Source organism: Scyliorhinus canicula, chromosome 15 (assembly GCF_902713615.1).
Source record: "Scyliorhinus canicula chromosome 15, sScyCan1.1, whole genome shotgun sequence".
Taxonomy (NCBI): Eukaryota; Metazoa; Chordata; class Chondrichthyes; order Carcharhiniformes; family Scyliorhinidae; genus Scyliorhinus; species Scyliorhinus canicula.
Genome location: NC_052160.1, coordinates 76,780,751 through 76,913,616, shown reverse-complemented (window position 1 = coordinate 76,913,616; position 132,866 = coordinate 76,780,751). Strand labels below are relative to the sequence as shown.

Sequence of the window (132,866 nt, the reverse complement as noted above, 5' to 3'; positions counted from 1 at the left end):
TTTCAGGCTGCATGGTGGACTAGGCAGGGATGTCGAATGGGGAGCATTGCTCTCTGCCTTGGTTATAGAGCAGTTTGCAATGGCGCTCAGAGTCAAGGGAATGGCAGGCGATAGTACGGGGGTGTGGAGCATAGGGTTTCGCTGTGCACGGATGATTTGCTGCTTTACATTTCGGACCCATTGGAAGGTATTGGGGGGGATTGAGTAATTTGGAGGATTTCAGCCGGTTCTCGGGGTACAAATTGAATATGGGGAAGAACAAGGTCTTTACGATCCAAGAGAGGAGGCAGGAGGAGAGGCTGGGGAGTTGCCATTTAGGGTGGTGAGAGGGGAACTTTCAGTGACTGGGTATCCACGTGCCGTGAGGATGGGAGCAGCTGCACAAGCTGAATTTGGCTCGGTTGGTGGAACAGATGAAGGGTGATTTTAGGAGGTGGGATGTCCTCCCGCTGTTGTTGGCGGGACGGGTGCAATTGGTGAAAATGATGGTTCTCCCAAGGTTCTTGCTTGTGTTCCAAGACCTCCCGATTTTTATTCCGAAGGTTTTCTCTAGGAGGATGAATGCGCTGATTTCACGGTTTGTTTGGGCGGATAAACAAGGTGCTGCTGGAATGGGGTCGAGGGGGTGCGTTGGTTCTCCATGAACTACTACTAGGTGGTGGATATAGCTATGGTGAGGAAGTGGGGGCAGTGTCAGTATGGGAACGGATGGAGGCAGCCTCTTGCAAGGATATGAGTTTGGGGGCATTGTTGACGGCGCCTTTGCCATTCTCACCAGCCAGGTACTTCATAAGCCCAGTGGAGGTGGTGCCCCCTTAGGGTGTGGGGACAGTGGCGGCAGCACCTGAGGCTGGAGGGGGCCTCGGTCTGTGGGTTACGCCAGGTGGGCTGGATGGGGGTTTTCAGGGGTGGCAATGGGTGGGGATTGAACGATTTGGGGATCTATTCGTTGGGGGTAGCTGTCCAAGCTTGGAGGAATTTGAACTGCCCGTCGAGAATGGAGGGACTCGGGAGGGATGTGGGGGGCAAAACCGGGGGTGTGTGAGAGTGACCTGGCAGTGCTTCTCAGGCTAAAAAAAATAAAATTTGCCTTGCAGAGGGTCTGTGGAGGGGTTTGCCCGGAGGTGGCAGCCGTATATCGACGACTTCGAGAAATGTTAAGATATCAGCAGTGGGTGGGGAGCTGGGAAGTGGGGGGGGGGATGGGATGGTGGCGTGTTGAGGCATTATTTTGAGTTTATTTGCAGTCCTGTTGGCTTGTTTTGTGATTATATTTGGTGTGTGAATTTATAAATGCCTCAATAAAATATATTTTTTTTAAAGTCCATGTACACCACATCAACAGCATTGCCCTCATCAACTCTTTCTGTTACCTCCAGCAAAGTCCAAAATACTCCAAGTTAATTACGCACAATTTCCTCTTAAGAAATTCATGCTGGTTCTTCCTAATCAACCCACATTTTTCCATGTGACTACTAATTCTATCCTGAATAATATTTTCCAGAAGCTTGTCCACGACAAATGTTAAACTGGCTGATCTGTAATTGTTGAGGCTATCCTTACAGCCTTTGTTTATATAAGGGAGTAACAGTTGCCAATCTTCTGGCACCTCCCCTGAGTCCAGAGAAGACTGGAAGATTATGGCCAGCGCCAATACAATTTCCACTCTCACTTCATCTAATATCCTTGGATACATCTCATCTGACCCCTGAAAGCTTGCAAATCGGCTCTCCAGAAAGAAATCTTTCATCACAGCAACCCCCTTCTCCTCCCATCCACTACACCTAGCGTCCAGCCTCACTGGCTCGAATATGTGGTTCACACAAACCGGCGACAGCTTCGATATCGCCCCAATTTAAACTGCTGCCGAAATTGTTGCCAAATCTCCCATGTGGAGGCTACCGTAGGTCTAATAGAAACGTAGAAAATATGAGCAGGAAGAGGCCATTTGGCCCTTTGAGCTTGCTCCGCCATTTTTTCGATCACCCTCATTCTCCTGAACTCCAGCGAATACAATCCCAATTGATTCAATCTCTCCTCATAAGTCAGTCCTGCCATCCCAAGAATGAGCCTGGCAAACCTTTGCTGCACTTCCTCTAGAGCAAGAACATAAAGAGACCAAAACTGTACACAATATTCCAGGTGTGGCCTCAACAAAGCCCTGCATAATTGCAGCAGGACATGCCTGCTCCTTTACTTGAATCCTCTCGCAAGGAAGGCCAGCATCCCATTTGCCTTCTTTATCACCTGCTGTACTTGTATGCTTACCTTCAGTGACTGGTGTATGAGGACAAACATATCTCATTGCACATTCTCCTCTACTAATTTATGGCCATTTAGACAATAGTCGGCCGCCTTGTTTTTGCTACCAAAGTGAATAACCTCTCATTTATCCAAATTATACTGCATTTGCCATTCATTTGCCCACTCGCTCAACTTGTCCAAATCACATTGAAGTATCTTTGCATCCTCCTCACAGCTCTCCATCCCACCAAACTTGGTGTAATCTGCAAATTTGGAGTTATTACGTTTTGTTCCCTCATCTAAATCATTAATATATATTGTGAATAGCTGGGGTCCTAGTACTGATCCCTGTGGTACCCCACTAGTCACTGCCTGCTAATTTGAAAAAGACCCATTAATGTTTACTCTTCGTTTCCTGTCTGCTAACCAGTTTTCTATCCATCTCTATACAATACCCCTAATTCCATGCACTTTAATTTTACACACTAATCTCTTTTGCAGGACTTGTCAAAAGCCTTCTGAAAGTCCAAATATACCACCTCCAGTGGCTCACCCTCATCAGCTCTATTCGTAACACCCTCAAAGAATTCCAGTAGATTTGTCAAGCATAATTTCCCTTTCATAAATCCAATGCTGACTCTGTCCGATCCTGCTACTGTTTACTAAGTGCTCTGTTATAAAATCTTTTGATAATGGATTCCATAATTTTCCCCACTACCGACGTTCGGCTTACTGGTCTGTAATTCCCTGTTTTCTCTCTACCACTCTTTTTTTAAATAGTGGAGTTACATTAGCTACCACCAATCTGCAGGAACTTTTCCAGAGTCTATAGAATCCTGGAAGATGATCACCAATGCATCCACTATTTCTAGGGTCACTTCCTTAAGTACTCTGGGATGTAGATTATCAGCCCTGGGGATTTATGAGCCTTCAATCCCATCAATTTCTTCAACCCCATTTCTCGACTGATATTGATCCCCTTCAGTTCCTACCTCTCACTAAACCCTGCGTTCCCAACATTTCTGATATCTGATTTGTCCTCATTTGTGAAGACGGAACCAAAGCAAGTTTTTAGTTGCTCAGCCATTTCTTTGTGCCCTATTATACATTTCCCTGATTCTGATTGTAAGGGACCTTCATTGCCTTCACCAATCTTTTTTTCTTCACGTACCTATAGAAACTTGAGTCAGTTTTTATGTTCCCTGCAAGCTTACTCTCATACTCTATTTTCCCCATTTTTAATCAATCCCTTGGTCCTTTTGTCAAATTGTAAACTGCTCCCGATCCTCAGACCTGTTGTTTTCTTTGCCAATTTGTGTGCTTCTTCCATGGATCGAATACTATCTCTAATTTCCCTTGTAAGCCATGGATTGGCCACCTTTCCCATTTTACTTTTGTGCCAGACAGGAATAAACAATCTTGCTCATGTTTTTGCTTTGTTTGGCCCCTTGTTCTGCACTGTAACCAATCACTGTTTGTTGATGTACCATTTGTCAATGTTCTCTGTTGATTATTCTTTTTGTCTACTATGTATGTACTGTGTACGTTACCTTGGCCTGCAGAAAAATGCTTTTCACTGTACTTCGGTGCATGTGATAATAAATCAAATCAAAATCAGTTCCTCCTTGCGCTCCTTGAATGTTTGCCATTGCCTATCCACTGTCATCACTTTAAATATCGTTTCCCAATCGATCAAAGCCAACTCATGCCTCACATCATTGATTCTGGAAATTTTCCCCAGGGAAAAAGAAGGGAGTGGTGCTGTCACCAGCACCCTTGGCCCCTACTCCCGATATGTGTTTGACTCCATCCGTACCCATAAAGCCTACGGATCCCACACCATCCCAGCACCTTCTCAGTGTTTGCCGCCCAATAATAATATATTAGACCGTCAATCCCACTGAAGCACCATCTTCCGAATCCTAGTTACATTTCCCGCCCAACTAAAGATCAAAATCAATTTCTCCACTCCCCCAAAAAAAGAGTTTTGACAAAAAATCAGAGAAAATGTGACAGGATATTCATTTTCACCAACTGTGCAAGTGAAAATATCCCGAGTTCACATTTGTTTGTACGAACACTAGCCTTGGGTGCCTTGTGTAATAAGCGAATCCACGCCACAAAACTAGACCCTATACCAAACGGTTCCAGCACTGCGAACAAATATCTGCATTCTACTCTATCGAAGGCCCTTTCAGCATCCAAAACCACAATGACCTTCTGCTTTCTCCCTTCCGCCAGGGACAATACCACATTCAAAAGTCACCTCACATACGTCAAGCACCTACCCTTCACAAACCCCGTCTGATCTTCCCCGATTACCTGCGATTGACACCCCTCCAACCTCAGCACTATCACCTTAGCTAGAATCGTGGGATCTATGTTTGATAATGAAATCGGCAGGTACGACCCACATTCCACAGGGTCCTTATCCTTCTTTAGCAGAAGCGAGATGTCTTCATTGTCTCCGGAAGAGACCCCTGAGTCACTGAGAATCAGCAAATGTGTCATAAAACTCCACTGAGAACCCAACCGGCTGTGACGCTTTACCAGTCCGCATTCGCCCAATTGCTGTTCTGACACCCCCCCAATCCCTTCCCAATCCTCCTCCTCCTCCACCTTGGGACACTCCAAACTCTCCAAAAACCTCAACATATCCAACTGCTCCTCCAGCGTCTCCGACCAATAAAGATTCTTCTAGAACGTCTTAAACGCACATTAACATTATCTGGTGCCATTTTTTGCGGCGGCCATATCCTGAGTGGTAGAAAAAACATGGCTCTTGTTGATTATCTTTGATTTAGGCCTTTCAACCCCACGAAACAGACATCAAAGGGTGAAAAGTTCCCCAAACTAACCCCCCACCCCTGCAGGGCCAGCTACAATGCCAAAAAAAACCCCAGCAGTCCAGCTGTAAAGATAGTAAAAACAGGGAGAGGGAAATCTTAACCTCAGGGCAGGGAAGCATGTGTGGCAGCACGGAACTGGCCATGGCCAACCCCATGGAATCCCCAGTGCAGGTCCACGTAACAATGCAAAAGATGAAGTTTATTACCACTGAGCTCCAGAAACGCCCGGAGGACCCGTTGGCAGCAGTGGGTCAGTAGAGACTGCGATGGCTCCATAGAAGAAGCAATGGGCAAAATGGAGTGGAGGCCAGTGGCCCAAGAGGCAATGATGTGGGACCTAGAAAAAAATACCACGGACCAGGGAGACCATATCGCTGCCTTGTTTTCGAAAAGAAAAATTTGACGACTAAGAAAACTGTCCGTGCCAGGAGGGGAGGAACCCCACAGAGTACATAGCGGCGATGCTCTGAAAACTGGTGGGGAGAAAGGCTTTGCAAAGCTCCCAGACGTGGAATGCGCCAGGTGCAGAATCATAGAAAAGTTACAGAACAGAAGGAGGCCATTTGACCCATCTTGTCCATTCCAGCCCGAGGACACCCAGGTGCCCTTTCTAATCCCACCTTCCTGCACCTCGTCCATAGCCCTGTACCTTAAACCACTTAAGGTGCAGATCCAGGTACCTATAAAAGAGTTTAGAGTCACTGCCTCCACCGCATAGTGGTAAATTGGTGCTTCCAGTGATTGTAGGGGCGGAATATTCTGGAATTGTCATCTCGGACCACATGGACATGGACATGAGGCTGGAGACGGGCTGGGCCCAGCGCCCTCCCCATGGACGCTGGATGTGGCCCTCCTCGCTGACAAGGCGTTCTGTGAAAGTATATCACAAGCCGTCGATGGTTATGTAATCTGCAACCAGAAGGGGGAGATCTCACCCTCCAAGTTCTGGGAGGCACTGATGGTGGTGATCGGGTGTGAAATAACAGCCTTGGAGATGGGAGGGGAGGGCGGCTAGTGTTGCTCGTTGTGTTCTCTCTTTAATTGGCTCTGTTTATGGCGGTTAATATGGGCGCCTTCCTTAATTCTAATTACGTTTGCTCAAGAGTCGCCAGGTATCTTTCGATACCGCCACAAGGTTCAAAACCGAATACTGATCAAAGACTCGATGCACCAGTTAGTAAGTTTGAAATCAATGCTCATTTATTTACACACACAGTCAAATATACTCATGCACAAAACTCTACAAACTAAACTATCATGACTACTAAAGCCTATACTTAGCTTTGGGTGCCCACTCAGTCAAAGGAACAATGGCCCTTGTCTGGTTCTGAGGCTGCTGGGGTTGAGCTGGTACGGAATAGCAGCTAAGATCGTCTGTCTCAAAGCGTGCGTTGACTTTGGACTTGCTTGTTCTGGTGCAGCTGCTAGTCAGGTCTCTCCTCGCTGAGAGCCAAGGCCATGAGAGCGATTCTCTCTTGGGGGATCCTTCTTATACCCAAAAGGGGCTTTGCGTGCTTTTGGGCAGGCCTTGAACTTGACCCCAATTAATTGGACCGCATCTTGATCATTCCTATCGAATTCCTCCAATAAAGGGGTGGGTGCCCTGATTGCTGGGCGTGGCCGTTGGCATGCTTTGTTTTAGTCTCCTCTGGCGCCAGGGTGTCTGCCTTAGTATCGTTTACTTAAATGTTACTCTTTTGTCCCTGGAGATGGCTCATTACTATGGTAATCGTTTTGCAGTATCGGTCTTGTCTGGGAGCTACAGCTCCAATCAACAGACAAACCTTGCACCTGCTTGCTTTCTCAGTATTGTCCATTTTCCCTGCATTCTTTGCAAAGTGTCCATTTTGTAATCTGGACGTGGCCATCCCAAATGGCTACACTAGGCTGCGGCTTATCGACTCCATACTGGAGGTGGGTCGGCGGTACTCACGGCCCCAACCGTGGAATTACTGGTGGAGAGGAAAAAACAACAAATGGAGTTCAACCTTCTCTCCTCTGGTAAAGCAATCTACCAGCTCCGCTAGTTTCTCTTCCTGAGAGTCATCTCTCTTGAGATGAAACAGTTCCTCGACGAACTGGATATACCTGTTGTGGGAGAAGATAGGAAATGGAGGCTCGAAGATCAGCTATTGCTGAGTGACTCAAATGGGCCGAGTGGCCTAATTCTGCTCCTATGTCTTATGATCATAAGACATAGGAGCAGAATTAGGCCACTCGGCCCATTTGAGTCTGCACCGCCATTCAATCATGGTTGATATTTTTCTCATCCCCATTCTCCTGGCTTCAACGGGAGTCCATTAACACCATGTAGTCAGTTAAGGCACCGGGACTGGACGGGTTCCCAGCTTGCAACAGCACAGACTCTGCACCTGGGGGAGATTTTCAATGAATCGCTGTCGTGAGGGACCCTGCTGCTGATGATGGCACAGGCCTCGATCTCACTGATCCCCAAAAAAGACAAGGACCTGACTGAGTGCCTATACTCTCTAGAGTTTAGAAGGATGAGGGGAAATCAAATTGAACAAAGAACAAAGAAAATTACAGCACAGGAACAGGCCCTTCGGCCCTCCCAGCCTGCGCTGATCCAGATCCTTTATCAAAACATGTAGCCTATTTTCCAAGGATCTACTTCCCTCTATTCCCCGCCCGTTCATATATCTGTCCAGATGCATCTTAAATGATGCTATCATGCTCGCCTCTATCACCTCCGCTGGCAAAGCGTTCCAGGCACCCACCACCCTCTGCGTAAAAAAACTTGCCAGGCATATCTCCCTTAAACTTTCTCCCTCTCACCTTGAAATCGTGACCCCTTGTAATTGACAACCCCACTATTGGAAAAAGCTTGTTGCTATCCACCCTGTCCATACCTCTCATAATTTTGTAGACCTCAATCGGGTCCCCCCTCAACCTCCGTCTTTCCAACGAAAACAATCCTAATCTACTCAACCTTTCTTCATAGCTAGCACCCTCCATACCAGTCCACATCCTGGTGAACCTCCTCTGCACCCTCTCCAAGGCATCCACATCCTTCTGGTAATGTGGCGACCAGAACTGCACACGCAGTATTCCAAATGTACCTAACCAAAGTCCTATACAACTGTAACATGACCTGCCGACTCTTGTACTCAATACCCCGTCCGATGATGGCAAGCATGCTGTATGCCTTCTTGACCACTCTATTGACCTGCGTTGCCACCTTCAAGGTACAATGGACCTGAACTTCCAGATCTTTCTGGACATCAATTTTCCCCAGGACTCTTCCATTGACCATATAGTCCGCTCTTGAATTAGATCTTCCTAAATGCATCACCTCGCATTTGTCTGGATTGAACTCCATCTGCCATTTCTCTGCCCAATTCTCCAATCTATCTATATTTTGCTGTATTCTCTGACAGTCCTCCTCGCTATCTGCAACTCCACCAATCTTAGTATCATCAGCAAACTTGCTAATCAGACCACCTATACCTTCCTCCAGGTCATTTGTGTGTATCACAAACAACAGTGGTCCGAGCACGGATCCCTGTGGAACACCACTAGTCACCTTTCTCCATTTTGAGACACTCCCACCACGACTCTGTCTCCTGTTGCCCAGCCAGTTCTTTATCCATCTAGCTAGTACACCCTGAACCCCATACGACTTCACTTTTTCCATCAACCTGCCATGGGAAACTTTATCAAACGCCATACTGAAGTCCATGTATATGACATCTACACCCAAGGGTGTGGTGGATGCTGGGACGGTAAATAAATTTAAGGAGGAGTTAGACTGATTTGTAATTGGTAATGGGTTGAAGGGTTATGGAGAATGAACAGAAGAATGGGCAGGACGGTGGAGTTAAGACCAGGATGAAATCAGTGATGATTGAATGGTGGAGCAGATGGTGGAATAATTCTGCTCCTATATTTGATGAATGTCTCTTCTTATACAGACCCATTTCACTCATGAACACTGATACCAAAGTACTGGCGAAAGTTCTGCTAGGGGATTGCAGAGTTGCTTGCCAGAAGTGATCATGGAATATAACATAAGAATTAGGTGCAGGTGTAGGCCATCTGGCCCCTCGAGCTTGTTCCGCCATTCAGTGAGATCATGGGAGATCTTTTTTGGACTCAGCTCCACTTTCCAGCCCGAACACCATAACCCTTAATCCCTTTATTCTTCAAAAAACTGACTATCTTTATCTTAAAATATTTAATGCAGGAGCCTCAACTGCTTCACTGCGCAAGAAATTCCATAGATTCACAACCCTTTGGGTGAAGATGTTCCTCCTAAACTCAGTCCTAAATCTACTTCCCCTTATTTTGAGGCTATGCCCCCTAGTTCTGCTTTCACCCGCCAGTGGAAACAACCTGCCCGCATCTATCCTATCTATTCCCTTCATAATTTTAAATGTTTCTGTAAGATCCCCCCCTCATCCTTCGAAATTCCAACGAGTACAGTCCCAGTCTACTCGACCTCTTCTTGTAATCCAACCCCCTTCAGCTCTGGGATTAACCTAGTGAATGTCCTCTGCACACCCTCCAGCGCCAGTAAGTCCTTTCTCAGGTAAGGAGACCAAAACTGAACACAATACTCCAGGTGTGGCCTCACTAACACCTTATACAATTGCAGCATTACCTCCCTAGTCTTAAACTCCATCCCTCTAGCAATGAAGGACAAAATTCTATTTGCCGCCTTAATCACCTGTAAACCAACTTTTTGCAACTCATCCACTAGCACACCCAGGTCTCTCTGCACAGCAGCATGCTTTAATATTTGATCATTTAAATAATAATCCCGTTTGCTATTATTCCTACCAAAATGGATAACCTCACATTTGTCAACATTGTTTTCCATCTGCCGGTCTGGCCCATTCACTTAACCGATCCAAATCCCTCTGCAGACTTCCAGTATCCTCTGCACTTTTTGCTTTACCACTCATCTTAGTGCCGTCTGCAAACTTGGACACATTGCACTTGGTCCCCAACTCCCAATAATCTATGTAAATTGTGAACAATTGTGGTCCCAACACTGAACCCTGAGGGATACCACGAACTACTGATTGTCAACCAGAGAAACACCCATTAATCCCCACTCTTTGCTTTCTATTAATTAACCAATCCTCTATCCATGCTACCCTTAATGCCATGCATCTTTATCTTATGCAGCATTCTTTTGTGTGGCACCTTGTCAAAAGCTTTCTGGAAATCCAGATATACCACATCCATTGGCTCCCCGTTATCTACCACACAGGTAATGCCCTCAAAGAAATTCCGCTAAATTAGTTGGGCACGACCTGCCCTTTATGAACCCATGCTGCGTCTGCCCAATGGGACAATTTCTATCCTCGCTGTTTCTTCCTTGATAGATTCCAGCATCTTCCCTACTACCGAAGTTAAGCTAACTGGCCTATAATTACCCACTTTCTGCCTAACTCCTTTTTTAAACAGTGGTGTCACGTTTGCTAATTTCCAATCTGCTGGGAGCACCCAAGAGTCTAGTGAATTTGGGTAAATTATCACTAGTGCATCTGCAATTTCCCTAGCCATCTCTTTTAGCACTCTGGGATGCATTGCATCAGGGCCAGGAGACTTGTCTACCTTTAGCCCCATTAGCTTGCCCATCACTAGCTCCTTCGTGATAACAATCATCTCAAGGTCCTCACCTGTCATAGCTTCATTTCTATCAGTCACTGGCATGCTATTTGTGTCTTCCACTGTGAAGACCGACCCAAAAAACCTGTTGTGTTCCTCAACCATTTCCTCATCTCCCATTACTAAAACTCCCTTCTCATCCTCTAAAGGACCAATATTTACCTTAGCCACTCTTTTTTGTTTTATGTATTTGTAGAAACTTTAACTATCTGTTTTTATATTCTGAGCAAGTTTACTCTCATAATCTATCTTACTATTCTTTATAGCTTTTTTAGTAGCTTTCTGTTGCCCCCTAAAGATTTCCCAGTCCTCTAGTCTCCCACTTGTCTTTGCCAGATGCTTCTGTGAAGATATTTATGATGTACATTATGACGACACTTCATATTTCATTTGGTGTTCATGTACGATATTATTTATCCGATTTTTCTGTAAAATTTTGTCCATCAAAATAAAATATTTCTTCATGCAGCATGAAATGACGAGAACTGAGCCTTTAGATGATTTGTATGATGCACTAGGTGAAGTACTGAGATCAGAAGAGTTGGAGATATGCCACAAAAATTACTTTCTGGTAAGTGGGGGGGTGGGGGGTGGGGAGGGGGGGGTGGGGGGGGTGGGGGGTGGGGAGGGGGGGTGGGTGGGGGGGGTGGGGGTGGGGTGGGGGGGTGGGTGGGGGGTGGGGGGGGGGGTGGTGGGGGTGGGTGGGGGGGGGGGGTGGGGTGGGGGGGGTGGGGGTGGGGTGGGGGGTGGGGTGGGGGGGGTGGGGTGGGGGGGTGGGGTGGGGGGGGGGGGGTGGGGGGGGGTGGGGGGGGGGGGGTGGGGGGTGGGGTGTGGGTGGGGGGGGGGGGGGTGGGGGGTGGCCCCGCAGAGGTGTGGGGTGGCCCCGCAGAGGTGTGGGAGTGGCCCCGCAGAGGTGTGGGAGTGGCCCCGCAGAGGTTTGGGAGTGGCCCCGCAGAGGTTTGGGAGTGGCCCCGCAGAGGTTTGGGAGGCCAAGGGCGAAGGGGATTTCATATTTCTCCCTTGTGCACCGGGTATATGTTTCCGGATTTTTGTGATGGACAGGGCACTGCTGGCAGGGGTGTCCGACTTGGAGTATTCGACGATTGTGGTCTTGGACCACATGCCACATAGGATGGATTTGCGGGTGGTTCAGGGGGAGGAACAATGCCTGCAGTGGAGGTTCGATGGGGGTTGTTGGAGGATGAAAGGGTGTTCGAGCGGGGGAGGACTGCCATCCAGGGCAACGTAGAGTTGAATGACACGGGGAGGTCACAGCCATCACGTTGTGGGAGGTACTCAAGGCAGTAGTCGGGGGGGAAATTTATTTTGATTTGGACGCACAGGGAGAGAGTGGAGTGGGAGGGGGGGCAAGGCTGGTAGATGTGATTATATGGGTAGACCCTCGGTGCCAGAGGTTAAGGGAGAGGCAGAGTCTCCAAGTGGAATTTGGATTTGTGTCCACGAGGAAGGCAATGGGACAATTGTGAGGGCCAGAGGGACAGTGTGAGTATGGGGAGAAGATGAGTAGGATGCTGGCCCACCAGTTGAGGACGCAGGCGGCGGCAAGGGGTATAGGTAAGGTGAAGGACGAGAGGGGTAAACTTTGCACACGTGAAGTTGGAGGCCGCCTGAGTGAGGCAGCCAGAGTGGGGATTGAAAGTTGGTCATTTGGAGCAGTGTGGTAATTAAAGAGGTAAGTAGTAGATCTAATTTTCCTGTTTTTTTTAAGTTATACATATAGTGGTCTAGTTAGCTGGCAAAACGGAGCTGCCCTCACACAAATAGCTCAGTGGCAGTTATCTGTCAATCACGTGAAGTCTGATTAAAGGCAAAGGTGTTAATTGCATTCTTTGATTTGAAGCTTAACTAGTCGGAGTCCTCTCAGTTTAGCTGAGTTCTATATGAGAGAGAGGCATAAAGTCTTTGAGCACGTGAAGTAGAGACAGCTAGAGTGAGGTTTAAAATTTGGTAATTTAGAGCATTGTGGTAATTAGGTGCCGTGTGGGAGGAGGTGCTTTTTCCCTTTTTGTTTTGTTTTCTTCTTGCTTTGTAACTGTTAACCTGCAGAGAGAGATCCAAAGAGCATCCTAGGAAGGTAAGTGATATAAAGACCTACCTCTGGTATCTGCAGCGATATGTGAAGGTGAGAGTCCAATAAATTTTCTTTAAAAATTTAATTGCCGATAAAAAAAAAAAAGTCTCAGTGGGGTTAAGTCCTGCACTTGTGAGATGTGGGAGATCCTTAACGCTTCCAGCATCTTGGACACTACATCTGCAGGATGTGCACCCAATTGCAGTTCCTCACAGGCTGCATGGATAGGCTGGAGCAGCAGTTGGATGCACTTCGGAGCATACAGGTGGCGGAAAGTGTCAGAGATAGGAGTTATAGAGACGTGGCCACACCCAAGGTGCAGGCTGACGGATGGGTGACCACTGGAAAGGGCAGGCAGTCAGTGCAGGAATCCCCTGTGGCTGTCCCCCTCTCTTAACAGGTATACAGTTTTGGATACTGTTGGGGGGGTGATAGCCTATCAGGGGATTTGAGTAGCAGCAGCCAGAACAGTGGCACCATGGCTGGTTCTGTTGTTAAGTAGGGTGGGACAAAGAGCACTAGAGCAATAGTTATAGGGGACTCTATAGTTAGGGATAGGTGCTTCTGTGGACTTGAAAGAAACTCCAGGATGGTATGTTGCCTCCCTAATGCCAGGGTCAAGATGTCTCTGAACGGGCAGAAAGCATTCTGAAGGGAGAGGGTGAACAACTAGAGATCGTAGTACACATAGGTACTATCGACATAGGCAGGAAGAGTGATGAGGTCCTGCAGAAGGAGTTTAGGGAATTAGGCAGTAAGCTTAAAAAGCAGGACCTCGAGGGTTATAATTTCAAGATTACTCCCTATGCCACATAGGATAGTGCAGCTAAATATGTGGCTAAACTGTTGGTGTAGGAGGGAGGGTTTCAGATTTCTGGATCATTGGGATCTCTTCCGGGGCCGGTGGAACCTGTACAAGAACAGGTTGAATCAAAACTGGAGGGGCACCAATATCCTGGCTGGGAGGTTTGCTCGGGAGGATTTAAACTAGTATGGCAGGGGGGTGGGAACCAGAGCGTTAGCTTCAAAGGTGTAATAACTGAAGGGGAAATCGAGAACAACAATAGCACCCTGTCTGCTCAAACCAGTGGTCTGAAGTGTATTTGTTTCAAAACGGCAGACGTATAGCGGTAAGGCAGATAAACTTGGAGCACTGATGAGTACTTCAAATTATGATGTTGTGGCTATCATGGAAACGTGGTTGAAGGAAAGAACGTTGGAGGATATAGATGCTTCAGGAGAGTTAGAGGGGGATGTAAAAGGGGGAGTAGCAATACTCGTTAAAGAAAATATTATAGCCTTTGGGAGGAGATCTTGGAGGGCTCATACAATGCGGCCATCTGGGAAGAGTTCAGGAGCGTGAAGGGAGCAATTACAATGTTGGGGGTTTATTACAGGCCCCCAACTGCCAGCGAGAGATAGAGGAGCAGATTGGTAGAGAGATTTTGGATAGGTGCAAAAGTAATAAGGTTGTTGTGGTCGGGGATTTTAACTTCCCCTACACTGACTGAGATTAGGCAGAGTTTGGAAGATGTATCCAGGAAGGCCTCTTGATGCAATATGTAGATAGTCTAACTAGGGAAGGGGCGGTACTGAGTCTGGTATTGGGAATGAGCCTGGGCAGGTGGTTGAGGTTTCAGTAGGGGAACATTTGGGAGTAGTGACCACAATTCCATAAGATTTAGGGTACTTTGTAACCCTCTCATTAAGGTGCTAAATTGGGGAAAGGCAAATTACGATAACATTAGACAGGAATTGATGAATTTGGATTGGGTGCGGCTGTTGGATAGTAAATCATCATCGGACATGTGGGAGTCTTTCAAGCGACAGTTAATTAGGATTCAGGGAAGTCACGTTCCTGAGAGTGCGCAGGATCAGTATGGGAAGTTTAGGGAGCCTTGGATAAAGAGGGAAATTGTGGACTTCGTCAACAAGAAAAAAGAGACTTTTGTACGGTCTAGAAGGGTGGGGACAGTCAAAACCCTTGAGGAGGATAAAGAAAGTAGAAAGGTACTTGAGCGGGAAATTAGGAGGGCTGGGAGGAGTCATGAAAGGTCCTTGACAAGTAGGATTAAGGTGAATCCCAAAGCTTTTTATTTGTATGCAGAAAGCACAAGGGTGGCCAGGCAACGGATTGGACCACTTAAGGACATGTTGAGCCAGAGGAAATGGGCGAGGTACTAAATGAGTAGTTTGCATCAGTGTTCACCATAGAAAGGGACTTTGTGGAAAATTATTCTTGGGTAGGGTATATGGATAGTCTGGGTCACAAAAAGAAGTTGTTACTGGGTGTTTTAAAATACATGAAGGTAGATAAGTCTCATGGGCCTGATGGGATTTTCCCCAGAATACTGAGGGAAGCAAGGGAGGTGAGTTACTCGCCGTAGGATTCCTAGCCTTTGACCTCTGGTGCCACAGTTTTAATATGGTTAGTCCAGTTCAGTTTATGATCAATGGTAAGCTCACCAGAATGTTGATTGTGGGGGATTCAGCAATGGTAATGCCATTGAATGTCATGGGGCGATGGTTAGATCCTCTATTGTTGAAGATGGTCATTGCCTGACATTTGTGTGGTATGAATGTTATTTACCACTTATCATGGAATGTGCTGCATGGACAGGCCCTTCGGCCCAAACTGGTCCATGTCACAAAAGCCCATCCTGTCGTAGTCAATATTTTCCCCGCTTCTGGACTGTGATAGAAAGATTCAAACAACGTTTGTTAGGTAAGCAAAACTAAACTTTATTTACGAATTACAACTGCTAGCAGTATGGCTGAGACTTGAAGTCGGAAGGCAGTCAAGTACAAACTGCTGGTTCCCTTCCAAGTCTGCAATATCACAAAAGAATAAGACAATTTTTATACATTATAGGATCAAGATAACATGAATACAGCTTGGTCAGGAATTTGATCAAAAGTAACACATAAGTAATAATCATTACAATGGTGTCACCTTGCTGACCTTTAGAGGACTCGGGGTCTCATATCATTATCTTGTCTTTTGGTGCATGTTTTAAGAAATGGAGCAAAATTGTTTATGGTACCGACAGAGACAAGTTTTTAGCTTATCGTATGTATTTAGACTGCTCTGGTCTTATGACGAACAAGCTTTATCTGAGTTTAGAGTCCGCCAGTTCTCGGGTTGAGTTGACCTTGGCTGCTTGTATTTGTGCCTTAGGTTATGCGAAGTCTGTTTAAATTTAATTGTCCCAAGGAACTTGACTAGTTTTCCCATCATGCCATTATTTGCTTCGCACAATACCACACTCCCCCCTTTTGTCATATCATGACAACTAGCTAAATAGGTATATCCATGATTCGGTTGAAAATGCATTACACAAGCAGGCAAGCAATCCTATCCCTAGTAGCATTAGTAGTAGTAGAATAAAGGCCTTAAAGATCCAATCAAATAATCCATGACCCAACCACCCTAGCCAAGTCGTGAAATTCACTGCCAATCTCTTTAATTTGAGCAGCCTGTCTCTTAATATGGTCGGCCAGGTTAGTCATATTTTCAGAGCCATCTGGAATGCTATGATAGCGCATGTTCCTCCCTGCGAGGCTAACAGATAATCCAAAGCCAGTCGATTTTGTAATGCCACGGTCCGGACAGCCACTAGCTCAGCTGAGACCTCGGCCAGTGCCTGTCCAGTGTCCCTGGCTTCTGTTGCCGTTATGTTTGCCAGATGTTCCAATGTTCCAATACAATGCCATGTAGATCAGTTCGTTGGATGCCTTGCCTGTTCCGTACAAGGGAAAGGCCATCATAAGGAACTGTTCCGTTTTAGAAATAGTTCTTTTTGCTCGCGAGTGGGAGTGCTCAAGGGTGGGTAGGTGATGCATTTGGGGTACGACATATCCCAAAAAGCAGGATCCTGTCCAATCAATGGGGAGCCATGGATATGCTTTAGTGCCGCATCAGCGGATGTCAACCAGGGGATTGGGGATGTCTGTCCCCATGAACTGTTAGAGGTTATATTCCATACCCTGGACCGATCACAGTTAAACCTGCCCTTGTTGGATATGCCTGGTACCGGTTTTTGCCAGTCAATTGTAAGGTTGCACCTATAGGTAGGTTGATACGAAGCTGAAAATTTAGTCATGTCATAGCCAGCAGATCTCCATATTTTCATATTCCCCCTATCTCCCCTGATGCCTGTTTGATTTTGTCGTAAAATCCATTCAACTGTTTCTGCGGTATGAAAGGGGAGAGATTGGAGAGGTATTCCTTCCCTTGAATGGACGGGAATGTGGGTACAAACCCAACACTTGCTAATATTCAATTTTTCGGCGTAAAGATATGACATATGTATTGGAAGGCAGGTCTCGTTTAGTTCGTTTTTTTACTACCGAGTGGCCATTAAGGCTAAATAGTCCAGAAAGTCCAAAAATTATACTGAAGATCTTCATCCTGTGTACTCGTCTGGGTTGGAGACTATCTTCTTGCAATCGGATAGATGTATCCAACTGGCACGTCCTTCAAGTTTGACCGAAGTTGGTGTCGTCAGAAATCGAGGAAGGGTCCGCTCCAGCGTTGTCCTAGAACATAGAGAACATAGAACATAGAACAGTACAGCACAGAACAGGCCCTTCGGCCCTCAATGTTGTGCCGAGCCATGATCACCCTACTCAAACCCACGTATCCACCCTATACCCGTAACCCAACAACCCCCCCCTTAACCTTACTTTTATTAGGACACTACGGGCAATTTAGCGTGGCCAATCCACCTAACCCGCACATCTTTGGACTGTGGGAGGAAACCGGAGCACCCGAAGGAAACCCACGCACACGGGGAGGACGTGCAGACTCCACACAGACAGTGACCCAGCCGGGAATCGAACCTGGGACCCTGGAGCTGTGAAGCATTTATGCTAACCACCATGCTACCCTGCTGTCCTAGTTTCTTTCTATCCCAGTTTTTCACCAACACGTGGTGTCCGGGTTTGACCACTGGATATCGAGGGACGGCTGTCCCTGTCGTTACTGGGAGATGTGCCTGTTTTACCTGTGAGTGGAGAAACTTCAAAGAAAGTGTTAATTGCTTCAAATAGTTCTGCATTTGTTCCCCCATCACATGGAGGTCTGCTCCCTTTAGGGGTTTTTCATGGGCATCCCAGGGAGTCCTCATTGGCCGACCATAGACTATCTCTGCAGCTGACAGTCCGGTCCGCGAATGGGGAGTCACTCGCATGTGAAACAGTGCCAAGGGTAATACTTTTAGCCAATTTAACCCAGTTTCTTCAGTTAATTTAGATAATTTTTCTTTTAAAGTCCCGTTGGCTCTTTCCACAATTCCTGCTGCCTGCGGGTGATACGCACAGTGCAGTTGCTGTTTAATTACAAGTGCTTTGCACAATTCAGTATTGATCCGAGCTAGAAAATGTGGTCCATTGTCTGAGCTCGCCATTTTGGGTACCCCAAAACGAAGAATGACTTCCGTTAACAACAACTTCACCACCGTATGTGCCGTACAATTAGTGGTGGGGAAGGCTTCAATCCATTTACTAAACACATCGATTATTACTAAACAATATTTATAGCACTGTGCTTTTGGCAATTCGATAAAATCAAGCTGTATACAAGCAAAAGGACCATCTGGCAAGGGAGTGGTTCCCGGAGGGCATTTAATACCTTTACCCTTATTATGTTTCATGCAAATGACGCATCGATCCAGCCGCGTTTGCGCTGCTGTATTCAAATCTGGGTGCCACCAAGATTTTAGGAGTAGCTGTACCACTCCCTCCTTGCCAAGGTGGGTACAAGAATGCAAATAATCAACAAGTACCGGCAATAAAGAATTCGGAATACAAACTTGACCAACTGGAGTTAGCCAGAGGTCTCGTGTCAAGGAGTGCGAACACCCCATTGACTTCCATAGTGTTCGCTCAGAATCAGAGGCGTCCCTCTGTAAATTTTGAACTTCAGCTATCTCTGGCATGCCCTTTGTCCTTAATGCAGGGACCTGGTTTAGAGCCTGATTAGCCCCACTAGGAACAATTAAAGAGGTTGATGAAGCAGCAGTTTTACCAGCTGAATCAGCACGGGCATTTCCTAATTGAACAGGAGTGTCACCCTTCGTGTGCGCAACACATTTAATAATTGCCAATTGACGGGGAAGCTGAATTGCATCGAGGAGATTTTTAACCCAAAGAGCATTTTGAATGGGAGTTCCCGCAGAGGTGTGAAAACCTCGCTGTTGCCAGAGGCGGCCGAAATCATGGGTCATGCCAAAGGCATACCTAGAATCAGTGTAAACATTAGTACTTTTGTCTGTGGCCAAAATACATGCTCGAGTAAGGGCGAATAGCTCGGCTTTTTGTGCAGAGACAGGGGTCTGGAAGGCTGCTGCTTCCTGCACGTCCGTGTCGGTTACCACGGCATATCCCGACTGTGGGACGCCAAATGGGGAAATGGAAGAACTGCCATCAACATAAAAAATTAGATCTGGATTATCAATAGGCCTGTCTGTTAAATCCGGGCGAGGTGCGGTAAGGAAGTGATTCCGAAGTAAACAATCGTGTGGTGGGTCCCCAAGGTTATCGGGTGGCTGTTCAAGGAACACAGCAGGATTTAAGGTTGAACAATAATGAAAAGAGAGGTAGGGGTTTTGCAATAGTGAAACCTCATAGCGACTCAAGCGCGCTTGAGTCAGATGCTGGGTTTGCTGAGACGTTAGGAGAGCCACGATAGAGTGTCAAGTATGCAGTTGTACTGGCTGGTGAAGGGTCAGATTAGAGGCTGCCTGTGCTAACAAATGGACAGCAGTAAGAATTTGGGTGCAGGGAGGTAGCCCGCAAGCTACAGGATCTAATTTGGTAGAATAGTAGGCGACCGGGCGACGCCGGTCACCGTGTTACATATAGAACAGTACAGCACAGAACAGGCCCTTCAGCCCTCGATGTTGTGCCGAGCCATGATCACCCTACTCAAACCCACGTATCCACCCTATACCCGTAACCCAACAACCCCCCCCTTAACCTTACTTTTTAGGACACTACGGGCAATTTAGCATGGCCAATCCACCTAACCCGCACATCTTTGGACTGTGGGAGGAAACCGGAGCACCCGGAGGAAACCCACGCAGACACGGGGAGGACGTGCAGACTCCGCACAGACAGTGACCCAGCCGGGAATCGGACCTGGGACCCTGGAGCTGTGAAGCATTTATGCTAACCACTATGCTACCCTGCTGCCCCTTGTGTAAGAACACCAGTGGCGCATTTATCAAGAACATTAACGTACAGCTGGAAAGGTCTGTCATACATAGGTCGTCCTAGTGCTGGGGCGGTAGCCAGGGCATTTTTCAGAGTAATAAAAGATTGCTTTGCTGAATCAGGTAGTTCAAACTTAAGAGGAGCATTTTGAGAGGAGTACGGAGTTAATTCTTTAGTATACAGCAACATTCGGAATCCATTGTCTGCAAAAGTTCACTAATCCTAAAAAATGATCAGAGGGTTAGATAGGGTGGACAGCGAGAGCCTTCTCCCGCGGATGGAGTTGGCTAGCACGAGGGGACATAGCCTTAAATTGAGGGGTAATAGATATAGGACAGAGGTCAGAGGTGGGTTTTTTACGCAAAGAGTGGTGAGGCCGTGGAATGCCCTACCTGCAACAGTAGTGAACTCGCCAACATTGAGGGCATTTAAAAGTTTATTGGATAAGCATATGGATGATAAGGGCATAGTGTAGGTTAGATGGCCTTTAGTTTTTTTCCATGTCGGTGCAACATCGAGGGCCGAAGGGCCTGTACTGCGCAGTATCGTTCTATGTTCTAAAAGCTCGCACCTGCTTGGGCGATGTAGGAAATGAGGTCTGCAGTTATAGGAGTAATGCGTTCCTGAGTAAGGGAGCGATCAGTAGCACTTATTAGGACACCCAAAAATTTGACCTGTCGTTGGCCTTTATGAACTTTAGCGGGCGGGATCACATATCCCCATGAATGGAGACGGATGAGCAGGTAAAAGGTGTCACGCTGGTTAGCGATGAAATCAGGGCTGGCAAGGAGTGAGTCATCAACATATTGAATGATGGTGGAGCCACCAGGAGGTGCTAATGTTGCTAACTGGGAGTGCAATGCCGGTGCGAAAAGGGTCGGAGAATGAATGAAGCCCTGTGGAAGTCTAGTCCAAGTGCATTGCTTTCCCTTAAATGTAAAGGCAAACAAATACTGTGATTCAGGGGCGAGGGGTATCGCAAAAAGGGCATGTTGTAAATCAACAAGGGTGAAAATAGTCGCTTCCGGTGGGACATTACTAAGGATTGTCGCCGGGTTTGGGACAATAGGATGTAAGGGTTCCACTATCTGATTAATACGCCGTAGGTCTTGGACCAAACGCCATTCGGATGGTCTACCTATCTTAGGAACTGGAAGAATCGGGGTGTTACAGGGCGATTGGCACGGTATCAAAATTCCCTGTTGAAGGAACGATTGAATCATGACCGAGACTCCTTCTTCAGCCTCGGGGCGCAAAAGGGTACTGTGAAATTGAGGGCAAGGGCATATCAGGTTTGATTCTAATAACAACGGGAGGGACATTAGTGAGACCAACTTCGTGTTTGGAGGCTGCCCATAAATCTGCGGGTAGTTCAGAAGTCGTAGATTGGGTTGAATGATGGCAGTGTGCCAATGAGGACAAATGGGTGTTTAAAATATTCTAAAGTGCCTGCGGGTAGGGTTTGACTACCATTAAGGAAGGGATCAGCTTGTCCTCTTAGTGCAGCTGCCAGAAATCCCAGGGACTTGGCACTGTAGTCTTCGTTGACAGAAAGGGTCAGGTGGGGTGACACAAGTCTCGACTGACGCCATAGGCTGTGGGGTAAATCGACAAGAAAGGCAGACCCTTCTTTTCCCTTAGCAAGGCCAATAAAGGAAACGGATTGGAGAGAACCGATGGCGTCTTGGTAAATGCTCTCCAAATCAGGTGATCGTAGCAAAGAGTGACATGTGGACCAGAAATATCTAAGGGAGGTGAAAAGTGTGAGGGATCAAAATCAATCGACCACCACTGTGGAGTAGTGAATAGGGGAAAATTTCGAAGCTGGGCCTGTGGGATAGGTGATATAGTAATGCCGTTATCAAGGCAAACTATCTCCACTTGTAATGGACACAGCAAATCACGTCCAGGTTCACACCGAGGACGCAAGTAACCGTGAAGGGAATGCAACATTCCCGGCCCTCAAATTGAACAGAGAGCGGCTCTGTAAGTGGGTAAACAGCACCTTCTCCCATGAAACCAGCAAGTTCCACGTTTATCAGAAAGGGGAAAGCTATGATTCTGAATTAATGTCCAGTCCAATGTAGAATACACCTGTGTCAATCAAAAAGGAGATGGGCACGCCTTCTATGTAAATTGTTGCTGTGGGCTCATCAGAGTGGTCTGTTGAGAGGACCGGAAAGTTTGAGCGGGCTAGTCAATAGGGGTTAGAGGTAGTGAAGGGTGTTTGCCGGCGGGGTTGAAATCTATCTTGTCGTCGGGCTGCTGGGCAATCCCTAGCGTAGTGGCCTATGCGTTGACAGTTGAAGCATGTGACATATCTGGCAGGAGGACGACGCGGGGGAGTGCTGTCAAAATCACCCGTGTGTGGAGTGAAGGGGTAAGGTGCCTGTGAGCGGTAACCAACTTCCAAGAGGGCCCGTGGAACGTGGGCGATAGTAACGTGAATCTGAGAGTTTTGATTCTTAGGAGGTCTTGTTTGAGAGGGACGTTGGACGAATTCGGATTTAATTCTGGGCGAAGTATCTTTGTAAGAGGCGTCACCATTGCGCCAATAATAAGATACAGCACGTTTCATTTGAGGCTTAGAATTGTCAGACCAGTCCATGTTAGTTTTAATATTGGATGCTACACGGTCAGGTAAAACCTGCATTAATAGTGCATTAAATTGGGGAGACTGTGTGCCTGCATTGAAAACAATGTAAAGAGTATACACACCACAAAAGCGGTCAAAAAATTCTGGACCATCTTCCTTAGAAGTGGGGGTACATTCAAGAAGTTTGGCGATGTCAACGGGTTTACGGAGAGCCCGTTTTAGTGCAGGGAACATTAAAGTACGCTGATCGTCCTCCGTTTGGTGTGTGGCGCTAAAGGCCGTCCACGTGTCCCCATTAATTCCTAATTCATTTTTCCATCTTTCCCCTAATTCTGGGGGAAGGGATGAATAAATCAGTGAATATTGATCATGTGCGGTAGCCCCATACATGGTTGCAATTCTCCTCAAAAACTCAGTGAATCCTTCTGGGTCATTTTTGCAGGAAGGACATTGGGCCATGATCAAACAGAGCTCATGGGGTTTAAAAGCCTGCCAAACTTCAATGAATGTATCGTCATTATCAGCAGCGCGGGGGTTAATAACACTCCTAATGGGCTAATTTGCGGGGGAGATGGTGGAGGAAAGGTTTCCTCCTCCTTCGGTTGGAGTGATAAATCAAAAAATGCCTGCTGAACAGAAGTAAAGGGTTGTTCGATATTTATGGGTTGCGTATGTGACCGAGTGCGTATCGCTACGGGGGATACGTTAGCAGGAGTTTCATTGGTAATGGGATCAGAAGGGGGAGTCAGGACTTGGGACAGTGGAATTGTAGGATCGGGGAGGATGAGGGTGGGGTCCTCCTCCTCTTCCGTATCGCCTGAATAGGGGAACATCGGCATGCCAGAGCAACTGGGAGGATCCTCCTTTCCTATAATCTGATAGGCCAGTCCTACTTTTCTGCCGGCAGGAGATTTGTTATTGCCAGATTGCTTTTTTAGTGTTTTGACTGTTTTCTATCCCAAAGCTCACATTACAATTTTAAAGTCTCCCAATCTTTTGCTTTACCGTTCACATACTCATTAATCCCTTTTTTGCGGGTGTTATCTCTCAAACTCATTAATAGTGATTGTTTGTTGTGTTAAGTGGACTGTTTTTTTCCACTGTAAAATTAAACATTCAATTTGAAGCCGGCATTTTTTTTTCCCAGATTGCTTTTTTGTCTGCATCAATGCTATTGTCAAAGTTCCAAGATCCCTGTGTAACCTAGTGGCCAGATATCGTTACCTAATTTATTGTTTAAAGCAGCGCTGCAGACAATCATGAGAAGGGTTTTCTAAACGCATGAAAAATACGCTCCAAGCAAAAAATTCCTAGCCTGTCCAATCTCTCACGAGAACTCAGTCCCTTGAGTCCTGGCAAATCTCTTCTGCTCTCTCTTCAGTTTAGTAAATCGTTCCTTTAGCAAGGCGACCAAAACAGTACACAATACTCCAGGTGCTGCCTCACCAATGTCCTGAACAACTGCAATATAACTTCCCAACTTGTATACTCGATTGCCCTGACTGATAAAGGCAAGCATGCCAAAAGCCTTCTTCACTGCCCTATCTACCTGTGACTGCACCTTTAGAGAAACATGCACTTGAACTCCAAGGTCTCTCTGTTCCACGATACTCCCTAAGGTCCTACCATTCACTGTGAAAGTCCTACCTTGATTTGACTTTTCAAAATGCAACACCTCACACTTATCTGTATTGAACTCCATTTGCCATCTCTTGGCCCACTTCCCCAACTGATCAAGATCCTGCTGCAATTTTCGATAATCATCTTCACTGCCCCCTGCTGCTGTTTGCGCTGGCCATAGAGCCGCTGGCGATTGCGCTGAGAGCTGCAGAGGGATGGAAGGGGATGGTGAGGGGCGGGGTAGAATATAGGGTCTCTCTTTACGCAGACAACCTGCTCCTGTACGTGTCGGACCCAGTGGCCGGGATGGGAAGTATACTGGGAATGTTGAGGAAGTTCGGCCAGTTTTCAGGATACAAATTAAATACGGCCAAGAGTGAAATGTTTGTGGTACAGGCAAGGGGCCAGGAGAACAGATTGAGAGGGCTACCGTTTAGGCTGGTTGAGGAAAATTTCCGGTATTTGGGAATCCAGGTGGCACGAGACTGGGGCAGGCTGCACAAGTTAAATTTGGCCAGGGTGTTGGAGCAAATGAAGGGAGAGTTTCGGAGATGGGATGCACTCCCGCTGTCGCTGGCAGGGAGGGTGCAGACTGTAAAGATGACAATCCCCCCTAGATTTCTGTTTGTTTTTCAGTGCATCCCGATCTTTGTTCCACAGTCCTTCTTCAAAAGAGTTAACAGGATGATCATGAGCTTTGTCTGGGCGGGAAAATCCCCGCGGGTGAAGAAGGCGATGTTGGAGAGGAACCGCAGCGAGGGAGGGCTGGCTTTGCCGAGTCTGATTAATTATTACTGGGCGGCCAACATCGCTATGATAAGGAAGTGGATGATGGGTATGGGGGTCTATCTGGGAGCGGATGGAGGCGGCTTCGTGCAGGGGCTGCAGCTTGGCAGCCCTGGTCACGGCTCCTCTACCGCTGCCGCCGGCCAAGTACTCCACCAGCCTGGTAGTGGTGGCGACCCTGCGGATATGGGGCCAGTGGAGGAGGCATGTAGGGGAGACGGGGGCGTCGGTTTGGACGCCAATCTGCGACAACCATCGGTTTGCCCCCGGGAGTATGGATGGGTGGTTTCGAGTATGGCGGCGGGCGGGGGTGGGAAGGGTGGGCGATATGTTCCTGGAAGGGAGCTTTGCGAGTTTGAGGAGCTTGGAGGAGAAATTTGGGCTGGTAAGGGTACCTACAGTTGCGGGACTTTGTTCGTAGACAGGTCCCATCTTTCCCACGCCTCCCGCCAATGGGGATCCTAGACAGAATAGTCTCTAGGGGGGAAGAAGGGGAGGGTAGAGTCTCTGGTATTTATAAGGTGCCCATGAGGGAGGAAGGGTCCCAGACGAAGGAACTGAAACTTAAATGGGAAGAGGAGCTAGGCGGGGAAATGGAGGATGGGCTGTGGGCAGAGGCCCTGAGTAGGGTAAATTCGACCGCGACATGTGCCAGGCTCGGGCTGATTCAATTTAAGGTCGTTCACCAGGCCCATATGACGGTGGCTCGGATGAACAAATTCTTTGGGATAGAGGACAAATGCGCTAGGTGCGCGGGAGGACCAGCGAACTACGTTCGCATGTTTTGGGCATGCCCGAAGCTGAGGGGGTACTGGGAGGGATTTGTGGACGTCGTGTCCCGGGTACTAAAAACAAGGGTGGCGATGGGTCCAGGGGTGGCAATTTTTGGGGTTTCGGAAGACCCGGGAGTCCAGGGGGAGAAAGAGGCCGATGTTTTGGCCTTTGCTTCCCTGATAGCCCGGCGACGAATACTATTGGCGTGGAGGGACTCAAAACCCCCGAAGACTTGAGTTGTGGCTTGCGGAGATGTCGAGTTTCCTGGGTATGGAAAAAATTAAGTTCGCCTTGAGGGGATCTGTACAGGGGTTCGCCCGGAGGTGGCAACCATTAATTGACTTCTTTGCGGGAGAGTGAGCGTCAGCAGGGGGATGGTGGGGGGGGGGGGGGGGGCAGGGGGGGGGAAGAGTAGTGTAGGAGGGATAAAATGGGGGGTAGTACCGCTGGGAGAGGAGCGGGCTTGTGCAGTATGTTACGATTGAAGTATTGAAAGTACATGGATGTTTGCACATTTTTGCCTTTTTTGCTTTCTTTCTGTTGATGTCTGTAACTGTTTACAAAACCAAAAACTACATCAATAAAATTGTTTATTTAAAAAAAAATCATCTTCACTGCCTTAAATACCAAACCTGGATATTGTCCAGGTCTTGCTGCATTTGTACAGGGACTGCTTCATTGCCTGAGGACTCATGAATGGTGCTGAACATTGTGCAGTCGTCAGCAAACATCCCCACTTCCGACCTTCTGATTAAGTAATTGATGAAGCAGCTGAAGAAAGTTGGACCGAGGACACTACCCTGAGGAACTCTTGCAGTTATGTCCAAGGACTGAGATGATGGACCTCCAACCACCATCTTTCTTTGTGCCAGATATAACTCCAACCAGGAGAGAATTACCCTCTGGTTCCCATTGACTCCAGTTTAGCTACAGCGTCTTGATCCCATATTCGGTCAAATGCTGCCTTGATGTCAAGGGCAGTCACTCTCGCCTCATCTGGCATTCAAGGGCAGCACGGTGGCACAGTGGTTAGCATTGCTGCCTACGGCGCTGAGGACCCGGGTTCGAATCCCGGCTATGGGTCACTGTCCGTGAGGAGTTTGCACATTATCCCCGTGTCTGCGTGGGTTTCACCCCCGCAACCCAAAAGATGTGCAGGATAGGTGGATTGGCCACGCTAAATTGCCCCTTAATTGGAAAAAATAATTGGGTACTCAAAAAAAAAAAAAAAAATTTTTTTTAAATAAAATCTCTGGCATTCAGCTCTTTTGTCCATTTTTGACCCAAGTGCCATGACACCCTGAGCTATAGCGCAGTCAATTCCAGCCCCACATGCTCCGGAAGCACAGTGAATTAACCAATAAATACCGAAGTCCTTGGTCCTTGACTGCCCAATAATTACGGTCACTAGATTTTTAAGTTTAGACATAATTACCGTTTATTTATAACAAGAACTATCATGGGAATTTGCAGTAAATACAACTGGTTAACTATCATCTAACCCTGATGATAACTCCTACTTTAACTACCCCACCCTCTACCCACACTACAAGACAGTAGGGGAGGCGTGAAAAATAATAAGGTTGAAAGTCAGCAAGCTTGCAGATTAAAGTATTTGGTTTACAGCCTGCAATGATCTTTGAAGATTCATTCATTCAGGATACCTGAAGGTTAGAAAATGCAGTATTCAGAAGCAGTTTTTTGGAGAGCACTTTATTTCACGTCAAGTTTTGCTTTCAGCTCGAGATTCGCATTCAGGCCTCTGCAGTCTTAAGAGAAAAGCATCCAGAGGCTTGCTGGGGAGCGAGTCCCATCACAGTGGCCTTCTGTGGGAGTTAGTTGGATCACTTCATCGGGCTGCTAGAATCAAAATTGAAACAAAACTCGAGTCTTGGTACCTTGAAAAATACATCAATGGGATCACATCCAATCACCACCTTTTACTGGTCTGAACACAGCCTTTTGAGCCAATTCATTGACCACCAGCCAATCAATCAAACAAATCCTCACTGCTGCTGACCAGTCTGCAATCACCAGTTTAAACCAGCACAGCCTTCTGAAACTCTTCTGTTTGAATTAAACATACAGTCCTTACAGGCTGCTTGTCTTAAAGCGAGATGCCCATTGATCAGAAATGTGACGGTAAAAGTAAAAGAAAGGGGAAATAAGGGAATAAACAGGAAACCAAAAAGAAACGTTACACAAGGCTGTAATGAGGGCAGGCATTGAGTGAGCCTGGCAGAGCCCAAACTGAGTGTCCACGAGCAGGTTATGGCTGAGTAAGTGCCGCTTGACAGCGCTGTTAATGACCCCTTCTATCACTTAGAAATCATGGAATTCCTACAGTGCAGAAGGAGGCAATTCAGCCAATCGGGTCTGCACTGAGGCTCCGAAGGAGCTCTCACCTAGGCCCACCCCATCCTATCTCCATGACCTCACCTAAACGTTTGGACACAATGTGGCACAGCACATTTTTGAACCTTGCTGATGATCGAGAATAAACTGATGGAACAGTAATTAGCTAGATTAGATTTATCCTGTTTCTTGTGCACAGGTCATACCTGGACAATTTTCCACATTGCTTCGTAGATGCCAGTGACGTAACTGTGTTGGAACAGCTTTGCTAGGGGCTCAACAAATTATGGAGCATAAGTCTTCAGGACTCTTGCTGGAACATTGTCTGGGCCCATACTTTTGCAGTATCCAGTTCCTTCTCCCATTTCTTGTTATCATGTGGAGTGAATCGAATTGACTGAAAACTGGCATCTGTGATGCTGGGGACCTCCGGAGGAAACTCAGATGGATCATCCATTTGACACTTGTAGCTGAAGACTATTGCGAATACTTCAGTCTTTTGCACAATGTTCTGGGCTCCTCCATCATTGAGGGTGGGGATATTTGTGGCGCTGCCTTCCCCAGTGAGTTAATTGTCCACCACCATTCTGGCTGGATGTGGAAGTTGGTGGTGGGAACGCTTATCTCGGTCTATCACTTGCTGCATATGTTATTTGGCGCACCAGTAGATTTGTGTTGTTGCTTCACCAGATTGACACCTCATTTTAGGTATGTTTGTGTTGCTCCTGGCATGCTTTTGCACTCTTCATTTAACCAGGGTTGAATCTCGATGAGGTTATAGATTGTAGTTGAGTGGAATTTTACTGCTGCGGATGGCCCACAGTACCTCATGGACGCCCAGTCTTGGGTTGCTAGATCTGTTCTGAATCTATCCCATTTAGCACGGTGGTAGTGCCACACAACAGTGTGAAGTTGTGACCTTGTCTCTGGGATGGTGCAGCGGTCACTCTTACCGATATTGCCAAGGACAGATGCATCTATGGCAAGGTTGGTGTGGATGTGACCAAGTAGGTTTTTCCCTCTTGCTAGTTCCCTCACCATCTGTCGCAGACTCAGTCTAGCAGTCATGTGATTTAGGACTCGGCCAGGTCGGTCAGTAGTGGTCTTATCGAGCAACCCTTGGTGATGGATAATGAAGTCTCCCGCCCAGAGTACATTCTGCGCCCATGATACCCTCAGTGCTTCCTCCAAGTGCCATGGAAGAGTACTGATCCATCAGCTAAGGGTGGACTGTACGTGGTAATCAGCAGGAGGTTTCCTTGCCCATGTTTGACCTGAAGCCATGAGTCTTCATGGGGGCCAAAGATGTTGAAGACTCCCCAAGAGTTTTTGATTTGCAAGCCGAAGCCGGGTGGTCTGTCCGGTTTCATTCCTTTGTGTTTTCTTGTCATGGCTGGATACAACTGAGTGTCTTGCTAGGCCGTTTCAGAGGGCCTTTAAGAGTCGACCATGTTGCTATTGGTCTGGAGTCGCATGCAGTGATGAGTGAATTAGTTAACCAGGGCTTTTACGACAATTGACAACGGTTTCATGCCATTATTCGACTTTTAATTCAAAATGTTTTATTTATTAAGTTTAAATTTCACCATCAGCCATAGTGAGATTTGAATCCAGAGGATTACCCTGGGTCTTTGGATTACTAGTCCAGCGACAATACTAAGCCACCGCGGTAAGGCTTAAGAACAATAATCAGGGAAAAAAAGTCAACAGACATGTGGAGTGGTTTGAGTTAATGAAGCAGAACCAGCATGGATTTACAAAAGGTAGGTCATACTAATTGAACTCAGTAAGAAGTCTTACTACATCAGGTTAAAGTCCAACAGGCTGGTTTCGAATCACTAGCTTTCGAAGCGCAGCTCCTTCCTCAGGTTTCATAGAATTTACACTGCAGAAGGAGGCCATTCAGCCCATCGAGTCTGCACCGGCTCTTGGAAAGAGCACCCTACCCAAGCCCATACCTCCACCCTATCCCCATAACCCAGTAACCCCACCTACTGGTAACACTAAGGGCAATTTGGACACTAAGGGCAATTTAGCATGGCCAATCCACCTAACCTGCACATCTTTGGACCGTGGGAGGAAACGGGAGCATCCGGAGGAAACCCACGCACACACGGGGAGAATGTGCAGACTCCACACAGATAGTGACCCAAGCCGGGAATTGAACCTGGGAGCCTGGAGCTGTGAAGCATTTATGGTAACCACTATGCTACCGTGCTGCCCGTGAAGAAACTGAGGCAGGAGCTGCTCTCCTAAAGCTAGTGATTCAAAACAAACCTGTTGGACTTTAACCTGGTGTTGTAAGACTTCTTACTGTGCTCACCTCAGTCCAACGCCGGCATCGCCACATCATACTAATTGAAGTAACAGAGAATGTTGATGAACTGAATGCGGTGGATGTTATCCATATGGATCTCTAGAAAGCGTTTTACACAGTGCAACATAAAAGGTGGGTTAACAAAATTGAGACTAGAAGCAGAACGTCCTATTTCTGAGTGATCATATTTTATACTTAGCATCTGTAGATATAAGCAGAAGTTTATATATAGTGTAATGTGTTTGTACCTGTTTATCATTGAGGATTTTTTAATGTTTAAAACAAATGTTCTATTGTCTGTTATTTTATTGTACAAAGATAGCAGTGAGAAAATATTTCCGTGCTTTTGACTTTGTATAAATTGCTATTCAGTTGTCAGGAGAGAATATTAAACTTGGTGAAAATGTGGCAATAATCTCTGAAGGAACTACTGGCCTGGTCACGTGGGAAGCTGCATTGTTCTTTGCAGAATGGGCAATGGAAAACTCTGAGGTGTTTAATTGCAGGTCAGAATTATTAGATTTAATACATAAAACAAGCACAAAGGTAGCAACAATGGGCATCAAATTTTTCCTGTAAAAGGGAACTTAATGTTTCTGATTCTCTTAGAATCACAGAAGTATAGAAAAGTTACAGCACAGAAGGAGGCCATTCAGCACATCTTGTCCATGCCAGCCCGAGGACACCCAGGTGCCCTTTCTCATCCCACCTTGGCTATTTTCTTTCATCTTCCTGTTCTCCTTTTCATCAAAGCAATGAGTGACTGCTGCTCCCCAGCAAGTTACAAGGAGGTTTATGAGGATGACATGGGGTCTCTGTGATTTCTCTTTCTGTAAAATGATTGCTGTGATTGTGAACTCTGAGAAGGTACAGCAAATTCCTCACAATTCCACTTCATGCTGAATCACCAATATAGTGTGTTGTAACTTTTCTATTCTTATTTATTCCAAATATTTGTTTTAACTGTTGATAAATTCAGTGGGATATCACCACATTCATGATTACTTCCTAAAAGGGAAATGCTTATAGCTCTGTTATAACTGAAGTGAATATTTTGTTTGATGAATTATCAACCATTCTGCTAATGATTCCATTTTGAAGGAAGTAATTGTTAGCTTTCTCTGTACCAGGAGCATTTTGGAGTTGGGTAGTGGAACTGGTCTTGCTGGAATTATCGTATGCATGACCTGCGCCCCCAAACAGTATACATTCAGTGACTGCCATCCAAGTGTACTTCAGCAACTGAGGAAAAATATTCTTAATAACGGTCTTCTACTAAACTTGGACACCTGGAACCCAAAAGACTGTGAAGCAGAGCTCAAGAATAAAAATCTATCTGAAGAAAACCAGAGACCAAAAATTACTGTTGTAGGACTAGAATGGTCAGAGGTTACACAAGAACAAGTTGCAGAGCTTCAATCAGATATCATTATTGCAACAGGTATTAATTCATTTTTATAAGTTACCAGTTTTCTTGATGGTACACAGCAAGGCATAGAGAATATTTGATGGTGCAAGAACAAGACTGATCAATTACTAATTCCAGTTCATTTGCAAAACTAGAATAATTTATGGTTATTATCTGAACCCTGAGGACTTTGAGCTCAGTCTGGTTGTTTGTTTCTAGTTTCATTAACATCAGCATTCTCGGACTGGAGAGGAATATTTCTAAAAGGAGTTCATTTCCCACATGGCCTTGTCACTAACCATGAGGTCGAACTCTGTCCTCAGCTTCTCTCTTTCAGGCAGGCACTAGGACATGGAATCTTACAGCTTAGAAAGAGCCTATTTTGTTCATCATACCTGTGCTCACTTCCTGAAAGACTTTTTCCAATTAGTTTCCAATAGAGTATAGAGGTCAGGAGCACAGATTTGACTTCGCAGGAGGGTGCCAGTGTTCAGGTAGGTGGTTTGAAGTGTGTCTACTTCAATGCCAGGAGTATACGAAATAAGGTAGGGGAACTGGCAGCATGGGTTGGTACCTGGGACTTCGATGTTGTGGCCATTTCAGAGACATGGATAGAGCAGGGACAGGAATGGTTGTTGCAGGTTCCGGGGTTTAGGTGTTTTAGTAAGCTCAGAGAAGGGGGCAAAAGAGGGGGAGGTGTGGCGCTGCTAGTCAAGGACAGTATTACGGTGGCGGAAAGGATGCTAGATGGGGACTCTTCTTCTGAGGTAGTATGGGCTGAGGTTAGAAACAGGAAAGGAGAGGTCACCCTGTTGGGAGTTTTCTATAGGCCACCTAATAGTTCTAGGGATGTAGAGGAAAGGATGGCGAAGATGATTCTGGAAAAGAGCCAAAGTAACAGGGTAGTTGTTATGGGAGACTTTAACTTTCCAAATATTGACTGGAAAAGATATAGTTCGAGTACATTAGATGGGTCGTTCTTTGTACAATGTGTGCAGGAGGGTTTCCTGACGCAATATGTTGACAGGCCAACAAGAGGCGAGGCCACATTGGATTTGGTTTTGGGTAATGAACCAGGCCAGGTGTTAGATCTGGAGGTAGGTGAGCACTTTGGAAACAGTGACCACAATTCGGTGACCTTTACGTTAGTGATGGAAAGGGATAAGTATACCCCGCAGGGCAAGAGTTATAGCTGAGGGAAGGGCAATTATGATGCCATTAGACATGACTTAGGATGTGTAGGTTGGAGAAGTAGGCTGCAAGGGTTGGGCACACTGGATATGTGGAGCTTGTTCAAGGAACAGCTATTGCATGTTCTTGATAAGTACGTACCAGTCAGGCAGGGAGGAAGGGGTCGAGCGAGGGAACCGTGGTTTACCAAAGAAGTGGAATCTCTTGTTAAGAAGGAGGCCTATGTGAAGATGAGGCGTGAAGTTTCAGTTGGGGCGCTTGATAGTTACAAGGAAGCGAGGAAGGATCTAAAGAGAGAGCTAAGACGAGCAAGGAGGGGACATGAGAAGTCTTTGGCAGGTAGGATCAAGGAAAACCCAAAAGCTTTCTATAGGTATGTCAGGAATAAAAGAATGACGAGGGTAAGAGTAGGGCCAGTCAAGGACAATGGTGAGAAGTTGTGTGTGGAGGTTGAGGAGATAAGCGAGATACTAAATGAATATTTTTTGTCAGTATTCACTCAGGAAAAGGATAATGTTGTGGAGGAGAATGCTGAGACCCAGGCTATTAGAATAGATGGCATTGAGGTGCGTAGGGAAGAAGTGTTGGCAATTCTGGACAAGGTGAAAATAGATAAGTCCCCGGGGCCTGATGGGATTTATCCTAGGATTCTCTGGGAAGTCAGGGAAGAGATTGCTGAGCCTTTGGCTTTGATTTTTATGTTATCATTGGCTACAGGAATAGTGCCAGAGGACTGGAGGATAGCAAATGCGGTCCCTTTGTTCAAGAAGGGGAGTAGAGATAACCCCAGTAACTATAGGCTGTTGAGCCTCACGTCTGTTGTGGGCAAAGTCTTGGAGAGGATTATAAGAGATACGATTTATAATCATCTAGATAGGAATAATATGATTAGGGATAGTCAGCATGGTATTGTGAAGGGTAGGTCATGCCTCACAAACCTTATTGAGTTCTTTGAGAAGGTGACTGAACAGGTAGATGAGGGTAGAGCAGTTGATGTGGTGTATATGGATTTCAGTAAAGCGTTTGATAAGGTTCCCCACGGTCGTCTATTGCAGAAAATACGGAGGCTGGGGATTGAGGGTGATTTAGAGATGTGGATCAGAAATTGGCTAGTTGAAAGAAGACAGGGTGGTGGTTGATGGCAAATGTTCAGAATGGAGTTCAGTTACGAGTGGCGTACCACAAGGATCTGTTCTGGGGCCGTTGCTGTTTGTCATTTTTATAAATGACCTAGAGGAGGGCACAGAAGGTTGGGTGAGTAAATTTGCAGACGACACTAAAGTCGGTGGAGTTGTAGACAGTGTGGAAGGATGTTGCAGGTTACAGAGGGACATAGATAAGCTGCAGAGCTGGGCTGAGAGATGGCAAATGGAGTTTAATGTAGAGAAGTGTGAGGTGATTCACTTTGGAAAGAATAACAGGAATGCGGAATATTTGGCTAATGGTAAAATTCTTAGCAGTGTGGATGAGCAGAGGGATCTCTGTGTCCGTGTACATAGATCCCTGAAAGTTGCCACCCAGGTTGATAGGGTTGTGAAGAAGGCCTATGGTGTGTTGGCCTTTATTGGTAGAGGGATTGAGTTCCGGAGCCATGAGGTCATGTTGCAGCTGTACAAAACTCTGGTACGGCCGCATTTGGAGTATTGCGTACAGTTCTGGTCGCCTCATTATTGGAAGGACGTGGAAGCTTTGGAACGGGTGCAGAGGGGATTTACCAGGATGTTGCCTGGTATGGAGGGAAAAATCTTATGAGGAAAGGCTGATGGACTTGAGGTTGTTTTCGTTAGAGAGAAGAAGGTTAAGAGGTGACTTAATAGAGGCATACAAAATGATCAGAGGGTTAGATAGGGTGGACAGTGAGAGCCTTCTCCCGCGGATAGAGGTGACTAGCACGAGGGGACATAGCCTTAAATTGAGGGGTAATAGATATAGGACAGAGGTCTGAGGTAGGTTTTTTACGCAAAGAGTGGTGAGGCTGTGGAATGCCCTACCTCCAACAGTAGTGAACTCACCAACATTGAGGGCATTTAAAAGTTTATTGGTTAAGCATATGGATGATAATGGCATAGTGTACGTTAGATGGCCTTCAGTTTTTGACTTCCCATGTCGGTGCAACATTGTGGTCCGAAGGGCCTGTACTGCGCTTTATCGTTCTATGTTCTATGTCCCCCCTCAACCTCCGTCTTTCTAATGAAAATAATCCTAATCTACTCAACCTCTCTTCATAGCTAGTGCCCTCCATACCAGGCAACATCCTGGTGAACCTCCTCTGCACCCTCTCAAAGCATCCACATCCTTTTGGTAATGTGGCGACCAGAACTCTACGCAGTATTCCAAATGTGGCCGAACCAAAGGCTTATACAACTGTAACATGACCTGCCAACTTTTGTACTCAATACCCTTTCCGATGAAGGAAAGCATGCCGTTTGCCTTTGACAAATTAGGTTATTTTCCCATCAGTCTGGTATCAATAAAATCCGAGATGGATTTGTAGGTAACAATTATTATTTATTTTAATCAACTTGCAAGTAGGCCCACTCCATCAAGGGACAGGACACAATCTGGTCTCCTGTATCTTCCATAGCGAGTGGGGACAAAGGAAACAGAACTTTTCTTACATACACATTCAAGTGGCATCAAGTTTCACATATATGACCAAATAAGGTAACCGTACTGAATGCAAGATTCCCATAGGTCATCCCTATACACTTCCTGACCTGGCCATATGTCCTGATTGGCTCAATTCGCATTTCTCAACCCTGAGGCTTTCTATTACCCAGCATTCTTTCCATCGCCCTCTGCATGAGGATCTGGTCCTAACAACCGCCCATCCTCCTCTCTTTGGCCATGCTTTGCTCAGTTCCTTTGTTCATTCCCTGATAAACTCACTACCCTACATCCCGGCTCATATTCACGGATCTATCCTCTACATTATCCTAACTAATTATCCCATTTTGTATCACATTCGTTTGTTCAATTCCTCACCACCTTGACTACTCTATCGACCTGCGCAGCCACCTTCAGGGTACTTTTTTGAAGAATAAAGGGATTAAGGGTTATGGTGTTCGGGCCGGAAAGTGGAGCTGAGTCCACAAAAGATCAGCCATGATCTCATTGAATGGCGGAGCAGGCTCGAGGGGCCAGGTGGCCTACTCCTGCTCCTAGTTCTTATGCTCTTAATGGACCTGAACACCCAGATCGCTCTGTACATCAATTTTCCCCAGGGCTTTTTCTTTTACCATATAGTTCGCTCTTGAATTGGATCTTCCAAAATAAATCACCTTGCATTTTCCCGGATTGAACTCCATCTGCCATTTTTCCGTCCAACCCTCCAATCTATCTATATTCTGCTGTATTCTCTGGCAGTCCCCTTCGCTATCTGCTGCTCCACCAATCTTAGAGTCATCTGCAAATTTGCTAATCAGACCACCTATACCTTCCTCCAGATCAATTATGTATATCACAAACAATAGTGGCCCCAGCACGGATCCCTGTGGAACACTGCTGGTCACAGTTCTCCATTTTGAGAAACTCCCGTCCACTACTACTCTGTCTCCTGTTGCCCAGCCAGTTCTTTATCCATCTAGCTAGTACACTCTGGACCCCATGTGACTTCACTTTCTCCATCAGCCTACCATGGGGAACCTTATCAAACTGTTGCTCGTTCTGGGTGAGTGTGCTTAACACTCACTTTGGCTCTGTTTCTCGTTCTAAGCTCTGGAGTCGCCAGGTGCCGTTAAGACACCGCCACAAGCATCAAGGTGAAGTTCAAAGCAATAAAACCGTACACCAATTAGTAAGTCCAAACAACTAGAGTTTATTATAATACAATTATAATAACTACCCATGCACACGCTAAAGGATTAAACTTACTCCTACCGCTAAACAACTAATACTTATCTCGAAGGAACTGCGAGGTCAGGGAACAAGGCCTCTTGCTCTGCTCTGGTCTGCAGACTTCGGATTGCTATCAATTACCAAGGGTGTCAGGAGTGCCTATGTCTGGTAGCGGTTGTCGTCGTTAGGCACTTACTTGTTGGTGGCTGCTGCTCGACGGCTGTAGTAGAAGACAGGAGCCCGGAGACAGGAGACTGAACCATGTGTGGGACCTTTCTTTTATGGGTCCCAGGGGGTCCGCACCCCTTTGGGCGGACTCCCTTACCTGCTTGGAATCGATTGGGTCTCTTCCCAATCGATATGTTTGAACCCCCCAATCATAGGGCAGTTCCTCGGTTGCTGGGGCGGTTCTTGGGACCTATTGTTTTGGGCTTCTCTGGCGCCACAGGGTCTGGCCTTCCATAGAATGTATCGATTTGTGCTTAACTTGTGTCCATTGTATCTGGGACTCGCCCGGTATTGCCTCATTAGTATGTTAACTGGTTTTCTTTCACAGTGCTGTCTGGTCTCTGCAGCAGTCAAAACCGGTTTCTGCAGTTGTCCCAATACACAATCGCCTTGTAAGCTGCTTGCTTTCCAACATGTCCATTTTCCCTGCATTCTTTGCAATCTTCCATTTTGTGTTGGGCAGTGGCCACCCCAGGTGGCTACAAAATGCCTTACTGAAGTCCATGTATATGACATCTACAGCCCTTCCTTCATCAATCAACTTTGTCACTTCCTCAAAGAATTCTATTAAGTTGGTAAGACATGACCTTCCCTGCACAAAACCATGTTGCCTATCACTGATTTCTTCCATATGGGAATAGATCCTATCCCTCAGTATCTTCTCCAGCAGCTTCCCTACCACTGACGTCAGGCTCACCGGTCTATAATTACCTGGATTATCCCTGCTACCCTTCTGAAACAAGGGGACAACATTAGCAATTCTCCAGTCCTTCGGTACCTCACCCGTGTTCAAGGATGCTGCAAAGATATCTGTTAAGGCCCCAGCTATTTCCTCTCTCACTTCGCTCAGTAGCCTGGGGTAGATACCATCCGGACCTGGGGACTTGTCCACCTTAATGCCTTTTAGAATACCGAACACATCCTCCCTCCTTATGCCGACTTGACCTCGAGTAATCAAATATCTATCCCTAACCTCAACATCCGTCATGTCCCTCTCCTCGGTGAATAGTACAAAGTACTCGGTAAGAATCTCACCCATTTTCTCTGACTCCACGCATAACCTTCCTCCTTTGTCCTTGAGTGGGCCAACCCTTTCTCTAGTTACCCTCTTGCTCCTTATATATGAATAAAAGGACAGTAGCCTGGTGTTGTAAGACTTCTTAAAGTCCAACAGGTTTGTTTCAAACACCAGCTTTCGGCGCACTGCTCCTTCCTCAGGAATTTTCCCAACACTTCCCAACATTTTCACTTGATGTCCAATGCCGGCATCTCCACATCATGAATAAAAGGCTTTGGGATTTTCTTCAATCCTGTTTGCTAAAGATATTTCATGACCCCTTTTAGCCCTCTTGATTCCTCGTTTCAGATTGGTCCGACATTCCCGATATTCTTCCAAAGTTTCGTCTGTCTTCAGTCGCCTAAACCTTATGTATGCTTCCTTTTTCATCTTAGCTAGTCACACAATTAAACCTGTCATCTAAGGTTCCCTAATCTTGCCATTTCTATCCCTCATTTTCACAGGGACATGTCTGTCCTGCACTCTAATCAATCTCTCTTTAAAAGCCTCCCACATATCAAATGTGGATTTACCTTTAAACAGCTACTCCCAATCCATATTCCCCCAGCTCCTGCCGAATTTTGGTATAGTTGGCCTTCCCCCAATTTAGCACTCTTCCTTTAGGACCACTCTTGTCTTTGTCCATGAGTATTCTAAAACTTGCGGAATTGTGATCACTATTCCTAAAGTAATCCCCTACTGAAACTTCAGCCACCTGGCCGGGCTCATTCCCCAACACCAGGCCCAGTATGGCCCTTTCCCGAGTTGGACTATATATATACTGCTCTAGAAAACCGTCCTGGATGCTCCTTACAAATTCTGCTCCATCTAGATCTCTGACACTAAGTGTTGGGAAAATTAAAATCTCCTATCACCACCACCCTGTTGCTCCTACATATTTCCATAATCTGTTTACATATTTGTACCTCTATCTCACGCTCGCTGTTCGGATGTCTGTCGTGCAGCCCCAACATTGTTACCGCACCCTTCTTATTTCTGAGCTCTGCCCATATCGCCTCGCTGCTCGAGTCCTCCATAGTGCCTTCCTTCAGCACAGCTGTGATATCCTCTCTTACCAGTAATGCAACTCCTCCACCACTTTTACCTCCTTCTCCATCCCGCCTGAATCATTGATATCCTGGGATATTTAATTGCCAATCGTGCTCTTCCCTCAACCAAGTCTCAGTAATAGCAATAACATCATACTCTCAGGTAGTAATCCAAGCCCTAAGTTCATCTGCCTTACCGACTACACTTCTTACATTAAAACAAATGCAGCTCAGACCACCAGTCCCTTTGCGTTCATCATCTGCTCCCTGCGTATTCTTCCCCTCAGTCACACTGACTTCATGATCTAATTCCTTACAGGATTTAGTTACTACCTCCTTACTGTCCACTAACCACCTCATTTGGTTCCCATTCCCCTGCTGCATTTGTTTAAACCCTCCCCAACAGCGTGAGCAAAAGCAGCCCCAAGGACATTGGTTCCCGTCTGGCCTAGGTATAGACCATCCAATTTGTAGCAGTCCCACCTCCCCAGAACCAGTCCCAATGTCCCAATAATCTGAACCCCTCTCTCCTGCACCATCTCGAGCCACGCATTCGTCCTGCCTGTTCTTTCATTTCTACTCTGACTACCACGTGGCACTGGTACCAATCCTGAGATTACTACCTCTTGAGGTCCGACATTTTAACTTGGCTCCTAACACCCTAAATTCTGCTTGTAGGACCTCATCCCATTTTTTACCTATATCATTGGTGCCTATATGCACCACGACAACAGGCTGTTCACCCTCCCCCATCAGAATTTTCTGCAGCTGATCTGAGACATCCCTGACCCGTGCACCTGGGAGGCAACACACCATTCAGGAGTCTCGTTTTCGACCACAGAACCGCCTAGCTACACCCCTTACAATTGAATCCCCTATGACTATAGCCCTTCCACTCTTTTTCCCGCCCTTCTGTACAGCAGGGACAGCCACGGTGCCATGAACCTGGCTACTGCTGCCTTCCCCTGGTGAGCCATCTCCCCCAACAGTATCCAAAACGGTATACCTCTTTTGGAGGGAGATGACCGCAAGGGACACCTGCACTGCCTTCCTGCTTTTTCTCTGCCTTTTGGTCACCCATTCCCTTTCTCCCTCAGCAATCCTAATCTGTTGTGTGACCAATTCGCTAAACGTGCTATCCGCGACCTCCTCAGCATCACGGATGCTCCAAAGCGAGTCCCATCCGCAGCTCCAGAGCATCATGTGGTCTAACGAGCTGCAGCTGGACACACCTCCTGCACGTGAAGGAGCCAGGGACATCAGCCACGTCCCTGAGCTCCCACATTGAGCAAGAGGAGCATAACACGGATGATATATATATATATTACAAAGTCAAAGATGCCAGACGATACTTTGAATGCAAGTATTTGCAGGTAATTAAGTCTTTACAGAGCCAAAGAGAAGGGTAACCCGAGGTTAAAGAGGTGTGAATTGACTCACGCCAGGACGGTTGGTAGGATTTCGCAAGCCCAGGCCAGATGGTGGGGGGTGAATGGAATGCGTCATGAATCCAATGTCCCGGTTGAGGCCATACTCGTGTGTGGAACTTCGCTATAAGTTTCTGCTCGGCGATTCTGTGTTGTTGCGCATCCTGAAGGCCGCCTTGGAGAACGCTTACCCAAAGATCAGAGGCTGAATGCCCTCGACTGCTGAAGTGTTCCCCGACTGGAAGGGAACATTCCTGCCTGGCGATTGTCGCGTGATGTCCGTTCATCCATTGTCGCAGCGTCTGCATGGTCTCGCCAATGTACCATGCTTCGGGACATCCCTTCCTTGCAGTATATGAGGCAGACAGCGTTGGCCGAGTCGCACGAGTATGTACTGCGTACCTGGTGGGTGGTGTTCTCACGTGTAATGGTGGCACACATGTTGATGATCTGGCATGTCTCGCAGAGATTGGCAGGGTTGTGTGGTGTCGTGGTTGCTGTTCTGAAGGCTGGGTAGTTTGCTGCAAACAATGGTTTGTTTGAGGTTGCGTGATTGATTGACGGCAAGTAGTGGGGGTGACCTTGGCAAGATGTTTGTCTTCATCGATGATGTGTTGAAGGCTGCGAAGAAGATGTTGTAGTTTCTCCGCTCTGGGAAAGTACTGGCCAGCGAAGGGTACTCTGTCGGTTGTGTCCCGTGTTTGTCTTCTGAGGCCGTTGGTGCGGTTTTTTGCTGTGGTGCGTTGGAACTGTCAATCGATGAGTCGAGCACCATATCCGTTCGTACGAGGGCATCTTTGAGCGTCTGTAGATGTCTGTACGCTCCTCCCTGTCTGAGCAGATCCTGTGTATACGGAGGGCTTGTCCATAGGGGATGGCTTCTTTAATGTGTTTAGGGTGAAAGCTGGAGAAGTGGAGCACTGTGAAGTTATCCGTGGGCTTGCGGATAAGCAAAGTGCTGAGGTGACCGTCCTTGATGGAGATGAGTGTGTCCAAGAATGCAACCGATTTTGGAGAGTAGTCCATGGTAAGTCTGATCGTGGGATGGAACTTATTGATGTCATCGTGTAGTTGTTTCAGTGATTCTTCACCGTTGGTCTAAAGGAAAAAAATGTCATTGATGTATCTGAGTGTCTAATTATTGGACTAGCTGTAATTATTAATTAACTAGGGCCAAAGACGTAGGATATGTTTCGAAGTGTTATTGGTTAATTGGGTTATTTAAAGAGTTGAAAAGACAAGCTAGTCAAATTGGCAGGAGAAGGGTAACCGCTAGAGCTCGGAAAGTGGATATGATTAAAATGTTCAACATTTCAATTTGAAAGAGATGCCAGGAACATAGGAGAGCCAACAAAGTAGTGTTGCATCAGGTTTTTTTCTGGTGGGGAGTTTGAGGTGGAAAGAGTTTCAGTTCAGTTTGAGCATGAAAGGGAATTAAAAAGAATAGAAAAAGAAATGGAGATTGAAATGAGGTTGGAATTAGAGAGAGAGAGAGAGAGGAAAAAGCATAAGGGAGAGACTCTCAGTTTAAGGCACTGCTAATTAGTGGGGAGTTGCCTGAAATTAGAAGGGAGCTTAATCTGAGAATGGAACTCAGTGCTGATGTGTTTAAATTTATACAGGACCTTTCAAAATTAAAGAGCTAAAAACATTTTTTAGGGCTTTTGAGAAAATAGCAACCCAAATGGAGTGGGCAAGAGAAACTTGGATATTACCCGTGCAGCGTAAATAGATGGTGGGCACAGGAGGTTTATGCTTCCCTGTCAAAGCGGGTGCCTAAGAATTATGATGAGGTTAAAGGCTATTCTGGGTGCATATGAATTATTTTCTGAAGCATATCGGCAAAAATTTTGGAATTTGGGACAGACTTGTACTGAATTCAAAAAGGGTCAAGCAGAACGATGGGTATGAGCACTGGGAGTTGCAACTACCTTCTGTCAGAGGAATTTACAAATTGCCTACCACCTTTAATAAGAACCCATGTTGAAGACCAGAGGATGAAAACTGTTAGGCATGCAGCAATTATGGCTGAGATAACCATAAATTTAAAACTTTGTTCGATCACCCTCATTATTTTAAAAAGGATAGGAAGTGGGAGAGTGAAAGGAAGGCAGGTGGCCAAGGTAAAGAATGGATAGTTGGGTATGCTCTGAGATCTCCTCAGACCAGGAAGGAAGGTACTGAGGGTACTCGAAAGCCTAGGTGTTAACATTGTAATAAGGTGGGGCATGTTTGTTCGGCATGTTGGAAGTTGCAAGGGAAGCCTATGGGATTTGTGGAGTTCATACGTCAGATTTTGAAAAGGGAACACAAGCAGAGAATGCTATAGGGAAAACTGTAGCTTTAACCTGACTAGGAAACTTGAGGTAAACACTGTTGTGGGAGCAGGTGTGAGGAATGAGGTAGATGATGCGTGCTCTATTTCTTGGAGACATAGCTCATCCCTGCCTCATGGATTGTGCCACATAACCTAACGGCCTCAATACACTGGATGGACTGCACGGTGTCATCAGGCAAAGTGAAGGGTGGAGGGGTTTGCCTTCTCATCAACTCCTGGTGCTCAGATGTGGCGACCTTGGCGAACTACTGCTCGTTCGACATGGAATACCTGACTGTGAAGTGCTGCCAGTACTACCTTCCATGGGAGTTTACATCTACCACTATCTCGGCAATCTATATCCCACCCCAGGCACTGGATGAATTGTACACCACTATGAATAACAGTGAAACAGAATAACCGGAGGCCTTGTTCATCGTGGCCGTAGAGCTCAACCAGGCCGACCTCAAGAGTGTACTGTCAAAATTCCACCCAACACATCTGTCACACCAGGGTCGCCAACATCCTTGACCACTGCTACACAAACATCAAGGCCGCCTACCGATCCATCCCACGACCGCACTTTGGAAAATCGGACCATAAGATGGTGCTCCTTCTCCCGGCAAGTGGGAGAATCCGGTTTAGAAGGTCGTGCAGTGCTAGTCCAAGGCAATAGACAAGAAATCCAGGTACGACCTCCGCAAAGTCATCAGGGATGACAAGAAACATTACCAAACTAAGCTGGAGTCTAAACTGAATTCACAGACACGGTTGTGGTAAGGCTTAAACAACGTAAAGGGCTGCAAAGGAAAACCGAATCGAATCTCCTAAAGCAGCTCATCCCTCCCCAATGAACTCTATGCATTCTATGCTTGGTTCGAGCAGGAAATATCAACTGTCCCAGCAGCCTCAGACACGCCCATACCTACTGTCACAGTGTCAAAGAAATTATAAGTCAGCATTTTGAGTTTTCGCCAAAGGTCCTTTAATTAAACACGAAGTTTATGATGGGTTGGAGAGACCACAATCATTCTAAATGACCCCGCTTTATAGAGGTAAAGGCAGGCAATTTATATGATACAGTAAGCAATATCTAGGACCGAAAGCATTCTTAGATTAGCAAGAGACAGAAAAATGAGCAGGCCAGAGTTAGATTTTAATAACAGGCCTTGGGTTCCTTGCCTAAGAAAAATAATAATTGTATGCTGTCAGCAAAACAATGTGCAGCTGTATGCTTGTTTACATTGCGTGACCTTCTGACTATTTCATACAGAACGTCTTGACTGAACTAAGGCTAAATATCCATCATGCTTTGCCAAGTGCCTATTTCCATGAAATATAGTCAAACAGCTGGTTAAAACGAATACAGGGTATTAAGGCAACTAATCCACCAACTAAAGTCCCTTCAGAAAACAGCTTCAGAAGTCAGATCGGCCTTCTTGAAAGTCAACCCTCAGAAAGCAACGGGATCCCTGGTCGTGAACTCTGATCCTGCGTGGACCAACTGGCAGATGTGTTCACGGACAACTTCAACCTTTCCCTACTCTGTTCCGAGGTTCCCATCTGCTTCATGAAGACCACCATCATACCGGTGCCAAAGAAGAACCAGGCAACGTGCCTCAACAATTACCGTCCTATGGCCGTGACATTGATCATTCTGAAGTGCTTCGAGAGGTTGGTGATGAGACACATCAACACCATATTCCCAGGATGCCCAGATCCACTGCAATTCGCATACCTGCATCTCCCTGGGCCTACACTCATCCCTGGAGCATCTCGCCAACAAGGTTCCTACATCTGACTGCTATTGGTTGACTACAGCTCCGCCTTCCACATCATAATCCCAGCCAAGGTCATATCAAAGCTCCGCTACCTAGGACTTGGTCCCTCACTCTGCAACTGGATCCTCGACTTCCTGACCCACAGACCACAATCAGCAAGGATAAACAATTACACCTCCTCCACGATAGTCCTCAATACCGGGGCCCCTCATGGCTGCGCACATAGCCCCCTACTACACTCCATATACACACCCAAAACTGTGTGGCAAAATTTAACTCCAACTCCATCTGCAAGTTTGCTGATGACACGGCTGTAGTGGGTCGGATCTCGGACAACAATAGTCAGAATACAGGAGGGATATAGAGAACTCAGTAGAGTAGTGTAAGGACAACAATCACTCTCTCAATGCCAGCAAAACCAAAGAGCTGGTCATTGACTTCAGAAAGAAAAGTACTGTACACATCCCTGTCTGCATCAATGGTGCCGAGGAAAAGATGGTTGACAGCTTCAAATTCCTTGGTGTGCACATCAGCAACAATCTGTCCTGGTCCACTCAAGTCAACGCTACGACCAAGAAAGCACACCAGCGCCTATACTTCCTCAGGAAGCTAAGGAAATTCGGCACGTTGACATTGACTCTGTCCAATTTTTACAGATGCACCATAGAAAGCATCCTAGCTGGCTGCATCACAGCCTGGTATGGCAACTGTTCTGCCCAAGACCGTAATAAATCAAGAGTCCTGAACACAGCCCAGTCCATCACGCGAACCCGCCTCCCATCTATTGACTCTGGTCTACACCTCCCAGTGCCTTAGGAAAGCGGACAGCATGTTCAAAAACCCATCCCATCCGGGTTATTCACCCTTCCAGCTTCTCCCATTGAGCAGGAGATGCAAAATTCTGAGAAATTCTGAGGGGCCTCACGGTAGCATGGTGGTTAGCATCAATGCTTCACAGCTCCAGGGTCCCAGGTTCGATTCCCGGCTGGGTCACTGTCTGTGTGGAGTCTGCACGTCCTCCCCGTGTGTGCGTGGGTTTCCTCCGGGTGCTCCGGTTTCCTCCCACAGTCCAAGATGTGCGGGTTAGGTGGATTGGCCATGCTAAATTGCCCGTAGTGTAAGGTTAATGGGGGATTGTTGGGTTACGGGTATACGGGTTACGTGGGTTTAAGTAGGGTGATCATTGCTCGGCACAACATCGAGGGCCGAAGGGCCTGTTCTGTGCTGTACTGTTCTATGTTCTATGTAACCAGCACTAACCGTTTCAAAAACCACTTCCCCGTTGTTACCAGACTTCTGAATGACTCTCTTATGGACTGAACTGATCTCTTCACACCTTTTCTAGTGAATATGTCTTCACCCGGTGCCTGTGTCTATATATTTACATTGTGTATTTATGTATATGTCCTTTTTTTTCATGTATGGAATGATCTGTCTGGACTGTACGCAGGACAATATTTTTCACTGTACCTTGGTGCACGTGACAATGAAACAAATCCAAACCAATCCAGATGACAGATATGAAGGGTTTTTGTGTAAGGGGAAAATCGCCCATTTTCCTCAACTGATATATTCAAACCCATAACTATGTTTAGGGGCACAGGTGCTACTTAAACTCTCTTACTGGAGAAGGACTTTGTTTTCTCTTCAGAGGGCTCACTGAAAACTACGGTACTGGTGAGTGGCTTAAGTGGAGATGATATCCCCGTTCCATTGTATAAAGTACAATTGGAGTGTGATTTAGTGTCAGGCCCAGCAATAGTCGGGGTGGTTAAGAAATTCCCAGTGGACAGAGTAGACTTAACGTTTGGAGAATAATTTGGCAGGGGTGAAGGTTATCGCCCATGATTACAGAGAGTCCGAGGGAATATTACAGCTAGCACATGAAACGCCAGGGTAGGGTATGTGGGAATTTGTAAAACTCATTGGCCATTAAATTACTCAAAGAAAGAAATGTTGACACGTTGATCACATATCGAATAATATCAAATCTACACATATCGAATAATATCAAATCTAATTTGGCTGGTATTGATGACATTACCTCTGAGAATGATTCCTCTCACAAATTTGTTGAACATCAAATCTAGTAGAGAATCCGATTCTGCAAGTTCTAAGAGCGAAGGTGGCCATAAGAAAGAGGAGTCCAAATCTAACAGTAATGACAGTAATGAAGTGATGAAGAGTCAGACGAGAGTACTGAATATTATTTTGGTTCTGATTTATAGAACATAGAACACTACAGCGCAGTACGGGCCCTTCGGCCCTCAATGTTGCGCCGACCTGTGAAACCATCTGAAGCCTATCGACCTACACTATTCCATTTTCATCCATATGTCTATCCAGTGACCACTTAAATGCCCTTAAATTTGGCGAGTCTACTACTATTGCAGGCAGGGCGTTCCACACCCCTACTACTCTCTGAGTAAACTGCCTCTGACATCTGTCCTATATCTCTCACCCCTCAATTTAAAGCTATGTCCCCTCGTGTTGGTCATCACCATCCGAGGAAAAAGACTCTCACTGTCCACCCTATCTACCCTCTGACTATCTTATATGTCTCTATTAAGTCACCTCTCAGCCTTCTCCTCTCTAACGAAAACAACCTCAATTCCCTGAGCCTTTCCTCGTAAGACCTTCCCTCCATACCAGGCAACATCCTAGTAAATCTCCTCTGAACCCTTTCCAAAGCTTCCACATCCTTCCTATAATGTGGTGACCAGAACTGCACGCAGTACTCCAGGTGTGGCCGCACCAGAGTTATGTACAGCTGCAGCATGACCTTGTGGTTCCGAAACTCAATCCCCCTGCTTATAAAGGCTAGCACACCATATGCCTTCTTAAACAGCCCTATTAACCCTGGTGGCAACTTTCAGGGATTTATGTACCTGGATGCCGAGATCTCTCTGTTCATCTACACTACCAGAATCTTGCCATTAGCCCAGTACTCTGCATTCCTGTTACTCCTTCCAAAGTGAACCACCTCACACTTTTCCGCATTAAACTCCATCTGCCACCTCTCAGCCCAGCTCTGCAGCTTATCTATGTCCCTCTGTATCCTATAACATCCTTCAGCACTATCCACAACTCCACCGACCTTCGTGTCATCTGCAAATTTACTAACCCATCCTTCTACACCCTCTTCCAGGTCATTTATAAAAATGACAAATAGCAGTGGCCCCAAAACAGATCCTTGCGGTACACCACTAGTAACTGAACTCCAGGATGAACATTTGCCATCAACCACCACCCTCTGTCTTCTTTCAGCTAGCCAATTACTGATCCAGACCGCTAAATCACCTTCAATTCCATACTTCCTTATTTTCTGCAATAGCCTACCGGTGGGGAACCTTATCAAACGCCTTACTGAAATCCATATACACCACATCAACAGCTTTACCCTGATCCACCTGTTTGGTCACCTTCTCAAAAAACTCAATAAGGTTTGTGAGACATGACCTACCCTTCACAAAACCGTGTTGAGGTTTCAGTAGGGGAGCATTTCGGGAACAGTGACCACAATTCAGTTTTTAAGTGCTGGTGGACAAGGATAAGAGTGGTCCTAGAGTGAATGTGCTAAATGAAATTAAATGAAAATCGCTTATTGTCACGAGTAGGCTTCAATGAAGTTACTGTGAAAAGCCCCTAGTTGCCATATTCCGGTGCCTGTCCGGGGAGGCTGGTACGGAAATCGAACCGTGCTGCTGGCCGGCTTGGTCTGCTTTAAAAGCCAGCGATTTAGCTGAGTGAGCCAAACCTAAAATTGGGGGCAGGCTAATTATAACAATATTAGGCGGGAACTGAAAAACCAAAATTGGGGCGGATGTTTGAGGGTAAATCAACTTTGACATGTGGGAGGCTTTCAAATGTCAGTTGAAAGGAATTCAGGACCAGCATGTTCCTGTGAGGAAGGATAATATGGCAAATTTCGGGAACCTTGGATAATGGAAGATATTGTAGGCCTCGTCAAAAAGGAAAAGGAGGCATCTGGTCAGGGCTGAGAAGGCTGGGAACAGACAAAGCGTGTGTGGAATAAAAGGAAAGTAGGAAGGAACTTAAGCAAGGAGTCAGGAGGCTAAAAGGGGTCATGTAAAGTCATTGGCAAATATGGTAAAGGAAGTCCCAAAGCTTTTTACACGTACATAAAAAAGCAAGAGGGTATCAGGGAAAGGGTTGGCCCACTGAAGACACGAGAGGGAATCTGTGTGGAGCCAGAGGAAATGGGCGAGGTACTAAAGGAATACTTCGCATCAGTATTCACCAAAGAGAAGGAATTGGTGGATGTTAAGTCTGGAGAAGGGTGTGTAGATAGCCTGGGTCACATTGAGATCCAAAAAGATGAGGTGTTGGGCATCTTGAAAAATAGTAAGGTGGATAAATCCCCAGGGCCTGATGGGATCTACACCCGAATACTGAAGGGGACAAGAGAGGAAATTGCTGAGGTCTTGACAGAAATCTTTGGATCCTCACTGTCTTCAGGTGATGTCCCGGAGGACTGGAGAATAGCCAATGTTGTTCCTTTGTTTAAGAAGGGTAGCAAGTGTAATCCAGGGAACTACAGGCCAGTGAGCCTTAAGTCAGTGGTAGGGAAATTACTGGAGAGAATTCTTCGAGATAGGATCTACTCCCATTTGGAAGCAAATGGATGTATTAGTGAGAGGCAGCATGGTTTTGTGAAGGGGAGGTCGTGTCTCACTAACTTGATACAGTTTTTTCGAGGTGGTCACAAATATGATAGATGCAGGTAGGACAGTGGATGTTGTCTATCTAGACTACAGGAAGGCCTTTGACAAGGTCCATCATGGCAGACTGGCACAAAACGTGAAGTCACATGGGATCAGAGGTGAGCTGATAAGATGGATACAGAACTAACTAAGTCATAGGAGGCAGAGAGTAGCAATGGAGGGTGTTTTTCTGATTGATGGGCTGTTGACTAGAGTTCCGCAAGGGTCAGTGCTGGGACCTTTGCTGTTCATAGTGTATATATAAATGATTTGGTGGAAAATGTAACTGGTCTGATTAGTAAGTTTGCGGACGACACAAAGGTTGGCGGAATTGCAGATAACGATGAGGGCTGTCAGAGGATACAGCAGGATTTGGATCGTTTGGAAACTTGGGTGGAGAGATTGCAGATGGAGTTTAATCCGGACAAATGTGAGGCAATGGATTTTGGAAGGTCTAATACAGATAGGGAATATACAGTGAATGGTAGAACCCTCAAGAGTATTGACCGTCAGAGCAATCTAGGTGTACAGGTCCACAGGTCACAAAGTGGCAACACAGGTGGAGAAGGTAGTCAAGAAGGCATACAGTATGCTTGCCTTCATTGGCCGGGGCATTGAGTATAAAAAGTGGCAAGTCATGTTGCAGCTGTCTAGAACCTTAGTTGGACCACACTTGGAGTATGGTGTTCATTTCTGGTCGCCACACTACCAGAAGCATATGGAGGCTTTAGAGAGGGTGCAGAAGAGATTTACCAGGATGTTGCCTGGTATGGAGGGCATGGAGCTATGAGGAGAGGTTGAATAAACTCTGTTTGTTGTCACTGGAGGTTGAGGGGCAACCTGATAGACATGTACAAAATTATGAGGGGCATAGACAGAGTGGATAGTCAGGCTTTTTCCCAGGTTACAGGGGTCAGTAACTAGGGGGCATAGGTTTACGGTGCGAGGGGAGATGTACAAGGCAAGTATTTTTACACCGGGTAATGGGTGCCTGGAACTTGCTACTGGAGGAGGTGGTGGAAGTAGTGACGATTAAGGGGCATCTTGACAAATGCATGAATAGGATAGGATAGAGGGATATGGACCCCGGAAGTGTAGAAGATTTTAGTTTAGATGGGGCAGCATGGTCGGCGCAGGCTTGCAGGGCCAAAGGGCCGGTTCCTGTGCTGCACTTTTCTTCTTTTGTTCTATAATTACCCGCTTTCCATCTACCTCCCTTTTTAAAACAGTGGTGTCATATTTGCTAATTTCCATCTGCCGGACCACCCCAGAGTCCTAGTGAAGTTTGGTAAATTATCACGAGTGTATTTGTAATTTCCCTCGCCATCACTTTTAGTACCCTGGGATGCATTCCATCAGGGCCAGGAGACTTGTCTACCTTTCGCCCCATTAGGTTGCCCGTCACTATCTCCTCAGTGATAACAATCGTCTCAAGGTCCTCACCTGTCATAGCCTCATTTCCATCAGTCACTGGGATGTTATTTGTGTCTTCCACTGTGAAGACCGACCCCAAAAACCTGTTTAGTTCCTCAGCTATTTCTTCATCTCCCAGTATTAAATCTCCCTTCTCATCCTCTAAAGGACCATATTTATGTTGGCCACTTTATTTATTTTATATAATTGTAGAACCTTTATTACCTGTTTTTACATTCTGAGCAAGTTTTCTCTCATAATCTATCTCACTGTTTATAGCTTTTTAGTAGCTTTCTGTTGCCCCCTAAAAATTTCAGAATCCTCTCGTCTTCCACTAATCTTTGCCACTTTGTATGCTTTTTCCTTTAATTTGATACTCTCCCTTATTTCCTTGGATATCCACGGTCGATTTTCCCTCTTTCTACTGTCCTTCCTTTTTGTTGGCATAAGCGTTTGCTGAGCACTGTGAAAAATTACTTGGAAGGTTCTCCACTGTTCTTCAACTGTTTCACCATAAAGTCTTTTCTCCCAGTCTACCTTAGCCAGCTCTTCTCCACCATATTGTGATCGCTCTTTCCGAGTGATCCCTATGAGATCATTAATCAATCCTGTCACATTAAACCGGAGCAGATTTAGGATCGCTTGTTCCTTCGAAGGTTCTAGGAAACTATCACAGATATATTCTATAAACTCCTCCGCAAGGTTGCCTTGACCGACCTGGTTAAACCAGTCAACATGTAAATTAAATTACAGGTGCAGACTGTCCAGTTTGTACTGGTCCCACCTCCCCCAGAACCAGCTACAGTGCCTGAGCAATTTGAATCCCTCCCTCTTGCACCATCTCTCGAGCCATGCTTTCATCCTATCTATCCTGACATTCCTACTCTGACTCACGCGTGGCACTGGAAGCAATCCTCAGATCACTACCTTTTGAGTCCTACTTTTTGGTCTAACACCCTGAATTCAGCTTGTCGGACCTCATCCTGATTTTGTACCTATATAATTGGTGCCTATATGCACCATGACAGCTGGCTGTTCACCCCCACCCCCCCCGGAATGTCCTGCAGCCACTCCGAGATTTCCTTGACCCTTGTACCAGGGAGGCAACACGCATTCTGAAGTCTCGATTGCATCTGCAGAACCCCCTGTCTATTCCCCTTATGGTTGAGTCCTCTGTCACCACAGCCCTGCCATTCTTCTTCCTGCTCTCCTGCGCAGCAGAGCCAGCCACGGTGCCATGAACCTGGCTGCTGCTGTCTGGTGAGCCTCTTCCTCAACAGTAAAAAAAGTGGTTTATCTGTTTTGCAGGAATATGATCGCAGGGGCCACCTGCACTGCCCTTGCTCTGTCTTTTGGTCTCCCATTTTCTATCTCGCTCAATTATTTTTACCTGCGGTGTGACGTACTCAGCGAACGTGCTATCCACAACTTCCTCAGCATCACGGATGCTCCAAAGTGAGTCCACCTGCAGCTCCAGATCCGTCAAATGGTCTAACAGGAGCTGCAACTGGACACACTTCCTACACGTGAAGGAGCCAGGGTCAGTTGACGTGTCCCTGAGCTCCCACATCGCACATGAGGAGCATGACTGGGAACTCCTGTTATGTCTTAAACCTTAGGTTAACTTAGACAACTACAATGCCAAAAAACAAAAGAAAAGCAAAAAAAATGACAAATGGAAAGAAAAACCACTTACCAGTCACCACGACTTACCAGCAGGTTCTCTCTTGGCCAATCTAATCACAGCCCTCCTGCGATGTCATTCTTCAGTTTCTCCCCAGTCTAAACCTCAGATTCACTGTTTACCCGCTTCCCTTCCCAAGATGCTGTCTGTCCAACCGCTTGCCTCCGCTCCACTCCACTCTTGAAAAGGAAGGCCGCGTCCCCGAGCTAGGTTTTTAAACTCCCCACTTCCCTGCCCAAGATGCTGTCTGTCCCAACCGCTCGCCTCCGCTCCACTCCTTAACAGAATGTAGCTGAGATACTGCCCTGTGAACCGGTCATTAGGCTCCGCCCTACGGTCACTGCTCCCTTGATTCCCGGCTGCTCCTCGGGTTCCTGTAAAGCAAGTTCCTGAGCGTCACTTTTACCATGTCGCCGCCACTCTCCTCGGACTCTTTTACACTGTGTCCCCGCACTAATTAGTTTTTATATCAAACTAGTTTGACATAGTTTCCTTACCAGCCAATCGGGTCACAACTTCACTGTGATGGCACCTTGTTTTTACCCCCCCCCCCACACCACAATTTGAAAACGCACAGACACAAATACCACTTGCCTTCCAGACTGCGCTCCGGATTTCTCCCACTCAGAAACACACAGACACAAATACTACTTACCTCCTCAGACTGCACTCCGGATTTCTCCTTCTCCGAGTCACAGAGAGACAGACACAAATACCACTTACCTTCTCGGACTGATGTCCCGATTTCTCCTGCTCAGAGAGACAGAGAGGGAGACACAGACACAAATACTACTTACATCCTCAAACTGCACTCCAGATTTCTCCCGTTCAGCTCCACTCCCAATATGAAGGTCTTACCTGCGACTCACCAATCAATTCTCTCCCTTGTAGTCACCTGCAGCAGGACAAGGCCACTCCCTGGACATTTGGGTGTAACAAATCAAGGGATAAAAAGTACCTCCTCCCCACCTAGCTTCAAATTCCCGAACTCACTCTTCGATGTGCCTCACTCTGGCTGTGTCTTCTCTGGCTCACTGGAAGAACTCTCTGGGAGTGAGTTTCAAATTGCTCTTTTAAATGGATACTGGCCCAGTTAGAGATTGAAATACAATGCACGCTGGACATGTTGCAGAAGCCAGCTGTGCTATGGTCTGCAGAACGCCAAGTAGTGTTTGAGAGATTGACGGCCATGTTAATGGGCGAACTGGTGTTGGCAACCCCAGACTTTCCCAGACAATTTAAAATGGCCACAGATGTCAGTGACCTGGGATAGGGGCAATACTACTACAAGACGGTAGCATTGTGGATAGCACAAATGCTTCACAGCTCCAGGGTCTCAGGTTCGATTCCGGCTTGGGTCACTGTCTGTGCGGAGTCTGCACATCCTCCTCATGTGTGCGTGGGTTTCCTCCGGGTGCTCCGGTTTCCTCCCACAGTCCAAAGATGTGCAGGGTAGGTGGATTGGCCATGATAAATTGCCCATAGTGTCCAAAATTGCCCTTAGTGTTGGGTGGGGTAACTGGGTTATGGGGATAGGGTGGAGGTGTTGACCTTGGGTAGGGTGCTCTTTCCAAGAGCCGGTGCAGACTTGATGGGCCGAATGGCCTCCTTCTGCACTGTCAATTCTATGAAAGACAACGATGCAGGAATAAGTTAAACCCGAAACACTTCGTGAGTGTTTCCCACCCCACGGTGGTTGGGAAGCGGGAGCAGGGGCCTGTCGTGAAGGTGAGTGAGTGCCTTTAAATTTGCTTACCTTTCAGCGGGAACAGGGTTTGAGGTAATATCAGGTAAGCTCTTCCTTTCTTTTTCTTTTTTCTTGTTTTTTTTTAAATCTAGAGGTGATGTCAGGGAAGGCAGTACAATGCTCCTCCTGCAGAATGTTTGAGGTGAGGGACGCCGTCAGTGTCCCTGCTGATTTCATCTGTGGGAAGTGCACCCAACTCCAGCTCCTCAAAAACCGTGTTAGGACCTGGAGCTTGAGCTGGATGAACTTCGGATCATTCGGGAGGCAGAGGGGGTCATAGATAGGAGCTTCAGGGAAGTAGTTACACCAAAGACTGGAGATAGATGGGTAACTGTAAGAGGGACTGGGAAGAAGCAGTCAGTGCAGGGACCCCCTGCGGTCGTTCCCCTGAGTAACAAGTATACCGTTTTGGATACTTGTCGGGGGGACGACTTACCAGGGGTAAGCCAATGGGGTACGGGCCTCTGGCACGGAGTCTGTCCCTGTTGCTCAGAAGGGAAGGGGGGAAAGGAGTAGAACATTAGTAATTGGGGACTCAATAGTCAGGGGCACAGATAGGAGATTTTGTGGGAGCGAGAGAGACTCACGTTTGGTATGTTGCCTCCCAGGTGCAAGGGTACGTGATGTCTCGGATCGTGTTTTCCGGGTCCTTAAGGGGGAGGGGGAGCAGCCCCAAGTCGTAGTCCACATTGGCACTAACGACATAGGTAGGAAAGGGGACAAGGATGTCAGGCAGGCCTTTAGGGAGCTAGGATGGAAGCTCAGAGCGAGAACAAACAGAGTTATTATCTCTGGGTTGTTGCCCGTGCCACGTGATAGTGAGATGAGGAATAGGGAGAGAGAGCAATTAAACACGTGGCTACAGGGATGGTGCAGGCGGGAGGGATTCAGATTTCTGGATAACTGGGGCTCTTTCTGGGGAAGGTGGGACCTCTATAGACAGGATGGTCTACATCTGAACCTGAGGGGCACCAATATCCTGGGGGGGAGATTTGTTAGTGCTCTTTGGGGGGGTTTAAACTAATTCAGCAGGGGCATGGGAACCTGGATTGTAGTTTTGGGGTACGGGAGATTGAGAGTATAGAGGACAGGAGCACAGATTTGACTTCGCAGGAGGGTGCCAGTGTTCAGGTAGGTGGTTTGAAGTGTGTCTACTTCAATGCCAGGAGTATACGAAATAAGGTAGGGGAACTGGCAGCATGGGTTGGTACCTGGGACTTCGATGTTGTGGCCATTTCAGAGACATGGATAGAGCAGGGACAGGAATGGTTGTTGCAGGTTCCGGGCTTTAGGTGTTTTAGTAAGCTCAGAGAAGGGGGCAAAAGAGGGGGAGGTGTGGCGCTGCTAGTCAAGGACAGTATTACGGTGGCGGAAAGGATGCTAGATGGGGACTCTTCTTCTGAGGTAGTATGGGCTGAGGTTAGAAACAGGAAAGGAGAGGTCACCCTGTTGGGAGTTTTCTATAGGCCACCTAATAGTTCTAGGGATGTAGAGGAAAGGATGGCGAAGATGATTCTGGAAAAGAGCCAAAGTAACAGGGTAGTTGTTATGGGAGACTTTAACTTTCCAAATATTGACTGGAAAAGATATAGTTCGAGTACATTAGATGGGTCGTTCTTTGTACAATGTGTGCAGGAGGGTTTCCTGACACAATATGTTGACAGGCCAACAAGAGGCGAGGCCACATTGGATTTGGTTTTGGGTAATGAACCAGGCCAGGTGTTAGATCTGGAGGTAGGTGAGCACTTTGGAAAGAGTGACCACAATTCGGTGACCTTTACGTTAGTGATGGAAAGGGATAAGTATACCCCGCAGGGCAAGAGTTATAGCTGGGGGAAGGGCAATTATGATGCCATTAGACATGACTTAGGATGTGTTGGTTGGAGAAGTAGGCTGCAAGGGTTGGGCACACTGGATATGTGGAGCTTGTTCAAGGAACAGCTATTGCATGTTCTTGATAAGTACGTACCAGTCAGGCAGGGAGGAAGGGGTCGAGCGAGGGAACCGTGGTTTACCAAAGAAGTGGAATCTCTTGTTAAGAGGAAGAAGGAGGCCTATGTGAAGATGAGGCGTGTAGTTTCAGTTGGGGCGCTTGATAGTTACAAGGAAGCGAGGAAGGATCTAAAGAGAGAGCTGAGACGAGCAAGGAGAGGACATGAGAAGTCTTTGGCAGGTAGGATCAAGGAAAACCCAAAAGCTTTCTATAGGTATGTCAGGAATAAAAGAATGACTAGGGTAAGAGTAGGGCCAGTCAAGGACAGTGGTGGGAAGTTGTGTGTGGAGGCTGAGGAGATAAGCGAGATACTAAATGAATACTTTTCGTCAGTATTCACTCAAGAAAAAGATAATATTGTGGAGGAGAATGCTGAGACCCAGGCTATTAGAATAGATGGCATTGAGGTGCGTAGGGAAGAAGTGTTGGCAATTCTGGACAATTCGGGGCCGGATGGGATTTATCCTAGGATTCTCTGGGAAGCCAGGGAAGAGATTGCTGAGCCTTTGGCGTTGATTTTTAGGTCATCATTGGCTACAGGAATAGTGCCAGAGGACTGGAGGATAGCAAATGTGGTCCCTTTGTTCAAGAAGGGGAGTAGAGATAACCCCGGTAACTATAGGCCGGTGAGCCTAACGTCTGTGGTGGGTAAAGTCTTGGAGAGGATTATAAAAGATACGATTTATAATCATCTAGATAGGAATAATATGATTAGGGACAGTAAGCATGGTTTTGTGAAGGGTAGGTCATGCCTCACAAACCTTATCGAGTTCTTTGAGAAGGTGACTGAACAGGTAGACGAGGGTAGAGCAGTTGATGTGGTGTATATGGATTTCAGTAAAGCGTTTGATAAGTTTCCCCACGGTCGGCTATTGCAGAAAATACGGAGGCTGGGGATTGAGGGTGATTTAGAGATGTGGATCAGAAATTGGCTAGTTGAAAGAAGACAAAGAGTGGTAGTTGATGGGAAATGTTCAGAATGGAGTTCAGTTACGAGTGGCGTACCACAAGGATCTGTTCTGGGGCCGTTGCTGTTTGTCATTTTTATAAATGACCTAGAGGAGGGCGCAGAAGGATGGGTGAGTAAATTTGCAGACGACACTAAAGTCGGTGGAGTTGTAGACAGTGCGGAAGGATGTTGCAGGTTACAGAGGGACATAGATAAGCTGCAGAGCTGGGCTGAGAGGTGGCAAATGGAGTTTAATGTAGAGAAGTGTGAGGTGATTCACTTCGGAAAGAATAACAGAAATGCGGAATATTTGGCTAATGGTAAAATTCTTGGTAGTGTGGATGAGCAGAGGGATCTCGGTGTCCATGTACATAGATCCCTGAAAGTTGCCACCCAGGTTGATAGGGTTGTGAAGAAGGCCTATGGTGTGTTGGCCTTTATTGGTAGAGGGATTGAGTTCCGGAGCCATGAGGTCATATTGCAGTTGTACAAAACTCTAGTACGGCCGCATTTGGAGTATTGCGTACAGTTCTGGTCGCCTCATTATAGGAAGGACGTGGAAGCTTTGGAACGGGTGCAGAGGAGATTTACCAGGATGTTGCCTGGTATGGAGGGAAAATCTTATGAGGAAAGGCTGATGGACTTGAGGTTGTTTTCGTTAGAGAGAAGAAGGTTAAGAGGTGACTTAATAGAGGCATACAAAATGATCAGAGGTGATTAGATAGGGTGGACAGCGAGAGCCTTCTCCCGCGGATGGAGGTGGCTAGCACGAGGGGACATAGCCTTAAATTGAGGGGTAATAGATATAGGACAGAGGTCAGAGGTGGGTTTTTTACGCAAAGAGTGGTGAGGCCGTGGAATGCCCTACCTGCAACAGTAGTGAACACGCCAACATTGAGGGCATTTAAAAATTTATTGGATAAGCATATGGATGATAAGGGCATAGTGTAGGTTAGATGGCCTTTAGATTTTTTCCATGTCGGTGCAACATCGAGGGCCGAAGGGCCTGTACTGCGCTGTATCGTTCTATGTTCTATGTTCTAAGTCTGTGCCAAAGAAAGTATTCCACCATTGAAAAGGAAGCCTTGTTTCTAACTCTTCAGCACTTTGAAATATATATGCGACATGACAGTCAACAAAGCGTGGTTTACACAGGCCATAATCCACTTTTATAGAGATGTTTAAAACCCAGAACGCAAGATTATTCCATTTATTATTATGACAGTTCAAAGTTATACTTGTACACATTCCCGAAAAGGATAATGTGTTTGCGGATACTTTGTCACGGGTTTAAGGACTGACTAATTACCAGTGTAGAGACTAGGATGGGAACTTGTATCATGGGGGTAGATTGGATGGATATGTGTTTGTGATTTATGTCTTGCGTACCTCATACTTAATGTCTGTGCCCTGAAGTTTTATTCTTTTAGGGAGGGGGGTAAATAAGGGTCCTTTCTGTTGATTCCTTTTTCTCCTTTCTTTTATTTTGCCATTACAATGTTGATACATGGACATGTGTCTTTAAGGCATGCAGCCTATATCTTTAATTCAAGCAGAAGAATCCAGAAGTTACATGAGAGATCACTTTGCTAGCCTGTGCTAGTTTAAACAAGCTGCAGACTTGTCGGCACCAGAGAAAGAGTTGGGGTTGGGACTCGGTTTGATTGATTGGCTGGTGGCCAATTCATTAATTGGCCGAAAAGGCTGTACTCTGCCCGGTAACAGGCAGTGATTGGATCCTAACCCAGTGTCCTGAGGAGTTTTCAGTTTTGATTTTGGCAGCAAGGAGACCAGGCACTGCTATCTCTCTCTCCAGAAAGGCTGCTAGAAACTATTACAGGCTGGAAAACAAAGACCAGGGCCTGCTATTTCTGTCCAGAAAAGTTAGGACCAATGTATTTATGAAACAACAGAGACCTGAATGAAGGATTCTACAGAGAAGACGGGTAAGCTTGCTGTGAAGAAAGGTGTGCTAAAAAACATCATGACTTTTTTTAACCTTTCACTTACGATTGTTACCTTTCCATCCCTCTGTTTGTCTTGTGGACATGTTTAGATGGTGGGGGAAATTAAGGTGTAAAATTAGGTATTAGTTAATAGTTAACCAGTTGTCTGTGCCGTATATGTCATTGTTATAAGTAAACAGTAATTGTGTTTACGGTTACACACCTAGTGACTGTAATTATTGGGCAGCCAAGGGTCAAAAACTTAGTGTATTCTAAGAATTGTTGGTTAATTCGCTTGTGTTGTGACTGAGGCACGTGAGGCTGAAGTTGACCACTGTGTCGTAACACAACATATTGCCCAGAAAGTTTTCTTCTCTTCACCTGGCTCTTTTGTGTGTGTATGTGTGTGTGTGTGTGTACTGGTTACCTAGAAACATTTCCCCAATCTATCAAACACCTCTTAATTTTAAACACCCCATTAACCTCCTCACCCCTGCAATCCTTTGCTTTGAGGGAAATAACCTCAGCTTTTATAGTCTTTCCATATTGAAGTTCTTCATCCCTGATGCAATTCTAATAGCCTCTACTATCTCTGAAATGTCTTGACAGGCGGCATGGACGCACTGTTGCATATGTCTCTGAGGACCCAGGTTTGATCTCAACCTATGGTCACTGTCCGTGTGGAGTTTGCACATTCTCACCGTGTCTGCGTGGGTCTCACCCCCACAATCCAAAGATATGCAGGGTAAGTGGAATGGCCACGCTAAATTGCCCCCTATTGGAGGAAAAAAATAATAAATTCAAATGTCTTAAGAACATAAGAACTAGGAGCAGGAGTAGGCCATCTGGCCCCTCGAGCCTGCTCCGCCATTCAATTAGATCATGGCTGATCTTTTGTGGACTCAGCTCCACTTTCCGGCCCGAACACCATAACCCTTAATCCCTTTATTCTTCAAAAAACTATCTATCTTTACCTTAAAAACATGTAATGAAGGAGCCTCAACTGCTTCACTGGGCAAGGAATTCCATAGATTCACAACCCTTTGGGTGAAGAAGTTCCTCCTAAACTCAGTCCTAAATCTACTTCCCCTTATTTTGAGGCTATGCCCCCTAGTTCTGCTGTCACCCGCCAGTGGAAACAACCTGCCCGCATCTATCCTATCTATTCCCTTCATAATTTTTAATGTTTCTATAAGATCCCCCCTCATCCTTCTAAATTCCAACGAGTACAGTCCCAGTCTACTCAACCTCTCCTCATAATCCAACCCCTTCAGCTCTGGGATTAACCTAGTGAATCTCCTCTGCACACCCTCCAGCGCCAGTACGTCCTTTCTCAAGTAAGGAGACCAAAACTGAACACAATACTCCAGGTGTGGCCGCACTAACAACTTATACAATTGCAACATAACCTCCCTAGTCTTAAACTCCATCCCTCTAGCAATGAAGGACAAAATTCCATTTGCCTTCTTAATCACCTGTTGCACTTGTAAACCAACCTTCTGTGACTCATGCACTAGCACACCCAAGTCTCTCTGAACAGCGGCATGCTTTAATATTTTATCGTTTAAATAATAATCCCGTTTGCTGTTATTCCTACCAAAATGGATAACCTCACATTTGTCAACATTGTATTCCATCTGCCAGACCCGAGCCCATTCACTTAACCTATCCAAATCTCTCTGCAGACTTCCAGTATCCTCTGCACTTTTCGCTTTACCACTCATCTTAGTGTCACCTGCAAACTTGGACACATTGCCCTTGGTCCCCAACTCCAAATCATGAATGTAAATTGTGAACAATTGTGGGCCCAACACGGATCCCTGAGGGACACCACTAGCTACTGATTGCCAACCAGAGAAACACCCATTTATCCCAACTCTTTGCTTTCTATTAATTAACCAATCCTCTATCCATGCTACTACTTTACCCCTAATGCCATGCATCTTTATCTTATGCAGCAACCTTTTGTGTGGCACCTTGTCAAATGCTTTCTGGAAATCCAGATATACCACATCCATCGGCTCCCCGTTATCTACTGCACTGGTAATGTCCTCAAAAAATTCCACTAAATTAGTTAGGCATGACCTGCCTTTAACGAACCCATGCTGCGTCTGCCCAATAGGACAATTTCTATCCAGATGCCTCGCAATTTCTTCCTTGATGATAGATTCCAGCATCTTCCCTATTACCGAAGTTAAACTCACTGGCCTATAATTTCCTGCTTTCTGCCTACCTCCTTTTTTAAACAGTGGCGTCACGTTTGCTAATTTCCAATCCACCGGGACCACCCCAGAGTCTAGTGAATTTCGGTAAATTATCACTAGTGCATCTGCAATTTCCCTAGCCATCTCTTTTAGCACTCTGGGATGCATTCCATCAGGGCCAGGAGACTTGTCTACCTTTAGCCCCATTAGCTTGCCCATCACTCCCTCCTTAGTGATAACAATCCTCTCAAGGTCCTCACCTGTCATAGCCTCATTTCTATCAGTCGCTGGCATGTTATTTGTGTCTTCCACTGTGAAGACCGACCCAAAAAACCTGTTCAGTTCCTCAGCCATTTCCTCATTTCCCATTATTAAAACTCCCTTCTCATCCTCTAAAGGACCGATATTTACCTTAGCCACTCTTTTTTGACTTATATATTTGTAAAAACTTTTACTGTCTGTTTTTATATTCTGAGCAAGTTTACTCTCATACTCTATCTTACTCTTCTTTATAGCTTTTTTAGTAGCTTTCTGTTGCCCCCTAAAGATTTCCCAGTCCTCTAATCTCCCAGCAATCTTTGCCACTTTATATGCTTTTTCCTTCAATTTGATACTCTCCCTTATTTCCTTAGATATCCACGGTCGATTTTCCCTCTTTCTTCCGTCCTTCCTTTTTGTTGGTATAAACCTTTGCTGAGCACTGTGAAAAATCGCTTGGAAGGTTCTCCACTGTTCCTCAACTGTTCCACCATAAAGTCTTAGCTCCCAGTCTACCTTAGCTAGTTCTTCTCTCATCCCATTGTAATCTCCTTTGTTTAAACACAAAACACTAGTATTTGATTTTACTCTCTCACCCTCCATCTGTATTTTAAATTCCACCATATTGTGATCGCTCCTTCCAAGAGGATCCCTAACTATGAGATCATGAATCAATCCTGTCTCATTACACAGGACAAGATCTAGGACCGCTTGTTCCCTCGTAGGTTCCATTACATACTGTTCTAGGAAACTATCGCGGATACATTCTATAAACTCCTCCTCACGGTTGCCTTGACCGACCTGGTTAAACCAATCGACATGTAGATTAAAATCCCCCATGATAACTGCTGTACCATTTCTACATGCGTCAGTTATTTCTTTGTTTATTGCCTGCCCCACCATCTCGTTACTATTTGGTGGCCGATAGACTACTCCTATCAGTGACATTTTCGCCTTACTATTCCTGATTTCCACCCAAATGGATTCAACCTTATCCTCCATAGCACCGATGTCATCCCTTACTATTGCCCGGATGTCATCCTTAAATAACAGAGCAACACCACCTCCCTTACCATCCACTCTGTCCTTCCGAATAGTTTGATACCCTCGGATATTTAACTCCCAGTCGTAACCATCCTTTAACCATGTTTCAGTAATGGCCACTAAATCAAAGTCATTTACGATGATTTGTGCCACCAACTCATTTACTTTATTCCGAATACTACGAGCATTCAGGTAAAGTACACTTATGTTGGTTTTTTTACCTCTGTTTTGAATCTTAACATCTCCAGTTTTATTCCTTTTGTTATTACTGGGCCTATTCACTGTGCTCCCCTCAGTCACTGTACCTTGTACTGTCGCCCTTATGGATTTCTGACTATGTCTTCTCTGCCTTGCACTTTTCCCCTTACTTCCTTTTGTTTCTGTCCCTGTTTTACTACCTTCCAACTTCCAGCATTGGTTCCCATCCCCCTGCCACATTAGTTTAAACCCTCCCCAACAGCTCTAGAAAACACCCCCCCCTACGGGGTGATATTTGACATCCTTTCAAATATCAGGCCCATAATTGAGCCCAACACTCCAGCTAAAGCCGAACCAGTGATTTACAAAGGTTTAACATTGGGGCCTGTTAGTTTAGTTGGCTGGGCAGCTGCTTCATGATGCAGACTGATTCTGTCGCAAGGCTCCAAGCTCAGGGTCTCATTGTTGGATAAAACCTCTATCCACAGGACTCCTTTTCTATCCAATTTTCTATTACTCTTAGACTCACTTTCCGCTTTCTGCACCTGTATTTTCCTCTGAAGTTGACGGTTACAGGAGAGAATGATGCAGACATTCCTCCCCTTCCCTTGTGTGTCAGTGTCTCTAACTCTCATTCCAGAATAACCTTTTGCTGGATTGATTCAAAGTATAGATGCAAAACTATCAGTGCAGCATATAAGTGTGTAATTCATGAGGCTTGTTTGTGAGTTGTGAGTAGAATGTAATTTAATTGTTATGTTACTAGTCTTTATTTTCTCCTATCAACAGATGTAATTTATGATCCTGAGGTGGTTCTTTGCCTAGTTTCGGCGCTGGAGAAATTTCTTATTTCTAATGAAAAAAAGGAAAGATGTTCAGTTGTATATCTGGCATCCACAATACGGAACCCTGAAACATATCACCGATTCAAAATGGAGCTTGGTAAGTGCCTGCTAATCATTAAGAGACTATCGGTATGATATTCCATTGAGAGAGTGGGTGCATCCCACAGAGAGATACTCTTCTGATACCACCAGAAATCCAAACCACTTTCCTGGATTGGGGGCAGGGAGCTTCAGTATGCAGGCTCCAAATCAAATTCCCACTGGTGAGGGTGCAAAATCGTGGTACTTGGAAAAAATTACGGTAATAGGCAGAGTCAACATGGTTTTCTGAAAGGGATATTATGTTTAACCAATTTATTGGGGGTCTTTGAAAGTGCTGTGAATAAAGGAGGACCAGTTGATGTATTGAACTTAATATCTCCCAGGTTACTGTGGGAAAAGAAAAGCTTATGGTGTAGCGGTAAAAGAGGGTTTGCCAAGGTTGACAGGATGTAATGTACTCTATCTCAGGGAATAATTGATCACAAAAGTAGGGAGGTTGTGTGTGCGGGGAATTCCTGTAACCCTCCCTGGGGACCTTGATGTGTGACCAGGTCCCCTGATTTACATGTCCCTTATGTTTATTTTAAGCGTATCTTTCTGTTTGGGGAATAGTGGGGAGGTGGTTGAAGGATTCACAACTCGTTGGGCCCCGTTATAAATTTTACTTCAGTGGCCAACAAGTCCTGGTGTTGGACTTGAACCCAGATTTTCTGGTCCAGAGGTAGGGACGCTCCCTCTGTATCACAAGACCTCATTGTCCCCATGTATGGTGTGAATTCCCCTTTTTTAGTTCCTGAACTGAAATTACAAGATGAGACAGCTCAACTCCAGAATTTAGTTGCAAAACCATTCTCAATGGTCTTTGAGTAAAATAGACAAACTTAGTGTTCAGGGTATGCTTACTATCACTAATCGAGTTGGTCTACCGTTGATGAAGTAGTTTCTGTGGAACTGGTGACCACACAAACCCTTCTTCTTGCGTCCATCTGCAGATCAGCGTTCAACTCCCATTCTCTTTTATCTTTCTCCTTCCCTGCATAAAGCTAGACAGGTTTTTATAATCATCTTTGCTGCAGGATTTTAAAGTGACCACAGTGATCAAAGAGTTGGCGGGTGACTGTCCATTGTGGCCACAATTCACTGATCTAATTAGTTCAACTTATGCTCTGGTCTTTGTTGATTGATTATAATAGGGCACAGTAATGGGTTAAACCGTACAACCAACAGTAAGAAATCTTACAACACCAGGTTAATGTCCAACAGGTTTGACAAACCTGTTGGACTTTAACCTACTGTTGTAAGACTTCTTACTGTGCTCACCCCCAGTCCAAGCCGGCATCTCCACATCATGGCGTACAAGCAACAGTATTTCTTAATGCAAAATGATATAGCAATTGTTTTCTAGGGGTCAAAGTTCCTTCTGCAGTTTGCTGAGGTTGGCTAAACTTTCCCCAAGTCAATTAGCTCTTACATATGTTTCAGTTGTGCAGGGCACTTGTGATACTACATATGGAGTCCTGTGTATAGTATTGGATTCCTTATTTAAGGAAAGATTTCAAAGTGTTACAGTAGCTGAGAATTTTACTGGACTACCAGAAATGGGTGGAAAGGTTAGGTTTGGTGTTTAGAAGAGTGGGAGGTGATGTGATTGAAACCTTTGAAATCCTAATGGGTTTTGACAGAGTGGATATGGAGGGGATATTTCCTCCTGTGGGAGAATCTAGAACTAGGGATCCCTGTTTAAAAAAAATAACGTCGTCCATTTAAAATGGCAATGAGAATTTTTTTTCTCTGAGGGAGTCTTTGGAACTCTTTTCCTCAACAGGCTTTGAATATTTTTTAGGCAGAGCACTTTAGATTTTTGATGAATAAGAGGGTGAAAGGTTATCGGTGATGGGTGGGGATGTGGAGTGGCGGTTACAGTTAGAGCAGCCATGATTGAATGGGAGAGCAGGCTTGAGGGGCCGAGTGGTCTACTTTTTTGTAAATCCAGGTGCTGCCGCAGCAGACCACAACCAATATCCCACTCGGTCCAGGAAGTAGAGAAGTATTGGGATCGAGGAAGAAGGTCCCTCCTTTTAGAATACCCAGCTGTTACGATCATTTCCTAGGACCAACAACTACCTTCCCAATGTTAGCACAAAGTTCTCAATTTGTAGCAGGCTTTATTCTGCGACCTGGAAGAACGCTGGGATATTTGTCAGCTCTGCTGGAAATCTGCAAAAAAACATTTGAATGCGTTTCTTGTGGAAGTGTTGCCAGTTTATTTGAAACAGACTTGTTGATGGCTGAGCAAAGGTTATTTTACCTTGTTTGCTGATTGTGGTATGGAGCCAAAAAGATGTTGTTTTGTTGTGTCATCTTCCCAGCAATTTAATAAAATTTTAATGCTGACTAGGCAATTTAAGCATTGCAAGAATTTTTATTTGTATATTTGGTTTCCATGCCATTTGCTTCCAGCTTCTGTTTTGCAAGGTCTCCACCACTGGGATTTTCCTCAAGACATCTCTGGATCTGTTGCAGAGAAATTTGATAGCAATTGTTTGCAAGGTGTTACAGATGCCTGGTCAGCTCTCAACAGTGGCTGAGCGACTGGACTAGGACCAAATCTTTTTAAGTTTTAAGACAGTGCAGAAAGATCGATTTGTTCCAAGTGTGATAATATAAGAAGTAGGGCTTGGTTATTTTGTAAACATACTTTACAGAATGTGTAGCTCTCATGCCATTTACACGGGCGGACAAAGGCAGTATTTGCATTTAAGAAGCAATTTTTCTTCTGTTCAGAACATTCATTCAGAACCTTTTTCCAAAAGTTTGCCTCTGTGGCAACTTTCATGACCTGTCTCGGTCGATTTCCTGTAACCCCCACTCCACGTTCACTGTAATTGTTCAGGACAGCTTTATTTCTCTATTTCTCTAAGCTCAGTCTAAGCCCCTCAAAGAGGTTCTCTGCTGGGCTTTCCAGGCTTGAACCAATCAGCATTTGATTTACCACTCCCGTTTATCGAAATAATAGAGCCATGCTATTAATGAACAATTAACCTCCCATTAACCGACATCTTTGCCATCAGACTCTAATGAGCTACGTGCTGGTCAGACAAGAGTGTCCCGAAGAACAATGGATCTGGGGCATCCTGTGTAATCCCACTAATGGGGCGGTACGGTAGCACAGTGGTTAGCACTGTTGCTTCACAGCGCAAGGGTCCCAGGTTTCATTCCCGACTTGGGTCACTTTCTGTGCAGAGTCTGCACTTTCTCCCCGTGTCTGCATGGGTTTCCTCCGGGTGCTCCGCGGAGTTTCCTCCCACAAGTCCCAAAAGATGTACTGTTAAGTGATTTAGACATTCTGGATGTACCCATCCTTGGTGTACCCAAACAGGCATTGGATGTGGCGACTAGGGATTTTCGCAGTGACTTAATTGCAGTGTTAATGTAAGCCTACTTGTGACAATAATAAAGATTATTATTATTCTGAGTTTAAGTTTGACTGGGCCAATAACTGTCCTTCTGACTCTGTTTTATCCCTTCAGTCTGTTTAACCCCTAAATTGACTGCCACAATGGGGTCTCATTTCTGGACCCAATTTCCTAATAGCTCCCTCGTGTAACAAAGGATTAATCCATTATCTTTGTGTTAGCTACCAGTATGTTAGAAGTTTGCCCCGTTTTCAACAATCAGTTCCTATGGTGCTCTGTCACTCCATGCCCTTCTTGATCTCATGCAGCCTTAACACACTTCAAACCATATGGCCTCATCCAGTCCATTTCTACATTCTGTTCCATCGCCCCACAGGCTTATTTCCTTCAGGTGCCCATCCAATTTCCTTTTGGAATCAATGTTTCTGCTCTCGCAGGCAGTGTGTTCCAGGTGTTTACAATTTGCTCCCTTATGACATTCATCAAGTTCCCAGATTTTCAAATGTCCTTTCCATAAGTTATTCATAGAATCTACAGCACGGAGACAGGCCCTTCGGCCCAAACTAGTCCAAGCCAACTAAAAAGCCCATCTAAACTAAACCCATTGGCCCATGTCCCTCTAAATCTTCCCTATCCATGTATCTATCCAATGCTTTTTAAATGTTGTCAATGTTCTCAACCACTTCCTCCAGCAGCTCATTCCACATAAGTACCACCCTCTGTGTAAAAAGTTGCTCCTCAGGTTCCCATGAATTATTTTCCCCTCTTAACTTAAACCTATACCTTCTAGTTCTCAATTCCCCAATCCTGGGAAAAAGACTGAGTGCATTCACCCTATCTATTCCTCTCGTGATCTATAAGATGACCCCTCAGTCTCCTGCGCTCGAAGCAAAAAAGTCCCAGCCTATCTAATCTCTCCCGAGAACTCAGTCCCTTGAGTCCTGGCAACATCCTTGTTAATCTCTTCTCTCTCTCCAGCTTCATAACATCTTTCCTATAGCAAGGCGACTAAACCTGAACACACTGCTCCAGGTGCGGCCTCCACTACGTCCTGAACAACGTCCTGAACAACTGCAACATAACTTCCCAACTTCTATACTCAATGCCCTAACTGATGAAGGCCAGCAGGCCAAAAGCCGCCTTCATTGCCCTATCTACCTGTGACTCTACCTTTAGAGAATCGTGCACCTGAACTCCAAGGTCGGACTATTCCACGATACTCCCGAATGCCCCGAATCATAGAATTTACAGTGCAGAAGGAGGCCATTCGGCCCATTGAGTCAGCACCGACTCCTGTAACTAGCACCCTACTCAAGCCCAAACCTCTACCCTATCCCAGTAGCCCCACCTCCTCTTTTTGGACACTAAGGCAATTTAGCATGGCCAGTCCACCTAACCTTGATTTGACTTTCAAAAATGCTACACCTCATCCTTATCTGCATTGAACTCCATTTGCCATTTGTTGGCCCATTTTCCCAGCTGATCAAGATCCTGCTGCAATTTTTGATAACCTTCCTCACTGTCAACAATACCACCTATTTTAGTGTCATCTGCAAACCTACTGCTCATGCCTTGTACATGCGCATCCAAATTGTTAATATAGATAACAAACAGCAATGGGCCCAGCACTGACCCCTGAGGCACACCACTACTCCCAGGCCTCTAGGCCAACAAGCATCCTTCCACCATTGCCCTCTGCTTCCTTCCATCAAGCCAATTGTATATCCAATTTGCCAGCTCTCCCTGGATTCCATGTGATCTAACCTTCCAGAGCAGTTTACCATGTGGAACTATATCGAAGGCCTTACTGAAGTCCATATAGACTACGTCTATCGCCCTGTTCTCATAACCTTCCTGGTCACTTCATCAAAGAACTGTAACAAATTTGTCAGGCATGATCTCCCATGCTGATTACTCCAAATCAAACCGTGTCTTTCCAAATGCCTGTATATCTTATCCCTCAGAATCCTCTCTTGTAACTTGCCCACCACAAATGTCAGGCTTACCGGACTGTAATTCCCAGGTTTTTCTTTGCAGCCCTTCTTAAATGAGGGCACTACATTTGCTACCCTCCAGTCTTCTGGTACCTCACCCCTGGCTAATGATGATGCAAATATCTCAGCCAAGCCAAGGCTCCCACAATTTCTTCTCTAGCCTCACACATGTTCTTGGATAAACCTGGTTAGGTCCAGGAGATTTATCCATCTTCATACATTTTAATACGTCCATCACCTCCTCTACTTGAATGCAAACTGTCCCCAATATATCGCCACTAAACTTCCAGGTTCCCAAGTCTTCATGTCTTTCTTCATGGTAAACACAGAGGAGAAATATTCATTGAGAACCTTGCCTATATCCTGCGGTTCCACACATGTGTCCACTTTTGTCCTTGAGGGGTCCTATTCTCTCGTTATTTTTTTCCCCTTTAATGTACTTAAAGAATCCCTTTGGATTCACCTTAATCCTCTCAGCTAAAGCTACCTCATGCCCCCTTTTTGCCCTCCTAATTTCCTCCTTGAGTATCCGATATCCCCTGAACACCTCCAGGGAATCCCTTAATTCCAGCTGCTTGGACCTGGGCCTTTTTCCTGGCCAAAACCTCTATGTTTTGTCATCTCGGGTTCCCTATTCCTGCCAGCCTTGCTCTTCATCCTAACAGGAACATATAGACCATGAACTCTAGCTATTTCACTTTTAAAGGGCTTCCCACTTGCCGGAAGCCTCTTTGCCCTCAAACAAGCTACTCCAATCAACTCTTGCCAGCTCCTGTCTATTTCCATCAAAATTTGCCTTGCCCCAATTTAGAACTTGTACCTGTTGACCAGTTTTGTCCCTTTCCATAACTATTTTAAAATTAATAGAATTATGGTCACTGGACCCAAAGTGGTCCTTCACCCTGCCCTATTTCTCAAGTGTAGGTCAAGTTTTGTCCTTTTCCCGACGAGGACCCTCCACAAAAAGCCTGAGGAAACTTTCCAGAACGTACTTAACAAATTCTACCCCATCTAAGCCTGTCTACATTATGGCACTGCCAGTCTATGGCAGGAAAATTAAAATCCCCAACTATGACAACCATATTGCTCCTATAAGTCTCCCCAATCTCGCTGCATATTTGTTCTTCAAATTCCTGTTGACTATTTCTGGGTCTATCATACAATCCCGATACGGTCACCATCCCCTTCTTATTTCTTCGTTCCACCCACAATGCCTCGCCAAATGATCCCTTGGTTATTTCATCTCTGCCTACTGCCGTGATGCTCCTATTAATCAAAAATGCAACTTGCCCTCCTCTCCTTCCTCTACCTGTGTCCTGCCTAAAGCACCTGTACCCTTGAACATTAAGCTGCCAATCCTTTCCCTCACCTAGCCATGTATCAGTTATGGCTATAATATCCCAGTCCCACGTATCTATCCATGCCCTATGTTCAGCAGCAATACCTGTCAGCCCTCTTGCATTGAAATAGATGCAATTTAATCCACCAGGTTTTCCCCGCTCCTTGCTGTGCTCCTGCCTCCCATGCCTATTCAGCTTGCCATTGCTGAGTACTGCATCTCCTTTCAGCCCTTCATTTCCTTCCCTGCTGATGAGGATCCCACCCCCTGCCAATCTAGTTTAATCCTCCCTTGTAGTACTAACAAATCTGCCCCCCAGATGCAACTCGCCCCTCTTAACAGATAACCTCTGCCCCAGAAAGGATCCCTGTCCCCTGCAGCCTCTTTAGCCACACATTCATCTACCATATTCTCCTGTTCTTACCCTCAGTAGCACGTGGCACTGGAAGTAATCCAGAGATTACCACCTCAAGGTCCTGCTTAACCTTTTTCCGAGCTCTATATAATCACTCCTCAGGACCTCATCCCTATTTCTATTTATGTCATTTACGCCAATGTGCACAACGACTTCTGGCTGCTCCCCCTCCCCGTTGAGAATGTACTGCAGCCGCTGAGAGATATCCCTTGGCTCTGGCACCCGGAAGGCAACACACCATCCTGGATTCCTGTTTTGGGGCCACAGAATCTGCTGTCTGTCCCCCAAACTATCGAGTGCGCCATCACTATGGTGCTGTTTATCTTCCCCCTTTCCTGATGTGTTCCAGATCTGGCTACTGCTGCTTTCACCTGAATGATCAACTCCCCCAACAGTATCCAAACAGTATACTTGTTTACGAGGGGAATGGCCCAAGGAGACTCCTGCACTCTCTGCCTGCACGTTAGGTCTGACCGTCTACTCTTGCCTATGAAGTGCTCAGCATCCCAGATGTAATAGCGCACCTCTCTAGAACATAGAACGTAGAACGATACAGCGCCGTACAGGCCCTTCGGCCCACGATGTTGCACCGACACGGGAAGTCAAAAACTAAAGGCCATCTAACCTACACTATGCCATTATCATCCATATGCTTATCCAATAAACTTTTAAATGCCCTCAATGTTGGCGAGTTCACTACTGTTGCAGGTAGGGCATTCCACGGCCTCACCACTCTTTGCGTAAAAAACCTACCTCTGACGTCTGTCCTATATTTGTGTTATTTGTGATTCTCTTTCAGAACATGCACGGTAGCATGGTGGTTAGCATAAATGCTTCACAGCTCCAGGGTCCCAGGTTCGATTCCAGGCTGGGTCACTGTCTGTGTGGAGTCTGCACGTCCTCCCTGTGTGTGCGTGGGTTTCCTCCGGGTGCTCCGGTTTCCTCCCACAGTCCAAAGATGTGCGGGTTAGGTGGATTGGCCATGCTAAATTGCCCGTAGTGTAAGGTTAATGGGGGGATTGTTGGGTGTAGGGTGGATACGTGGGTTTGAGTAGGGTGATCATTGCTCGGCACAACATCGAGGGCTGAAGGGCCTGTTCTGTGCTGTACTGTTCTATATCTATTACCCCTCAATTTAAGGCTATGTCCCCTCGTGCTAGCCACCTCCATCCGCGGGAGAAGGCTCTCACTGTCCACCCTATCTAACCCACTGATCATTTTGTATGCCTCTATTAAGTCACCTCTTAACCTTCTTCTCTCTAACGAGAACAACCTCAAGTCCATCAGCCTTTCCTCATAAGATTTTCCCTCCATACCAGGCAACATCCTGGTAAATCTCCTCTGCACCCGTTCCAAAGCTTCCACGTCCTTCCTTTAATGAGGCGACCAGAACTGTACGCAATACTCCAAATGCGGCCGTACCAGAGTTTTGTACAGCTGCAACATGACCTCATGGCTCCGGAACTCAATCCCTCTACCAATAAAGGCCAACACACCATAGGCCTTCTTCACAACCCTATCAACCTGGGTGGCAATTTTCAGGGATCTATGTACATGGACACCAAGATCCCTCTGCTCATCCACACTGCCAAGAATTTTACCATTAGCCAAATATTCCGCATTTCTGTTTTTCTTTCCAAAGTGAAACACCTCACACTTCTCTACATTAAACTCCATTTGCCACCTCTCAGCCCAGCTCTGCAGCTTATCTATGTCCCTCTGTAACCTGCAACATCCTTCCACACTGTCTACAACTCCACCGACTTTAGTGTCGTCTGCAAATTTACTCACCCATCCTTCTGTGCCCTCCTCTAGGTCATTTATAAAAATGACAAACAACAACGGCCCCAGAACAGATACTTGTGGTACGCCATTTGTAACTGAACTCCATTCTGAACATTTGCCATCAACCACCATCCTCTGTCTTCTTTCAACTAGCCAATTTCTGATCCACATCTCTAAATCACCCTCAATCCCCAGCCTCCGTATTTTCTGCAATAGCCGACCGTGGGGAAACTTATCAAACGCTTTACTGAAATCCATATACACCACATCAACTGCTCTGCCCTCGTCTACCTGTTCAGTCACCTTCTCAAAGAACTCAATAAGGTTTGTGAGGCATGACCTATCCTTCACAAAACCATGCTGACTATCCCTAATCATATTATTCCTATCTAGATGATTATAAATTGTATCTCTTATAATCCTCTCCAAGACTTTACCCACAACAGACGTGAGGCTCACCGGCCTATAGTTACCGGGGTTATCTCTACTCCCCTTCTTGAACAAAGGGACCACATTTGCTACCCTCCAGTCCTCTGGCACTATTCCTGTAGCCAATGATGACATAAAAATCAAAGCCAGCAATCCCTTCCCTGGCTTTCCAAAGAATCCTAGGATAAATCCCATCAGGCCCCGGGGACTTATCTATTTTCACCTTGTCCAGAATTGCCAACACTTCTTCCCTACGCACCTCAATGCCATCTATTCTAATAGCCTGGGTCTCAGCATTCTCCTCCACAACATTATCTTTTTCCTGAGTGAATACTGACGAAAAGTATTCATTTAGTATCTTGCTTATCTCCTCAGCCTCCACACACAACTTCCCACCACTGTCCTTGACTGGCCCTACTCTTACCCTAGTCATTCTTTTATTCCTGACATACCTATAGAAAGCTTTTGGGTTTTCCTTGATCCTACCTGCCAAAGACTTCTCATGTCCTCTCCTTGCTCGTCTTAGCTCTCTCTTTAGATCCTTCCTCGCTTCCTTGTAACTATCAAGCGCCCTAACTAAAACTTCACGCCTCATCTTCACATAGGCGTCCTTCTTCCTCTTAACAAGAGATTCCACTTCTTTGGTAAACCACGGTTCCCTCGCTCTACCCCTTCCTCCCTGCCTGACTGGTACGTACTTATCAAGAACATGCAATAGCTGTTCCTTGAACAAGCTCCACATATCCAGTGTGCCCAACCCTTGCAGCCTACCTCTCCAACCTACACATCCTACGTCATGTCTAATGGCATCATAATTGCCCTTCCCCCATCTATAACTCTTGCCCTGCGGGGTATACTTATCCCTTTCCATCACTAACGTAAAGGTCACCGAATTGTGGTCACTGTTTCCAAAGTGCTCACCTACCTCCAGATCTAACACCTGGCCTGGTTCATTACCCGAAACCAAATCCAATGTGGCCTCGCCTCTTGTGGCCTGTCAACATATTGCGTCAGGAAACCCTCCTGCACACATTGTACAAAGAATGACCCATCTAATGTACTCGAACTATATCTTTTCCAGTCAATATTTGGAAAGTTAAAGTCTCCCATAACAACTACCCTGTTACTTTGGCTCTTTTCCAGAATCATCTTCGCCATCCTTTCCTCTACATCCCTAGAACTATTAGGTGACCTGTAGAAAACTCCCAACAGGGTGACCTCTCCTTTCCTGTTTCTAACCTCAGCCCATACTACCTCGGAAGAAGAGTCTCCATCTAGCATCCTTTCCGCCACCGTAATACTGTCCTTGACTAGCAGCGCCACACCTCCCCCTCTTTTGCACCCTTCTCTGAGCTTACTAAAACACCTAAACCCCGGAACCTGCAACGACCATTCCTGTCCCTGCTCTATCCATGTCTCTGAAATGGCCACAACATCGAAGTCCCAGGTACCAACCCATGCTGCCAGTTCCCCTACCTTATTTCGTATACTCCTGGCATTGAAGTAGACACACTTCAAACCACCTACCTGAACACTGGCACCCTCCTGCGAAGTCAAATCTGTGCTCCTGTCCTCTATACTCTCAATCTCCCGTACCCCAAAACTACAACCCAGGTTCTCATGCCCCTGCTGAATTAGTTTAAACCCCCCCAAAGAGCACTAACAAATCTCCCCCCCAGGATATTGGTGCCCCTCAGGTTCAGATGTAGACCATCCTGTCTATAGAGGTCCCACCTTCCCCAGAAAGAGCCCCAGTTATCCAGAAATCTGAATCCCTCCCGCCTGTACCATCCCTGTAGCCACGTGTTTAATTGCTCTCTCTCCCTATTCCTCGTCTCACTGTCACGTGGCACGGGCAACAACCCAGAGATAACAACTCTGTTTGTTCTCGCTCTGAGCTTCCATCCTAGCTCCCTAAAGGCCTGCCTGACATCCTTGTCCCCTTTCCTACCTATGTCGTTAGTGCCAATGTGGACTACGACTTGGGGCTGCTCCCCCTCCCCTTAAGGACCCGGAAAACACGATCCGAGACATCACGTACCCTTGCACCTGGAAGGCAACATACCAAACGTGAGTCTCTCTCGCTCCCACAAAATCTCCTATCTGTGCCCCTGACTATTGAGTCCCCAATTACTAATGCTCTGCTCCTCTCCCCCCTTCCCTTCTGAGCAACAGGGACAGACTCCGTGCCAGAGGCCCGTACCCCATGGCTTACCCCTGGTAAGTCCCCCCCCCCCCCCACAAGTATCCAAAACGGTATACTTGTTACTCAGGGAAACGACCACAGGGGGTCCCTGCACTGACTGCTTCTTCCCAGTCCCTCTTACAGTTACCCATCTATCTCCAGTCTTTGGTGTAACTACTTCCCTGAAGCTCCTATCTATGACCCCCTCTGCCTCCCGAATGATCCGAAGTTCATCCAGCTCAAGCTCCAGGTCCCTAACACGGTTTTTTAGGAGCTGGAGTTGGGTGCACTTCCCACAGATGAAATCAGCAGGGACACTGATGGCGTCCCTTACCTCAAACATTCTGCAGGAGGAGCATTGTACTGCTTTCGGTGACATCACCTCTAGATTTAAAAAAAAAACAAGAAAAATAAAAGAAAAAGAAAGGAAGAGCTTGCTTGATATTCACTCAAACCCTGCTCCCGCTGAAAGGTAAGCAAATTTAAAGGCACTCACTCACCTTCACGACAGGCCCCTGCTCCCGCTTCCCAACAACCGTGGTTTTGTTTTGGTTAGAGGAGGAGGTAGGGTGGGAAACACTGAGGAAGTGTTTTGGGTTTAACTGTCACTTGACAACAGCCCCTCCACAAACTACCTTCAAATTAGGCTGATCGCACTGCACGTATGCAAATTTCCCCAGAACAGCTGATCAGTATCTCTGCTCTGCTGCCCTCTGCTGGATGCTTGCCTTCACTCAAACTCTTCGGGTCTTCTTCGCAGGTACACCTTCAAATTAGGCTGACCGCACTGCACGTATGCAAATTTCCCCAGAACAGCTAATCAGTAGCTCTGCTCTGCTGCCCTCTGCTCTCTTCCCCTTTCTGTTTCTTTCTCTTGTTTGTGGTCCTCATAATGACTGTTTTTTTTGGTTAGAGGAGGAGGGAGGCAAACACTGAAGTAATGTTTGGGGTTTAACTGTCCCTTGGCAACAACTCCTCCACAAACCATTTTCAGAAAATGTTTTCCAATTTCTCAAGTTGGGACTGTGCAATGCTGAAAGTTGCTTCACTCCAGCAATACCTGGTCCCTAGAGAACCAAAGAACAGCCTGAGGATTTTATTGTGTTCGAGCGTCACACCGATTATTACACACAAAAGGGTGAACAGATGTGTTCAGATAACTTGGGTTCTCAATGTGACAGGATGTCAGATCCACACTAGAAATTGAGTTTGATGCCCCTGTGTTAGAAAATGTTATAAAGAAAAATAAAGCTTCAATCAAAAAATATTTTTTATTTTCAAAACAGATGGAGTTGGAATTGGACACCAAGTGATTACAGGTCCTACAAGCAAGGTGTTTCCCTACAACAGAGCAACAAAAATAGAGCTTCTCAAAATATATAATGAAACCTAAGTGTTTGCCCAACTGACATTCTTCAAGAAAAATGAGAATTAAATGAGTTATGTGCTCAATGCCTCTTTTCAAGTTTCTCTCACAATAGTGTGACAAAATAACGCGTGACAGCTATTCTGTTCTTAGGTCACAAGCTTTTTTGTACCCATTAAGTATAATTGGCCACAACCTGGAATAACTTATGCTCAAATTCCTGGCGTCGGGTGGCAGAGATTACGGCAAGTTCCTGCCATGAACGTTGTGCATTAGGACATTAACTCTCAAATTAGGCAGCACGGCAGCATGGTGGTTAGCATAAATGCTTCACAGCTCCAGGGTCCCAGGTTCGATTCCCGGCTGGGTCACTGTCTGTGTGGAGTCTGCACGTCCTCCCCGTGTGTGCGTGGGTTTCCTCCGGGTGCTCCGGTTTCCTCCCACAGTCCAAAGATGTGCGGGTTAGGTGGATTGGCCATGCTAAATTGCCCGTAGTGTCCTAAAAAAAAGTAAGGTTAAAAGGGGGGGGGTTGTTGAGTTACGGGTATAGGGTGAATACGTAGGTTTGAGTAGGGTGATCATTGCTCAGCACAACATCGAGGGCCGAAGGGCCTGTTCTGTGCTGTACTGTTCTATTCTATTCTATTATGATTGTCAAATTTAAAATTAAAACTATTAAAGTTTAGCAGTGACCTAAATAACTACTAACATTCCATCATTGTCATTGCGTTAGCCAGTACGATGTGGGCATCACAGAGAAGTGACTGCAAGGGGATCAGGGCTGGGATCTAAATATCCAAGGATATTTGTCCTATTGAAAGGACAGGCAGATGGGCAAAGGTGGCGGGGTGGCATTGTTAGTAAGGAATGAAGCTAAATCGATAGCAAGAAGCGATTATAGAATCAGAACCCATGCACACACAGGGAGGATGTACAGACTCCGCACAGACAGTGACCCAAGTCGGAATCGAACCTGGGACCCTGGAGCTGTGAAGCAATTGTGCTATCCACAATGCTACCGTGCTGCCCTAATGTTATGTACAGGCCCCCTAGCAGTAGTCAGGATGTGAGGCAGAAAATAAATCAGGAGATAGAAAAAAAAAGGCAATATTACAATAATCATGGTGGACTGGGAAAATCACATTGGTAGTGGATGCCAAGCAAATTAATTTGTGGAAAGTCTAAGATTTTTTTTGGAGCAACTTGTGACAGAGCCTACTAGGTATCAGGCAATTCTGGATTTAGTGTTGTGTAATGAGGCGACTTGATTAGGGAACTTAAGGTGAAAGAACCCTTGGGGGCCAGTGACCACAATATCATAGAGGGAGAGAAGCTGCAATCAGATGTAACAGTTTTACAATTAAATAAGGGTAACTACAAAGACATGAGGGAGGAGCTGGCCAGAGTTGATTGAAAGGAGAGCCAAACAGTGAAGACTGCGGAATAGGTCCTGTGGAACAGGAGGCAGAACAGAAATTCATTCCAAGCAAGGAGGAGGATGAGGTGTCCCTGGCTGACGAGGTAAGTCCAAGAGGACAGAATGAAAGAAAAAGTGTACAAAGTGGTTAGGATTAGTGTGAAGCCAGAGGATTGGGAAGCCTTTAAAAGCGAGCAGAGGATAACTAAAAAAGCAATAAGGGGGGAGAAGATGAAATATGAGTGTAAGTTGCCAGTAATATAAAATGAGATCGGAAGAGTTTTTCCCAATGTATAAAAGGCAAGAAAACATTGGACCACTAGAAAACAGGAAACAAAGAAATGGCAGAGGAACTGAATAGTTAATCAGTCTTCACGGTGGAAGACGCCAGTGGGATCCCTGAACTCCAGGAGAATCGGGGCAGAAGTGAGTGAAGTGGCCATCACAAAGAAGGTGGTTCTGGGGAAAGTGAAAAGTCTGAAGGTGGATAAGTCACCTGGACCAGATGGACTACACCCCAGGGTTCTAAAGGAGATAGCTGAGGAGATTGTGGAGACATTGGTGGTGATCTTTCAGGAATCACTGGAGGCAGGAAGGGTCCCAGAGAACTGGAAGTGGCTAATGTACACCCCTGTTTAAGAAGGGAGGGAGGCAGAAGATGGGAAATTATAGGCCGGTTAGCCTGACTTCGGTCATTGGTAAGATTTTGAGAGTCCATTATTAAAGATCGCGGAGTACTTGGAAGTGCATGATAAAATAGGACTCAGTCAGCACGGCTTTGTCAAGGGGAGATCATGTCTGACAAACTTGTTAGAATTCTTTGGGGAGGTAACAAAGAAGTTGGACAAAGGAGAACCAGTGGACTGATTTATTTAGATTCCCAGAAGGCCTTTGACAAGGTGCAGCATTGGAGGCTGTTAAATAGGTTAAGAGACCATGGTGGTCACGGATTGGCTAACTGGCAGAATGTAGAGTGGAGAAAAAGGGGACTTTCAGGATGGCAGCCTCGAGTCAGTACTGGGACCACAGGTTTTCACAAAATACATTAATGATCTGGAAGAAGGAACTGAGGGCACTGTTGCTAAATTTGCTGATGATATAGAACAGTACATAGATATAAAAATATTTATTAGTGTCACAAGTAGGCTACATTAACACTGCAGTGAAGTTACTGTGAAAATCCCCTAGTTGCTACACGACGCTGCCTGTTCGGGTATACTGAGGAAGAATTCGGAATGCTCAATCCACCTAACAGCACATCTTTTGGGGGGGGTCCGGGGCACGTGAGCCAGCCAAAGGGTTGGCACTATTTTGCGGGCATGCGAAGCCAGGGACCTGACAATTCTCCGGGGCTTATCGGCAGCTAGAGCCGGGTGCTCTACGCTGCAATCCTGCTAGCCCCCAGCAAAACTAAAAACAAACATTTATTTTGGAAGTTTACTGAAGAGGTGCCAGTGACGCGTATAAAAGAGCTCCGTGGGGAGGAGCTGACCCACGCTTTCATGAAAATCAAATTGATGTCGCAAGGAAGATGTGGCTGGTGATTTTCCTGTTCTCACAATTAGGAGCAGGAATAGGCCATTCAATTTTGCCTTGCCATTCAATATGATCATGGCTGAACCTCGATCGCACTTTCTCTCCCTATCCCTTGAAACCATTAAAACATAAAAAAATCTATCTCTTGATACATTGTGACATGGCCTCCACAGGTTCACTGCCCTTTGAGTGAAGACATTTTTCTCATCTCAATCCTAAGAATCACTTTGGAAGAGGACCACCAATGCATCCACTTCCTTTAATATTCTGGGAGGTAGATTATCAGGCACTGGTGGTGTGAGTTTAACTCTTAATTTCCCCAGCACCATTTTCTTACTGATTTCATTCAATCCTACCCTCTCTCAGACCCTTGGTTTCTCAAACATTTCTGGGAGGTTATCTGTGCCCTCTTTTGCGAACGCAGAACTGAAGTGTGTGATCAATTTGTTGCAATTTTGTTGTTCCTCATTACAATTTTCCTGATTGCTTACTCTGAGGCAGTGTTCTTCAAAGTCGGTGGGTCGCAGAGTCGTTGTCAGCGCCGCTCCCGATCGCGCAAATCCCCACACAGCAGCCGGCTTTTCATAACGCAAGCTGCAAGCGGCCACGAACATGTTAAAAAATAAATATTTGGCCGCATTTCGCATGCGCGCGCGCGCCAATAATCAGGCACGCATATGCAGTGCGGCTGCTATTTTTTTAAACGGTTGCAGCTTTTTGTTTTACAAGTTCTGTAGTGGTTTTTATTCATTTATTTTATTCATTTAATTTTTATTTTTTTCATTTATTTTCATTTTTTTTTTACAAGTTTGGTGGGGGTTTATTCTTTTTTTTCATTTTCCTGCGCAGCACGGTAGCATGGTGGTTAGCATAAATGCTTCACAGCTCCAGGGTCCCAGGTTTGGTTCCCGGCTGGGTCACTGTCTGTGCGGAGTCTGCACGTCCTCCCCGTGTGTGCGTGGGTTTCCTCCGGGTGCTCCGGTTTCCTCCCACAGTCCAAAGATGTGCGGGTTAGGTGGATTGGCCATGCTAAATTGCCCGTAGTGTCCTAAAAATTAAGGTTGGGGGGGTTGTTGGGTTACGGGTATAGGGTGGATACGTGGGTTTGAGTAGGGTGATCATTGCTCAGCACAACATCGAGGGCCGAAGGGCCTGTTCTGTGCTGTACTGTTCTAGGTTCTATTTATCTTATTCATTTTATTTTTGTTTAGAAGTTCGGGGGGGTTTATTTTTTTTCATTTATTTTATTCATTTTTTTTACAAGTTCAGGGGGTTTTATTCGTTTTTATGATTTATTTTATTCTTTTTTTTACAAGTTCGGGGGGGGGGGGGGGTTTATTTGATACAGGAAAAAAATTCAGAACTTTGGACAGATGTAGACTCCATACTTTCCGACACCAGAAGGCTTCACCTTCATCCAACAGGTTCCATTGGAGGAGCGTGTACGAGAGCCAAAGGGACCCAAAACCATTTCCTCCATTTTTGTCAGCAGCAAACAAGGTAAGAGAAAATGGTGGGTTGCGAAGGTCGGCAGGGTTGGGTCCTGAAGGTTGGCCGGTTGGTAAAAATGGGTCCAAGGTAAAAAAAGTTTGAAGAACATACTCTAAGGGACCTACATTTTCTTTACTAGTTTTTTCTTTCTTCACACATTTATTAAAAACAGTGGCTAAGAAATTAAAACTTTCAATTGAGGTTGATAACAGTAAGTGAATTTATTAGTATGCTGTAGTGTTGGAGGAATGCGGTCTAGACCACGGCACTGTCGACCTCCAACTATAGATAGAGGAACAATTCTGCAGACACAATTGTGCAAGAACTATATATAAGAGTGGTGATATTGGAGCACTTTAATTACCCGAATATAAGGCATAATGATAATTACCCGAATATGAGGCATAATGATACAGTAAAGGTAAGGAGGGTAAGTAATTTCTGATACATGTTGAGAACTTCCTTGATCAGGATGCTTTCGGTGTAACTTTAAAGGAGGCATCGCTGGATCATGTGGCCTCAGAATCTACAGGAGACACGCTTTGTTTAGATTAGTGAAGAAAAGCAAGAAAATATACAAAGTAGAAGCAAAATGCTGTGAATGTTGGAGTTCCGAAATAGAAACAGAAAATGCTGGATTAAAGTCAGCAGGTGTGGCAGCATCTGTGGAGAGAGAAAAAGAGATAATACGTCCGAGTCCAATGTGACTATTTCAAAATTCTGTTAACTCTGTTTCCCTCTCCACAATATGCTGTCAAACCTGCTGAGATTTTCAGGCTTGTTTTTATTATATGAAGTAGATCATCGTGCAGTTCTGGTCGCCACATTACCAGAAGGATGTGGATGCCTTGGAGAAGGTGCAGAGGAGGTTCACCAGGATGTTACCTGGTATGGAGGGTGCTAGCTATGAAGAAAGGTTGAGTAGATTAGGATTGTTTTCGTTGGAAAGACGGAGGTTGAGGGGGGACCTGATTGAGGTCTACAAAATTATGAGAGGTATGGACAGGGTGGATAGCAACAAGCTTTTTCCAAGAGTGGGGGTGTCAGTTACAAGGGGTCATGATTTCAAAGTGAGAGGGGGAAGGTTTAAGGGAGATGTGCGTGGAAAGTTTTTTACGCAGAGGGTGGTGGGTGCCTGGAACGCTTTATCAGCAGAGGTGGTAGAGGCGGGCATGATAGCATCATTTAAGAAGCATCTAGACAGGTATATGAATGGGCGGGAACAGAGGGAAGTAGACCTTGGAAAATAGGAGACCGGTTTAGATAAAGGATCTGGATCGGCGCAGGCTGGGAGGGCCGAAGGGCCTGTTCCTGTGCTGTAATTGTCTTTGTTCTTTATCTAGATTAGTAGATCAGTAGATTAGCATGGGGCTGGTTTAGCTCACTGGGCTAAATCGTTGGCTTTTAAAGCAGACCAAGCAGGCCAGCAGCACGGTTCGATTCCCGTATGTGGTGACTATGGGCTTTTCATAGTAGCTTCATTGAAGCCTACTTGTGACAATAAGCGATTTTCATTTCATTTCATCTAAATTGGAAGAGGGCTAATTTCAATGCAACGAGAAAGGATATAGCCAGGGTAAAATGAACCAAAGACTGACAGAAAGAACTGTGAAGAAGGAAATAAAATCAGAAAGTGCTGCAAAAACTCAACAGGTCTGGCAGCATCTGTGGAGTGAGAAAAAGAATTAATGTTTTGAGTCCATCTGATTTCTTCAGAGCCGAAGAGTCAAACTGACTCAACCTTAACTCTCCACAGATTCTGCCTGACCTGCTGAGTTTATTGATTTTGTTTCCAATACCAGCATCCAAATACCAGTATTTTGATTTTATTGTAGAAGAAGAAAATAAGACTGGCCAGAAATGGCAGTCAACATAAAAAGGAACCTAATAAGTTTCTACCGATGTGTAAATGGTAAGCAGGTAGATGGAGTGGCTTCTATTGGGGACAATAATAAGAATCTCTTATTATCAAGTAGGCTTCAATGAAGTTACTGTGAAAAGCCCCTAGTTGCCACATTCCAGCGCCTGTTTGGGGAGGCCGGTACGGGAATTGAACCCGCGCTGCTGGCATTGTTCTGCATTACAAGCCAGCTGTTTAGCCTACTGTACTAAACCAGCTCCTATAAATAAGATGTTATATGTGTAGAGGCAGAAGACAAGACTAGAATACTGCATGAGAACTTTGTACGGTATTATGTAAGGAAGAAGAGTCTGGCAAAATATCGGTGGAAGCAGTGGATAGAGTGAAAAATTGAGAGGAGGTGGTACTGGAAAGGCTGCTTGTGGTTAGGTGGCTTGCATCCCAGGTTGCTGATAGAAGTGGGGATGGAGATGGTGAAAGAGCTTGCCTTCTTCTTGCAATCTTCTCGATAGGGGGAAGATGCCAGAGGGTTGGAGAATGGCAAACATGACACGCTTATTCAAGAAAGGGTGTAAGGATAGTCCTAACAGGTAAGGGTTTAGAAACAATAATCGGGGGAAAAATCAACAGGTTTGAGTTAATAAGGAGAGCCAGCTCAGATTTGTAAAAGGCAGGTTGTCTGTCCAATGAAGTAACAGAAGGTTGATGAATGCTGTAGATGTTGTCTATATGGTCTTTAAGTAACTGGATTTTAAGAAAGTACCATATAAAAAGCTGCTTAACTCAATTGAGGCTCACAGAATAGCAGGGTCAGTGTCCAACTGGATAAAAAATTGGCTTAAAGACAATGTCAGTCATGATAAATGGTTATTTTTCATGCTGGAGAATGGTAGGTCGTGGTGTTTCCAGAGAGATGGCGCTAGAAATTTAGCTACATATAAATCTTAGAGTGCAGAGTAAAATTTAAAAACGTTCTAATGTTACCAAACTCGGATGATACCAGTGGACTGCAACATAATAGAATAGGCAGACAAGATGGAACTTGATGGGGATAAGTGAGCACAGTAAGAAGTCTTACAACACCAGGTTAAAGTCTAACATGTTTGTTTCAAACACTAGCTTTCGGAGCACAGCTCCTTCCTCAGGTGAGGAAGGAGCAGTGCTCCGAAAGCTAGTGTTTGAAACAAACATGTTGGACTTTAACCTGGTGTTGTAAGACTTATTACTGTGCTCACCCCAGTCCAATGCCGGCATCTCCACATTAGGGATAAGTGAGGGCAGCACCATGGCGCAGTGGGTTAGCCCTGCTGCCTCACGTTGCCGAGATCCCAGGTTTGATCCTGGCTCTGGGTCACTGTTCCTGTGGAGTTTGCACGTTCTCCCCATGTTTGCATGGGTTTCACCCTCGCAACCCAAAGATGTGCAGGCTAGGTGGATTGGCTACGCTAAATTGTTCCTTAATTGGAAAAAATTAATTGGGTACTCTTTATAAAAAAAAAAAAAAAAAAAAAATTTTTTAAAATAGGGATAAGTGTAAGATGTTACATTTCGGTAGAACAAAGAAAAGTACAGCACAGGAACAGGGCTTTCAGCCCTCTAAGCCTGCTACCCATCTAACCTAAAACCTTCTCCACTTCCAGGCCCTGTATCCCTTTCTTCCCCTCTTATTCATATTTGTCAAGATGCCCCTTAAATGTCACTATCGTACCTGCTTCCACCACCTCTGGCAGTGAGTTCCAGGCACCCGCTACCCTCTGTGTAAAAAGCTTCCCTTTCACATCTCCTCGAAATGTTGTTCCCCACACCTTAAACTGATGCACCCTAGTAAATGACTGTTCCACCCTGGGAAAACTGCCACTCTGTCCATGCCCCTCATAATTTTGTAGACTTCTATCAGGTCACCCCTCAACCTCCGTTATTCCAAAGAGAACAAACCAAGTTTCTCCAACCTTTCCTCATAGCAAATGCCGTCCATACCAGGCAACATCCTGGTAAATCTCTTCTGCACCCTCTCGAAACCCTCCACATCCTTCCGGTAGTGGGGTAACCAAAATTAAACACTTTATTCTAAGTGTGGCCTAACTAAGGTTCTATACAGCTGCAACATGACTTGCTAATTTTTATACTCCATGCCGTATGCCTTCTTGAAAGGAAAGGGGGAGACAGTATAGATTTCATGGTACAGTCTTAAAGAGTTCAGGAACAGAGAAGCATTTGTGCTTGGATTGTTGGAGGTGATAGGACATATGAGATCTTGAGCAGCTTCATAATAGAGGCATTTGTGTACAAAAGCAGGAAGGTTGGGCAATGACTGGAGTACTGCATCCAGTTCTGCTCACCATGCTTCAGGAAGGACTGAGGGTCCATGTGAAGGTGCAGGAGAGATTTACCAGAATGATTTAAGGGCTGGAGGTTTTATTAACAAGATTAGATTGGAAAGCTGAGGTCTTCTAAGGTCACGTGACAATGACAGGTTGGGATATGAGGGAAAACCTCTGATGAGCTGATAGTACAAAGTCTAGGAGACACAGGTTTGAGATATGGGGTAAGAAATGCAGAGGGAATGTGAGGAAGAACCTTTCTAGGCAGCAAGTGGTAATGACTTGGAACTTGCTGCCCATGAGAGTGGTGGAAGCAAAACCAATGATTTTAACAGGAAATTGGATGTACACTTGGAAGGAAATAAATATGTTGAGCTGACTGGATTCCTCTGCAAGAGATGACATGGAGGATTAGCCTCCTTTTATGTCGTAAATGACTGATAATTTAAAATTTTAATCCAAACTATGAGACATTTCAATGCTTCATAGGCTTAAAGAATTAATCTCAACATTTTGACCACAGATGTCTCTGATCGTGTTTTTGGGATCCTTAAGGGGGAGGGGGAGCAGCCCCAAGTCGTGGTCCACATAGGTACCAACGACATAGGTAGGAAGAGAGATGGGGATTTGAGACAGAAATTCAGGGAGCTAGGGTGGAAGCTGAGAGCTAGAACAAACAGAGTTGTTATCTCTGGGTTGTTACCCGTGCCACGTGCTAGCAAAGTGAGAAATAAGGAGAGAGAGGAGTTGAACACGTGGCTACAGGGATGGTGCAGGAGGGAGGGTTTTGGTTTCCTGGATAATTGGGGCTCATTCTGGGGTAGGTGGGACCTCTACAAACAGGATGGTCTTCACCTGAACCAGAGGGGTACCAATATCCTGGGGGGGAGATTTGCTAGTGCTCTTCGGGGGGGTTTAAACTAATTCAGCAGGGGGATGGGAACCTAAATTGTAGTCCCAGTGTACAGGATGTTGAGAGTAGTGAGGTCAGGGATAGGATTAAAAGTTCGAAAGAGGGCACCGGCAAGCAGGACGCTGGTTTGAAGTGTGTCTACTTCAACGCCAGGAGCATCCGGAATAAGGTGGGTGAGCTTGCAGCATGGGTTGGTACCTGGGATCTCGATGTTGTGGCGATTTCGGAGACATGGGTAGAGCAGGGACAGGAATGGTTGTTGCAGGTTCCAGGATTTAGATGTTTCTGTAAGAACAGAGAAGATGGTAAAAGAAGGGGGGGTGTGGCATTGTTAATCAAGGAAAGTATTACGGCGGTAGAAAGGACGCTTGAGGACTCGTCTACTGAGGTAGTATGGGCCGAGGTTAGGAACAGTAGAGGAGAGGTCACCCTGTTGGGAGTTGTCTATAGACCTCCGAATAGTTCCAGAGATGTAGAGGAAAGGATTGCAAAGATGATTCTCGACAGGAGCGAGAGTAACAGGGTAGTTGTTATGGGGGACTTTAACTTTCCAAATATTGACTGGAAATACTATAGTTCGAGTACTATAGATGGGTCAGTTTTTGTGCAGTGTGTGCAGGAGGGTTTTCTGACACAGTATGTAGACAGGCCAACAAGGGGCGAGGCCACATTGGATTTGGTACTGGGTAATGAACCCGGCCAGGTGTTAGATTTAGATGTAGGTGAGCACTTTGGTGATAGTGATCACAACTCGGTTATGTTTACTTTAGCAATGGGCAGGGATAGGTATATACCGCAAGGCAAGAATTATAGCTGGGGGAAAGGCAATTATGATGCTATTCGGCAAGATTTAGGAGGTATAGGATGGGGAAGGAAACTGCAGGGGATGGGTACAATCGAAATGTGGAGCTTTTTCAAGGAACAGCTACTGCGGGTCCTTGATAAGTATGTACCTGTCAGGCAGGGAGGAAGTTGTCGAGCAAGGGAACCGTGGTTTACTAAGGAAGTTGAAGCACTTGTCAAGAGAAAGAAGGCGGCTTATGTTAGGATGAGACATGAAGGCTCAGTTAGGGCACTTGAGAGTTACAAGTTAGCCAGGAAGGACCTAAAGGGAGAGTTAAGAAGAGCGAGAAGAGGACACGAAAAGTCGTTGGCGGATAGGATCAAGGAAAACCCTAAGGCTTTCTATAGGTATATCAGGAACAAAAGAATGACGAGAGTAAGATTAGGGCCAATCAAGGATAGTAGTGGAAAGTTGTGTGTGGAATCAGAGGAGATAGGGGAAGCGTTAAATGGATATTTTTCGTCAGTGTTTACACTGGAGAACACTCAGGTTCAGTCGACCAGGCTAGATGGAATTGAGATTCAAAAGGAGGTGTTAGCAATTTTGGAAAATGTCAAAATAGATAAGTCCCCTGGGCCAGATGGGATTTATCCTAGGATTCTCTGGGAAGCCAGGGAGGAGATTGCAGAGCCCTTTGTCCTTGATCTTTATGTCATCTTTGTCGACAGGAATAGTGCCGGAAGACTGGAGGATAGCAAATGTTGTCCCCTTGTTCAAGAAGGGGAGTAGAGACAACCCTGGTAATTATAGACCTGTGAGCCTTACTTCGGTTGTGGGTAAAATGTTGGAAAAGGTTATAAGAGATAGGGTTTATAATCATCTTGAAAAGAACAAGTTGATTAGTGATAGTCAACACGGTTTTGTGAAGGGTAGGTCATGTCTCACAAACCTTATTGAGTTTTTTGAGAAGGTGACCAAACAGGTGGATCAGGGTAAAGCTGTTGATGTGGTGTATATGGATTTCAGTAAGGCGTTTGAGAAGGTTCCCCACGGTAGGCTATTGCAGAAAATAAGGAAGTATGGAATTGAAGGTGGTTTAACGGTTTGGATCAGTAATTGGCTAGCTGAAAGAAGACAATCGATGGCAAATGTTCATCCTGGAGCTCAGTTACTAGTGGTGTACTGCAAGGATCTGTTTTGGGGCCACTGCTGTTTGTCATTTTTATAAATGACCAGGAAGAGGGTGTAGCAGGATGGGTTAGTAAATTTGCGGATGACACGAAGGTCGGTGGAGTTGTGGATAGTGCTGAAGGATGTTATAGGATACAGAGGGACATAGATAAGCTGCAGAGCTGGGCTGAGAGGTGGCAGATGGAGTTTAATGCGGAAAAGTGTGAGGTGGTTCACTTTGGAAGGAGTAACAGGAATGCAGAGTACAGGGCTAATGGCAAGATTCTTGGTAGTGTAGATGAACAGAGAGATCTCGGCATCCAGGTACATAAATCCCTGAAAGTTGCCACCCAGGTTAATAGGGCTGTTAAGAAGGCATATGGTGTGCTAGCCTTTATCAGCAGGGGGATTGAGTTTCGGAACCACAAGGTCATGCTGCAGCTGTACATAACTCTGGTGCGGCCGCACCTGGAGTACTGCGTGCAGTTCTGGTCACCACATTATAGGAAGGATGTGGAAGCTTTGGAAAGGGTTCAGAGGAGATTTACTAGGATGTTGCCTGGTATGGAGGGAAGGTCTTACGAGGAAAGGCTCAGGGAATTGAGGTTGTTTTCGTTAGAGAGGAGAAGGCTGAGAGGTGACTTAATAGAGACATATAAGATAGTCAGAGGGTTAGATAGGGTGGACAGTGAGAGTCTTTCCTCGGATGGTGATGACCAACACGAGGGGACATAGCTTTAAATTGAGGGGTGATAGATATAGGACAGATGTCAGAGGCAGTTTCTTTACTCAGAGAGTAGTAGGGGTGTGGAACGCCCTGCCTGCAACAGTAGTAGACTCATCAACTTTAAGGGCATTTAAGTGGTCACTGGATAGACATATGGATGAAAATGGAATAGTGTAGGTCAGATAGGCTTCAGATGGTTTCACAGGTCGGCGCAACATCGAGGGCCGAAGGGCCCGTACTGCGCTGTAGTGTTCTATGTTCTATGTTCTATTTATACACCAACATTTATAATCCAGAAGTTAGGTATTTATTGGTCCACTGAGAGAACATACAGCAATAATATTTTGATCAGCACTTGTATTCTGAGTTTATTCTGAACACCGGATTCTGGTCCACAGCTTTCCACAATCCTGTTACATAGACAATAACAAACAGACTTGATGGTCAGGAATGATAACTCATCCCAAATTGACAGTCCCAAATTTCAATTACTTGTGAAAGAACTGTTTCATCCCAATTCTCATCCCATTGAACCATCTTAGATTCCTTCAGGTTTCTTTTAAATATGCCGAGTGCATTTTTTCCATTCTGGAAATCTGTAAAGAGAAGCTGAAGAGAGAACACAATCTATAAGCTAAATATACAACACAAATTGCTGAATCATTACATTATTACAAAACAGTGCAGTAACAGTATCTTATAAATGTGACTGCTTGGGCCCCTACTGAATATCTTCAGAATTCTAAGTGTAACCACTGCAGTTCGACCTTACTTTTAGCAAATGCTGCTGTTTGCTGAAATTCTTGTATATACACCAAACACAAATGTCCATAAAACTTTCTTTAAGAAAATACCAGATTAGCAACTTTAAATGGAAAATATATGAAGTTTTATACTCGTGTTACTGTGTTGAAGGAAATATCAACATTTATAATTCATGCTCTTGGCAGAGGCTTCACAGTCCGAGGACATTCAGACCATCTTTGAAAATGTTATCCAATTAGTTCTACTTCCCTATTCTTTCCCCATATTCTAAATTTCTCCAGTTTAGATATAAACCTTTTTGAAAATTGCTGTTTGAATATGCTTCCATAACCCTAGCAAATACTGAAGTTAAGTTAAGATCAAACAATTATTTCTTTAGACATTAGATGTACTGGGAGAAGATCAGAACGGCAGAGTGGAAACCAGTGCTTGTAGGGAACTATAGTATCACATTAAAACAATGTGAACCACCAGAATGTTTTATGCTGCCTAATTCAGTAAATGGATATTCACCTGTTTAACTACCGATAACTATGGGTTGACAAAGAAAGAGCTGCAGAGGGAGTGCATGTGCTGGCTAAGATTTTCAAAAATGTCCTAGATTCTGGAATGGTCTCAGCAGATTAAACTCGGTCTGTTCTCACTGGATCGATGGTTGAGGGACGACCTGATAGAGTTTCTACAAACATTATGAGGGACAGAGGCAGGGTAGATAGTCAGAGACTTTTACCCATGGTAGAGGGGTCATTAGGTTTAAGATGGGAGGGGAAAAGGTTTAGAGGAGATGTACGAGGCAAGTTTTTTTTTTAAACAGAGGGTAGTGGGTGCCTGGAACTTGCTGCTGGAGGAGGTGGTGGAAGCAGGAACGATAGTGAAGTTTCAGGGACATCTTGGCCAATACATGAATAGGATGGGAATAGAACAAAGAAAATTACAGCACAGGAACAGGCCCTTCGGCCCTCCCAGCCTGCGCCGATCCAGATCCTTTATCTAAACCTGTCTCCTATTTTCCAAGGTCTACTTCCCTCTGTTCCCGCCCGTTCATATACCTGTCTAGATGCCTCTTAAATGATGCTATCGTGCCCGCCTCTACCACCTCCGCTGGTAAAGCGTTCCAGGCACCCATCACCCTCTGCATAAAAAACTTTCCACGCACATCTCCCTTAAACTTTCCCCCTCTCACCTTTAAATCGTGACCCCTTGTAACTGACACCCCACTCTTCTGAAAAGCTTGTTGCTATCCACCCTGTCCATACCTCTCATAATTTTGTAGACCTCAATCAGGTCCCCCCTCAACCTCCGTCTTTCCAACGAAACAAACCTAGCTACTCAACCTTCTTCTTCATAACTAGCACCCTCCATACCAGGCAACATTCTGGTGAACCTCCTCTGCACCCTCTCCCAAAGCATCCACATCCTTCTGGTAATGTGGCAACCAGAACTGCACGCAGTATTCCAAATGTGGCCGAACCCAAGTCCTATACAACTGTAACATGACCTGCCAACTCTTGTACTCAATACCCCGTCCGATGAAGGCAAGCATGCTGTATGCCTTCTTGACCACTCTATCAACCTGCCGTTGTCACCTTCAGGGTACAATGGACCTGAACTCCAGATCTCTCTGCACATCATTTTCCCCAAGACCCTTCCCATTGACCATATAGTCCGCTCTTGAATTTGATCTTCCAAAAATGCATCACCTCGCATTTGCCTGGATTGAACTCCATCTGGCATTTCTCTTCCCAACTCTCCAATACTATCTATATTTTGTTGTATTCTCTGACGGTCCTCCTCGCTATCTGCAACTCCACCAATCTTAGTATCATCTGCAAACTTGCTAATCAGACCACCTAGTACCTTCCTCCAGGTCATTTATGTAGATCACAACAGCAGTGGTTCGAGCACGGATCCCTGTGGAACACCACTAGTCACCCTTCTCCATTTGAGACACTCCCTTCCACACTACTCTCTGTCTCCTGTTGCCCAGCCAGTTCTTTATCCATCTAGCCAGTAACACCCTGAACCCCATACAACTTCACTTTTCCCATCAACCTGCCATGGGAAACCTTATCAACGCCTTACTAAAGTCCATGTATATGACATCTACAGCCCTTCCCTCATCACTTCCTCAAAGAATTCTATTAGGTTTGTAAGACATGACCTTCCCTGCATAAAACCATGCTGCCTATCAATGATAAGTCTTATTTTCTTCCAGATGTGAATAGATCCTATCCCTCAGTATCTTCTCCAACAGTTTGCCTACCACTGACGTCAAACTCATAGGTCTATAATTCCCTGGATTATCCCTGCTACCCTTCTTAAACAAAGGGACAACGTTAGCAATTCTCCAGTCCTCCGGGACCTCACCATGCTTAAGGATGCTGCAAAGATGTCTTGTTAAGGCCCCAGCTATTTCAACCCTCGCTTTGAGTGGGCCAATCCTTTCTCTAGTTGCCCTCTTGCTCCTTGTATACGAATAAAAGGCTTTGGGATTTTCCTTAACCCTGTTAGCCAAGATATTTCATGACCCCTTTTATCCTCTTTATTGCGCGTTTGAGATTCGTCCTACTTTCCCGATATTCCTCCAAAGCTTAATCAGTTTTGAGTTGCCTCGATCCTATGTATGCTTCCTTTTTCATCTTAGCTAGTCTCACAATTTCACCCGTCATCCATGGTTCCCTAATCTTGCCATTTCTATCTTTCATTTAAACAAGAACATGTCTGTCCTGCACTCTAATCAACCTTTCCTTAAAAGACTCCCACATTTCAAATGTGGGTTTACCCTTAAACAGCTGCTTCCAATTCACATTCCCTAGCTCCTGCCGAAATTTGTTATACTCTGCCTTTCCCCAATTAGTACTCTTCCTTTCGGACCACTCTTGTCCTTGTCCATGAGTATTCTAATCTAATATTCCCAAAGTAATCACCGACTGAAACATCAACCACCTGGCCGGGATCATTCCCCAATATCAGGTCCAGTATGGCCCCTTCCCGAGTTGGACTATTTACATATTGCTCTAAAAAAACTTGTGGATGCTCCTTACAAACTGCTCCATCTACGTCTCCAACACTACACTAATCCATTCAATGTTGGGGAAGTTAAAATCTCCCATCACAACCACCCTATTGCTCCTACATTTTTCTATAATCTGTCTGCATATTTGTACCTTTACTTCATGCTCGCTTTTGGGAGGCCTGTAGTAAAGTCCCAACAATGTTACTGCACCCTTCCTATTTCTCAGCTCCACCCATATTGCCTCAGTGCTCGAATCCTCCATTGTGCCCTCCTTAATCACATCTGTGATATCATCTCTGATGAGTAATGCAACTCCTCCACCCCTTCTACCTCCCTCTCTATCCCTCCTGAAGCATCTATACCCTGGGATATTCAGTTGCCAGTCCTGCCCTTACCTCAACCAAGTCTCAGTAATACCAATAACATCATATTCCCAGGTACTGATCCAAGCCCTAAGTTCATCGGCCTTACCTGCTACACTTCTCGCATTAAAACAAATGCACCTCAGACCACCTGTCCCTTTGCGTTCATCATCTCTTCCCTGTCTACTCTTCCCCTTAGTCACATTGAGTTTATTGTCTCGTACCTTACTGGCTTTAGTTGCTGCATCTTTACTGACCTCTAACTTCCTAATCTGGTTCCCATCCCCCTGCCACATTAGTTTAAAACCTCCCCAACAGTGTTAGCAAAAGCACCCCCTAGGACCTTGGTTCCAGTCCTGCCCAGGTGTAGAACATCCGGTTTGTAATGGTCCCACCGCCCCCAGAACCGGTTCCAATGTCCCAAATATCTGAACCCCTCTGAATAGAGGGATACGGACCCCGGAAGTGTAGAAGATTTTAGTTTAGACAGGCAGCATGGTCACATAGGCTTGGAGGGCCGAAGGGCCTGTTCCTGTGCTGTACTTTTCTTTGTTCTTTGGGTGCTGGAATCTATTAGTAAGTCTTTTTTTTAATTGAGTACCCAATTATTTATTTTCCAATTAAGGGGCAATTTAGTGTGGCCAATCCACCTAACCAGCACATAATTTTGGGTGGTGGGGGTGAAACCCACACAGACACGGGGAGAATGTGCAAACTCCATACAGATAGTGACCCAGGGCCCGGATTCGAACCCAGGTCCTCAGCGCCGTCGTCTCAGTGCTAACCACTGTGCCACCATGCTTCCCCTATCTGTTAGGAAATCTTAATGCACTTAGAAAATCAGTATGATTAGACGAAGTTCAACGTGTTTTTCCAAAAGGGAAATAAAAACAGAAAATGCTGGAAATAACTTGCGCCAGTCTTATTTTCCTCCTAACCTCCACACTCACGGTGTTGGTTTGACCTGGTTCTCACTTGAAATAATCTGACATGCATCATACACCCTAGGCTGGATTCTCCGTTCCTGAGGCTAAGTGCCAATGCCAACAGATGATCTGTGGTGTTGCATGATGGGAAAATCGGCACGAAACCCTCACTGATTCCACTTCCAGTGAGGGGCTAGCACTGGTGCCGCATGAAACAACCGCGGAATATGCAGAAACCGGTCGGAGAATCGCTGGATCCCATGCTGCACATGCGCAGGGCTGACAAGCTGCAGCCGTGCGCACACACACACACACGTCACGCCGTGAAAGATGGCGGCGGCATGCTGGACGACGTACCCACCACCTTGACCCCACGGCCCATCTCTTGGCCACCCTCCACCACGCCCCCAGCCCTGGCAGAATCCCCACGGCCAATGGCACGGATCTCAGCCGAGTGTGGCAATGCTGGCCACTGTCCACATGCCAGGCTCCCGACAGCTGGGAACCACACGTGGCCCGCGCCGTCGGGAACTTGGCCCATCAGTGGTGGACCATCACAGTTGGGCCAGCTGATGAGGGACAACGGCGCTGCAATAGGGGCAGCAGGGTAGCATGTTGGTTAGCATAAATGCTTCACAGCTCCAGGGTCCCAGGTTCGATTCCCGGCTGGGTCACTGTCTGTGTGGAATCTGCACGTCCTCCCCCTGTGTGCGTGGGTTTCCTCCGGGTGCTCCGGTTTCCTCCCACAGTCCAAAGATGTGCGGGTTAGGTGGATTGGCCATGCTAAATTGCCCGTAGTGTCCTAATAAAAAAGTAAGGTTAAGGGGGAGGTTGTTGGGTTATGGGTATAGGGTGGATACGTGGGTTTGAGTAGGGTGATCATGGCTCGTCACAACATTGAGGGCCGAAGGGCCTGTTCTGTGCTGTACTGTTCTAAAACTGCACGCGGTGCACGTTCCAAAGATGCCGATTCGGAAGAGACGGAGCCATCGCAACCCAGCGCCAAACCGCCACCTGCCAATTCCGGCATCGGGAACCAGTCTCCACCCAATCGCTGTTCCCAATTTCGCCGTCTGGCTAAGGAGAATCCTGACCCCTTTTTGCTTCGTCATATTCTCTCTTCCTTATCATCCAGGAAGCCCTGTTCCCTAACATTTCACCTCTGTTGGAATGTACTAACCTATACCTGAACAAGCTTTTCTTTAAAGATCACGAACTGTTCCATTACACTTCTTCCCGTCAATCTTTAGCATTTTACCCTTCTCATTGCATTGAAATTAGCTGTCTTCCAACTATACGTTCTACTTCATAACAAAATACAAATATCATGTCTACATTGATATGAGATTAGATGGAGGGCATTTTGTTTCTTTATTCTTTCATGGGATGTGGGCCTCGCTGGCAAGGCCAGCATTTGTTGCCCATCCCTAATTGCCTTTGAACTGAGTGGCTTACTGGACCATTACCGAAGGCAGTTAAGATTCAACCATATTGCTGTGGATCTGGGGTCATATGTCGGCCAGATCAGGTAAGGATGGCAGATTTCCTTCCTAAAGGACATTAGTGAACTTGATGGGTTTTTACAACAATCGAGGGCCATTCTTTGTGGTCACCATTACTGAAACTAGCTTCATATTACACATTTATTAACTGAATTGAAATTCCATCAGCTGCTATGGTGGATCTCAACCCATGTTTGTCGGGCATTGGCCTGGGTCTCTGGATTGCTAGTTCAGTGACAATACCACAAGGCCACCATCTTCCTTACGATGTGAATTACACACTAAATGGGAAGGTACTTCAGGTATAGGAACTTGACACATTATGTGTAGGGGGAATCTGAGGAAAAACCTTTTTACCCAGAGGGTGGTGGTGATCTGGAATAAACTGCCTCGGAGGGTGGTAGAGGCAGGTTGCTTCACATCTTTTAAAAAAAGTACCTGGATGTGCACTTGGCACATCATAACATTCAAGTCATTGCCAAGTGCTGGCAAATGGCATGAGGTAGGCGGGTCCAGTGTTTTTCATGCGTCGGTGCAGATGCCAAGGATCTCTTTTTTGTGCTGTATTGTTCTGTGATCCTGATGTGGAGGTTTGGTGGATCAATCATTAAAACCACCCTGACCATTTTCTATGTAAAGTTAAACAAAATGTTGGAAAGCATGGCAAGTGAGGTCTTTTTAAAATTGTATTTGGCTCCAGAAAGGTGACAGCTAGAATAGTGTGCACAGCTTTGACCTGCTTATTTCAAAAAGGATATTTCATTAGGAGATGTACAAGCCAAGATAGTAAAACACTGTTTTACAGTGCTGCCTGGGAGAACTTACTTGCTGGAGTTTAGAAGAATGAGAAGGATTGAGATATATAAGATGTTAAAGGGGACTGATGTAGGGCAGATGTTTACCCTTGGTGGTTGTTCTAGAATGAGAGGTCATAGTTTTAGGCTAAGGGGTGGCAGATTTCTGTATTTTAAATTTCACCATATTGTGATCGCTCCTTCCAAGAGGATCCCTAACTATGAGATCATTAATCAATCCTGTCTAATTACACAGGACAAGATCTAGGACCGCTTGTTCCCTCATAGGTTTCATTAAATGAAAATGAAATGAAAGTCACTTATTGTCACGAGTAGGCTTCAATGAAGTTACTGTGAAAAGCCCCTAGTCGCCACATTCCGGCACCTGTCCGGGGAGGCTGGTATTGTAAACTCCTCAAGGCTGCCTTGACCGACCTGGTTAAACCAGTCGACATGTAGATTAAAATCCCCCATGATAGCTGCTCTACTATTTCTATATGCATCAGTTATTTCTTTGTTTATTGCCTGCCCCACCATAATGTTACTATTTGCACCTAAATGGATTCAACCTTATCCTCTATAGCATCAATGTCATCCTTCACTACTGCCCAGGTGTCATCCTTAAATAACAGAGCTACACCACCATCCATTCTGTCCTTCCGAATAGTTTGATACCCTTGGAAATTTAAGTTCCTCGGTCATTTCTTTGTTCCCTGTTATGAATTCCTCCGTTTCTTATTTTAAAATCTTTTTATTGGCATTTCTTATCTTTATTAACATTTGTATATATACATGTTGCTAGTTATGCTTTCCCTTAATTTGCTCTGTTTTAATTACCTTTGCTCAAGAGTCGCCAGGTATCTTTCTGATACCACCACAAGGTTCAAAACCGAATACTGATCAATGACTCGATATACCAGTTAGTAAGTTTGAAATCAATGCACATTTATTTACGCACACAGTCAATTATTACTCATGTATAAACTCTACTCGCTAAACTACAACTACTACTAAAAGCCTCTACTTAGCTTTGAGTGCCCACTCAGTCAGAGGAACAATGGCCGTTGTCCGGTTCTGAAAGTGTTGGCTTCAAACTGGTATAGAATAGTAGCTAGGAGCGCCTATCTCGTTGCGTGCGTTGATCTTAGACTTACTTGGCTGGTGCTTGGCGGCCTCTCGTCGCTGAGAGCTAAAGGCGAAGGTGAAGATGGAGAAAATAAGAGAGCGCACTGACCTTGGGGGCTCTGTTTTATAGCCCCCAGGGTTTCACGCCCTACTGGACGGACCCTGGACTTGGCCCCAATTAATTGGACCATGTCCCAATCGTTTGAATCGATTCTCTCCAATAACGGGATCGTTCCTCAATCGCTGGGCAGGCTCTAGGTAACCGTTGGCCTGCCTTTGTTTGAGTCTCCACTGGCGCTGGGGTGTCTGTCCTGGTACCGATTGTTTCAATGTTTCTTTTTGTCCCCGGAGATAGCTCATTACTATGCTAATGGGTTGTAGTTTCAGTTCTGTCTGGGCTCTGCAAGTTCCAATCCACAGGAAACCTTGCACCTGCTTGTTTTTCTAGAGCTGTCCATTTTTCCCTGCACTCTTTGCAAGTATCCATTTTGGAATCGGGACGTGGGGCCACCGCAGGTGGCTACAACATCCCATTTTTCTTACCTGCGTTAATTTACTTTATTGTACAGAAAAGTTTATTTTGTCTTTCTTTCAATTGGCCCTATGTACATTTCACTGCCCTCTGGGTCTGTCTATGATTCCAATCCCTCCCCCACCCCCCTGCGTGCCCTCCCCTTCTCCCCCCCCCCCCCCCCCCCCCCCCCGCCGGTTTCAGCTATATTTGCTTTTATTTTTGGTGGGGGAGTGAGGTTACCCTCCCTCCCTCCACTTTTGTGGTTTTCCCACCTTACTTCTGTCTCCTACCCCTCCCCTGCCCCACCCACCCCTCTCCCTTCCCACCCTGGGTTGCCAGTCCTTTGGTTCCTCATCTATCTTGTTTGTTTTAATTCTTGCTTGCCTCGAACAGGTTTTGGAACAGGCCAACAAACTACCCCAAGTATCTAGGAAGCCTTCCTCAGATCCTCGGATGGCATTCCCGTTATGAAGCTTGCAGCTCCAACTGCAGATACGGTCCCCCGCACTTCCGGGTCAGAGGATACGCATGCGCACGACTGCGACCTCCAGCACTGTGCTCCATGGCGGACTCAGACCGCAGAGCTGGACTGCGGAAATAGTGCCCCCGATTGGCCGCGTGCCTGACCCTGACCACCCGCTCAAAAATACCCCGGTCCCATATGAGGGCCCCCCCCCCCCCCCCCCGACCATGGCGGCCGCCACGCGGGTATCCCAAATGGCAGGACCAGATTAGATCCATGCCATTGGAACTGCAGTCGGTCGAGTTGGAATATAGCGGGACAGGCCTCTGGCAATGGCCGCAGGTAAGGGATACATGGGGTGCACGTCACGTTACGGGGGCCGGAGCATCGAGGAGCCGGAGAATTAAGGAATTGCCGCCGGTCCCGTTTCCATGCGTGAAACTGGATTCTCCGCCTTGGCGACGGATGTGATTTTGGTGTGCGGATGTGGAGAATCCACCCACTATCTTTGAGGTCCAACTTCTCAATTTTCTTCCTATATTCTGCTTTCAGAACCTCATCCTTTTTTTTTTTACCTATGTTGTTGATACCGATGTTCACCACAACCACTGGCTGTTCACCAGCCCCTCCAGAATGTCATGTAACTGCTCCGAGACATCTGCACAAACAGATTTAAAAACAACTTCTTCCCAGCTGTTCCCAGACTCCTCAATGACCCTCTTATGGACTGACTGACTACACTCCTGTATGCTTCACCCGATGCCAGTGTCCATGTATTTACATAGTTAACTTTGTGTTGCCCAATTATGTATTTTCTTTTTATTTTATTTTCTTTTCATGTACTAAATCATCTGTATGTGTGCTGCTCGCAGAAAAATACTTTTCACTGTACCTTGGTACACATGACATATACAAATCTAATCCAATCCTGATAACTTGCATGCTTGAACTGAAGACACCAGAGATGAGCATGGTTTCATCCATTTGTGGACACATTTTAGTTGCATGATTATTTGACTGACGTATCAACATAAGGCAAAGAAGAGGATAAAAAGTGTGTTGAACCTTCACTTTTTCCTAAATCATTAAAGTTTCTGACACTAGAACATAGAACATAGAACAGTACAGCACAGAACAGGCCCTTCGGCCCTCGATGTTGTGCCGAGCAATGATCACTCTACTTAACCCACGTAACCGGTATACCCGTAACCCAACAATCCCCCCATTAACCTTACACTATGGGCAATTTAGCCTGGCCAATCCACCTAACCCGCACATCTTTGGACTGTGGGAGGAAACCGGAGCACCCGGAGGAAACCCACGCGCACACGGGTAGGACGTGCAGACTCCGCACAGACAGTGACCCAGCCGGGAATCGAACCTGGGACCCTGGAGCTGTGAAGCATTGATGCTAACCACCATGCTACCGTGAGGCCCCTGAGAGACTCTCAGACTTATTCATTAACGCGATACAGCAAAAGCTAATGTCTTACAAGTATGTAAAAAGGTTTTTAAAGATGCAAATATCCAATATTTCTTTCAGCGGTCTTTCCTTTACCTTCAATTGCATTGCCAGTTCATGGGAATTTTTAAAGATGAAACCATTTTCTTCATGTTTCACAAGTTAATGCAGAATGGGAGAAAAAAGTTACAATTTATCTCCGCTTTAAGAACAAGAGGAGAGGGTGATTATCATAGAATTTACAGTGCAGAAGGAGGCCATTCGGCCCATCGAGTCTGCACCGGCTCTTGGAAAGAGCATCTACCCAAGGTCGGCACCTCCACCCTATCCCCATAACCCCACCAACACTAAGGGCAGTTTTGGACACTAAGGGCAATTTATCATGGCCAATCCACCTAACCTGCACATCTTTGGACTGTGGGAGGAAACCGGAGCACCTGGAGGAAACCCACGCACACACGGGGAGGATGTGCAGACTCCACACAGACAGTGACCCAAGCTGGAATCGAACCTGGGACCCTGGAGCTGTGAAGCAATTATGCTATCCACAATGCTACCGTGCTGCCCGTGATCAGGGAGAGGGTGGTAAGGGAGGAGGGATGGTGACGGGAAAAGGATGATGGTCAATTAAAAAGCATTGTAAATCAATCACAACAAGGAATTAGTATGACGCAAGAATGATAGAAAGGACCAAAGTCTAAACTTCCAGAACTCAATCAATTTTGACATTTTATCCTGATTTTTTTTCGGATGGATGGATGGATGGAGCGAGGGATGGATGGATGGATGGAGCGAGTGATGGATGGATGGAACGAGCGATGGATGGAGTGATCGAGCGATGGATGAATGGAGCGAGTGATGGATGGATGGAGCGAGCGATCGAGCGATGGATGGAGCGAGCGATGGATGGATGGAGCAAGTGATGGATGGAGCGAGCGATGGATGGAGGGAGCATTGGATGGATTGAAGGAGCGATGGATGGATGGAGGGAGCGATGGATGGATGGAGGGAGCAATGGATGGACGGAGGGAGCGATGGAACTTCCAAATGGAACTTGTTGGATGAAGGTGAAGCCTTCCGGTGTCAGAAAGTATGGAGTCTCCATCTGGCCAAAGTTCTGAATTTTCTTCCTGACACCTGCCCGTGACCCACCCGCGGGTCGTGCCCCCGACTTTGAAGAATACTGCTTTAATGTGTTTAGGGTGGAAGTTGGAGAAGTGGAGCAGCGTGAGGTTATCCCTGGGCTTGCAGTAAAGCGAATTGCTGAGGAGCGTAACAGACATCTACAGATCCTGAAAGATGCCCTCGTATGAACAGGGTATGGCACTCTACTCATTTCCAACACGCCACAGCAAAAAAACCACACCGACCTCAGAAGACAAACACGGGACACAACCGACACAGTACCCTTCGTCGTCCAGTACTTCCCCAGAGCGGAGAAACTACGGCATCTTCTTCGCAGCCTTCAACACGTCATCGATGAAGATGGACATCTTGCCAAGGTCATCCCCATACCCCCACTACCTGCCTTCAAACAACCGCGCAACCTCAAACAAACCATTGTTTGCAGCAAACTACCCAGCCTTCAGAACAGCGACCACGGCACCACACAACCACCATGATACTTAATAATAGGTGCAGATGTCTGCAAGTCTTACCAATTGCTAACAAGGCAAAACCCCATAAGAGATGTTTCTCTGCTTCTGCTGAACAAGGCTCACCTACAATATTATTATATTCATGAAACAAAAAACAAGATCGGCCAGTCCCATTTTAATGAAAGGAAGTCAGTTAACAGGGTTCATTGAGAGTAAAATAAAATAATGCTAACAAATAATAATTTTATCATAAAAATGCTTCCATTCAAAACCAACAGAGATAAAGATTAAAGATATACTTACCATTGGAAACCAATTGCACATACAGGCAAACACCAACCAAACATGTCCATCACCTTCACAGGCAAGTCTAGCCCATTGGTTGATTTATGAAGACAAACTCCGAGATCACCAGAACCTGAAAAATTATCACAAAATGAAAGAATTAACTGTACCATGGACTTGAGCCTTCCAGTGGAAAATATTTTAGTGAAATGAATCCCTACTGTGCAAAAGGAAGCCATTCGGCCCATCGAGTCTGCACCGGCCCTCTGAAAGAGCACGAAGCACCCAATCCACCTAACCTGTGGACTGTGGGAGGAAACTGCGGAGCACTCAAAGCAAACGCACGCAGACATGGGAGAACGTGCAAAACCACACAGTCATCCAAGGCCTGCATCGAGCACAAATCCCTGTCCACTCTTCATCTCTTTCCCACATAATTTTGCACATCTCAATTAAGTGACCTCTCCACCTTCTGTTTTCCAAGGAAACTAACCCCAACCGATCCAATCCCTCCTCGTAGCTACACTTTTCTAGCCCTGGCAACATTCTTGTAAACCTCTGCATCGTCTCCAGAGCAATATATAATGTGGTGACCAGAACTTCACACAATGATCCAATTGTGACCTTACCACAATCCTTATTGCTTTTAGTGACATCGTTGTAGACTGACTGAATTTCCAATTTTGTTTGGATCAGATAAAATTCTTCACCTTCAGAATCTAATTTAACAATTAAATATCAAAACCTCATTCACCTGAACTATGTTCCTCAAACAAATCAACGCATAATAGAAGGTAAGACACTAAGATTCACATAACGTGTAAAGCATTATGAAAACATAAATTCAGTTCAGAACTGGATAAAGAAGTAAATTCAGAACTGGATAAAGAAGTAAAATCAAGCATTGATTAAAATTATTGCCAAGGTAACACAAACCACACAGCTATTTAATTAGCAGAGAAATTTTACCGAGCAGCACTGGATAATCTTCAGCTTCAAGCCACAAAGTGAAGATATGGCAAGGTTAGGGTGGAGAAGCGATGGCAAGGTGAGGAGGGGGAGGGAGGGGAGATGGCAAGGTGAGGGGGGAGGAGAGATGGCAAGGTGGGGGGAGGATAGATGGCAAGATGAGGGGGGAGAGATGGCAAGGTGAGGGTGGAGAAGAGATGGCAATGTGAGGGTGGAGAAGAGATGGCAAGGTGAGGAGGGGAGGGAAAGGGAGGAGAGATGGCAAGGTGAGGGGTAGGAGAGATGGCAATGTGAGGGTAGAGAAGAGATGGCAATGTGAGGGTGGAGAAGAGATGGCAAGGTGAGGGGAGGGAAAGGGAGGAGAGATGGCAAAGTGAGGGGGAGGAGAGATGGCAAGGTGCGGGGGGAGGAGAGATGACAAGGTGCGGGGGAGGAGAGACGGCAAGGTGAGGGTGGGAGGAGAGATGGCAAGGTGAGGGGGAGGAGAGATGGCAAGGTGAGGGGGGAGGAGATGGCAAGGTGAGGGGGAGGAGAGATGGCAAGGTGCGGGGGGAGGAGAGATGGCAAGGTGAGGGGGGAGGAGAGATGGCAAGGTGAGGGGGAGGAGGGTTGGCAAGGTGAGGGGGAGGAGAGATGGCAATGTGAGGGGGAGGAGAGATGGCAAGGTGAGGGGGAGGAGGGATGGCAAGGTGAGGGGGAGGAGAGATGGCAAGGTGAGGGGGAGGAGAGATGGCAATGTGAGGGGGAGGAGGGATGGCAAGGTGAGGGGGGAGGAGAGATGGCAAGGTGAGAGGGAGGAGGGATGGCAAGGTGCGGGGGAGGAGAGATGGCAAGATGAGGAGGAGGAGAGATGGCAAGGTGAGGGGCAGGAGAGATGGCAAGGTGAGGGGGAGGAGGGTTGGCAAGGTGAGGGGGGAGGAGAGATGGCAATGTGAGGGGGAGGAGAGATGGCAAGGTGAGGCGGAGGAGGGATGGCAAGGTGAGGGGGAGGAGAGATGGCAAGGTGAGGGGGAGGAGAGATGGTGAGGGGAGGAGGGATGGCAAGGTGAGGAGGAGGAGAGATGGCAAGGTGAGGGGGAGGAGAGATGGCAATGTGAGGGGGAGGAGGGATGGCAAGGTGAGGGGGGAGGAGAGATGGCAGGTGAGAGGGAGGAGGGATGGCAAGGTGCCGGGGAGGAGAGATGGCAAGATGAGGAGGAGGAGAGATGGCAAGGTGAGGGGGAGGAGAGATGGTAAGGTGAGCGGGAGGAGGGATGGCAAGGTGAGGGGGGAGGAGAGATGGCAAGGTGAGAGGGAGGAGGGTTGGTAAGGTGAGGGGGAGGAGGGATGGCAAGGTGCGGGGGAGGAGAGATGGCAAGGTGAGGAGGAGAGATGGCAAGGTGAGGGGGGAGGAGAGATGGCAATGTGAGGGGGAGGAGGCATGGCAAGGTGAGGGGGGAGGAGAGGTTGCAAGGTGAGGGGAAGGAGAGGTGGCAAGGTGAGGGGGAGGAGGGATGGCAAGGTGAGGGGAGGAGGGATGGCAAGGTGCGAGGGAGGAGGGTTGGCAAGGTGAGGGGGAGGAGGGATGGCAAGGTGTGGGGGAGGAGAGATGGCAAGGTGCGGGGAGGAGAGATGGCAAGGTGAAGGTGGAGAAGAGATGGCAATGTGAGGGTGGAAAAGAGATGGCAAGGTGAGGAGGGGAGGGAAAGGGAGGAGAGATGGCAAGGTGAGGGGGGAGGAGAGATGGCAAGGTGCGGGGGAGGAGAGATGGCAAGGTGAGGGGGGAGGAGAGATGGCAAGGTGAGGGGGAGGAGAGATGGCAAGGTGCGGGGGAGGAGAGACGGCAAGGTGCAGGGGAGGAGAGATGGCAAGGTGCGGGGGGAGGAGAGATGGCAAGGTGAGGGGGAGGAGAGATGGCAAGGTGAGGGGGAGGAGGGATGGTAAGGTGAGGGGGAGGAGAGATGGCAAGGTGAGGGGGAGGAGAGATGGCAATGTGAGGGGGAGGAGGGATGGCAAGGTGAGGGGGGAGGAGAGATGGCAAGGTGAGAGGGAGGAGGGATGGCAAGGTGCCGGGGAGGAGAGATGGCAAGATGAGGAGGAGGAGAGATGGCAAGGTGAGGGGGAGGAGAGATGGTAAGGTGAGGGGGAGGAGGGATGGCAAGGTGAGGGGGGAGGAGAGATGGCAAGGTGAGAGGGAGGAGGGTTGGTAAGGTGAGGGGGAGGAGGGATGGCAAGGTGCGGGGGAGGAGAGATGGCAAGGTGAGGAGGAGGAGAGATGGCAAGGTGAGGGGGGAGGAGAGATGGCAATGTGAGGGGGAGGAGGCATGGCAAGGTGAGGGGGGGAGGAGAGGTGGCAAGGTGAGGGGAAGGAGAGGTGGCAAGGTGAGGGGGAGGAGGGATGGCAAGGTGAGGGGAGGAGGGATGGCAAGGTGCGAGGGAGGAGGGTTGGCAAGGTGAGGGGGAGGAGGGATGGCAAGGTGTGGGGGAGGAGAGATGGCAAGGTGCGGGGAGGAGAGATGGCAAGGTGAAGGTGGAGAAGAGATGGCAATGTGAGGGTGGAGAAGAGATGGCAAGGTGAGGAGGGGAGGGAAAGGGAGGAGAGATGGCAAGGTGAGGGGGGAGGAGAGATGGCAAGGTGCGGGGGAGGAGAGATGGCAAGGTGAGGGGGGAGGAGAGATGGCAAGGTGAGGGGGAGGAGAGATGGCAAGGTGCGGGGGAGGAGAGACGGCAAGGTGCAGGGGAGGAGAGATGGCAAGGTGCGGGGGGAGGAGAGATGGCAAGGTGAGGGGGAGGAGAGATGGCAAGGTGAGGGGGAGGAGGGATGGTAAGGTGAGGGGGAGGAGAGATGGCAAGGTGAGGGGGAGGAGAGATGGCAAGGTGAGGGGGAGGAGAGATGGCAAGGTGAGGGGGAGGATGGATGGCAAAGCGAGGTGGCAAGGTGGGGGGAGAGGAGGCATGGCAAGATGGGGGAGGAGAGATGGCAAGGTGCGGGGGGAGGAGAGATGGCAAGGTGAGGGGGAGGAGAGATGGCAAGGTGAGGGGGAGGAGGGATGGCAAGGAGAGGTGGCAAGGTGGGGGGAGAGGAGGCATGGCAAGATGGGGGGAGGAGAGATGGCAAGGTGAGGGGTAGGAGAGATGGCAAGGTGAGAGAGGGAAGAGAGATGGCAAGGTGAGGGTGGAGGAGAAATGGCAAGGGGAGGAGAGATGGCAAGGTGAAGCCGGGAGGGATGGCAATGTGAGGGGGAGAGAGGAGACATGGCAACGTGAAGGGGAGGGAGGAGAGATGGCAAAGTGAGGGGGGAGGGAGCAGAGATGACAAGGTGTGGGGGGGAGGTGTGGAGAGATGGAATGGTGAGGGGGAGGGAGAAGGCAATGGCAATGTGAGGGGGAAAGAGGAGGGATGGGAAGGTGAGGGGGAGGAGAAGAGATGGCAAGGGGAGGAGGAGGCGATGGCAAGAGGAGGGATGGGAAGGGGAAGGGGAAAGGGGAGATATTGGTAAAGGAAGGGCAGGATTGGAAGATATAGATGCTTCAGGAGAGATAGAGGGGATGTAAAAGGGGTGGTGGAGTAGCATTACTGGTTAAGGAAAATATTATAGCCTTACTGCGGGAGGACACCTTGGAGGGCTCATACAATGAGGCAATCTGGGTAGAGCTCAGGAACAGGAAGGGGGCAATCACAATGTAGGGCATTTATTACAGAACCCCCAACTGCCAGCGAGAGATAGAGGAGCAGATGGGTAGATTTTGGACAGTTGATTAGGATTCAGGAAAGTCACGCTCCTGAGAGAATGAAGGATAAGTATGGGAAGTTCAGGGAGCCTTTGATAATGAGGATTAGTAACCATAATAACCATGGCTGATATTTCTCTCATCCTCATTCTGAGCTAGAGGAAATGGGTGAGGTACTAAATGAGTACTTGGCATCAAGTACCTGGAGGAGAGATGGCAAGATGAGGGGAGGGAGGAGAGATGGAAAGGTGAGGGGGGGGGGGGGGGCTGGCATGGGGGGGGGGGGGGGGGGGGATGGTGAGTGGATGGCAAGGTAGGGGGATGACAAGGTGGGTGGTGAAGGAGAGATGGCAAGGTGAGGAGGGAGGGAGGGAGGAACGATGGCAAGGTGGAGGGGTGTGGAAATGGGACAGGTTTCAGCAAAGAGGACGAAGAGGAAAAGGCAGGAAGATAGTATTGGGGGAAAGAGAGTAGGTCAATTTGACACAGAAATGTACCTGTAACGGCACAAACAAGGGACAGTAATGTTATACCACTGGTTATGAAGCCTTCATACTCTGTTAAAAGAATACAATTAACATAAATTGCATTCATTTCATAAAATACACACAGGTGTTCCATAATTTCAAAAGCAAAACTAGCACACAGGCAATCCAAGTATACAAGTTGGTGTCTGTTTCATGAATTATCACAAAAATACTATTCCAGAACTTTAACTTAGTATTTGATTATAGGGTCGGCCATAGCTTGATTATAATTCCGCCGGAGTATGAAATGTTTGTGTTCAAGCCCCACTCCAGAGACTTGTACATCTAAAGTATCATCTAAAGTAAGGGAGGGGTTATCATTCGAACAAGATATTATATCGAAACCCCACTGAACATCTCAGGTGAATGTAAAAGATCCAAAGGCACTATCAGAAATAATGCAGTAAATCAGCCAGCCATTTTCCTTTTGGTAGTCCCTTCAAGCTTACTGGTTAGGTACCTAATTTCCTATGAGCAAACTGACTGCCATGTTTGACGACAGAGCAGCAAATACATTGCAAAAGTAATTGGTTAATTATGAAACACTTTGGATCAGGATTCTCTGATCCCGTTGTGGTGGGACCCACCGGGGGAGAGTCGGCCACCCTGCCAAAAGTCCACTGACATTCAGCAGGATGGGACGATCCCGGAGGCGAGCGAGAGGAGCTGGAAAATCCCACCAAAGATATAAAAAGGGAAATTCTTTGTTACTTCACACCATTTTCCTCACAACCTATGGCCATAATGGTCCAAAAGATTCAGGAGCACCAGTTTGTGGGTATTTTCCCCATGCACAAATGGAGATCCAAGAAGTCTTGGATGTTGACCCGCATCCTCATTTGAATAAGAATAGCGCTGTGGGAGGAACACAAGATGGAAAGGATCAGGTAATTGCTTGAGTTGCAGCTAACTCATGGGCTTGGGGCAGGGGTGGAAAGCAGCCATTGTCATGACTGATCAAATTTAAAATGGTTTGCAAAAAAAGCAAATGTGATGTGGGAAATAACATTTTCACACAGCAAGTTGTTTGGGTCCAGAATGTGCTGCCAAGAGGGCAGCATGGTAGCATTGTGGATAGCGCAATTGCTTCACAGCTCCAGGGCCCCAGGTTCGATTCCGGCTTGGGTCACTGTCTGTGTGGAGTCTGCACATTCTCCCCGTGTCTGCCTGGGTTTCCTCCGGGTACTCCGGTTTTCTCCCACAGTCCAAAGATGTGCAGGTTAGGTAGATTGGCCAAGCTAAATTGCCCTTAGTGTTGGGTGGGGTTACTGGGTTATGGGGATAGGGTGGAGGTGATGACCTTGGGTAGGGTGCTCTTTCCAAGAGCCGGTGCAGACTCGATGGGCCGAATGGCCTCCTTCTGCACTGTAAATTCTATGTAAATAGAATGTAAATTCTATGTAAATAGGCAGGTTCAATCAAGGCATCAAGAGGGTGTAATGAACACGAAACAGGATCAATTTAAACTGCCCTGATTTCACCGTTCTCTACTGTCGAAATAAAGAGGTGTTTTATTAAATTCTGTTTCCACATTTCTAAATAGTGTCATACTTTGCCAAACCCTTAAATTTTGTGTGTTCCAATCCTCCATTAAAAGTGTGCTCAGCAAACTAGAGGCAAGATAAATAAAAAGGATGGTTTAATTTTACATACACACGCATACACAAAAAGTAAGACACGCACACACAAGCAAATCACACACCACATACACAGGAGGAGCTTTGAAGCAACCACCCCTTTTGCACAATACATGAGGATAAGGAAAAAGGTTTTAGAGCACAATTACAATAAAATACAAGTTAGGATATTATATGCGGCCTGAGTCCAGAAGCAGGGGCTTCTCCGACCCCCTGCCGGGTCGGAGAATCGCCAGGGGGCGGAGTGAATCCCATCCCCGCCGTCTCCCGAAGTCTCCAGCACCAGAGATTCGGTGGGGGTGGGAATCGCGCCGCGCCTGTCGGCGAGCCTTTCCCCGGCGATTTTCCGGCCCACGATGGCCCGAAGTCCCGCCGCTGTCATGTCAGTCCCACCGGCGGGAATCAAACCACCTCCCTTACCGGCAGGACAGGCTCCAGCACGGGCTCCGGGATCCTGAGGGGTCCGCGGGGCGATCTGGCCCCGGGTGGTGCCCCCACGCTGGCCTGGCCTGCAATTGGGCCCACCGATCGGCAGGCGGTCCTGTGCCGTGGGGGCACTCTTTGCCTTCGGCGTTGGCCATAGCCTTCACATAGCGGACGCGGAAGTGACCCCCTCCTCTGCGCATGCGCGGAGATGACATCAGCAGCCGCTGATGCTCCGGTGCATGCGTTGACTTCCGCCGGGTGGCGAAGTCCCTTCGGCCCCGGCTGGCGTGGCACCAAAGGCCTTTCCCGCTGGCTGGCGGGGCGCCAACCACTCCGGCGCGGGCCTAGCCCCTCAAGGTTAGGGCTTGGCCCCTAAAGGTGCGGAGAAATCCGCACCTTAGGGGCGGCCTGACGCCGGAGTGGTTCTCGCCACTTCATCCCGCCGGGACCCCCCGCCCCGCTGGGTAGGGGAGAATCCCGGCCCAGAAGCCAACTGGAATGTTCCATCTGAGGGGAGGTTGAATGATTACAGATTGATTAGTCTTTCAAGAGGAGACTTCCACGCTGGGAGAAGGCACGCAAAGTACGGTAGTCTGGGGGCATGAAGTCCAAGGTTCCAGCAGTTGACTTTTGCTGAGGGCCAGAGTTCTTTCTGCTGCCACTGGTTTGATCGTCGACAGCGCGGGCTGGAGGTTGACCAGGAAATGCCAGAATTTTTCAATTCCACCGGACAATATTACTGTGTCGCATTGGAGATGCCATGTGACAGACCTCCTCGATAAAAGGTGGCTGGAATCTTGACGTGTTTGATTGGAGTAAGAATTGCCTTTTGTTCTTGGAGGCATTGGTTTCAGTTTAATGATTTGAAACCCGCTTGTCGAAACCATTGTGTTAAAACAGTTAATGCGGAGGCCATCAGCACCAGCAAAGGCTTGCCTTTGTTCAAAGTTGACTGGAGCAGTCCACGAGGCCTTTGGTAATAATATGAAACTGCTGAAAGACATCATGTGACCAGCTGGAAGATTTTTTTACCCTCTACCGTGGTGGGATTCAAGCCAGAGCATTGCTCTAGGTTTTTTTTGTGGTTTACCAGTTCAGTGACCGAGACCACTAGGCCACAGGAGGACCGTGTGACCAGCTGGAAGACATCTTGTCAGCTCATCAATTGTCCATTTTTAAAAGCACACAAAAAAGACTTTATGAAGTAGTCCAGCTGATATATATGTATTCCTTTCCCAACCGTGACCAGTGCATTTGATTATTATTTTAATTGAAACAATGTGCTGGGGTGCAAGAAAATGGTACTAAGTCATGATGCTCATTTGGAGAACCGGAGCAGACACAATGGCTTCCTTCTGCACTGTTACAATTCTGTGATTCTGTGACCTTTTTTTGCCAAACATCTATCAAAAAATCTATATTCTCATGGTTAGAGTCTGTTCTGGTACTGGAAACAGTTTCGCCTTATTTACTCGATCAAAACCATTCAGTTCGAATTAAACCTCATTCGAGCTTCTCTTTTTACTTCATTCAAGGGATGTGGGCAGCATTTATTGCCATTCTTAATTACCCTCAAAAATGTGGTGGGGAGCTAGCTGCCTTCTTGAACCGTTGCAGTCCATGTGGTATAGGAACGGTGACATATTTGCAAGTCAGGTAGGTTGAGTAGCTTGGAGGGGAACTTCCAAGTGTTGGTGTTCCCAGGTAGCTGCTGCCCTCGCCCTCGTAGTAATCATGTTTGGAAGGTGCTGTCGAAAGAGCTTTGGTGAATTCCTGCAGTGCATTTGTAGATAGTTGTAAGGGTCATTCTTGTTTATTCCCTTATTTTCCCTTTCTTTTCTTTTGCTGTTATCATTTTTGATCCATGGATAATTAATGGACATGTCTCTTTAAGGCAAGCAGCCTGTGTCTTTAATTTAAGCAGAAGAATCCAGAATTTACAGGAGAAATCACTTTGCTAGCCTGTTCTGGTTTAAACAAGAGCTTCAGACTTGTTGAACCAGAGAGAGAGAGAGAGGGGGGGGGGGCATTGGGACGTTGTTTGATTTATATGAATTGACCCAAAAGGCTGTACTCTGCCTGCTAACAGGTAGTGATTGGATTTGTATCCCAGTGGAATGCTTTTCAGAGTCCTAAAGAGTATCAATTTTGATTCTGAAAGCGTCAAGGCAAAAACGTGTTATCTCTCTCAAGAAAAGCTGCTGTGAGCATTGTATTTCTGAACTTCAGGAAAAAAATTACAGGTAGTGCAAACTAATGCCAGCACTTGTTATCTCACTCCAGAAAAGGTGTGAGTACTGCATTTCTAAACTATTGTGAATCTGAATGAACAAACCTACAGTGAAGACCATTACAGGCTGCAAACAGAGACTTTAATCTCCAAGCTTGCAGTGAAGAAAGGTGTACTAAAAACCATCTGGAACAAAATACTTTTTTCTTTTGCTAATGACGTTTACCCCTTTTCACCCCTCTGTGTTTGGTATGTGTGTGTGTATCTAGAGGGTGTAGGTAAGTTAAGGTGGAGAGTTAGGAGTTAGATAATGGTTAGCCAGTTGTATTTGCTGCATATTTCATTATATTTTTTGTTATTAATAAACAGTAATTGTGTTTAAACTTACAAACCTGGTGAATGTAATTTTTGGACAGCCAAGGGCCAAAGATTTGGGAATTTTTATAATAATAATTGGTTAATTCACTTGCGTTGTGACTCAAGAGCACGTGGGGCAGGAACTGACCATGCACTAGCCAGGGGTGTCACAACATAATTTGGGGGCTCGGATCTGGGATCTTTGGAACGGTAAATGGTGCAGTATGAATTTAAAAGAGATACCAGGTTTACAGTGACAGAACTGGATAGCTCTGGAAGCTATTACGGGTCTTCTTCAGGTGGAAGATTTGTCTCTGGTTTATTTAAAAGAGCTTCGAAAAGGCAAGCTAGTCGAATTGCCAGGGGAATTAGAAATAGAGGTACTAGCTAGTGGGAGAAATGTACAGCTAATTGAAGCGATCACTCAACGTTCAAATTTCAAGGAACACAGGAGAGCCTACAAAGTAGTGTAGCATCAGGAACATTTGCTGGTGGGGAACTTGCGCTGGAGAGTATTTGGTTGCAATTCGAGCATGGTAGGAAATCAAAAGTAATTTTTTTTTTAAATGGAGATGGAGCGAATTGACATGGAGCTGAGGCAAAAAGGAAAAGAAATGGAGATGTAAATGAGATTGGAATGAGAGAGAGGAGGGAAAAAGCAAATAGAGAGACTTCCAGTTTAAGGCACTGGAAATACAGTGGCAAAATGTTTAAATCGGCACAGACCCTGCCAAAATTCGAAGAGGGGGAGGTAAAAACCTTTAGGGCTTTAGGAAGTTTTCGCTACCCTGTCAGAGCGGAAGATGCAGAGCAGATACTGGAAAGGTGCAAAAGCAACAGGATTGTTGTGTGGGTGATTTTAACTTCCCCGATATTGACTGGGACTCACTTAGGGGCTTGGATGGGGCAGAGTTTGCAAGGAACATCCATAAGGGTTTATTGAAACACTGTTTCAATTTGTGATTCCTATTTGTGATTTTTATCAATGACTTGGAGGAGGGGGCTGAAGGGTGGCTCAGTAAATTTGCTGATGACATCGAGATTGGTGGAGTAGTAGATGAGGTGGAGGGCTGTTGTAGGCTGCAAAGAGACATTGATAGGATGCAGAGCTGGGCCGAAAAATGGCAGATGGAGTTTAACCCTGATAAGTGTGAGGTGATTCATTTTGGTAGAAAAAATGTGAATGCGGATTACAGGGTCAACGGCAGGGTTCTGAGGAACGTGGAGGAACAGAGAGATCTTGGGCTTCACGTCCACAGATCTCTGAAGGTTGCCACTCAAGTGGCTAGAGCTGTGAAGAAGGCCTATAGTGTGTTAGTGTTTATTAACGGGGGCTTGAGTTTAAGAGCCGTGGGGTTATGCTGCAACTGTACAACGCCCTGGTGAGACCACATTTGGAGTATTGTGTGCAGTTCTGGTCACCTCGCTATAGGAAAGATGTGGAAGCATTGGAAAGGGTGCAAAGGAGATTTACCAGGATGCTGCCTGGTTTGGAGGGTAGGTCTGATGAGGAAAGGTTGAGGGAGCTAGGGCTTTTCTCTTTGAAGTGGAGAAGGATGAGAGGTGACTTAATAGAGGTTTATAAGATGATGAGGGGGATAGATAGAGTGGACGTTCAGAGACTATTTCCTCAGGTGGATGTAGCTGTATAAAGGGGGCATAACTATAAGGTTCAGGGTGGGAGATATAGGAGGGATGTCTGAGGTAGGTTCTTTACTCAGAGAGTGGTTAGGATGTGGAATGGACTGCCTGCTGTGATAATGGAGTCAGAAACTTTAGGAACTTTCAAGCGGTTATTGGATAGTCACATGGAGCACACCAGAATGACAGGGCGTGGGTTCGCTTGATCTTGGTTTTGGACAATGCTCGGCACAACATCAAGGGCCGAAGGGCCAGTTCTGTGCTATACTGTTCTATGTTCTATGTACATAGTCCAACAAGTGAAGGGGCCATACTGGAAATGGTATTGGGGAATGAGCCCTACCAGGTGGTTGAAGTTTCAGTCGCGGAGCATTTCGAGAACAGTGACCATACTTCAGTAAGCTTTGAGGTACTGTTGGATAGAGTAGTCATAGAATCATAGAATCCCCACAGTGCAGGAGGCCATTCGGCCCATCGAATCTGCACCTATCCTTCAAATGAGCACTCCACCCAGGTCCAATTGCCTCATCCCACCCTATCTCTGCAACCCCTTAACCTAAACTACACATCCCTAGACACTAAGGGGCAATTTAGCATGGCCAATCCACCTAACTTGCACATCTTCAGACTGTGGGAGGAAACCGGGGCACCCGGAGGAAACCCACGCAGACATGATGAGGATGTAAAAACTAGAAACAAACAGTGATCCAAAGTCGGAATTGAACCCGGGTCCCTGGCACTGTGACTCAGCAGGGCTAACCATTCTGCCACTGTGCTGCCCCACCGTTCTCGGACGAAGGTTCTAAATTTTGGGAAGGCTAATTATAACAGTATTCGGCAGGAACTGAAGAATCTAGATGGGGGGGGGGGGGTGTTTGACGGTAAATCAACATCTGGCATGCGGGAGACTTTCAAATGTCAGTTGATAGGAATTCAGGACCGTCATGTTAATTTTCAGGAACCTTGGATAATGATGGATATTGTGAGAATAGTCCAAAAGAAAAAGGAAGCATTTGTAAGGGCTAGAAGGCTGGGAACAGACAAAGCCCGTGAGGAATTTAAGGAAAGTAGGAAGGAGCATAAGCAAGGAGTCAGGAAGGCCAGAAGGGGTCATGAAAAGTTATTGGCAAACAGGATGAAGGCAAATCCCGAGGCGTTTTACCCGTCTTAAAAAGATCAAGAATGTAGAAAGGGAAAGGGTTGGCCGACTCAAGGAAAGGGGTGGGAATCTATCGTGGAACCAGAGGAAATGGGCAAGGTACTAAATAAATACTTTGCATCAGTATTTACCAAAGAGAAGGACATGGTCAATGATGAGTCTGGGGAAGGGTCACAGTGAGATCAAAAAGGAGGTGTTGGCATCTTAAAATCACTGGCTACAGGTGAGGTCCCAGAGGACTGGACAATTGCTGATGTTTTCCTTTGTCTGTTCTGGGCCAGGTCTTAGAAACTCCAAAGTGTATTATGAAGCTCAACTTTTATGTTGAATTTGGCTAGGATGAGCACAAGAGTCTTCACGTCAGGTGCAATTCACCAGACATCCTAGGTGCTTTTATCAAAAAAAGTTTATTAAAAGAATATAGGGAACATATATAGAACAAAGAACAAAGAAAATTACAGCACAGGAACAGGCCCTTCGGCCCTCCCAGCCTGCGCCGATCCAGATCCTTTATCTAGACCTGTCTCCTATTTTCCAAGGTCTACTTCCCTCTGTTCCCGCCCGTTCATATACCTGTCTAGATGCCTCTTAAATGATGCTATCGTGCCCGCCTCTACTACCTCCGCTGGTAAAGCGTTCCAGAAAGTAAAAAACTTTCCACGCACATCTCCCTTAAACTTTCCCCCTCTCACCTTGAAATCGTGACCCCTTGTAACTGACACCCCCACTCTTGGGAAAAGCTTGTTGCTATCCACCCTGTCCATACCTCTCATAATTTTGTAGACCTTATATAAAACAAGAATTTGTCATCAATTACAAACATAGAATATAGAACAGTACAGGCCCTTTTTATTTTAATCTAAGATCAACCTAACCTACACCCGTTCAATTTACTACTGTCCATGTGCTTGTCCAAGAGTCTCTTAAATGTCCCTAATGACTCTGACTCCATCACCTCTGCTGGCAGTGCATTCCACGCACCCACAACTCTCTGTGTAAAGAACCTACCTCTGACATCTTCCCTGTACCTTCCTCCAATCAACTTAAAATTATGTCTTCTCGTGACAGCCATTTCCGCCCTGGGGAAAAGTCTCTGGCTATCCACTCTATCCATGCCTCTCATCACCTTGTACACCTCTATCAAGTCACCTCTCTTCCTTCTTTGCTCCAGTGAGAAAAGCCCTAGCTCCCTCAATCTTTCTTCATAAGACATGCCCTCCAGTCCAGGCAGCATCCTGGTAAATCTCCTCTGCACCCTCTCCAAAGCATCCACATGCTTCCTATAATGAGGCGACCAGAACTGGACACAATAGTCCAAGTGTTTTCTAACCAGGGTTTTATAAAGCTGCAGCAAAACCTCGCAGCTCTTAAACTCCCCTGTTAATGAAAGCCAACACACCATATGCCTTCTTAACAACCCTATCAACCTGGTTGGCAACTTTGAGAGATCTATGCACGTGGACCCCAAGTCTGTTCCTCCACACTTCCAGGAATCCTGCCTTTAACCCTGTATTCAGCATTCAAATTTGACCTTCCAAAATGAATCACTTCACATTCATCAAGGTTGAACTCCATCTGCCACTTCTCAGCCCAACTCTGCATCCTGTCAATGTTCTGTTGTAACCTGCACCTGCAACAACCTTCAACACTATATACAATTCCCCAACCTTCCTGTCATCGGCAAACTTACCAACCCACCCTTCCACTTCCTCATCCAAGTCATTTATAAAAACCACAAAGATCAGAGGTCCGAGAACAGATCCTTGCGGGACACCACTGGTCACCGACCTCCAGGCGAAATACTTTCCATCCACTACCACTCGCTGTCTTCTTTTGGCCAGCCAATTCTGTATCCAGACAGCCCAATTTCCCTGGATCCCATGCCCCCCAACTTTCTGAATGAGCCTACCATGGGGAACCTTATCAAATGCCTTACTGAAATCCATATACACCACATCCACTGCCCGACCTTCATCAATGTGTCTCGCCACATCCTCAAAGAATTCAATGAGGCTTGTGAGGCATGACCTGCCCCTCACAAAGCCATGCTGACTATCTTTAATCAAACTATATTTTCCTAAATAATCATAAATCCTATCTCTCAGAATCCTTTCCAATATTTTGCTCACCACAGACGTAAGACTCATGGGTCTGTAATTCCCAGGGATTTCCCCATTCCCTTTCTTGAATAGGGGAACAACATTTGCCTCCCTCCAATCATCCGGTACTACTCCAGTGGAGATTGAGGAAGCAAAGATCATCGCCAATGGCGCAGCAATCTCCTCCCTCACTTCCCGTAGTAACCTTGGGTATATCCCCTCAGGCCCAGGGGACTTATCTATCCTGATGCTTTTCAAAATTTCGAGCACATCCTCCTTCTTAATATCAACCCGTTCGAGTCGATTAACCTGGTTCACACTGTTCTCATGGGCAACAAGGTCCCTCTCTATAATGAAAACGGAAGCAAAGTATTCATTTAGGGCCTCCCCCATCTCCTCAGACTCCAGGCACAAGTTCCTTCCACTATTCTTGATCGGCCCTAGTCTCACTCTGATCATCCTCTTATTTCTCACGTAAGTGTAGAACGTCTTGGGGTTTTCCCAAATCCTTCCCGCCAGGGCTTTTTCATGCCCCCTTCTAGCTCTCCTCAGTCCATTTTTGAGTTCCTTCCTGGCTACTATGTAACCCTCTAGAGCCGAGTCAGATCCTTGCTTCCTCAACCTTACATAAGCTTCCTTCTTCCTCCTGACTAGAAGCTCCACTTCTCTTGTCATCCAAGGCTCCTTCACCTTACCATTCCTCCCTTGTCTCAGTGGGACAAAACAATTCAGCACTCGCAGCATGGGCTCCTTAAACAACCCCCACATTACTGTTGTGCATTTCTCCAAGAACAATTGTTCCCACTTTATGCTCCATAGATCCTATCTAATAGCAGCATAACCCTCCCCCAATTAAATACCTTCCCATACTGTGTATTCCTATCCCTCTCCATGACTATGGTAAAGGTCAAGGAGTTGTGGTCACTGTCACCAAAATGCTCTCCCACCGAGACATCTGACACCTGGCCTGGTTCAAGTGGCAAAATTTGGTTCCAACTCCATCTACAAGTTTGCTGACGATACGACCATAGAGGGCCGGATCTCGAATAACGACGAGTCAGAATACAGGAGGGAGATAGAGAACCTGGTGGAGTGGTGTAATGACAACAATCTCCCTCAATGCCAGCAAACCTAAAGAGCTGGTCATTGACTTCAGGAAGCATAGTACTGTACACACCCCTGTCAGCATCAACGGGACCGAGGTGGAGATGGTTAGCAGTTTCAAATTCCTAGGGGTGCACATCACCAAAAATCTGTCCTGGTCCACTCACGTCGACGCTATCACCAAGAAAGCACAACAGCACCTATATTTCCTCAGGAAACTAAGGAATTTCAGCCTGTCCACATTAACCCTGACCAACTTTTACAGATGCACCATAGAAAGCATCCTATCGGGTTGCATCACAGCCTGGTATGGTAACTGCTCGGCCCAGGACCGCAAGGAACTTCAGAGAGTCGTGAATACCGCCCAGTCCATCACACGAACCTGCCTCCCATCCGTGGACTCCATCTACACCTCCCGCTGCCTGGGGAAAGCGGGCAGCATAATAAAGGATACCTCCCACCCGGCTTACTCACTTTTCCAACTTCTTCCATCGGGCAGGAGATACAGAAGTCTGAGAACACGCACGAACAGACTCAAAAACAGCTTCTTCCCCACCGTCACCAGACTCCTAAATGACCCTCTTATTGACTGACCTCATTAACACTGCACCCTGTATGCTTCAAGCGATTCCAATGCTCATGTATTTACATTGTATACCTTGTGTTGCCCTATTATTTATTTTCTTGTATTTTCTTGAATTTTGTTTAATTACCTTTTCTTCCCATGTACTGAATGATCTGTTGAGCTGCTTGCAGAAAAATACTTTTCACTGTACCTCGGTACACGTGACAATCCAATCCAATCGTTGCCGAGCACCAAGTCCAATATGGCCACCCCCTAGTCGGCCTATCTACATACTGAGTCAGGAATCCTTCCTGTACACACCAGGTACCAGGTACCGCAGCACTGTAGCTCCAGGGTCCCAGGGTTGATTCCCGGCTTGGGTCACTGTCTGTGCGGTGTCTGCACGTTCTCCCCGTGTGTGCGTGGGTTTCCTCCAGGTGCTCCGGTTTCATCCCACAGTCCAAAGATGTGCAGGTTAGGTGGATTGGCCATGCTAAAATTGCCCTTAATGTCCAAAATTGCCCTCAGTGTTAGGTGGGGTTACTGGGTTATGGGGATAGGGTGGAGGTGTGGACTTTGGGTAGGGTGCTCTTTCCAAGAGCCGGTACAGACTCAATGGGCCGAATGGCCTCCTTCTGCACTGTAAATTCTATGATCTATGACCTGACAAAATCTGCTCCATCCAAACCATTTGCACTAAGGAGGTTCCAGTTCAATATTAGGGAAGTTGAAGTCACCCATGAGAACAACTCTGTTACTTCTGCACCTTTCCAACTTCTTCTCAATCTGTTCCTCCATCTCTCTGCTGCTATAGAAAACTCCCAATAAAGTGACTGCTTCTTTCTTGTTTCTAACTTCCACCCATACTGACTCAGTAGACAACCCCTCTTCAACTACCTCTTTTTCTGCGGCTGTGGTGCACTCCCTAATTAACAGTGCCACTCTCCCTCCTCTTTTACCTCCCTCCCTATTCTTCTTAAAACCTCTAAACCCCAGAACATCTAATAACCATTCCTGACCCTATGAAATCCAGGGGCGGGATTCTCCCACCCTCCCGGCGTCAATCCCGCCCCCGCCGTGTCCCGAATTCTCTGCCCCCCGAGATTCAGCGGGGGCGGGAATCGCACCGCGCCGGTTGGCAGGCCACCCGTGCCAGTCGGCGAGCCCCCCGCGGCGATTCTCCGGCCTGCAATGGGCTGATGTCCCGCTGCTGACAGGCCTCTCCCGCCGGCAGGGATTAAACCACCTACCTGACCGGCGGGATTGGCGGCGCGTGTGGGCTGCGGGGTCCTGGAGGCGATCTGATCCCGGGGGGTGCCCCCACGGTGGCCTGGCCCATGATCGGGGCCCACCGATCGGCGGGTGGGCCTGTGCCGTGGGGGCACTCTTTTTCTTCCGCCTTCGCCATGGTCTTCACCATGGCAGAGGCGGAAGAGACCACTCCCCTGTGCTTGCGCTGGTATGATGTCACATGGCAAAAGCGGAAGAGACCCCTTTCCTGCGCATGCGCCGGTATGACGTCAGCAGCCGCTGCGCTCCGACGCATGCGCAGATTTACGCCAGCCGACGAAGTCCTTTTGGCCCCAGTTGGCGTGGTGCCAAAGGCCGTTCATGCCAGCCAGAGGAGTGAGGGCTTGGCTCCTAAAGGTGCGGAGAATTCCGCACCTTTGGAGCGGCCCGACGCCGGAGTGGTTCATACCACTGCGACACGCCGGGACCCCCCACCCCGCCGGGTAGGGGAGAATCCCGGCCCATGTCTCCGTAATGGCCACAACATCGTAGCTCCAAGTACTGATCAATGCTCTAAGTTCATCTCCCTTATTCCTGACACTCCTTGCATTGAAATAACACCTCCTTGAATAACTTGATCCGATTGTATTTCTGTGGGTCGTCCATATCTTGTAAAAACTTTAAGTAACTCCTCCAAACTCTTTTTACTTGTAATATTATGTAATGCAGTGGTCTCTGGAAACCTAGTAGGCACATCCATTATAGTCAAAAGATATTGATTCCCACTTTTAGTTTTAGGAAGCGATTCTACGCAATCAATTGTAAAAGTTTCCTCAAATGCTGGAAAGAATATTAAGTGCGCTGGTTTTATCACCGCTTGAAGTTTCTCCATCACTTGACCTGTGTCAAATAATCAACAAAATTTATCTGCACCTTTATGTAGTCCAGGCCAATAAAAATGTTTTTGTATTTTAGCTTGAGTTTTCCTTACTCCTAAATAACGACCTCACGTCTACTTGCAACACCTCCTTTCTATAGCCGACCAACAATACCGCTTGATGAACTTCTGCCCACCTATTCTTGTTCTTTTTCAATAATCTGATCAAAAATAGTTTCTGATAATTGAACTTCAACTTTATCTTCACTCTTTGATTTCTTCTCTTATCTTAACCTGTGACTTTGCCACCTTTTCACTGGCTTATAAACCACAGTAGGCTTCACTCCCACCTGCGATCCAGTTATATAATTACCCAAGATAAACTGTATTCCTGGACAAGGTAGTTTCTCTATTACTCCTATTGCCACTTCGCCACTCTTCACTGGACTCTGCAACCTCACCTTATATAATGGAACACTAATCTGCTCACTCTGAATTCCACATATTACCACCTTTTCTGGCAATATTCCTCACAAACTAAATAACTCTTCATCTCTTACCATAAAAGATTGACTTGATCCTGTATCTCTTAAAATGTTGACTTCTTTACCTACTCCTCCTGGTACACGAGTAAACTTTACCCACACAAGTAAATTCGGGAAAGAGATTTGGCATCTTCTTATCAATCACCTCTTGATCAGGCTGTGCATTCTTTGCACCTCCTTCGCATCAATTGGACTTTCCTTTACCACTTTAACAAACCCCACTGGCTTATTCTGTTTTACCACTTCAGCCTTCCCAGTGCTTTTCTTAAACCCCCAAAACTGACTTTACATGGCCTAGTTTATTACAGTAAAAACATCTGGAACTTTTCATTTCTCTTCACCCTCCTGGAATTCTTTTTTAATTTGAGGTGCACTATCCTTATTATCTCCAATTAGGACTCCTGAGTATTTCTCTTTTCCCCAATTTCTATCCCTCACAGGCTGAAACTGATGTCGGAAACTAAACTTTCATTTATAAACTAATTCATAATGATCTGCCATTTCTGCTGCTAATATCGCTGTTTTAACCCTCTGCCCTTTCACATGAGTTTGCACTACTGCTATATATCATAGTATTGGATTCATCTACTATGAATAAGTCGTATTGAGCTTTTCAACCATATTGCTGATGCTATCATTATCATATCCAAATAACTCAGCAATATCTGAATAGTATTCTTCAATAAACATATCATCTTCTTTGGAATTCGGATTTGTTATTGAGCTCGTCACTTTTAATTAAAAAATCATCTTCAGTTTTGGATTTGTTAATGTGCTCTTCACTTTTTATGCTGCAAATTGCTATTTCTGTGGTGCTGCAAAAGTTATGTTTGTTGAAGTTCAGGTATTGCTCTGCCTTTCGAGGTTAAAAAGTTTGGTTTTGTAGCTTTAAAACTCTTTTTAATTTTCGCGCAGTTTCCCATTAAGTGCGTGTGGTCTGAGTCTTCTGGCATCATGATGCTCATGACGTAATACTTAGGAATTGATTGTGCATGCGCAAATCGATCTTCCTCCAGAGTGCACTCTTTTTTTCAACTGCGCATGCGCAGCTTCTCGGCATGCGCAAAATTAGTATTTTGACGGTTTGTGTCTTTTCTGGATGTGCGCATGTGCATACTGGTTCGAGTGCATGCGTGCAAGATGACTGCCGCTCAAAACGTCTATCTTCTTCACTTTCGACACTGCCTCTGCCTCATGGTAAGTATTTGCTCCATTTTCACGGATTTTATATTCTAGGTAATGATTCTTTGATTGTTCATGAGCAAGACATTTTTGTAAAGCGATTTCTAATGTTAAATCCTGTTCACTCAGTAATTTTTTTCTAAGGTGCTCATCATTTATGCCCCAAACTATTTGGTCACTAATCTTAAATCATGCAGCATTAAAAAATTGCAAAATTTAGCTATCAGTTTACGGTCTGTTGCAAAGCTGTTAAATGATTCCTCTTTCCCTTGCAGAGATATAGTGCTCAAATATTTCATTTGACTGTACTTTACAGTGGCTATCAAATTTTTAAAGGATGGTTTCATACTTTGTCTTGTCTTGACCTTCTGTGTAGTTAAATGAATTATAGATCTCTATTGCGTGTGGACCAGCCATAGTTAGCAAAATAGCTATTTTTCGAACATCTGTCGCGTTTGTTAAGTCAGACGCTTCTAAATACAGTTGAAAGTGTTGTCTAAGCAACCGTCAGTTAACATTAAGGTCACCGGTGATCCGGAGGTGATGAGAAGATTGTGTTCTGTCCATCGTGCCGGGAATCATCTAAGGTTTTGTTCCGAAGCCGATGCTTCTGTTGCCGAATAGCTATCTAATTTTCTCTCTAAACGTATTAAATTTTACTAGGTAGATTCCGTAGTCACTGCTTGGTACCATGTTATATTATATTGCTACTCCTGGTAGCATGTTGTATTACTTGGTTAAAGTAATATCTGTCGTTACTAGTTGCAGATGATCTTGAAGAATACACGAGTCTTTGATAAACAAATTTATTAAGTAACGATAAAACTAATAATAAATGCGTTCAACACTACTGAACTAACTCTAGAAATAAAGTAATGAGAAATAACTACAAACTGTATCTCAACCACACGTGTGGCTAGGCTGTGACCTGACTGCTACATGACTGCTATCTAGCTACTCCTATGTGGAAAGAGAGCCTTTGGAAGCTCAGTTATATACTGGATCTTGTAATGCCCTCTAGTGGTAGTGCCATAGCTAAGTGTTGTGACTGACCCTTTCGTTACATGTCTGTCAACATGTCTTGACAACTATAACAGGAATTGAATTTTTAAACTCCTCCAAAATTATCATTTCACTAAGAACTTCATACATTTGGTCTATTTTGGTCTATTTTCATCTATCTACCTATCAAAATTACTCTGTTTGATCCTTTCAAACTCTATGTATCTTTGACCAGGTTCTTTCCTTAAATTTCTAAACCTTTGGCTTCATATGAACCCAAGATGGATTTTTTTTCACAAATCATGGATTTTGAATCAGTAATACCCACATGTCCTGTGGCCATTTCATTTGTTTAGCCACCAATCAAACCTTGAACATATTTAAATAGATCCCCAACAAACCTTCGACTACGAAGCTCTTTCTCACTATCCTCATGACTATGCTTAAGACTGTACTTTTCTCTTTACCTCCGACCATTTTAACTGATGTTCATTTTTCAGCTCCAACATTCTGCCTCCAAGTGGACTCCCCGCCGGGACAATTACCTGCCTTCGATCTTTTCATTGAGAACTGTCGACGGGACATTGGCCATCTTAACTTTTCTGCCCCCCTCACCCATTCCAACCTCTCTCCTTCTGAACTTTCTGCTCTCTACTCAGTCAGGTCCAACCCAGACTTTGCCATCAAACCTGCCAACAAAGGGGAAGCTCTTGTCGTCGACCTCTATCTCGCAGAGGCTGAGCGCCAACTCTCAGATACTTCTTCCGACCTTCCCCTGGAACATGACCAGACCACTGAACATTCAGGCATTATCTCCAACACCGTTAGCGACCTCATTTCCTCCGGATGCCTTCCTCCTATGGCTTCCAACCTCAGTCTCCCAACTTTGGACAGCCCGCTTTTACTTACTTCCCAAAACCACAAAAAGCGCTGTCCTTGCAGGCCCATTGTGTCAGCATGCTCCTGCCCCACCAAACTTACTTCCTCTTATCTTGACTCCTTCCTTACTCCTCTGCTCCATTCCCTCCCCACTTACATCTGGAATTCCTCTGATGACCTGCGCCATATTGACAGCTTCCAGTTCTCGGGCCCTAACCGCATCCTATTCACCATGGATGTGCAATCTGTAGCCATCTGGGATGGCCACTTACAACAAGAAACATGGACGTTCGCAAAGCCTAAAGGAAATATGGACAATGTAAGACTCAGGCAAGACAGAGACTGCATGCATATTCGTGAGCAGAGAATCCAGACAGCATCGAAACCCCCAACCGATTAGCATTTTAATGGCCCATCTCCGTAAGACAAAAGGACTGATACTCAGGTAACCGATACAATTCCAGATACATCGGCGCCACTCCCTTTACTCAGGAAGCATAAACAGCAAGGTCAATGACCACTTGGGACATGCTCAGCCATCAAGGCAACCGCCCCTTTATAGGCTCAGATCGACGGCAGTGGTCGAGAACTGCCTAATTAATTGGGTCCAAACCTGAGGAGCGCCCAAAAGAGTGAGAAACCCCCCCCCAAAGATAAAGAGAGACACTGCCGTGTGTTCGATCTCTTTTGGACCTGGCGCCTACGTCCATCTCAAACTGCAACAACACGACCAAAAGCAAGTCCAAGTTCAACGCCCGCTACCAGACAGATGAGCCCAGCTGACTGTAATTGTTTTTTTTAAAATAATTTTTATTGAAAGAGTTTTTCCATACAGACATTTACCCCTACTAATTTTTAAATTATTTACAACACAATCCCTCTAGGCAAATATCCCTCCCTCGCCCGCCCTCTCGCGCGCACCAGTCCTCCCCCCCCCCCCCCCCCCCCCAGCAACAACTTAACAAACAAGGCAGCCTACAGTTTCAGACATGAGCAGCGAGCAGACTTGCCCGCGTTACAGTCGTGCATGTCCCCCCACGACCATTGCTGCCCCCCCTTCCCCTCCCCTCCCCTCCCCCCCTCCCCTCCCCCCCCTCCCCCCCTCCCCCCCTCCCCTCCCCCCCTTCCCCTCCCCCCCCCTCCCCTCCCCCTCCCCCCCCCTCCCCTCCCCCCCCTCCCCCTCCCCTCCCCTCCCCCCCCTCCCCCCCCCTCCAAGTTTCAACGCTTGGAGGCCTCGCGTCCTTCCATTGAATTAATATCCTTCGTCGAGCCACTAGGGACGCAAAGGCCAGTATTCCGGCCTCCCTGGCCTCCTGTACCCCCGGTTTTACCCCGACCCCAAAGATCGCAAGCCCCCATCCTGGTTTGACCCTGGACCCCACCACCTTCGACACCGTCCTTGCCACCCCCTTCCAGAACAATTCCAGCACCGGACATGCCCAGAACATATGCACATGGTTCGCTGGGCCTCCCAGACATCTGACACACCTGTCCTCACCCCCAAAGAACCGGCTCATCCTTGTCCCCGTCACGTGAGCTCTATGCAGCACCTTAAATTGAATGAGGCTCAGCCTCGCACACGAGGAGGAAGAATTGACCTTCTCCAGTGCATCTGCCCACGTCCCGTCTTCTATCTGCTCTCCCAGCTCCACTTCCCACTTGGCTTTCAGCTCCTCCCCTGATGCTTCTTCCGCCTCCTGCATTATCTTGTAGATGTCTGATATCTTCCCCCCTCCGACCCAGACCCCCGAGAGCACCCTATCACTCGCCCCCTTACTGGGGAGCAGGGGGAACCCCTCCACCTGCCGCCTAGCAAATGCCTTCACTTGTAAATATCTGAACATGTTTCCCGGGGGGAGCTCAAACTTCTCCTCCAGCCCTCCCAGGCTCGCAAACCTCCCCTCTATAAACAGGTCCTTCAGCTGCCGTATGCCCACCCTGTACCAGCTCTGAAATCCCCTGTCGATGTTCCCCGGGATGAATCTGTGGTTCCCTCTTATTGGCGCCGCCAACAGACCTCCCATTTCCCCCCTGTGTCGCCTCCACTGCCCCCATATCTTGAGGGTGGCCGCCACCACCGGGCTCGTGGTGTACCTCGTGGGGGGGAGCGGCCATGGTGCCGTTACTAGGGCCCCCAGGCTTGTGTTGCCACAGGACGCCCTCTCCATTCGTTTCCAAGCTGCCCCCTCCCCTTCCATCATCCACTTGCGCACCATTGACACATTTGCCGCCCAGTAATACCCCGAGAGATTGGGTAGTGCCAGCCCTCCACTGTCCCTACTCCGCTCCAAAAAGACCCTTCTCACCCTTGGGGTGCCATGCGCCCACACATAGCTCATGATGCTACTCGTCACCTTTTTGAAGAAGGCCCTAGGGAGGAAGATGGGCAAGCACTGAAATAAAAACAAGAACCTTGGGAGGACCGTCATTTTGATTGACTGCACCCTCCCCGCCAGCGACAACGGTACCATGTCCCACCTCTTAAATTCCTCCTCCATCTGTTCCACCAGCCTGGAAAAGTTCAACTTGTGGAGGGTCCCCCAGTTCCTTGCCACCTGCACCCCTAAGTACCTAAAGCTCTTTCCTGCTCGCTTGAAGGGGAGTCTCCCAATACCCTCTCCCTGATCCCCCGGGTGTATCACAAAAACCTCGCTTTTGCCCAAATTTAGTTTGTACCCCGAAAAGTCCCCAAACTCTGCTAATAGTTCCATTATCTCCGGCATTCCCCCTTCTGGGTCTGCCACGTACAGCAGTAGATCATCCGCATACAGCGATACTCGATGTTCCTCCCCTCCCCTAGTCAGTCCTCTCCACCCCCCTGAACCCCTCAGTGCCATCGCCAACGGTTCAATCGCCAGTGCGAAAAGTAGGGGGGATAGGGGACATCCCTGCCTGGTCCCTCGGTGGAGCCCGAAATACTCCGACCTCCTCCCGTTTGTCACTACACTCGCCGTCGGGGCCGAGTAGAGCAACTTCACCCACTTAATAAACCCTTCCCCAAACCCAAACCGTTCCAACGTCTCCCACAGGTACTCCCACTCCACCCTATCGAATGCCTTCTCCGCGTCCAGCGCTACCACTATCTCAGCCTCCCCCTCCACTGCCGGCATCATAATTACATTCAGCAATCTCCGCACGTTCGTGTTGAGCTGCCGCCCCTTCACGAACCCTGTCTGGTCCTCATGGATTACCCCGGCACACAATCCTCTATTCTAGCTGCCAGGATCTTTGCCAGCAACTTGGCATCCACGTTCAGAAGCGAGATAGGCCTGTAGGACCCGCACTGCACGGGGTCTTTATCCCGCTTCAATATCAGGGAGATCAGAGCCTGCGACATTGTCGGGGGCAGAACCCCCCCCTCTCGCGCCTCATTAAAGGCTCGTACCAGTACCGGTCCCACCAAGTCCACATTTTTCTTGTAGAATTCCACCGGGAACCCATCTGGCCCCGGCGCCTTCCCCGCTTGCATCTGACCTATTCCCTTGACTAGCTCCTCTAGCCCTATTGGCGCCCCCAGCCCTTCTACCAGCCCCTCCTGGACCCTTGGGAACCTCAATTTGTTTAGGAAGTCCTCCATTCCCCCTCTCCTCGTCGGCAGCTCAGACCGATACAACTCCTTGTAAAAATCCCTGAAGACCCCATTCACTTCTTGCCCCTTCTGCACTACCTTCCCGCCCCTCTCCTTCACTCCCCCAATCTCCCTAGCCGCATCTCGTTTGCGAAGCTGGTGTGCCAGCATCCTGCTCGCCTTTTCCCCATACTCATAGACCGCGCCCTGTGCCCTTCTCCACTGCGTCTCTGCCTTCCTGGCGGTCAGCAGGTCGAACTTGACCTGCAGGCTGCGCCGTTCTCCCAGCAGCCCCTCCTCTGGTGCCTCCGCATATCTCCTATCCACTTCCAATAGCTCCCCCACCAGCCTCTCCCTCTCCTGCCTCTCCTTTCTTTCTCTGTGCGCCCTTATGGAGATCAGCTCTCCCCTGATCACTGCCTTCAGGGCCTCCCAGACCATCCCCACCTGCACCTCACCCGTGTCATTCAAGTCCAGATAGCTCTCAATGCTCTTCCGGACCCTTTTACACACCTCGTCGTCCGCTAACAGCCCCACATCCAGCCGCCACAGCGGGCGCTGGTCCCGCGCCTCCCCCATTTCCACATCCACCCAATGTGGTGCATGATCAGAGATCGCAATGGCCGAGTACTCAGCTTCCCGTACCCTCGGGATCAGCCCCCTGCTCAACACGAAGAAATCGATTCTGGAGTACACTCTATGGACGTGGGAGAAAAAGGAATACTCCCTCGCCCTCGGCCTACCAAACCTCCATGGGTCTACTCCTCCCATCTGCTCCATGTACCCCCTCAGCACTTCTGCCGCTGCCGGCCTCCTATTGGTCCTTGAGCTCAATCTGTCTAGCCCGGGGTCCAGCACTGTGTTAAAGTCCCCCCCCATGATCAAGCCCCCTGCCTCCAGTCCCGGAATGAGGCCCAATAGGCGCCTCATAAAACCCGCGTCATCCCAGTTCGGGGCATATACGTTGACCATCACCACTTTCTCCCCCTGCAGCTTACCCTTCACCATCACATACCTACCTTCCTTATCCGCCACCACCTCCTCCGCCACGAACGACACCCTCTTTCCCACCAGAATCGCCACCCCCCGGTTCTTTGCGTCCAATCCAGAGTGGAACACCTGTCCCACCCACCCCCTTCTCAGGCGAACCTGGTCCACTACCTTCAAATGGGTCTCCTGTAACATTGCTACATCAGCCTTCAGTCCCTTCAGGTGTGAGAATACCCTTGATCTCTTGACCGGCCCATTCAGCCCCCTCACGTTCCAAGTGATCAGCCGGGTCGCGGGACGACCTGCCCCCTTCCCCTGCCGATTAGCCATGTCCTGTTCCCTGCTCGCCCCGGGTCGACCCTCCCCTTCTGACCCGCTCCCCATGGCGATGTCCCCCTCCCCCCACCTCTCCAGTCCTCCACTTCCCGTTTCTGGTCTTTTCAGCAGCAACCCGGTGTCCCTCCCTAACCCCCCTCCCCAGGCTAGGACCCCTCCTAGCCGCGATGTACCCTCCATCGTACTCCCGTAAGTCAGCTGGTTCACGCTGACCCGGCTGCTCCTGCCACACTCCGACTCCCCCCGGCTCGGGGGGGGGGCCTCCCCCCCCTTGCCACTCCTCCCTGGCCCCACTCCAGCGCGGGAAAGGTCTCCATTGCTAGCCACGCCCCGCACTCCTCCCCTCCCCCCCGCCTCTGCCCCGCGCGCGGGAGAACAGAGGAAAGCCCGCGCTTTCGCCCTGCCACACCCCACCCCGCCATCTTCAGTTCCACCCCCGTCCCCGTCCATGCCTGTAAAGAACCCCCCCTAGGAGCCCATATCCCCGATCTGCTCTCCCCCCCGTCCCGACTCCCCAACTTAACATTATAAATAACAGATAGATAACAAATAACAATGTACTTAACAGTCGCCCTCTACCAAACAGCATAAATAACCATAAATAACCATGAATAACCACAATAACAATAACTAAGGGAAGTTGGCAAAGGGGGAAAAAACATCAGGAGAAAAACCACAGCAAGAGTTCAAAATCCAAACAAAGAATTCAGCTGAAAGTACCCGAGCGGCTACGGCCGCCAAGTATCCCCTGGGTCTAATTCGAGTCCAGTTTCTCTTCCTGTACAAAGGCCCACGCCTCCCTGGGGACTCAAAATAGTGGTGTTGGTTCCTGTAGGTGACCCACAAGCGCGCTGGCTGCAGCATTCCGAACCTGATCCGTTTTGCATGTAGCACCGCCTTCGTCCGGTTGTACCGGGCCCGCCGCTTTGCCACCTCCGCACTCCAGTCCTGGTAGACCCTCACCGTCGAATTCTCCCACTTGCTGCTCCTTTCCCTCTTGGCCCACTCCAGCACTCTCTCACGGTCGCTGAGTCGCTGGAACCGCACCAGCACCGCCCTCGGGGGCTCATTTGCTCTTGGCCTCCTAGCCATGACCCTGTAGGCCTCTTCCAGCTCCAGGGGCGAAGGGACGGCCCCTGCCCCCATCAGGGAGCTCAGCATTTCTGCTACATATCCCGGGAGGTCTGACCCCTCCAGGCCTTCTGCCAGGCCCAAGATCCTCAGGTTCTTCCGCCTCATTCGGGTATCCAGCTCCTCAAAACGGCTCTGCCATTTCAGGTGGAGTGCCTCGTGCACCTCTACCTTTCCCACGAGGACCGTGGCCTCCTCCTCCCTCGAAGTCATCTCCTGCTGCAGCTCCCGAATCGACGCCTCTTGGGTCGCCTGGGCTCCCATCAGCCTGGTGGTCGTCGCATTCATTGACTCCAAGAGCTCCATTTTCAGCTCCGTAAAGAAGCGCAGGAGAGCGGCCTGCTGCTCCTCCGCCCATTTCCTCCATTCCTCGGGTGCGCCACCGGCCGCCATTTTGGTCTTCTTCCCCCGCTTTTTTTGGGAGCTGCTGTTGCTTTCTTTACCACCCCACTCCGGGTACCGACCATAAAGTTGGTCTGGTTCTCTTCAGGGAGCCTTCCCCCACCGGGATTTGTCCTTACAGCGCCGTTGGGGCCCTCCAATCGGCCCGAAAACACCTTTGTAGCAGGAGCAGCCAAATGTGCGACTTAGCTGGTCATAGCCGCAACCGGAAGTCTCCGCTGACTGTAATTGTTAGCGCCACAATTTATTGCTGTGTGATTTTCCGTACACCATGGACATCAGAATCAAGCCTGACCATCTGCAGCTGGATCCGCAGTCGCCTCACACCAGGAAAGACTTTGTTCACTGGCTTGCAGTTTTCGAGGCCTACATCTCTTCAGCGGACCCTCCTCCGACGGAGGCTCAGAAAAAGCAACTCCTGTACTCGAGACTTAGCTCCAGTATCTTTTCGCTAATTCGAGATGCGACTGACTACACCAGAGCTATGGAACTGCTCAAGGAGAACTATGCACAGCCGACGAACACCCTGTTTGTGAGGCATCAACTCTCTACTCGCGTCCAGCAGCCGGGTGAGTCGATTGAGGACTTTTGGAGGGCCCTTATACCTCTGGTACGAGACTGCGATTGCCGGGCCCTCACAGCCACGGAACACTCTGACTTACTCATGCGCGATGCCTTTGCCACAGGCATTGCATCGGACCCCATCCGGCAATGACTGCTGGAAGAGGCCGCCCTCGACCTCGCGGCCACAAAGACACTGGTGCTTTCCATGACGGCTGCCTCCAGTAGTGCATGATCTTACTGCGCTTGCCACTCGTCCTACCCCTCGTGGACCCCGCAACCGGGCCCCCCAGCAGCCGCCCCCGCGCACTACGCCTGCGATACTCTCCGCACCGCACTCCCTGGCGGTCCCCACTGTTACTTTTGCAGTCAGCAGAAGCACCCCTGCCATCGCTGCCCGGCCCGCACCGCGACCTGCAAAGCTTGGGCAGCACGGTAGCATGGTGGTTAGCATAAATGCTTCACAGCTCCAGGGTCCCAGGTTCGATTCCCAGCTGGGTCACTGTCTGTGTGGAGTCTGCACGTCCTCCCCGTGTGTGCGTGGGTTTCCTCCGGGTGCTCCGGTTTCCTCCCACAGTCCAAAGATGTGCAGGTTAGGAGGATTGGCCATGCTAAATTGCCCATAGTGTCCTAAAAAAAGTAAGGTTAAGGGGGGGTTGTTGGGTTACGGGTATGGGGTGGATACGTGGGTTTGAGTGGGGTGATCATTGCTCGGCACAACATTGAGGGCCGAAGGGCCTGTTCTGTGCTGTACTGTTCTATGTTCTATGTTCTAAAGGCCACTTTGCAGCGGTGTGTCAGTCCCGGACAGTTGCCGCTATCGCGCCCCCTTTCCCCTCGCCTCAGCCGATCGCACAATGGGCTCTGCCGTCCGCTTCCCCCGACTTCACGTGCGATCAGTGGGCGCCGCCATCTTCATCCCCGACCGCCATGTGCATTCCATGGGCGACGCCATTTTGTCCCGACCCCACAACGTGCGCTCCATGGGCGCCGCCATTTTGTCCGCCGCCATCTTCTCCCACACAGGTACTCCAGACGCCGCCATTTTGTCCTCCCGCCGGGACGGGGCCACGGGACACGGGTCGCTACCGCTCCTCGTCGGACTCATCTGACTCGACTGCTGATCGGCTGCTACTCGCCTCCGTTATGCTCGACCAGTCGCGTCCTCGAATCGGGGCTGGTCAATGGCCACGTGACTCCTGCCTCATCTACTCCGGGAGCACCGAGAGCTTCGTCCACCCGGACACGGTAAGGCGCTATTCCCTTGTGGTCCATCCCGCCAACCGGCAGATCTCTCTCGCCTCCGGTTCCCACTCTGTCCCGATCCGGGGTTTCTGCCTGGTTAAACTTACTGTACAGGGCGTGGAATTTGACCGTTTCCGTCTGTACATTCTCCCCAACCTCTGCGCGTCACTCTTACTAGGCCTGGATTTCCAGTGCAATCTCCAGAGCCTCACCCTCAAATTCGGCGGACCCCTACCTCCCCTCACCGTTTGCGGTCTCATGACCCTCAAGATCGAGCCTCTCTCACTCTTTGCCAATCTGACCGCAGATTGCAAGCCCCTCGCCACCAGGAGCAGACGGTACAGCACCCAGGATAAGGCCTTCATCAGGTCCGAAGTCCAGCGGCTGCTTCGGGAGGGCATCATCGAGGCCAGCAACAGCCCTTGGAGAGCCCAGGTGATAGTGGTTAAGACCGGGGAGAAGCACAGGATGGTCGTGGACTACAGCCAGACCATCAACCGGTACACGCAGCTCGACGCGTACCCCCTCCCCCGCATTTCTGATATGGTCAATGAGATTGCACAGTACCGGGTCTTCTCTACTATTGACCTGAAATCCGCCTACCACCAGCTCCCCATCCGTAAATCGGACCGTCCCTACACTGCCTTCGAGGCAGACGGTCGTCTGTACTAATTTCTTAGGGTCCCCTTCGGCGTCACGAATGGA

The 132,866-nt window shown here is 47.0% G+C and overlaps 1 protein-coding gene across 1 annotated transcript; it reads left to right on the top strand.

Moving 5' to 3' along the window:
- Positions 1 to 11,180: 11,180 nt before the first annotated feature.
- On the top strand, positions 11,181 to 76,850 carry eef2kmt (eukaryotic elongation factor 2 lysine methyltransferase). The gene is made up of 5 exons (XM_038819848.1): positions 11,181 to 11,301; positions 30,858 to 30,991; positions 31,616 to 31,926; positions 63,730 to 63,882; positions 76,677 to 76,850. The coding sequence occupies exons 1-5, from the start codon at positions 11,194 to 11,196 to the stop codon at positions 76,781 to 76,783; spliced, it is 813 nt and encodes a 270-aa protein (XP_038675776.1). The 5' UTR covers positions 11,181 to 11,193; the 3' UTR covers positions 76,784 to 76,850.
- Positions 76,851 to 132,866: the final 56,016 nt, after the last annotated feature.

Coding starts and splice junctions, on each gene's coding strand:
- eef2kmt (XM_038819848.1), top strand. CDS start 11,194: ATGCAGCATGAAATGACGAGAACTGAGCCTTTAGATGATTTGTATGAT. Junction 30,992..31,615: donor TCTGAGGTGTTTAATTGCAG/GTCAGAATTATT, acceptor TCTCTGTACCAG/GAGCATTTTGGAGTTGGGTA. Junction 63,883..76,676: donor CCGATTCAAAATGGAGCTTG/GTAAGTGCCTGC, acceptor TTTTCAAAACAG/ATGGAGTTGGAATTGGACAC.